This window comes from Acipenser ruthenus, chromosome 3 (genome assembly GCF_902713425.1).
Source record: "Acipenser ruthenus chromosome 3, fAciRut3.2 maternal haplotype, whole genome shotgun sequence".
Taxonomy (NCBI): Eukaryota; Metazoa; Chordata; class Actinopteri; order Acipenseriformes; family Acipenseridae; genus Acipenser; species Acipenser ruthenus.
Genome location: NC_081191.1, coordinates 92,306,989 through 92,451,091, shown reverse-complemented (window position 1 = coordinate 92,451,091; position 144,103 = coordinate 92,306,989). Strand labels below are relative to the sequence as shown.

At 41.5% G+C, this 144,103-nt stretch overlaps 5 protein-coding genes across 13 annotated transcripts in view; 3 read left to right on the top strand and 2 right to left on the bottom strand.

Annotated features, from left to right (window-relative positions):
* The window catches only part of LOC117394293 (protein-cysteine N-palmitoyltransferase HHAT-like protein), a 21,352-nt gene extending 3,041 nt beyond the window's left edge, over window positions 1-18,311 (top strand). Inside the window, exons 2-13 of one of the 2 annotated variants that reach the window (XM_033992415.3) lie at window positions 3,028-3,170; window positions 5,876-5,943; window positions 8,505-8,618; window positions 9,536-9,559; window positions 11,347-11,541; window positions 12,492-12,701; window positions 13,721-13,892; window positions 14,473-14,617; window positions 15,930-15,965; window positions 16,428-16,629; window positions 17,020-17,161; window positions 17,843-18,311. In XM_033992415.3, the coding sequence (XP_033848306.2) occupies window positions 3,065-3,170; window positions 5,876-5,943; window positions 8,505-8,618; window positions 9,536-9,559; window positions 11,347-11,541; window positions 12,492-12,701; window positions 13,721-13,892; window positions 14,473-14,617; window positions 15,930-15,965; window positions 16,428-16,629; window positions 17,020-17,161; window positions 17,843-17,964 (1,536 nt within the window). In that variant the 5' untranslated portion in view covers window positions 3,028-3,064 and the 3' untranslated portion in view covers window positions 17,965-18,311. The remainder of the gene's footprint in view (window positions 1-3,027; window positions 3,171-5,875; window positions 5,944-8,504; window positions 8,619-9,535; window positions 9,560-11,346; window positions 11,542-12,491; window positions 12,702-13,720; window positions 13,893-14,472; window positions 14,618-15,929; window positions 15,966-16,427; window positions 16,630-17,019; window positions 17,162-17,842) is intronic. The other variant, XM_033992416.3, reaches the window with a different exon arrangement.
* Window positions 18,312-22,463: 4,152 nt separating this feature from the next.
* Window positions 22,464-38,246, top strand: LOC117435826 (kelch-like protein 40). Its single transcript, XM_034059284.3, has 6 exons — window positions 22,464-23,746; window positions 25,935-26,095; window positions 28,697-28,804; window positions 29,540-29,725; window positions 34,261-34,407; window positions 34,978-38,246. Exons 1-6 carry the CDS (start codon window positions 22,574-22,576, stop codon window positions 35,087-35,089), a joined length of 1,887 nt encoding a protein of 628 aa, XP_033915175.2. The 5' UTR covers window positions 22,464-22,573; the 3' UTR covers window positions 35,090-38,246.
* A 1,282-nt stretch (window positions 38,247-39,528) lies between these two features.
* On the bottom strand, window positions 39,529-77,046 carry LOC117394403 (zinc finger and BTB domain-containing protein 47). Of its 4 annotated transcripts, none has more exons than XM_059018776.1 (7): window positions 76,692-77,046; window positions 56,086-56,171; window positions 53,851-55,197; window positions 53,551-53,698; window positions 51,500-51,615; window positions 46,546-46,690; window positions 39,529-45,943 (listed from the first exon to the last, which is right to left on the bottom strand). In XM_059018776.1, the coding sequence occupies exons 3-7, from the start codon at window positions 55,114-55,116 to the stop codon at window positions 45,609-45,611; spliced, it is 2,010 nt and encodes a 669-aa protein (XP_058874759.1). In that variant the 5' UTR covers window positions 55,117-55,197; window positions 56,086-56,171; window positions 76,692-77,046; the 3' UTR covers window positions 39,529-45,608. The 4 variants fall into 4 exon arrangements, with proteins under 4 accessions (XP_058874759.1, XP_058874760.1, XP_058874758.1 ...); XM_059018777.1 differs by lacking the exon at window positions 76,692-77,046 and adding an exon at window positions 76,323-76,660; XM_059018775.1 differs by lacking the exon at window positions 56,086-56,171.
* Window positions 77,047-82,126: 5,080 nt separating this feature from the next.
* Window positions 82,127-111,736, bottom strand: nktr (natural killer cell triggering receptor). Of its 5 annotated transcripts, none has more exons than XM_033993509.3 (17): window positions 111,634-111,736; window positions 107,969-108,049; window positions 105,746-105,820; window positions 104,137-104,244; window positions 103,420-103,464; window positions 102,051-102,138; window positions 98,724-98,753; window positions 97,488-97,630; window positions 94,201-94,408; window positions 92,041-92,190; window positions 90,725-90,812; window positions 89,914-90,077; window positions 86,586-89,561; window positions 85,991-86,092; window positions 84,943-85,005; window positions 83,401-83,505; window positions 82,127-82,848 (listed from the first exon to the last, which is right to left on the bottom strand). In XM_033993509.3, exons 2-17 carry the CDS (start codon window positions 108,024-108,026, stop codon window positions 82,788-82,790), a joined length of 4,464 nt encoding a protein of 1,487 aa, XP_033849400.1. In that variant the 5' UTR covers window positions 108,027-108,049; window positions 111,634-111,736; the 3' UTR covers window positions 82,127-82,787. The 5 variants fall into 5 exon arrangements, with proteins under 5 accessions (XP_033849400.1, XP_033849401.1, XP_033849403.1 ...); XM_033993510.3 differs by having other exon boundaries at window positions 84,943-85,002; XM_033993512.3 differs by lacking the exons at window positions 105,746-105,820; window positions 107,969-108,049; window positions 111,634-111,736 and adding an exon at window positions 103,062-103,089 and having other exon boundaries at window positions 104,137-104,172.
* Window positions 111,737-118,394: 6,658 nt separating this feature from the next.
* Window positions 118,395-134,634, top strand: LOC117394865 (vesicle-trafficking protein SEC22c). The gene is made up of 7 exons (XM_033993522.3): window positions 118,395-118,589; window positions 125,231-125,442; window positions 126,636-126,799; window positions 127,288-127,467; window positions 129,548-129,666; window positions 130,105-130,170; window positions 131,319-134,634. Exons 2-7 carry the CDS (start codon window positions 125,261-125,263, stop codon window positions 131,517-131,519), a joined length of 912 nt encoding a protein of 303 aa, XP_033849413.3. The 5' UTR covers window positions 118,395-118,589; window positions 125,231-125,260; the 3' UTR covers window positions 131,520-134,634.
* The last annotated feature ends 9,469 nt before the right edge of the window (window positions 134,635-144,103 follow it).

Below are 144,103 nucleotides of genomic sequence, written 5' to 3'. Positions count from 1 at the left end.
AAGTGTAATAAACCACAGTAAAACACAGCAAAGTGTAATAAACCACAGTGAAAACACAGTAAAGTGTAATAAAGCACAGTGAAAACACAGTAAAGCATTGTAAAGTGTAATAAAGCACAGTGAAAACACAGTAAAGCATTGTAAAGTGTAATAAAGCACAGTGAAAACACAGTAAAGCATTGCAAAGTGTAATTAAGTACAGTGAAACACAGCAGTGTAATAAAGCACAGTGAAAACACAGCAAAGCATCGCAAAGTGTAATAAAGCACAGTGAAAACACAACAAAGTGTAATAAAGCACAGTGAAAACACAGTAAAGCATCGCAAAGTGTAATAAAGCACAGTGAAACACAGCAGTGTAATAAAGCACAGTGAAAACACAGCAAAGCATCGCAAAGTGTAATAAAGCACAGTGCAAACATAGTAAAACATCGCAAAGTGTAATAAACCACAGTGAAAACATAGCAAAGTGTAATAAAGCACAGTGAAAACACAGTAAAGTGTAATAAAGCACAGTGAAAACACAGTAAAGCATTGCAAAGTGTAATAAAGCACAGTGAAAATGCAGCAAAGTGTAATAAAGCACAGTGAAAACACAGTAAAGCATCGCAAAGTGTAATAAAGCACAGTGAAAACACAGTAAAACACAGCAAAGTGTAATAAACCACAGTGAAAACACAGTAAAGTGTAATAAAGCACAGTGAAAACACAGTAAAGCATTGTAAAGTGTAATAAAGCACAGTGAAAACACAGTAAAGCATTGTAAAGTGTAATAAAGCACAGTGAAAACACAGTAAAGCATTGCAAAGTGTAATTAAGTACAGTGAAACACAGCAGTGTAATAAAGCACAGTGAAAACACAGCAAAGCATCGCAAAGTGTAATAAAGCACAGTGAAAACACAACAAAGTGTAATAAAGCACAGTGAAAACACAGTAAAGCATCGCAAAGTGTAATAAAGCACAGTGAAACACAGCAGTGTAATAAAGCACAGTGAAAACACAGCAAAGCATCGCAAAGTGTAATAAAGCACAGTGAAAACACAGTAAAGCATTGCAAAGTGTAATAAAGCACAGTGAAAATGCAGCAAAGTGTAATAAAGCACAGTGAAAACACAGTAAAGCATCGCAAAGTGTAATAAAGCACAGTGAAAACACAGTAAAACACAGCAAAGTGTAATAAAGCACAGTGAAAACACAGTAAAGCATCGCAAAGTGTAATAAAGCAGTGAAAACACAGTAAAACACAGCAAAGTGTAATAAAGCACAGTGAAAACACAGTAAAGCATTGCAAAGTGTAATAAAGCACAGTGAAAACATAGTAAAACACAGCAAAGTGTAATAAAGCACAGTGAAAACACAGTAAAGCATTGCAAAGTGTAATAAAGCACAGTGAAAACATAGTAAAACACAGCAAAGTGTAATAAAGCACAGTGAAAACATAGCAAAGTGTAATAAAGCACAGTGAAATCACAGTAAAATACAGCAAAGTGTAATAAAGCACAGTGAAAACACAGTAAAACATCGCAAAGTATAATAAAACACAGGGAAGTCAGTAAAGCACAGGACACGTGCAGGGTTTCTATGTGCTCATGGAAAATAGCAGTTATGTCTTTAAGCACTGCCATGAGCCGAGTTGTTTGACGGCGTGTCATACTGACTGAAAATACAGTACAGAGCAATTCACATTCACGGTTACAACTGAACTGAAATGTACTTTGGCTTAAAAAAAATATTACCAATGTAGGTGTGCAACAGAGAAAAGGTAACGAGATGAGCTTGTTTATTCTTTTGTGAAAAGTAACTGTAATATTATTACTACAATCAAAAATTGAACGCGTTATATTACCTTTTTATTTACAAAAGTAATATTATTACAGCAACACGTTACTTAAGTAATGAGTTACCCAAACTCTGAACACTGCATACGATGCCCAGACCATCACTTCTCTTTATCATCCCAACTCTGAACACTGCATACGATGCCCAGACCATCACTTCTCTTTATCATCCCAACTCTGAGCACTGCATACGATGCCCAGACCATCACTTCTCTTTATCATCCCAACTCTGAACACTGCATAGGATGCCCAGACCATCACTTCTCTTTATCATCCCAACTCTGAACACTGCATACGATGCCCAGACCATCACTTCTCTTTATCATCCCAACTCTGAACACTGCATACGATGCCCAGACCATCACTTCTCTTTATCATCCCAACTCTGAACACTGCATAGGATGCCCAGACCATCACTTCTCTTTATCATCCCAACTCTGAACACTGCATACGATGCCCAGACCATCACTTCTCTTTATCATCCCAACTCTGAACACTGCATACGATGCCCAGACCATCACTTCTCTTTATCATCCCAACTCTGAACACTGCATACGATGCCCAGACCATCACTTCTCTTTATCATCCCAACTCTCCACACTGCATACGATGCCCAGACCATCACTTCTCTTTATCATCCCAACTCTGAACACTGCATACGATGCCCAGACCATCACTTCTCTTTATCACAGCTGTTATTTGTTTCTTGTTTAAAAGCTGCATTAAGAATATCAGCACTATAATTCAAAGTTTAAGGTACTTGTAAGTAACTTTACAGAAGGATAACTCTAAGATGACTAATTAAATGATTTCAGTGTCTTGTACTGAAAAGCAAGTGAAAATCTGAATATACATGTTTAGGTCTGCAGTCTTGAAAGAGTTCAACAAGCATTGCACAGGTATTACTGTATGCATGTAACAGTTCATTTGTTTCAATGCAAAGTGAATATACTGGAAGTTGATGATGTCATTCTAAAAGTTGTTTCTTTGGCTTCTGTAAGTGTTTCAAAATAGTATTCTGAAAAATGCATTACTCATCTGTTAGAAGTGGTTTAGTTAATGATTTGCACAATGGCTTTTGCTGTACTGGGTAAGATAATGATGGTGGAACAGTGATTTGCTGTACCCACAGTATAGGGCCCTTTGGTGCTCATTAACTTTCTCATTTACTCTATTCTTCTCCACACAGATCTTCTATTATCTCTCTCTGGTGCTAAGCGTCCAACATGGGGATAAAGGCAGCACTTCCAAAATATGAGTTGTATTTCTACACACTGGTGCTCTCCCTCGCAGGTCTCTGGGCAGCAAGCTGGATCTTTGAAGCATCTAGTGGTAAGCTGATAGAGAAGTTCCTGTGATAATACCACAGGCTTCCTTTATTACTTTAAGTGTCTCTAATCACTGTGCATGTACATAGTACTTACTTCCAAAATACATGTGTACTTACACACACTTACAATGTTATTATGCACAGTTACAATGTATTTCATGTGTAAATATTTTTACACAATATATGTAAGTACACAATTGTATCAGAAAAGGGTTAGGGTTAGGGTTAGGAGTAGGATGTGCTAGCTATGCAGTGTGGCGTGACACTGGAATGCAGTCACAGATAGCTCCGGTATCTGTGATAGAGCTGCAGCAGGGCTGTGTGGAGTGACACTGGAATGCAGTCACAAATAGCTCCTGTATCTGTGATAGAGCTGCAGCAGGGTTGTGTGGCGTGACACTGGAATGCAGTCACAGATAGCTCCTGTATCTGTGATAGAGCTGCAGCAGGGTTGTGTGGCGTGACACTGGAATGCAGTCACAGATAGCTCCTGTATCTGTGATAGAGCTGCAGCAGGGTTGTGTGGCGTGACACTGGAATGCAGTCACAGATAGCTCCTGTATCTGTGATAGAGCTGCAGCAGGGTTGTGTGGAGTGACACTGGAATGCAGTCACAGATAGCTCCTGTATCTGTGATAGAGCTGCAGCAGGGTTGTGTGGAGTGAAATATGCACGGGAAGCTCATAAGTGCAGCACAGCATGCAGAGAGACTGCAAGAGAGGATCTGGTGTCTATATTAATAAGCTAAAAGACTCGATGGAAAATGCATTGAATTCCAAGTAGTGCATCATTGCTAATAATAGGGTCCTGTAGGGGCAAGGTAAAGGGGCAGGAGATACTGCAGTGATGCTATCCAGTACCTTTATTTAACAAAAATAAAGCAAATGGGTTTTAACAAATAACAAGCTATAACTTCTTTCTTTCTTTCTTTCTTTCTTTCTTTCTTTCTTTCTTTCTTTCTTTCACTAATACTCCATCCTCAGCCCCAGTCTCTACTGGTCTGAACAGACAGGCTAGTTGCAGCCTTTGATACACACCTGCATCATGATTAAATCAAGGCACAAACTGAACCCTTCACTGAGTTCAGTTTATATAACACTATTAAACATTTCTACATAAACACTATTCACAAGAAATGAACCACTAAAATAAACACTATTCACAAGAAACGAACCACTGAAATAACAGCACAGACTTCTAGAACACTGTAACAGATTCCTGGGATATTGGAGCACAGCCACATTGTTTCCTAAAGGGCTAAATCATTTGTACTCCGCACAGTGCCATGCCTTGTATTATACTGTTTTTGTGTTAGAAGCTACTGTATTGTACACACTGAACATATATTTATGCTATGAGCACTGTTAGGTATCACAGTGCAAACTCTTGAGACGAGGGCTATTACAAGGACCTATAGGGTCAGGTGGTACAAAATGGGTGTACTGTAAAGAAAAGTGTCATGTGGCTTTCAATTGATCTGACTTTTTGGCTACCTTCATGATATACCCGCAAATAAAATCTCATTAACCTCATGTGCCAACTTTATATAAAATCTAACGGCACCATTTAATGTGACCTGAGATCGTAGAGAGCTGGTACGCTCTGGTTTTCTGAATGATAAATAACTCTGTGAGACAGTGGCTTCCCAGTACACAGCCCTATCCTGGGATTATCCAGGTGAAGCTTGATTTAATAAAATGAACTCTTCAGTGACAGTCCTTTACAACACCGTGGCTGCAACACTGCCAGAGCCTCTTCTTCTAGTTAAGAACATAAAAACATAAGAAAGGTTACAAACGAGAGGCCATTCGGCCCATCTTGCTCGTTTGGTTGTTAGTAGCTTATTGATCTCAGAATCTCATCAAGCAGCTTCTTGGAGGATCCCAGGGTGTCCGCTTCAACAACATTACTGGGAAGTTGGTTCCAGACTCACACAATTTTCTGTGTAAAAAAGTGTCTCCTATGTTCTTTTCTGAATGCCCCTTTATCTATTCTCCATCTGTGACCACTAGTCCTTGTTTCTTTTTTCTGGTCGAAAAAGTCCCTTGGGTCGACATTGTCAATACTTTTTAGAATTTTGAATGTTTGAATCAGATCGCCGCGTAGTCTTCTTTGTTCAAGACTGAATAGATTCAATTCTTTTAGCCTGTCTGCACATTACATGCCTTTTAAACCAGGAATAATTCTCACTCTTCTTTGCACTCTTTCTAGCGCAGCAATATCCTTTTTGTAGTGAAGTGACCAGAACTGAACATAGTATTCTAGATGAGGTCTTACTAATGCATTGTAAAGTTTTAACATTACTTTCCTTGATTTAAATTCAACACTTTTAACTATATGTCTGAGCATCTTGTTGGTCTTTTTTTTTTAGCTTCCCAATATTGTCTATATCAGGGATCTCCAAGCCTGGTCCTGGAGAGCCCTATCCTGCATGCTTTCTAGGTGTCTTTACATCATCAATGGCTAAAGATCTGCAACACCTGTTCATTTTGACTAATTAAGCCAATAATTGGTGCAATGAAGTAACTGAGAGCTTGGTTGAAATGAAAACCAGAAGACCCTGTAGCTCTCCAGGACCAGGGTTTGAGAGGGTGAGATTTTATCATGGCAGGGTTATATAAACTTGAAATATTTCAATATTTGTAAATAGCACAAAAAACTAAAATAATAAAAAAAAAAGCTTTGACATTTTGAATTTGAATTTCAGATAACGTGAACAGAAAGACCTTTAAGGAGAGCGTCAAGCCAGGATGGCATTACTTTGGTCGTAAAATGGTAAGTTTGTAAAGTGTGATCCCTGGAAAGGTACTGGAGTGCATTTTCAAAAGGGCATTCAGCATTTAAATAAATACATGTTGACATATCATTCAATATATATATATATATATATATATATATATATATATATATACAGACGTGCTCAAATTTGTTGGTACCCTTACAGCTTATTGAAATAATGCTTCATTCCTCCTGAAAAGTGATGAAATTAAAAGCTATTTTATCATGTATACTTGCATGCCTTTGGTATGTCATAGAATAAAGCAAAGAAGCTGTGAAAAGAGATGAATTATTGCTTATTCTACAAAGATATTCTAAAATGGCCTGGACACATTTGTTGGTACCCCTTAGAAAAGATAATAAATAATTGGATTATAGTGATATTTCAAACTAATTAGTTTCTTTAATTAGTATCACACATGTCTCCAATCTTGTAATCAGTCATTCAGCCTATTTAAATGGAGAAAAGTAGTCACTGTGCTGTTTGGTATCATTGTGTGCACCACACTGAACATGGACCAGAGAAAGCAAAGGAGGGAGTTGTCTGAGGAGATCAGAAAGAAAATAATAGACAAGCATGGTAAAGGTAAAGGCTACAAGACCATCTCCAAGCAGCTTGATGTTCCTGTGACAACAGTTGCAAATATTATTAAGAATTTAAAGGTCCATGGAACTGTAGCCAACCTCCCTGGGCGAGGCCGCAAGAGGAAAATCGACCCCAGATTGAACAGAAGGATAGTGCGAATGGTAGAAAAAGAACCAAGGATAACTGCCAAAGAGATACAAGCTGAACTCCAAGGTGAAGGTACGTCAGTTTCTGATCGCACCATCCGTCGCTTTTTGAGCGAAAGTGGGCTCCATGGAAGAAGACCCAGGAGGACTCCACTTTTGACAGAAAAACATAAAAAAGCCAGACTGGAATTTGCTAAAATGCATATTGACAAGCCACAATCCTTCTGGGAGAATGTCCTTTGGACAGATGAGTCAAAACTGGAGCTTTTTGGCAAGTCACATCAGCTCTATGTTCACAGACGAAAAAATGAAGCTTTCAAAGAAAAGAACACCATACCTACAGTGAAACATGGAGGAGGCTCGGTTATGTTTTGGGGCTGCTTTGCTGCGCCTGGCACAGGGTGCTTTGAATCTGTGCAGGGCACAATGAAATCTCAAGACTATCAAGGCATTCTGGAGCGAAACGTACTGCCCAGTGTCAGAAAGCTCTGTCTCAGTCGCAGGTCATGGGTCCTCCAACAGGATAATGACCCAAAACACACAGCTAAAAGCACCCAAGAATGGATAAGAACAAAACATTGGACTATTCTGAAGTGGCCTTCTATGAGTCCTGATCTGAATCCTATCCAACATCTATGGAAAGAGCTGAAACTTGCAGTCTGGAGAAGGCACCCACCAAACCTGAGACAGCTGGAGCAGTTTGCTCAGGAAGAGTGGGCCAAACTACCTGTTAACAGGTGCAGAAGTCTCATTGAGAGCTACAGAAAACGTTTGATTGCAGTGATTGCCTCTAAAGGTTGTGCAACAAAATATTAGGTTAACGGTCCCATCATTTTTGTCCATGCCATTTTCATTTGTTTTATTATTTACAATATTATGTTGAATAAAAAATCAAAAGCAAAGTCTGATTTCTATTAAATATGGAATAAACAATGGTGGATGCCAATTACTTTTGTCAGTTTCAAGTTATTTCAGAGAAAATTGTGCATTCTTCGTTTTTTGTGGAGGGGTACCAACAAATTTGAGCACGTCTGTATATATATATATATATATATATATATATATATATATATATATATATATATATATATATATATATTTCCATTAACACTGGTTTAGGTATTCCTTCTAAACTGTTAATATAATTCTTCATGGATCCAAAATTGTGTTGCCATGGGAATTTCTTTTTTTATTCAAAAATATAATGTAGCATTTGTTTTTTTTTATTTAACTGCACTTTACAGGCCTAAAAATAAATGCATGTTTATTTCTAATTTTGTTACTTAAGAGGTGTTTGTTTTTAATCCTAATAAGCTTTTCCAATCATTAAAAGTGCATAGTTTATTAGAGATATTGTTTTTATAACCTTGGTACTTAAAGGGCCCTATCCTCAGTTTAATAGGTCCTTACTGTTCTGTGTCACTTTAACGCTTGTCCAGTGGTATACAGCGGGGTGGTCAGCCTGGTTCTGGAGAGCCGCAGGGTCTTCTGGTCTTCATTCCACCTGAGTTCTCAATTACTTCATTGAACTAATTATTTTCTTAATTGGACAACACTAACATTTGTTTCCAGGTCTTCAGCCACTGATGATTTAAAGATACCCAGAAAACCTGCCAGATTGTGGCTCTCCAGGACCAGGTTTGTCCACCACTGGCCTACAGTATAAGGACCTGACACAAGATTTCACTTTCATTGGAACACAGCAGTTGGGGAGGAACCAGGGCAGCCTGTGGATACTTGAAAACAGTCTTTGAGTTCCTGTGTTATGGTCGTGTGTTGGCTGCGTGTTGCGCTTCTTTTTCACAGCTGCTCTGTCTCTTCTATAGGACGTAGCTGACTTCGAGTGGGTCATGTGGTTTACAAAGTTCAGGAACCACATTGTCTTTGCCCTGTCTGGTCACGTGATCTTCGCAAAGATCTGCTCAATGGCAGCACCTCAGGTGGGTTTAACAAGTCCTGTACAATACTGTAGCTACTGTAATAATGAATACTGAGCAATTATCATGTACAACAATCAGTACTGAACCATTACTGCCAGTCTGTGGTGCCTGACAGTGTTACGAGAGTTACCCTGAATTTCAGTAAATAAAATCTGATACACATGGAACTTATACAGGGAGAGTGGTATTGAATGTGGCAAGCCTGTGGGTTGAGATGGAACCTCTTACACAGAGAGAGTGTTATTGACCCTGGCGAGCCTGTGGGTTGAGATGGAACCTCTTACACAGAGAGAGTGTTATTGACGTTGTCGAGCCTGTGGGTTGAGATGGAGCCTCTTACACAGAGAGAGTGTTATTGACCCTGGCAAACCTGTGGGTTAGGGAGGCAGAATCATCAGGGACTGTTTCTCCTCATTGTTCTACAGTGGCCCCTAATACCAGGTCCCTGGAGAGCTCATACAGTTAGCAGACTTCCCCTATAAAGTTCCTGGGTGTAAAGAGGGAGTTCGCTTGGCAGTGCTGCGGTTTGGAGGACACCCTCCAATTCCAGTGAGCAGTTGTGTGAAGTTGCTGAACATACAGTAATTGGACATTCTGAAATGGGGAAGGAAATTATTGGACACGCTACATTTAAATAAATAAATAAACATTAACATAATATCATTCAATTTATATAAATAGTTCCCTTAACACAAGTTTAAGTATTTTTTCTAAACTGTTACTATCATTTTTAATTTATCAAACTGTATTTACAAATGCCATGGAGATGTCTTTATTTTATTTTATTCAATCTCTGCCTTCTTTATTTGTTATAAATTGTAATGGCTGGAAATGTGTTCAGCTGTGTACAGTACAGCTATGGCAATGCAGTGCCGTACTGGAATTGAAAAGCATCTCTTTCTATCTTGCTGTCACAGACGAGTGGTATTAAAAGATGGAAGGTAACTATTTTCTGTTTACATGTTCTTCATTAAAGTTGTAAACTAGGTATGGGAGTTCCACTTTCATCCAAATCAATGCACTTATTTGGTATTTAGCTGACATTTAAACAGGACATCTTCAGACACAGATTTCGGTTCTCATTTGTTTTCCTTGGCGTGCTTGTTTTAGGGTTTCATTCTTTAATAAGGGTTTCATAATTTCTATTTTTGTTTGAATCGTCAAAATGATGTATTTCAGTTTGTATTTGAAAACCTCCATTGAAATTTGGTGGCATTACATTTTGCCCTGTGTAAATTCATGGAATTTGGTGGCATGATATTTTGCACTGTGTAGATTCATGGAATTTGGTTGAACATTTAAAACAAACTCAGTACAGTCATTTAAATATCACAGCTATCTTAACTAACACTTTCTTCTTCTTGTTTGTAATCATGTTGTATTCATTTTCTTTTCAGTCATTGAACCTCTGTGGGCCCTATAGAGCTCTCAAACAGGTCTCCTCTCTAAGTACTGCATAGAGCTCTCAAACAGGTCTCCTCTCTAAGTACTGTATAGAGCTCCCAAACAGGTCTCCTCTCTAAGTACTGCATAGAGCTCTCAAACAGGTCTCCTCTCTAAGTACTGTATAGAGCTCCCAAACAGGTCTCCTCTTTAAGTACTGTACCGTATAGAGCTCCCAAACAGGTATCCTCTCTAAGTACTGTACAGAGCTCCCAAACAGGTCTCCTCTCTAAGTACTGTACAGAGCTCCCAAACAGGTCTCCTCTCTAAGTACTGTACAGAGCTCCCAAACAGGTCTCCTCTCTAAGTACTGTACAGAGCTCCCAAACAGGTCTCCTCTCTAAGTACTGTACAGAGCTCCCAAACAGGTCTCCTCTCTAAGTACTGTACAGAGTTCCCAAACAGGTCTCCTCTCTAAGTACTGCATAGAGCTCCCAAACAGGTCTCCTCTCTAAGTACTGTACAGAGCTCCCAAACAGGTCTCCTCTCTAAGTACTGTACAGAGCTCCCAAACAGGTCTCCTCTCTAAGTACTGCATAGAGCTCCCAAACAGGTCTCCTCTCTAAGTACTGCAGGTACACCAGTGTAACCATTAACCTTCCCCAGTGGATGCGTGGTGTGTCTTGCAGATGTATCTCTTACACCAGTAGGTAACCCAGAGTGTTGCAGTGGGCGGGTTCATGGTTACACACAGGTGTACCAGAAGTACTTTGAAGATGATTCTGAGAGGGCCGCTGGGGTGGATTGATGTGTGAAATAGAAAATGTTATACTAAGTGAATCTAAACAAGAATATTAATTATGCTTGTATTTTGTTCACGGTTATCATGGATTTCACGATTTCCATGAAATGTACCCATTTCCGTGTAATATGTAGTTCACTGTGAAAATTCCTGTAAATATACATATTTTGTATCACTTAATAATAAATACAGCAAATGTTTGTCTTATTGATACACTACCTTTTTTACAGTGAAAAAATGCAGCCTTAATAATAATACATTGGTTAAGATAACTTTGATATTTATATACCATGTTGGCTTTTAAAACCATTTCAAGGCCCATAATTCTATCATAAAAATGTGTGATCCCATTTGAATAGCTGTGCTAAAGTATGGTCCCATTCCCCCGGTGTGACTGTCCTGGGTAGAGGATGCTGTCATGCCTCTTCACTGTCTCTCCTCACAGCTCAGCTCCACAGTGTAATGAAGTATGATCCCATTCCCCCTGTGTGACTGTCCTGGGTAGCAGGTGCTGTCATGCCTCTTCACTGTCTCTCCTCACAGCTCAGATCCACAGTGTACATGGTCTACGGAATGCTTGCTGTGCTTGCTACCATGGGGCTCACCTTCACGATGCTCATCCTTTCCCATTGCGTCCTCCTGTACAGCGTCTCTCTATCCAAGCAGAAATGGCTCTGCTTTGCCGCTGGACTCTGCAGCTTAGCCACTTTTAAACTGGAGCCTTTCAGTTCCTGGCAGGTACAGTACCATGCTATATATTACCTAGGTTTGAGAGTGAGAGCATGTTCAACAATATTGCATCATTATATACCACAGCTGTTCTGTCAAGCAGGAGCAATAGTTTTAGCATTTTAATGCTATCCTGTAAGAGTAAGCAGGAATCCAATTTAGATTTTTGTGAAAAGACACTCCTGCAGATCTGAGAGACCAGACGAGCTCCCTGAAGGTTACGTTGCTCCAGAACCTTTCATACAGCCCAGTCCATACACAGAGATAGGGAAGTCATTCCAATAACACCTGCTGAATGTTAGCAAGAGTTAGTGCAGGTTTAATATTGTATTAATCTTGTTAACAAATAACACTTTCTAAAAGAAGGACATACAAAAAATGAGCATATTGATAAATAGATGAGCAGCTGATTTGAGCTTGTCTGAGAGACTGAAACAATCCATTTTAAGACTTTCTCTGAATGGTTAATTCTGTAATGTATTAGAGGACTAGCTGTCTTCCATTTGGACTTGTTTTCCACGTATAGCTGAAAGAACAGTTATTCTCCGATTATGTTCTACTGCTTTAGTGAGAGAAAGTTACAGTAAAAACTTTGCAATATTCTCACAGTTTATAAGAAACCCATGGAATGTTTATGAATGAAGATAAACGTGGAATGAACCACTTTGTTACACAATGAGGATGAGAACAGACCATGTGTCACATTTCAACAGTTTACTATTTATTAGTTCCAAATACCCACATTATATTCTACATTCAAGGTTATTGTTTAGTTACCTTAGCAAGTCTACTTATGCCAAAGTCACCTCCAGCAAACTGGTTTGACATTACCACCACATTATCTTTCATATGATTAGCAATACATTTGACTAGAATAGTAGTCTTCCACCATTGAGCTTGTCTAGCTCCCCTGTGGCAGGCCTGCATTGCTCAGTGCTTCTGATTGGTTTGTTTTTCAGTCTGGCTTCGTGACTGGGACTTTCGCTCTTCAAGATGTTCTGTTTTACGGAGGAAGTGGTTTCACCATCATGCGCTGCATGAGCTTTGCCTTGGAGAACTATGAGAAGAAGGATGGGAATTACTCCTTCTTGGAGCTGCTCAAGTACAACTTCTACCTGCCCTTCTTCTTCTTCGGACCCATCATGACGTTCGATAGGTTCCATGCGCAGGTGGGTGTTTGGCTGTATAGTAACACGCATGTTACAGCAGGGTATGAAGGACTGCCATAGCCAATAGATTTCAATTAGTCTTCTTACATCTTATTAGCTCATTACTAATTATTACAGACCCCCCCTTTCTATTGTGTTGAGATTTTCTGGTTCTCCACTTTTAGGACATGAAAATATTTGCAATAAATACAAAACTAGATGAACTGCTGAATTTTGGTATCTTCACTGTAAGTCAAATGGTCTGATTGCTGCTAGACCATTGGAGAGAGTTTGAACTACAACACACCAGGAAGTAGCAGGAACTTGTAATGTCTAGAGTAAGGTTTCTGAGATCTTCAACAGAGGAAAATGGTACCAGTGATTAATAGGACTTGTGCCAAGAAAAGAAGTACAAACAAACACTAACCTGCACATTCTGATGGGCTATCAACCCCACTTAAACCAGTGCTGTAGCTGTACTGTACGTCAGTGTCAGTGAGACAGGATATCAACTGTCTCAGGGCAGCAGTGTGGAGTAGTGGTTAGGGCTCTGGACTCTTGACTGGAGGGTTGTGGGTTCAATCCCCAGTGGGGGACACTGCTGTTGTACCCTTGAGCAAGGTACTTTACCTAGATTGCTCCAGTAAAAACCCAACTGTATAAATGGGTAATTGTATGTAAAAAATAATGTGATATCTGTATAATGTATAATGTTATATCTTGTAACAATTGTAAGTCGCCCTGGATAAGGGCGTCTGCTAAGAAATAAATAATAATAATAATAATAATTTAAACTTGTGCTGTATCTGTGCTGTATGTCAGTGTCAGTGAGACGGGATATCAACTCCATTTAAACCAGTGCTATATCTGTACTGTACGTCAGTGTTAGTGAGACGGGATATCAACTCCATTTAAACCAGTGCTGTATCTGTACTGTACGTCAGTGTCAATGAGCTCAGACAGAATCATGTTGAAAGGGAAGGGGGTACAGTAGGTTTCCTTTTTAAACCCTCTCTAACCTCTCTTGCTGTCTTCCGCAGGTGAATACTCCTGACTTGACTCGTAAAGAGCATGAGATGTGGAACATCCGGATCCAGGCGGTGCTGCACTTGGCTGCCATTGTTGTGGTGGACGTGCTTTTCCATTTCCTCTACATTCTGACCATACCTTCTGACATGAAACTAGTGAAACAGCTATCGGACTGGTCGCTAGGTCAGTGACTACCCTCTACGCAGTGTGTTCAATCATTTGCCAAATTAAATGCAAATTAATTAAATTGCTAATTAAATGCAGTGTAACAGGTAGTGCATCAATAAGGGAAACGTTTGCTGTAATTATTATTAAGTGAAAAAAATATGTATATTTACACTATTCTTTCAGAAATGTCAGTTTCCCTGGCTGACTACATATTACACGGCAATGGGTAAATTTCATGGAAATCGTGAAATCTGTGATTACTGTGAAAAGAATAGAGCCTTAGCCATAGGAGATCAAAAGCTGAGGGAACACAAAGTCGCCTGAAACGAGGTCTCCCGGTCTCCTGGGACCAGGTTTCAAGCCACTGTTCCTGAAAAAGTGACTTTGTGTTCCCTCAGCTTAGCAAAAATAAACTCTGTATAGTTTTGCTTTCTAATGAATATACAAAAAGGTCTTTGGTCAGCTGATGTTGTCCTGCAGTCCTCGTTTCTCCTGAGGACCACTTACTGGAACCCTCAGTAATTCGCCAGTTTATGTTCAAGGAGGTTTGATGTGTTGAAAGACAAACAACTCCCGCTTCTCTCCACCAATGCAGCGGGCCTGGCCTATTCTAACCTGGTGTACGATTGGGTAAAAGCAGCAGTCATGTTTGGGGTCATCAATACCGTGTCACGACTGGACCACCTGGACCCTCCACAGCCCCCCAAGTGCATCACCATGCTCTACGTCTTCGCAGAAACGTAAGTTTGTGAGCAGTTAATGCTTAGTACTGCACGGAGGACATCGGTCTGAAGCTGAGAACAGCATGCTTGTAGAGCCTGATACTAGTGTCTTCTCCAGTTCAGTCACCACAAAGAAACTGAGATAGTTGCTTATAGATCAACAGGCAGATGCAGCGCTGGGGTTTATCTGACCTAAAACCTTTAGCATGTACAAGCTAGGGGAAGAAACAGTGCCCCTTGTTATATCCCTGTCTGAATTTAAAAGAAACTCTATCAAGCAGACAAACGTGTAAAATAAATAAAGAGCCCATACCATGTGAACCAAATCTGTGAATGACAAATCATGAAATAAGGGCTGTGTAGAAGAAGAGGCAAGTTAAGCAAGACTCAGCTGGAGATGGTATCCCTGACAATATACCCCAACAACCCAAGAGAAATGGCCATAGTGTGTGTTGTTTTCAAACCCAGTTTGAAATCTAAATATGGAATAACAAAGCGCTGGAAATAATGAATGCATTAGCTTTGTGAACTTGAATAAGGGGCCCTGATTGGGTCTTGTTTAACTTGTAGCTACAAGATGATGTAATGTTTTTATTCTTTTCAAACATGGTAAGAGATCACATTGGATAAATTAAAGATCATGTTCATTTCAAGAGAAAAATATTTCATTGTATTACAGTAAGACTAAGTAGGGCTGTGCTGAGACTCTTGTATTCTGAGTAATTACCTTTAAGAAATAGTTGTATTAAATAAATCCATTAATTAATACCTTGATTTAAAAACAAGAAAGCTTTACAACTGAGCACCAGTCAAAGGTAATTAACTTCCACATTGAATGTTTTAAAAGCTGATTGGAAGCATATTTTTCCTGGGTGCTGACATTTATACTGCTGTACAGAGGCTGTAACTGAGAATGAAAACATGTTGCAAATGGAATTTGTAGTTCTTTGTTAAGTTTGATCAGAGGTTACATCTTGCCCAGGACTACAATCCCACAATTCACTGCAGAGATGACGCCTTTCTAAGGAAAGTTAAATAAAAATAATAATAAAAGACAAGTAATCGCTTATAAAATAAATAATCACATGTAAAATATAAATGAGTTTTAGTTAGTTAGGTTCCGTTAGTTAGGCTTCTCATTTCTAAGGGACTTGCACTCTCTACCCGGGCTTCCCATTTCTGCTTGAAGAAAACAATCTCAAAAGACCCCTTAGTCTTCCCAGCCCAGAATTAATACAATAAAAGTTAATTTTGAATTCCTATACAGTATTTCTTTCTGCATATTTTCAGCAGAGCGGTAGTGAATGGAAGGTCTTCTGTTTTGTTACAGGCATTTTGACAGGGGGATCAATGACTGGCTGTGCAAGTAAGTCTTCAGATAAACATCATGACACAAGCTAGGAAGAGCCTGTGAAGTTCTCTATGTTAGGCCACCTGTTTCGTTTCCCTGCTTGTTCCACATGCTTGAATGCCTCTCTTGGATCGTATTGGATGCAGCTGCTGGGTATTCCAGGGTGAATATAATGACATGGGAGGAAGGGTCTCTTCTTGTAAAGCTCCTACATTCTGGAATGCATTTTTTGTCTTATTTTTAATTTGTTTTATTACATTCTGTATCAGACTGTTTTGAATGCAATGGTTGAATTGTTCTTGGGTGTGTGTATGTGTGTGTGTGTGTGTGAAGTGCTTTGGGATGCGTGTGATGAAAGGCACTATAGAAATGGGAATTGTTGTTATTGTTATAACATGATTCCACATTGCATTGGCACTTAGCTAGGTAACATAAGCTCTGCCTTATTAATTGATGCTCCTTACTCCCCTCTGACAGGTATGTTTACGACTACCTTGGTGGTAACCATGACAACATTGTGAAGGAGCTGCTGGCCACCGTGTGCACCTTTGCCGTGACGACCCTGTGGCTCGGCCCCTGTCACGTGGTATACATCTGGTCTTTCTTCAACTGCTTTGGCCTCAACTTTGAACTCTGGGTGGCGAAGTTCTTCGAGCTCAAGCCGTTTGCTTCGATGGAGGTGAGGCCACAGACAGCAACCTTTAACCTTAGAAACATTTTACAGCTATAAAGCTGTGAGTCTGAATCCTCATCTCAATCATTCAGCACTGCATCACTTCACACAGTGCCAGTCCTGTTCTTACACAGGGAGGTACATGTTGAATAGTGCATTCTATATCTCACAGACATGAACCACGTTCTTACACAGGGAGGTACACGTTGAATAGGGCATTCTTTATCTCTCAGACATGAACCACGTTCTTACACAGGGAGGTACACGTTGAATATTGCATTCTATATCTCTCAGACATGAACCATGTTCTTACACAGGGAGGTACATGTTGAATACTGTATTGGGACACTGTCAGGATGCTGCCATATTGGTTGAACGCTTCCCCTTTCCACACAGGCGAAGATGTCTGAAGCCACGTCTCGGAGGATCAGGGGCGTGTTTAATGCAGCTAACTTCTGGACCATCATCCTGTATAATGTCCTGGCTCTGAACAGCCTGGACTTTGCAAACCTGGTTTTTAAGAGGTTGATCATCACAGGTAAGGAAAGCAACCTTGCAGAGAAATAATACTAATACTAAGAAAAAAAAACAGACACTATCATTGGAAAGACATTTGCGAAGTCAAACCTCCTAATGAAAACATACAGTGCGGCTTTATTATTACCCAGACCCACCGTGCAATTCAGACCCAAACAACACTGCCAAATTCTAGTATCACAGACAGCATTGAAGGACTTCACATCTGCAGGGTTTTAGATACAGTGCAGGCTAAATGTATCAGTGACCAGTTTTCAGATTAAGACATTTGATGTTAATGGTTAAAAGGACAGGACGGTGGCTGACGAACTGCTCTCTGTTGTTGGCTCCCCAAGTTTCCCCCTGTCCACTCTGATGAACTGCTCTCTGTTGTTGGCTCCCCGGGTTTCCCTCTGTCCACTCTGATGAACTGCTCTGTTGTTGGCTCCCCAGGTTTCCCCCTGTCCACTCTGATGAACTGCTCTCTGTTGTTGGCTCCCCAGGTTTCCCCCTGTCCACTCTGATGAACTGCTCTATGTTGTTGGCTCCCCAGGTTTCCCCCTGTCCACTCTGATGAACTGCTCTCTGTTGTTGGCTCCCCAGGTTTCCCCCTGTCCACTCTGATGAACTGCTCTCTATTGTTAGCTCCCCAGGTTCCCCCTTGTCCACTCTGATGAACTGCTCTCTGTCGTTGACTCCCCAGGTTTCCCCCTATCCACTCTGTCAGTCCTGTTTGTTACCTACTGTGGAGTCCAGCTGATAAAGGAGCGAGAGAGAAGACTGGCCCTGGAGGAAGAAGGAGCCGAGAAGGAAAAAACAGAATAAGACGATCAGTCCTGTTTACTCTGAGCACTGAGTCCCTTTCCACTGTGCAGGAGTAAAGAAAAAAAAACAGCCTCCTCCATCCCTTTGCTAGCTTTGTTCCAGTCAAACTCAATCACAGTGCACTGCACACTGTTCCTGTGTATAGAACTCAATCACAATGCACTGCACACTGTACCTGTGTATAGTTTGGAAGTGCACTTGTTGTACATGAATGCCACAGACCACTTGTGCATTTTTTTTTAACTGAGCCAAAAATTAGTCAAAAGGAGGTTTGTAGTTTGTTCAACATTTGCTGATGTAAAATTATGTATATTAAATATAATATATAAAAGACCATATTTAACTAATTCCAGAGTCTATTGATTAATATGTTGGCATTGTCTCTGTCTTAAACGTGCATCTGAAAAACAAAAAGAACGAATATTTTGACAAAACCTAATACGCTAAATTCTCAATTCTATTTACTCCAACTCTTCATTACCACATTTTTTTTTTCCAGAAAGGAGAAACCAGACAAGCCAGATATAAACAACCAAGACTTTTAACTTAGGAACTTAGAGGTAGTCTTGAGTCGTTTCTTTTCATTTTAGAATTCTTCTGTTATGAACTGCTTCTTTAAGAGGTCTAACAATGCTGACGAAGACGACAACCACAGCACATCGACTACGACTGTGGACACAAACACAAACGAAGCTACTGACACGTAAAGTAAAGCATTCTGACAAGAGGGACAAAGACAATGTGGAACTAAGTGTAGAAATGAGATAAATGCATTGCATATTATACAGTATGTGTCACTAGAAGTTCAGTGTACAAATAAAATGGGAATTAGTATAAGAATTAATGTTTAAGAAAATCTATATTATAGTGATGTTCCTGTACCTTTGGATTTATTATTATTATTATTATTATTATTATTATTATTATTATTATTATTATTATTATTATTATTAGTTTATTTAGCAGACACCTTTATCCAAGGCGACTTACAGAGATTGCACCACTGAGTGTGACCCGGACAGAACGGACCATCTAGGAAATTGCTTGACCTGTGAAGGACAGCCAAGTGGAGCTCACAGCATCGCTAATGCAGTAGAGCAGTGTGGAGCTCACAGCATCGCTGATGCAGCAGTGCAGAGTGGAGCTCACAGCATCGCTAATGCAGCAGTGCAGAGTGGAGCTCACAGCATCGCTAATGCAGCAATGCAGAGTGGAGCCCACAGCATCGCTAATGCAGCAGTGCAGAGTGGAGCCCACAGCATCGCTAATGCAGCAGTGCAGAGTGGAGCTCACAGCATCGCTAATGCAGTAGAGCAGTGTGGAGCTCACAGCATCGCTGATGCAGCAGTGCAGAGTGGAGCTCACAGCATCGCTAATGCAGCAGTGCAGAGTGGAGCTCACAGCATCGCTAATGCAGCAATGCAGAGTGGAGCCCACAGCATCGCTAATGCAGTAGAGCAGTGTGGAGCTCACAGCATCGCTAATGCAGTAGAGCAGTGTGGAGCTCACAGCATCGCTAATGCAGCAGTGCAGAGTGGAGCTCACAGCATCGCTAATGCAGTAGAGCAGTGTGGAGCTCACAGCATCGCTGATGCAGCAGTGCAGAGTGGAGCTCACAGCATCGCTAATGCAGCAGTGCAGAGTGGAGCTCACAGCATCGCTAATGCAGCAATGCAGAGTGGAGCCCACAGCATCGCTAATGCAGCAGTGCAGAGTGGAGCCCACAGCATCGCTAATGCAGCAGTGCAGAGTGGAGCTCACAGCATCGCTAATGCAGTAGAGCAGTGTGGAGCTCACAGCATCGCTGATGCAGCAGTGCAGAGTGGAGCTCACAGCATCGCTAATGCAGCAGTGCAGAGTGGAGCTCACAGCATCGCTAATGCAGCAATGCAGAGTGGAGCCCACAGCATCGCTAATGCAGCAGTGCAGAGTGGAGCCCACAGCATCGCTAATGCAGCAGAGCAGAGTGGAGCTCGCAGCATCGCTAATGCAGCAGTGCAGAGTGGAGCTCGCAGCATCGCTAATGCAGCAGTGCAGAGTGGAGCTCGCAGCATCGCTAATGCAGCAGTGCAGCTGTGTTTTCCTGGGTCGTTTTCTTTTCTTGCTCTACAATGTTGATGAGTTCAGTGTTTCTGAAGGCTAAGAGACAACGACACTGGCTATAGTCAATAAAGGGAGCTATTCAGGCTTCCCCTACATTGTGAGGGTGTAACAGGGCAGAGACTGGGCACGAACCAGTGACCCTACACACCGCAAGCGAGCATCAAAAACCACTCCTCTAATCTCACCGACAGGGGACAGGATAGAACTCGTCCCGCCATTGTATCACACAGCACTGCCTGTTACACGGGCATCTTAGTGATAGAACCCGACCCGCAGTGTATCACACAGCACTGCCTGTTACACGGGCATCTTAGTGTTTACTGGATTGTCAGTATATAACTACGGCTATTAAAACATGTCTTGGTGCCTGTGGCAAAGTGGTAAAGACGTGCAGGTGAGTGCAGTGCAGAGTAATCACACGGACAACGTTTGTACAGGTGCAAGGGTGTTTATTTAATTTAATAAATGTCCAGAGCCTTAAGGCAAACCTGCAAATAATAACAGTGTTGGAAGTGATACAGCGGCGTGTATCACTTCGGTTTGTAATCCCACGGGTTTGACCCATAACCCAAAGTCCCGTTCCGTCACCCACACAAAACACAAAACACAGACACAATTAGACAGTGCGTGATTCTAGTGCTAGTGGTGAAAACAAAGACAGGTCCGGTAGTGGAAAAGGTGAATGGTGAAGTCCGGGTTTTTCGCTGGCCTGCGGCTGCAGCTCCGGATCGTGCTCAGTAATCTTCAGTGACTAATAACACACAAGACACACAGTGTTAATACACAGACACGAAAACGGTTTATTCACAGTATGGGCTCCTTCTTGGTTATTTAACTTAACCATATGCAAAGGAACAGATCACTCAAGCCATGCCCCCTATTTATACCCTCGCCCATGACCCCGAGGTTAACGAGCGCATCCGCTCCTCCAGTCCTTGGATGCCACGCCGCTTACCGTCCGGGTCAATGAGCTTGGGTGCCGTAGCTCTGCCCCCTTCCTAAATGACCGACTTCCACCTACCCTACGGAATAAATTGTCGTGCCATTTAATTAAGGGTACTCTGTTCCTCTTGCACCGTGCCCTCACAGGTCGAGAGGAAGATCTAACACCAAGAATCATTCGATCTCTGTCACAGTGCCACTTTATACATTTTAATTAGCTAGACTTTGCAAGCTGAAAAATAGACCATTAGCTGTTGCTTCTGTATGGCTGCTTTGAAACCCACTTTTGCAGCCAATCTTCTGCATTGGACTACATTATGCTTTTGAAGATGACAGGGTAGCTATAAATGTACAGAAGTATATTTTTATACATTACAGTCACTGAACCCTGGGGTATGAGTCAATGCTTCAGATGCTGGAGTGCAGAGAGGATTCAGCATGTTGAGTGCTTTACTGACCTAGAAAAGAATGTTAATCCACAGCTCAGATGCATTGTGGGTGGAATGAATCCTGCGATGAAGAATCCGGACAGAGCCTCTTTCTTCCAGAATTCATTTCACTCTGAAGGTGAGTCACTGCCCTCTACAGAACGGGGCTACTGTGCGAGTCCAGTGGGAACTCCTCTCGCTCAAGTCAGCCTGTTAAAATGAACCAGCCATGTGATCCACTGAGCTGCTGGAAGAGAAGCAAGGTGTTTCAACAAAGAGATTGCAGAGTAAATATCAGCTAGTGTTCAGAACATGTGCCACATAGCACAATGTTATGAAAGAGCAGTTATCATTGTATTCACTTTGTACATATATTATTGTATTGACTTTGTACTGTATATCATTGCATACACTTTGTACTGTATATCATTGTATATTAATTATATTAATTATGTGCAAGTCCTTACTAACTGCAGAATGGCTGCTCGCACACTGCTTCATGAATTGTGGGTTCCATGTTCATCTGCCAATGTCCATACTAGCATTGTAGAACAGAACAAAAAATGGAGTAAATATTAACAAACTATCAGAGAATACACAACAAGGGCATGGATATTACAACATGATATTATAATGGTGTGATCTACGTATTGTCATGTGGGTCAACTGTGTCATCCCCAAGTGAGTTTACATATTTGGAGGATTAGCAGGCCCGCTGTTTGAGAAGTCTAGGGAATCACAAATATCCAATAATGGAACACTTATGACTCAATGTTTTTTCATGTTAAGCTTCAATCTTTGGAAAAATAATGTCAGTGGGGCACCGCATGTCTCTGGAAACACCCACTGATCCCCTACTCCTGGGCCATGATGCCAGAGAGACTGTGCTGGTGCGAGGGCTCCTCCCCCACAGAGGAGCTCAGCTGTTCCCCTTCTGCCTGATTGATGTTGTGCCTAAAAGGAGCTCCTCTTTCACATGCACCAATATGGATTCCTCGGCTTTGTGCAGCCCGAGTTATAAATAAAACCAGGCTGGTCTTTCTGAAGAACTCGGACAGCTGGGCCTGCCAGTGATCCTGCTTTCTGTAGCTCACAGCTGTCTGAGCAAGCGTACTTCTTTCTCAGCTCAGCTTTGCATGAGACACAGCACTGTTGGATTGAGAGGACTAAGGAGTGCATTACCACCTCAATTAAAAAACACCACCACCACCATGGCTCTGCCCACAGACCCGGCAGAAGAGCTGCGCATATACCAGCAAACCCTTCTTCAAGACGGGCTCAACGACTTGCTGGAAAATGACAAGTTTGTCGACTGTACCTTAAAAGTCAAGGACAAGAAATTTCCCTGCCACCGGCTCGTGCTGGCAGCTTGCAGTCCCTACTTCCGGGCCATGTTCCTGTCTGAAATGGAGGAGATCAAGCAAAAGGAGATAGTCCTGGAAGATGTGGAACCTGAAGTGCTGGGGAGGATCCTGAAATACATCTACACGTCAGAGATTGAGATAACTGAGCAGAATGTCCAGGACATCTTCTCTGCGGCCAACATGTTTCAGGTGCCCTCTGTCTTCACTGTGTGTGTTTCCTTCTTGCAGAAGAGGCTCAGCTTGAGTAACTGCCTGGCTATCTTCAGGCTTGGTTTGATGCTGGATTGCGCCCGGCTAGCCATAGCTGCCAGGGATTTTATCAGTGATCGCTTCCAGCTGATATCAAGAGACCAGGACTTTGAGCAGTTATCAGCCAGCGAGCTGGCTGCCATCATCTCGAGTGACTCCCTGAACGTTGAGAAAGAAGAAATCGTCTTTGAGGCCGTTATGAAGTGGGTCTCTAATGATAAGCAGAACAGGCTTGCAAGTCTGACTGATCTCTTTGACTGTGTCCGTTTCCGTTTGATACCCAAAAATTACTTTGCGAGCAACGTGGAGACGCACGAGCTCATCAAGTCCACCCCGGAGCTTGTCAAGAAGCTGCAGATGGTGAAAGACGCCCATGAGGGCAAGCTTCCAGATGCGAAGCAGACAGGAGATGAGAAGACCGTGGCTGAGGAAGAGGAGGAACATCTTCTCCCAGGCATCCTGAATGATAACATGCGCTTCGGCATGTTCCTTAAAGACTTGCTGTTCATGGTCAGTGACACAGGAGCTGTGGCCTATGACCCCTTAGGAAACGAATGTTACGTTGCCTCATTATCAAAACAGATTCCTAAGAATCACTGCAGCTTGGTGACAAAGGAGAACCAGATATTTGTGGCTGGTGGAATCTACTACAATGAAGAGGACAAGGAAGACCCGCTCAGTTCCTACTTCTTACAGGTGCGTGATCTGCACTGCTTTTTACACAGAGACAGTATGAAAATGTGTCGTTCTCAAAATATGAATGGATTCTTCATTCAAAAACCTTTTGACCGCGTTGCAGACTATTTTATATAATGTGTATAAATGTGTAGTCATCTGAATAACTGCTAAAACAGCTGTGCAATTCTACAGCAAAACAAGAACAGATTAAAGGCAAGAAATGGGTAACAGGTATGCCCTACTGTAGAATTACCTACATGAAGTGCTTCCCATTTTATGTGAATTATTTTGGTTGGAACAACTTTGAGAGCATCACACATTTTATAGACAGGTCACACTTTAGTGTCACAAAAGAAAATGCAAGGCTTTGCACTCATTACATCAAGAGAAACCAAGGGCAGGGTTTTCAAGAGGTCATAAATGATAACTCCAGGCTAAATCAAGAAATCGGTATGTAGCATTGATTTTGGTATTTTCAAGCGTTCGTTATGCCTATTTCGTTATTAAATAATCGTCCTAATGTGATTTCCGAAATTATGTTGATTTACGAAATAATGTTAATATCTTAGCGAGCAGTGCTGCTTGCGACTATTTATTTTGTTTGTGTGGGAATTTAAAAGCAAATCTGTGTTAATTGTCATAATTTATCAGGAGTTCATTTGCACCTGGAAAAGGAAGGCTTTAATTAACGAAACAGTATATACAGTAACTCACCTTGAAACAGAAATTTAACAGACTGTGGCTGACGATACAGAGAGAGAATGTACAGGAGTTAATTTCTTACAGACAACCTCCTAGATCATTCAATATTTGTAGTTATGAAAATATTTTAGCCTTTTCTATACTTGTGGTTATGGAGATTTATTCAATTGTTTTAACCATTTGTAACCTTAAGGAATATTTGTTGTGTTGCTAAAATGATATACCGTTATTTGCACCCAGTGTAATGTTACTACCAAGAAAAGATCAATGCAACGTGGCCTATTTGAATTCTGCATGCATACATTATATGACAGCTGACCTCTACTGTAGATTTTATTTGAATTATAGAACTGAAATCTTGGTATAGATAACAGCATATTAGATATTGCAATAAAGTTTCCTTAGGTGATTGCGGATTTGCAATGCATCCTTGGCTTTTAACACCCGTGTCTAATCCACACAAGAACGAAGAACAGGAGTTAAAGACACACAGATTTACTAGGAATGTGATTGAGATCATTGACATGGATTTTGCCTGAAGGTATTTGTAATGTTGTCAGACTCCCCCCACACTTTATGTACAGTGTACACTTTCACCTTCACACTTTCACCAATCATACATACAGTACGAAATACAGCAAAAGTAGAACATAAGAAAATAAATTCCAACCAATACACATCGACGGTATTTCTTTTTCTTTTTAACCAGAAAAGTATTGCAAAATGCACATTAAAAGAGTTGTATATAGTAAGCTGTGGCAAAATATCCCCCCGAATGAGGGGAAATTAAGTTTAATTTGTATTTATTTATTATTAATTTTTAATCCGTACCGTCTGATTTTTACCCACACACCAGATAATCATAAATCAGCATATGTGAAGTGTTCTAGATAAATGTACATTCTGCATGACAAAATGCACAATTTTGAAGTTTACAAATTATACACAACATAGATATTCCCATTATTTTTTTGCGGCTGCTGCTCACTGGTGAGAGAGCTGTCTCGCTGTATGCTAGTATGCTTCGATTCATTTTTCTTGATCTTGTTAACATGCATTTTGATTAACAAGTTCGCCTTATCAAGTAGTTGAGACAGGAAGTGATGTACCTGACCTGCGACATTTAAGCTTTTTAACGAGAAATGCGTTCATTAACGACCTCATCGACTCAATTTCAAAGCATTATCGGATTGATTTAATTAACACATTTCGTTTGAAAATCACTTGCTACTAAAGCTCTCGTTACTATACCAGGAGTTTGATACAATAACACTGTTTTTTGAAAATCCTGCCCAAAGTGTCTTCTGGATAGCATATGACCCTAACCATTTTAAAATGGGCCATAATAACATGGTAATCAAGGGCTGGTTTGTTGTTGTTATTATTATTATTATTATTATTATTATTATTATTATTTAGCAGGCACTTTTATCCAAAGCTATTTGCAGAAATGAAATCACAGAGCAGTCCCCTTGACGGAGAGCATTTGTTGTCTGTGTTGCAGTACGACTACCTAGACTCGGACTGGCTGGGGATGCCCCCTCTGCCTTCACCCCGCTGCCTTTTCGGTCTGGGGGAGGCAGAGAACTCCATCTTCGTCATCGGAGGAAAGGAACTGAAGGAGGGGGAGCGGACACTGGAGACCGTCATGTGCTATGACAGACAGTAAGTTGTTAGGATGCACAGTCCTGCCTGGAAATAGTACAGTGGTGTGATGATGCACGGTCCTAAACAGTACAGCGGTGTGATGATGCATGGCCCTAAACAGTACAGCGGTGTGATGATGCACGGCCCTAAACAGTACAGCGGTGTGATGATGCATGGTCCTGCTTGGAAACAGTACAGCGGTCTGATGATGCACGGCCCTAAACAGTACAGCGGTGTGATGATGCATGGTCCTAAACAGTACAGCGGTGTGATGATGCACGGTCCTGCTTGGAAACAGTACAGCGGTCTGATGATGCACGGCCCTAAACAGTACAGCGGTCTGATGATGCACGGCCCTAAACAGTACAGCGGTGTGATGATGCATGGTCCTAAACAGTACAGCGGTGTGATGATGCGCTATCCTGCCTGGAAACAGTACAGCGGTGTGATGATGCACGGCCCTAAACAGTACAGCGGTGTGATGATGCATGGTCCTAAACAGTACAGTGGTGTGATGATGCACTATCCTGCCTGGAAACAGTACAGCGGTGTAATGATGCGCTATCCTGCCTGGAAACAGTACAGTGGTGTGATGATGCACGGTCCTAAACAGTACAGTGCTGTGATGATGCACGGTCCTAAACAGTACAGCGGTGTAATGATGCACTATCCTGCCTGGAAACTATACAGCGGTGTGATGATGCACGGCCCTAAACAATACAGCGGTGTGATGATGCATGGTCCTGCTTGGAAACAGTACAGCGGTGTGATGATGCACGGTCCTAAACAGTACAGTGGTGTGATGATGCACGGTCCTAAACAGTACAGCGGTGTGATGATGCACGGTCCTAAACAGTACAGCGGTGTGATGATGCACTATCCTGCATGGAAACAGTACAGCGGTGTGATGATGCACTATCCTGCCTGGAAACAGTACAGCGGTGTGATGATGCACGGCCCTAAACAGTACAGCGGTGTGATGATGCACGGTCCTGCTTGGAAACAGTACAGCGGTGTGATGATGCACTATCCTGCATGGAAACAGTACAGCGGTGTGATGATGCACGGTCCTAAACAGTACAGCGGTGTGATGATGCACTATCCTGCCTGGAAACAGTACAGCGGTGTGATGATGCACTATCCTGCCTGGAAACAGTACAGCGGTGTGATGATGCACTATCCTGCATGGAAACAGTACAGCGGTGTGATGATGCACGGTCCTAAACAGTACAGCGGTGTGATGATGCACTATCCTGCCTGGAAACAGTACAGCGGTGTGATGATGCACTATCCTGCCTGGAAACAGTACAGCGGTGTGATGATGCACTATCCTGCATGGAAACAGTACAGCGGTGTGATGATGCACTATCCTGCATGGAAACAGTACAGTGGTGTGATGATGCACTATCCTGCATGGAAACAGTACAGCGGTGTGATGATGCACGGCCCTAAACAGTACAGCGGTGTGATGATGCACTATCCTGCATGGAAACAGTACAGCGGTGTGATGATGCACGGTCCTAAACAGTACAGCGGTGTGATGATGCACTAACCTGCCTGGAAACAGTACAGCGGTGTGATGATGCACTATCCTGCATGGAAACAGTACAGCGGTGTGATGATGCACTATCCTGCATGGAAACAGTACAGCGGTGTGATGATGCACTATCCTGCATGGAAACAGTACAGCGGTGTGATGATGCACTATCCTGCATGGAAACAGTACAGCGGTGTGATGATGCACTATCCTGCATGGAAACAGTACAGCGGTGTGATGATGCACGGCCCTAAACAGTACAGCGGTGTGATGATGCACTATCCTGCATGGAAACAGTACAGCGGTGTGATGATGCACGGCCCTAAACAGTACAGCGGTGTGATGATGCATGGTCCTAAACAGTACAGCGGTGTGATGATGCACTATCCTGCCTGGAAACAGTACAGCGGTGTGATGATGCACTATCCTGCATGGAAACAGTACAGCAGTGTGATGGAGTGAGAACAAAAGAGCAACTAGTCTTACCTGATTGGAGAACAGAGGGACATTATTCTTTTTGATATTGTTTCTGTTTGTGATAAACTTTGTAAATGTGAACGAATAACAAATTGCTGTAGAAACAGATAGTGTAAAAGTGAGTTCTGAGACTTCTGTGGTAACTGTTTTTGTGTTTGGTAATGAATAGGTGCACATAGGATTTACGAGGACACAATGTGTTACTAGCAAGTTGCTTTAAAGCTCAGTTTCTATTGCTTAAAAGAGAATGGAAAACACTTGTTAATCTTTTAATATACATTTCGTGTTTTGAATAAATGGTAGCATACTGGCAAGCTGGTGTTTCTCTGGACAAGCTTCTTGAGCGCGCTAATAGACAATGGGGAGGGATGATTTGGTTATATGACTATGCTTTCATTTGAAGGTGCAGTGGATTAGTCTCGGGGAGGGGCTAGTGATAAGGGAGGGCAGAAGTACCTGTGCTGGGCTCATTTTAAGGGAGCAGAGAGACTGCAGTGAATGAGTATCTGTGGACGAGGTGGAATATAGTCTTGATCATGATACTTTACAGGTGGTTTCGAGACTGAAATGAATCAGCAATGAAACTGAATGTGTTCTCTGTTTAGGTCCTTCAAGTGGGGAGAATCAGACCCTCTTCCATACGCCGTGTATGGGCATGCAGCCGTGTCACACAGCGGACTGGTCTACGTGATCGGAGGCAAAGGGGACAGCAAGTAAGGAAATGTATTAACGTCTATTTGTAGTCTTTTTATAGGATTGTTCTTGTTAGTTATAGTATTTATTAGAACATAATCATATCGAACATATACAGTAGCTATGCTATTGACAAAGGATTAAATAAAGATACAAGTCTGGCTGAAAAAACTACAAATGTAATGGTCAGTGCGGCCATACGGATCAGGGAGGCAGAAACCAGCAGGGACCCTGATTATCTAAGAAAAGGCAATTTATATGTAACCCCCATATGTGATGAATCTGTGCCTGTTCTTATAAACCCAGTTTAGCATGGATCAAAGGTAAATGCATTGCAAATAATAACCAGTGTTATCAGAAGCAGACTCTGATCTGATGTTATATTAAACATCTTCATATTAAACCCTGCCTACAGCTTGCTTACCTCATCTCACAAAATAACAGTTACCCAGGATTCAGACAGGGTCCCACAACACCAGAGACTTGCACAGTGGTTAAGGTGCTTGCTTCGGGAGAGCTGCAGTACAGGTTATCTGCTCATGGGCAGCTTTCATCCTGCTGCATTGTGGGACTGTTAACGGGCAGTGTTGTGTGATTCAAAGTGATTGCACCCCCTGCTGGTGAGATTTGGTTAAAACCTCTTTATAATGATCATTCCACCCTGTCTCCGTCCTGTTACCTGGGCTCTGGACTATAGGCTCATGGTTTGCATTATGGATCCTGAGCCCGTGCTGACGGTTTGTGTGTTTTGTCAGAAAATGCCTGAAGAGGGTGTGCGTCTATGACCCCAGGAAGTTTGAGTGGAAGGAGCTGGCCCCTCTGAAGACGGCTCGCTCTCTGTTTGGCGCCACTGTTCATAGTGGCAAGATCTATGTGGCGGCAGGTGTGACGGACACCGGGCTCACCAATACTGTGGAGGTGTACGACGCTGCCACAAACAAGTGAGTCACACGTTGGGTGGATTAAGAACATCGTTACATTTACATTTCCACAACAAACACGAGTGAAGGAGGCAAAATCTAGTTTGTTGGTTATGAATGTGCTTCACAGGCCAATAACGAGAGCAAGGGTACTGCATTAAAACTAACGAGAGCAAGGGTACTGCATTAAAACTAACGAGAGCATGGGTACTGCATTAACACTAACGAGACGAACGAGTGCAAGGGCATTTTGTTAGATTTTGTTTTGCTTTTGTAGTCTCGATGAATAAATTCATTGTAAAAATTAATACAGGAGCCTACGTTTGATAATACAGTACCCAAGAGAGGGAGGGGAGTATTAAACAAACCCTGAGCAGAAATCATTAAGGGAAGCGCTGTACAGCCCATTCAAATCCTGAGCAGAAATCATTAAGGGAAGCGGTGTACAGCCCATTCAAATCCTGAACAGAAATCATTAAGGGAAGTGATGTACAGCCCATTCAAATCCTGAGCAGAAATCATTAAGGGAAGTGATGCACAGCCCATTCAAATCCTGAGCAGAAAGTGATGTACATCCCATTCAAATCCTGAGCAGAAATCATTAAGGGAAGCGATGTACATCCCATTCAAATCCTGAGCAGAAATCATTAAGGGAAGCGATGTACATCCCATTCAAACCCTAAAAGTCAAGCTGCACTGCATGATAACGCAGCACACGGGAATATCCCGTAGAAAGTGCCCTGAGAGCATCAGATGATTCTTAATGGTTAGGTTTAGGGTTAGGTATTGGGTTTGAGGTTAGGTTTTAGGGCAGGGGTTGCTTAAGGTTAGGTTTGGGGTTGGGTTTGGGTCAGGGTGGTTTGATTTCGCAGAGTTGCTGAGCTCTGAATGTGAAAGGTGGGAGTAAATGGCAAATGCCCACGAATCATCTGATGCCCTCAGGACACTTTCTAGGGGATATTCCTTTACGCTACCATGATAACTGTGTATAATGTGCCGTGCCTCGAGGTGCTGCCGATTGGCTGCCTCAGTTGATTGGCGTTTCCACTGGGTCTTAGTGGAGACTCCTATACTGACTAGAGATTATACAAATACATTATTGAGAAATACAAGTTGTAGTACTGCTGCAATGTGAGGGGGACATTTCCCCGTCGTCCCAATGTGTAAATTACACCAATGAGTCCATCTTCACTCAACAAAGCGTTCCCGGCTACCCTGAAACAGAGGCTGAGTTGAGAGATACAGCTTTGTGGATGACAGTCTGTGGCAATGTGCCCCGCCCCTGTGTGCATTTGTGTGTTCTGTGTTGTGTATATGCGTGCGTATGTTAATGTTGGTGTATAGATTGGTACACGGGATATAAACGGGTCTGTGTTTCACGTGTGTTTAAAGTGTATAATTATATTTAGGCACGAGGATGGCACATCACTTCACGTGCAGATAAAATGTGTATAATGTGTGGCACGGGGTTGCACGTAATGAATTCACGTGCTGGGATTCAAGTGAGTAATTAATTAGTAATTGAATCCCAGCACAACAGTATATATAGATGCACAGTTTCACTCAGTCGTGGTTGGGTGTTCGGAAGAGGAGAACGGGTGAGAGAGAGAGGAGAGTTAAAAGAAGTAAAGATCATAAATATAAGTGTTTGTTCTCACCGTGTTTGTTTGTCTGTCCGTGCACCGTTTGTTTAGTGTTAGTCCGTTTTGTATGTCTGTTTATTTTGGCGTCAAGTGCCGTGTCCTGTTTTTGTACTGTTTACAACCCTTTTATTTGTTATTAAACGCTGAGTGCAGCCATTGCACTCAGCTCATCACAACCACTGTCTCTGTATTCTTTCCTGCTTCCGGTCTGACGCCACCCACTCTGGCCGTCTTTGTGACACGTGGTGTCTTCGTGGGATAGCCGCGCCTCCAAGCGTCAGACCAGGAGGGGTATGGATTAAAAAAAAAAAAAAAAAAAAAAAAAAAAATTACAAATATTGTTTTGGGGGAAAAAAACAAAACAAAACAAAAAATCAATGGCAGAAGACGCCATCAAACTGCGGGGCTGGTTCCTGGAGAATGCTGGGCTGGAGGCCCAGTCTCTGCCCATGGTCGTCCGGGCCCTGTGGATGATGGACAGTGAGAGATGGGAGGCCTTTCAGGAGGAACACACCCCAAACACCTTGGAGGAAGGGGTGGAGTTTGTCCTCAGCTACCTGGAGGCAACCATAAATGGAACAGCAGCCCAGGTAGCAGGACCACCAGCAGAGGAGTACCTGCTGTCCCCATCTCCACCAGCAGAGGGTGAGTACCTGCTGTCCCCATCTCCACCAGCAGAGGGTGAATGCCTGCTGGTTTTGCCTTCACAGCCCAAATGGGAGGAGCCTGAACGTCCTACGCCTGAGTGGGAGGAGCCCGAACATCCTACGCCTGAGTGGGAGGAGCCCGAACATCCTACGCCTGAGTGGGAGGAGCCCGAACGTCCTACGCCTGAGTGGGAGGAGCCCGAACGTCCTACGCCTGAGTGGGAGGAGCCCGAACGTCCTACGCCTGAGTGGGAGGAGCCCGAACGTCCTACGCCTGAGTGGGAGGAGCCCGAACATCCTACGCCTGAGTGGGGGGAGCCCGAACGTCCACAGCCCAAGAGGGGGGAGTCGGTGCGTCCACAGCCCAAAAGGGAGGAGTCGATGTGTCCACAGCCCAAAAGGGAGGAGTCGGTGCGTCCACAGCCCAAAAGGGAGGAGTCGGTGCGTCCACAGCCCAAAGGGAGGCAAGTCGGGGCTTCCACAGCCCTGGGACCCAAGCCACCAGCAGAGGGAAAATGCCTGCTGGTTCAGCCCCAAGAGCCGGAAGGGGAGGGGTTACAGGCTCAACCCCCTGAAAATTTTTGGGGGGGAGAAGGGCAGGATGCTGGTGTCCCCCAGCAGCCTCTCGCTATGCTGCTGAAGGCAGCACGGCGCGCACATGCCCAGCCGCCACAGCAGAGGGAGCCAGCACCGCCAGGAGCAGAGGAGCAGGAGCTGCCTCTGCCTCCGCCACCACCACCGCAAGGAGCAGAGGAGCAGGAGCTGCCTCTGCCTCCGCCACCACCACCGCAAGGAGCAGAGGAGCAGGAGCTGCCTCTGCCTCCGCCACCACCACCGCAAGGAGCAGAGGAGCAGGAGCTGCCTCTGCCTCCGCCACCACCACCGCAAGGAGCAGAGGAGCTGGAGCTGCCTCTGCCTCCACCACCGCCAGGAGCAGAGGAGCTGGAGCTGCCTCTGCCTCCACCACCGCCAGGAGCAGAGGAGCTGGAGCTGCCTCTGCTGCCCGTACCTCCGCAGGGAGTACGGTGGCCGGAGCCCCAGAAAGGGGAGCTGCCGGCCACGAAGAAGGGGGATGAGGTCTGGAGACCACTTTCCCCAGCAGCAGTTTCGCTGCAGGAGTTCTTGTGGCCGGAGCCCCACAGGAGGGAGCTGCCGGCTATGAAGAAGGGGGAGGTCGGGGGACCACCTGCCCCCGCAGCTTTTTCGCTGCAGGACGGGACCAGCATGCTGTCAGCCGTGCCACTACCGGCAGGGGAGCTGACAGCATGTCCAGCCATGGGCCCACTAAAGCCTCCCTTCCCAGCCCGAGACTTTGGCCTGGACTGCTGGGTATTTAAGGGGGGAGGTGGCCGTTGAGGCCATGTGTGCTGCGCACAAGGGGGGGTATATGTGGCAATGTGCCCCGCCCCTGTGTGCATTTGTGTGTTCTGTGTTGTGTATATGCGTGCGTATGTTAATGTTGGTGTATAGATTGGTACACGGGATATAAACGGGTCTGTGTTTCACGTGTGTTTAAAGTGTATAATTATATTTAGGCACGAGGATGGCACATCACTTCACGTGCAGATAAAATGTGTATAATGTGTGGCACGGGGTTGCACGTAATGAATTCACGTGCTGGGATTCAAGTGAGTAATTAATTAGTAATTGAATCCCAGCACAACAGTATATATAGATGCACAGTTTCACTCAGTCGTGGTTGGGTGTTCGGAAGAGGAGAACGGGTGAGAGAGAGAGGAGAGTTAAAAGAAGTAAAGATCATAAATATAAGTGTTTGTTCTCACCGTGTTTGTTTGTCTGTCCGTGCACCGTTTGTTTAGTGTTAGTCCGTTTTGTATGTCTGTTTATTTTGGCGTCAAGTGCCGTGTCCTGTTTTTGTACTGTTTACAACCCTTTTATTTGTTATTAAACGCTGAGTGCAGCCATTGCACTCAGCTCATCACAACCACTGTCTCTGTATTCTTTCCTGCTTCCGGTCTGACGCCACCCACTCTGGCCGTCTTTGTGACACAGTCTTATACATAGGAGACTGTGGTTAAAGAAAAGGGTTTGTAACCAGGAGGTCCCCGGTTCAAAACCCAGCTCTGTGTGACCCTGAGCAAGTCACTGAACCTCCTTATGCTCCAAAGTTATTGTAAGAGACTTTGCAGCTGATGCATAGATCATACACCCTAGTCTATGTAAGTCACCTTGGATAAAGGTGTCTGCTAAATAAACAAATAATACAGACAGCTCCCTGACTTACATCTCTCCCTCCCTCCCTCAGATGGGGAGCCTTCACAGAATTCCCCCAGGAGCGCAGCTCCATGAATCTTGTCAGCCTGGCTGGCAATCTCTATGCAATCGGAGGATTTGCCATGATGCCAAATGAGGCTGAAGAGCTGGCTCCGACTGAAATGAATGACATCTGGAAGTAAGTAATGAAGATGATATATATGTACACACACATTATTACCACCCATTTCGGTTGCTATAGAAATGGTACACACCAGGTTCGCGTCCTGGCTGTGCGAAGTCGCTGGTCTTCGCTGGGCATTGGTCTTGGTTAGGGAAGCACAACCTGCAGGGACTGTTTCTCCTCATCGCGCTACAGAGGACCATAGTGGCCAGGCGCCCAGTGAGCTCGGAGCGGAGACCTGCAGGACTGGCCTTCTAAAATGAGAATTGTGTGTGAAATAATTGGGCACTCTAAATTAAAATAAATACTGGCTGCAAAGCATGTCAGTCAAATGGTCAAGCAGGTGGTCGGTTAATGAAAGGAAAGAAAGTGCTGAAGGGGCGGGCACAATTTCACCCTGTAGTACCAGATATCATGTTTTCAAATTAAATCGCAAGTTCTGCATTACAATGTGTTTGTTCTAAAAGTGCATATTTAGTCCTCACAGTATATAGTGAATGGAGTGCTTGACAGGCACATTGCTGACACTGTTGTGTCCCTGGTTGAGTCCCGTTGTAACACTGCTTTGTGACTCCTGTCCCACAGGTATGAAGAGGACACCAAGCAATGGACGGGAATTCTACGTGAGATTCGCTATGCTTCCGGAGCCACCGTGGTGCCTGTGCACATGAACACTCTGAGACTCACCAAGATGTAGAGACAGCGTCAACACGAACCATCACTTATTAATGAACACTGAGACTCACCAAGATGTAGAGACAGCTCCAACATGAACCATCACTTATTAATGAACACTGAGACTCACCAAGATGTAGAGACAGCGTCAACACGAACCATCACTTATTAATGAACACTCTGAGACTCACCAAGATGTAGAGACAGCGTCAACACGAACCATCACTTATTAATGAACACTGAGACTCACCAAGATGTAGAGACAGCTCCAACATGAACCATCACTTATTAATGAACACTGAGACTCACCAAGATGTAGAGACAGCGTCAACACGAACCATCACTTATTAATGAACACTGAGACTCACCAAGATGTAGAGACAGCTCCAACATGAACCATCACTTATTAATGAACACTGAGACTCACCAAGATGTAGAGACAGCTCCAACATGAACCATCACTTATTAATGAACACTGAGACTCACCAAGATGTAGAGACAGCTCCAACATGAACCATCACTTATTAATGAACACTGAGACTCACCAAGATGTAGAGACAGCTCCAACATGAACCATCACTTATTAATGAACACTGAGACTCACCAAGATGTAGAGACAGCTCCAACATGAACCATCACTTATTAATGAACACTGAGACTCACCAAGATGTAGAGACAGCTCCAACATGAACCATCACTTATTAATGAACACTGAGACTCACCAAGATGTAGAGACAGCTCCAACATGAACCATCACTTATTAATGAACACTGAGACTCACCAAGATGTAGAGACAGCTCCAACATGAACCATCACTTATTAATGAACACTGAGACTCACCAAGATGTAGAGACAGCTCCAACATGAACCATCACTTATTAATGAACACTGAGACTCACCAAGATGTAGAGACAGCTCCAACATGAACCATCACTTATTAATGAACACTGAGACTCACCAAGATGTAGAGACAGCTCCAACATGAACCATCACTTATTAATGAACACTGAGACTCACCAAGATGTAGAGACAGCTCCAACATGAACCATCACTTATTAATGAACACTGAGACTCACCAAGATGTAGAGACAGCTCCAACATGAACCATCACTTATTAATGAACACACTGCAATAGGGTGACCGGATTTTCAAAGCTGAAAACCATTTAAATAATTGATAAGACTAATTAACCCATTTAAAAATAGGCTATTTTAATGTTTATTTAAATTGCCACCCTGTGACTTAGTATTATCTTTTTTTTTAAAGCTGCTAGCTAATTTCAGTACACTCCCAGGTGTATAATTTGTGGCTAATTGAGCCCCTTTCACACTGGCACTCCTACCTGGGTCTGGACCCGGGTCACAATCCTGCGTAGTGTGAAACCACGTACCTGGTTGCTTGAGACACAGCATGAGCCAGATTGCAGCAGGGATGAAGAAACATTTGCTCTAATCAACATTTGGGCCGATGGTTCAATCCAGAGAAGCTTGGATGGAAGCGTCTGTAACAAGCTGCTTCCGGGGCATTGATACGCGCATTGTGTACTTGCATCTGTCACCCAGGTCAACCCAGCTTTATCAAAAGCAGTGTGAAATCAAGTAGCCGACTCGCATGACACCGGGTCCTGACCCGGGTAGGTTCTGACTAGGGTAGATCATGCCAGTGTCAAAGGGGCTTTAGTTTAAGTAGCCATATTGTGTTACAGATATTGTGTACTTTTATATTGAGTTTATTATAATAATAATAATAATAATAATAATAATAATAATAATAATAATAATAATAATATATTAAATACATTTACGTTTTGTCATTTTTCTCAATTTTTTTACTCCCTGGATCAGGCTCTATTTATTGACGTTGTTGATGTGGTTTAACCTGGTGGATTTGGATGCTTGCAACTTCTCCTTCTTTGTCTGGGATAATCCCGCCAAAACTAAGCAGCTATAAAATGACCATATTTACACACAATTGTAGATTGTCGAACATAAACTAAATTAAAACGCATGGCGCACTGAGGAATAAGCGCGTACGCCTGTGTTCATCACTTTATAAAAATAATGTTGTTGATTACTTTAGTACCTTTTTTTGTATTTTATTTTGTTTTCACTGCCGGTGCCATAAACTAAAAGCAGCTGTTTACTTTGTAAAGATTTTGAGCAAAATGTCAGTACACCGGGACCTTGGATGGAAAACCAGGACTGTCCCAGCTAAACTGGGACATCTGGTCACCCTACTCTGCAACACACCAAGATGTAGAGACAGCTTCAACATGGCCCTTATTATTCGAGAGACTCTGACAGCTCACTATTCCCTAAATGACAAAATAATGCCAGTAAATCTCACCTGACATGTACTTACATGACTCTGTAAAGGAGGAAAGAGACAATGAAAATACGTGTGTCCTTGGAGGAGTGAAAATCCACCTTAAATCTTCTGATTGACAACCAGTATACTGAACTCTAAATTTAGAAATGCAGTATCCTGCATAAAACCACCAGAGGTCCCCAAGACTCAGAAAAGGGTCATGCCCTTGACATAAAAAACAAGTAGCATGTAATGCATTTATTTCCCCATTAGAGGTCAGTGTATTTCAATACAGCTAAAATAACCAAATCAATATTGCAATTCCATTATGTAAGTGTGTGGATAGATGAAATGACACACAAGAGCCCGCTGGTTCTCTGTTTCTTCAAGGATTCAGTTCAGCACCAGTACAGAGAGCTGCAGTTCTGTTTCTGCAGGGATTCAGTTCAGCACCAGTATAGAGAGCTGCAGTTCTGTTTCTGCAGGGATTCAGTTCAGCACCAGTACAGAGAGCTGCAGTTCTGTTTCTGCATGGATTCAGTTCACCACCAGTACAGAGAGCTGCAGGTCTGTTTCTGCAAGGATTCAGTTCAGCACCAGTACAGACAGCTGCAGTTCTGTTTCTGCAGGGATTCAGTTCAGCACCAGTACAGAGAGCTGCAGTTCTCTCATTTGGATCCTGAAGCACAGAGTTGCCAGCAGCAGGTTTTCTTTCCTGTTCTTTCACAATACAGTATGATCCAATACTTGGATCTTTTAAAGCATGATATGTTTTTGTACTGTTTGTGATGCAAAGTAAAATAAATGAATACAATAGCGCTCTGGTGTTTCTTTATTTAATCATGACAGTAAATGTAATGGGTCCCCACCATTGTTTATTAACTTTTCTAGTTTCTGTGTGCAAACACACATGCAAAGCACCTACCAACGAGCCTTTTATGTTATTTTTTCTAATTTTACAATTAAAACCCAACTGTAGTATCTTAATTTCTGTTTTATCAAATTTTGTATCGGACTGTTTTGAATTGAACGGTTGAATTGTTCATTGTGTGTGTGTGTGTGTGTGTGTGTGTGTGTGTGTGTGAGTGAGTGAGTGAGTGAGTGAGTGAGTGAGTGAGTGTGTGTGTGAAAGCGTTACACAGCAGGATAACAAAATAAAAAACCCCACACATGGTCACAATAGGATTTGAATAATATATATCTATATTGTTTAATATTGAAATGATTCGTTTTGCTCTCTTTCCTGTGTTACAGACACTATACACTAGGCAGTACAATAAATGACATAGAATATAGACCAATATTATTAGCAGCTCTAGACACCATCATCCTTGTATTGTATAGTTTATATCACCATGACAGCTTCATTCTACATGTTGTCTATGTACACAAGAGTTAACTAAGACATAGTGTTACCTAGTAAAACAGAATTAGCATACGGAGGACTGACACACACATCTCATTGGTTTACTGGACTGGGGTGGGGTGGTTTAGGGTCAGAGTTCAGTGTCCTGGAATCCCTTAGGTTTCCAAAATATGTAATTTATTTTCCTATACCTTCAGTCCTGCCCTTTAATAAAAGTCAGTAATAACCTAGTCGGACACAAAAAATATGTTTTTCTTTCTTCCCTAAAATAAAAGTTGAACACATTTGTTTTTCTTTTCTGCAGCAGTTGTAAAGTGCTTCAAACATTTTGAATGCCGAGCTCCCCCCAGATTGTATTCATTGTCTAATACATTGTTCCTTTGGGATCATTCATTGCCCTGGTACAGTAGTTCATGAACTACCACTAAAGAAAGCATTCAGTACCCAACACATTGTAGTGCATAACGTCTACAGCTACCCTAAACCACAGCGTAGTATTACTGCAATTCACAACCCTCGCACTGTAGTGCATAACGTCTACAGCTACCCTAAACCACAGCGTTGTATTACTGCAATTCACAACCCTCGCACTATAGTGCATAACGTCTACAGCCACCCTAAACCACAGCGTAGTATTACTGCAATTCACAACCCTCGCACTGTAGTGCATAACGTCTACAGCTACCCTAAACCACAGCGTTGTATTACTGCAATTCACAACCCTCGCACTGTAGTGCATAACGTTTACAGCTACCCTAAACCACAGCGTTGTATTACTGCAATTCACAACCCTCGCACTGTAGTGCATAATGTCTACAGCTACCCTAAACCACAGCGTTGTATTACTGCAATTCACAACCCTCGCACTGTAGTGCATAACGTCTACAGCTACCCTAAACCACAGCGTTGTATTACTGCAATTCACAATTCACTTACATTCTGGTGTTTCACAATTCAGGGGCATAAAACACAGCAATGTCCAAAAACAACCCAATTTCTCAGGCTGGGTTCTGAATCCTAATTTCCTTTTGGTTTTGGGTACAAAGGCCACAGAAAATCAGTCATCTGGGGAGACTGACAACCCCCTACTAGCAGCATAAAAACCCAAATAACAAACTTCCTTTAAAAAAACAGACCAAAACCAAAGAATATTACTCTAGAAACTCCAACAATAACATAGAATAATAATAATACAGAATAATAATAATAATAATGAATAATAATAATAATAATAATAATAATAATAATAATAAATCCATGTGACTATTTTTACAGGCTCAGGCACAGACATGCTATTAGTGAGCAAGACAAACAAGACCACATCTCTGCTCGTTCTTCTCCCCACAGCTCTCGCAGCACCGCTATACAAAGACCCCCGTTCTCAAGCCATTTGAAAATATAACAATATACTGCAGCGCCACACGGTGGACATATCTATAGTGCAGTTCTACTCCTCTGCTTTTAATGAGTGAAATATTGGATTCAATGAACTCCTTCTCTCTCTGTCTCTACAAAGTGAAATATTGGATTCAATGAAGCTCTTCTCCCTGGTCTCTACAAAGCTGGTCAGCAACAAACAAAGAGAACCTGCCAGGAGAAGAATGACAGGAGTGTGGACAGGCCTCGAGAAGCAGCCTATATATATATATATATATATATATATATATATATATATATATATATATATATATATATGATACACACACACACGCACACACATTAGTGTTGCCAGCTTTCCACGGACGGCGTAGTAACTATGAAGCCATTAAAACAAGTAAATAATCCCACACATTCACGGGTGTATTTATTGCATGTTTATAAGTATTTGGTAGTTGAGAGTGTATTTCTCACACACTGTCAACTAGACTACAGGTAGCCACCGAACACTTACAAACATACATTAAACAATTCATTGCTTTCTTTCTATTGTCATCTGACCAAAACATGTTAAATATATAAAAAGACAGAAAAAAACAGATCTGCTCTTGCCATTTAAACATGTGACAATAGAAATATATATAAAGTTAATATAACAGCAAAACTGGGATGACTTAACAATGTGACTGGTTCTGGCCATAACAGAGCTTGCCTTGGTTTCTTTGTAACATATATAAATATATGCATGGACATACCGTCGGTGTCTGTGGACATGTATCAGTCAGTGTGTCAAGCCAGGCATGCAGCTAAAGATGTCAGGGTTTAGACCACATGACTGAAGACTGGACACTAGCCCCTTCCTAAAGGCATGTCGTCAGATGCCTAATTTACCAGAATGGCAACAACATACACTGTACATGGTTGCAGCTCTCGTGGTATTATATATTATTACCACCTGCCGGCAAACTAACACAGGCTCTCTTTAGCATTTCAATTGTCCAAGAGGCTCCAGAATCAAACCTTGAGACTACCTACTTCATGCCTTTCTGTGTGATTAGAATCCCTTATGCCTTCTAAACATCCTGTTTCATGTGCTTCTGTGATTAGAATCCCTTATGCCTTCTAAACATCCTGTTTCATGTGCTTCTGTGTGATTAGAATCCCTTATGCCTTCTAAACATCCCGTTTCATGTGCTTCTGTGATTAGAATCCCTTATGCCTTCTAAACATCCTGTTTCATGTTCTTCTGTGTGATTAGAATCCCTTATGCCTTCTAAACATCCTGTTTCATGTGCTTCTGTGTGATTAGAATCCCTTATGCCTTCTAAACATCCCGTTTCATGTGCTTCTGTGTGATTAGAATCCCTTATGCCTTCTAAACATCCTGTTTCATGTGCTTCTGTGATTAGAACCCCTTATGCCTTCTAAACATCCCGTTTCATGTTCTTCTGTGTGATTAGAAACATTATAATTAGATAGGCGCAGCTACAATATGATATTTAGAAGGAGAAATGGCCAATAGCTAGCACCACCCAGGGTAGCGACATGCCCTAAGAGTCAGCATGAAATCAGAGTTTTCTGTAATATTTTGGATCCCTTCCTGCCAGTATCTGGACTCCAGCCACAGAATCCAGGGGACAAAGCTGCTCTACTAGATAAAGTGCGCCTCCCCCAGTGAGACAGCAACCAATACCCAGGATCTGTTACTGCAAGCGACAGGGTTCAACGCATGCCACACACGTCATCATCGGAGTGGGTTGGGTTTTGTCCCGATAGATGTCTTTTTTGTTTTAAAGTTTCCGTAACTTAATAATCATGCAAAATGCATAAAAAAATATGTTAATGACCTACAGTCAGAAATCAAAAGGTAATACACTGATAAAAAATGATAACAGTTAAACTAGCAGAAAGGCCCTTTTTTTTGTAATGCTTATTGTCAGTTATTCTCCCAGCAAATGGAAGCAGCACTGGGCAGTGTGTTATTTAGTGTATTTGCCTTTCAGTACCACAGGCATCTACAGTACCGTACAGTACATACTGTGCCACTGTGCAGACAAGCAGTGACTTGCTTTCTTTTTTCTTGACTATTTCTCTTGTGGAGACAGGTATTGTTTATAAAATAGTGTCTTGCACAATTGCTATGTACTGTGCAATATTGCAAATAACACCAGCTCTCTCTAGCCTTGTACTGTGCAATATTGCAAATAACACCAGCTCTCTTGAGCCTTGTACTGCGCAATATTGCAAATAACACTACCTCTCTCTAGCCTTGTACTGTGTAGTATTTCAAATAACACCAGCTCTCTCTAGCTTTAGCCTTGTACTGTGCAATATTGCAAATAACACCAGCTCTCTCTAGCCTTGTAGTGCAGTAAGAATCCTGGGGAAAGGAATAGACATGGCCAGTGGTCTCCACCATACCCAATCAGTAATACATTTAAAAAATGTTATGAATCTCAGTTTGTTTAGTTTAACCCTGCTAGTATTAGAGGCTCACACTGTGATTCAGTTTAACACATGAAGTACCACATTCAGAATACAAGCTGTATTTATGAAATGTGTTACATTCTAAATCAATATTCCTTCACAGAAAAAAAATTCAAGTCCTTCCTTTTTCGCTACAAACAGCTGTGTTCTATTTTGAGGGCAGTCAAGTTAGACGTGCCTGTAATCAGTGAAATTTCACACCAGCTATGAAGCTCAGCACAATTTCAGCCTTTCTAACAAACAGTACCAGCTTGGACAGATAAAAATGTGATCAGAGCCCCGTATTTTTTGACATGCCAAGCAATACCACAGTTCACAAACTGGGAGAAAAACAGGAGTGAGTAATGACGGCTGGAAATGAGAAGCAGCACATATCTGTAATGCCGTGTGATAGCAGACGGCTGCAAACTGCCTCCATATGCGTAACTGAGGTTGTATCTTTGTAAATACAGATTTATTTGATGTTTTATTTTTTCCTCAAATTGAGGGTGGGAAATTTGGACTCCATCTCAAATTCAAGGAATACGGCAACAGGTTAAAAAATGCTCCAAAAATGACAAAGTAGCCTGTCCTTAAAGGACAATGACAACTGATGGGTTCAAATGGGAACTGCAAGCAGAACTGTGCTTAGCTTCCGACAGTTACCCTTACAGTATGAATCAATTACATGTGCTCATTGCCAACTGTTTTTATACACCAGTACAGCGTCTGTATCACAGTACATGCGTTGTATTGTAAAAGTGAAGCGATAGCTATACTAGCTGTGGCCTCTAAAAAGGAGGTGCGAGGAGGGGTCAAAGGAAACAAGAAAAACAAGTGCCAAGTTACTCCACAAACAGAACTATAAAAACAAACTGCTTAACATAAGCAACACGATTCAGGTTAGGCAGTACAAAACAGTCTGTCATCCGCCATCCCTCAGCAAATCAAACCTTTTGCTTTTTAGAGTCACTTTTAAGACTGCAACATTTTCCAAGCTTAAAATACCATTACATGATATAGAGAGAGCGACACATTTTCTCACATTGCACTGTGTATTGCACAGCTTTCTCAGTCCTCTCACTGCACTGTGTACTGCACAGCTTTCGTAGTCCCCACATTGCACTGTGTACTGCACAGCTTTCGTAGTCCCCACATTGCACTGTGTACTGCACAGCTTTCCAAGTCTTCACTTCATGTTTTACAGAAATGCTGCCAGGGATTCTAAACAGCACTCCATCAGCATCACTAGAAATGATGGATGAATGCAATATAATGAGATCACAGCATTTGGTTATTGCAATGCAATATAAGCTTGCCCTAGACACAGAGTAGCATTTGGTTATCGTGGGAGCATTACAATTGAGTTCTCAACTTCTCCTACTGCACATGTCTTTAAAGTGATTGATGACTAAAACAAGAAAACACAGAGCTTCCTATTGTGGCTGCTGCACTGCTCCTCAGCCACAGTATACAGTCCAGTATACTCTTCTACACAGCAATACAGTTATGCCATTGCATAACTTTTGAAGTTACATTGATTTTGAAGTTAAACCGAGCTCCACGTTTGTTGGAGTCCTTAGTCTACAGCCTTTCTCTTATTTGATTCTACTCCACATTGTAAAGTGATCCTGTTTCTTATTTTGTTGTACTCCACATTGTAAAGTGTTCATGGAACAGTCAGAAATATCACTTCTTCTGCTTGCTGCTGAAAATCTGCCCCCTTCCTCTGAAGTCCTTTTTGAGATTGCCTTCTATAAAGGGACTGAAGACCCAGTACTTCCTCAGGCTAGTATAGTTTCTATACACACACACAGGCGTTCAGGGAAGAGAAATCACAGCTGCTGAAAACTGAGATCCAATTACAAACGATCTTTAAAACTAGGGGGTGAGGGGCAGCAGCAACAACAAAATAATAATCATCTGACCCACATTTCTTGACGCGGCATCATAGAAATTCCCACTGGGAACGGTTAGGGTTACATCGATTTCTCTCAGAAATTATAACTTGGAAATCGGGGGTTACTGGAAAAGAGTTTGTGAAATGCCCCCCACAAAAAAAAAAGTTGTTCCGTAGCTTCTTACAATGAGAATGGAGCAGCCAGGCGGAATTATGAAGGACTCCGTGACGGTGAAATCGTGCAATTCTCCATTAAACAAGCTTTATGTGCTGTATGGGCTTGTGTGGAAGCATACAGAGCATAGACTGTGTAACTCCCACAGTAAAATACAATGTCCAAAATAACACTGTCTCTGCTTTAACACTGTCTCTGCATTTCTTTAACTGAACTTGACAACTTGAGACATTCAAAAAAATTAAAAACTAAAAGAATAAAAGAAGTGGAAGTGGTTACCGATCCTGAGATCGGCATCCCTTTACTGCTGAACAGCTCCTTCTCAGCTGGAATGGGTTCCACGCTTACAAAATGGAGGTTAGCCTTACCAAGATTGTGACCTTGACACGTACGTACATGTGTGTGTGTGTGTGTGTGTGTGTGTGTGTGTGTGTGTGTGTGTGTGTGTGTGTTTCTCTGTTCAGTTGCCGTTTACAATGAGAGAGTGTGTGTGTGTGTTTCTCTGCTCAGTTGCTGTTTACAATGAGTGTGTGTGTGTGTGCGCTTCTCTGATGAGTTGCTGTTCACAATGAGAGTGTGTGTGTGTGTGTGTGCGCTTCTCTGCTCAGTTGCTGTTCACAATGAGTGTGTGTGTGTGTGTGCGCGCTTCTCTTCTCAGTTGCTGTTCACAATGAGAGTGTGTGAGTGTGTGTGTGTGTGTGTGTGTGTGTCTGCTTCTCTTTTCAGTTGCTGTTCACAATGAGAGTGTGTGAGTGTGTGAGTGTGTGTGTGTGTGCTTCTCTTCTCAGTTGCTGTTCACAATGAGAGTGTGTGAGAGTGTGTGTGTGTGTGTGTGTGTGTGCTTCTCTTCTCAGTTGCTGTTCACAATGAGAGTGTGTGAGTGTGTGTGTGTGTGCTTCTCTGCTCAGTTGCTGTTTACAATGAGTGTGTGTATGTGTGTGTTTCTCTGCTCAGTTGCTGTTTACCCTCCCGGCTGGGAACAGCGGTGGCAGGGGGGGTAGGTGAGAGGACGGGGTAATGGTTGCCATGGAGGGAAGCAGGGGGAGGGACAGGGGTGTGGCCACTGCTGCTGCTGCTGCTGCTCCCTGATTGGCGAGGCCCATGGGGTTGCTGACCCGGAAGCACTTCTCCTTGTGTGTCTTGAGCATGTTGGAGAAGCGGAAGCGCTGTCCGCACACGTCGCAGGGGTATGGCTTCTCCCCCGTGTGCGTGCGCCGGTGACGCTTCATGTTGGGACGGCTGGTGAAGCTCTTCCCACAGATCTCACAGATGAAAGGCTTCTCTCCTGTAGGGACACAAGAGCTTCCCATCAGGGGGAGATGCAACAAGGGGAACACATTTCCTGGCAGGCAAGTCAAGAAAGCTGAAAACTTTCTTTGACCTTGTGTAGTAGCCGGTGTCATTTCTTTAGGAGATTTCACATGCGAGACCTATACTGTGCAGTGAAGGGAAGTTCATGACAGGTAGGATTTTGAAAGTACAAGACAGCTGCTTCCACTTGAACCCTGTAATGCCCAGTTTTTAAATGAGAAGATACTTTATTTATAAAACTAGATTCCGTTTCTTGTACAAAACACACATTGTTTCCCCCTGTCCGGAAACACATAACATACTGCACATGAAAAATTCTGGCTTTTGAGGCTGGATTTACAAAATAATAATATAGAGGGGTGGCTAAGCATCATATCAGGGGAGATACAGGAATGAGCATTACAGAGTTCAATAATAATATAGAGGGGTGGCTAAGCATCATATCAGAGGAGATACAGAAATGAGCATTACAGAGTTCAATAATAATATAGAGGGGTGGCTAAGCATCGTATCAGAGGAGGTACAGGAATGGGCTTGACAGGGTTAAGAAGATGAAGTGTAACTCCCCATGCTCACCAGTGTGTGTCTTCATGTGCTCGTCGAAGTATTGCTTCATGTTGAAGTCCTTCCCGCACCACTGGCACATGAACTGCTTGTGTCCGATGTGGATGCTCATGTGGGAGCGCAGCTGGTACTTGTACTGGAAGCGCTCACTGCAGTTCTACAGAGACACGGCAGACAAAATAAAAACACAAATACATGGAAAACAACTACAACAGACATGTGAAATGTGCCCTTCTTGTACTGGACAGAGCCATCTTCAGCAGAAATATTTCCAATATTTGATGCAGCTGGTGTCTTTTTCATTGAAGACAAACTAAACCGGCTGCCAGGACGTTTGCTGTATTTATCTTTAAGTGATAAAAAATATTTATATTTACACTATTCTAACAGAAATGGAACTGCACAGGGAACTGCATATTACACAGCCATGGGTAACTTCACGGAAATCATGAAATCCGTGATAGCCATGAAAAGAATACAGCCTTAGGCATAAATATATAAAACTGCCATGCTAAATATTTTACAAGCAATGACAATATGAAGAGCAAGCAAGTCTAAGACATCAGAAATAAGACCTTTACAGACAGGTTAAGAACATAAGAACAGAAGAAAGGTTACAAACGAGAGGAGGCCATTCGGCCCATCTTGCTCGTTTGGTTGTTAGTAGCTTATTGATCCCAGAATCTCTTCAAGCAGCTTCTTGAAGGACCCCAGGTTTGTGAAATTTTACTTGTCATATATACTGTATATATATATATATATATATATATATATACAGTGCCTTGCGAAAGTATTCGGCCCCCTTGAACTTTGCGACCTTTTGCCACATTTCAGGCTTCAAACATAAAGATATGAAACTGTAATTTTTTGTGAAGAATCAACAACAAGTGGGACACAATCATGAAGTGGAACGAAATTTATTGGATATTTCAAACTTTAACAAATAAAAAACTGAAAAATTGGGTGTGCAAAATTATTCAGCCCCTTTACTTTCAGTGCAGCAAACTCTCTCCAGAAGTTCAGTGAGGATCTCTGAATGATCCAATGTTGACCTAAATGACTAATGATGATAAATAGAATCCACCTGTGTGTAATCAAGTCTCCGTATAAATGCACCTGCACTGTGATAGTCTCAGAGGTCCGTTTAAAGCGCAGAGAGCATCATGAAGAACAAGGAACACACCAGGCAGGTCCGAGATACTGTTGTGGAGAAGTTTAAAGCCGGATTTGGATACAAAAAGATTTCCCAAGCTTTGAACATCCCAAGGAGCACTGTGCAAGCGATAATATTGAAATGGAAGGAGTATCAGACCACTGCAAATCTACCAAGACCTGGCCGTCCCTCTAAACTTTCAGCTCATACAAGGAGAAGACTGATCAGAGATGCAGCCAAGAGGCCCATGATCACTCTGGATGAACTGCAGAGATCTACAGCTGAGGTGGGAGACTCTGTCCATAGGACAACAATCAGTCGTATACTGCACAAATCTGGCCTTTATGGAAGAGTGGCAAGAAGAAAGCCATTTCTTAAAGATATCCATAAAAAGTGTTGTTTACAGTTTGCCACAAGCCACCTGGGAAACACACCAAACATGTGGAAGAAGGTGCTCTGGTCAGATGAAACCAAAATCGAACTTTTTGGCAACAATGCAAAACGTTATGTTTGGCGTAAAAGCAACACAGCTCATCACCCTGAATACACCATCCCCACTGTCAAACATGGTGGTGGCAGCATCATGGTTTGGGCCTGCTTTTCTTCAGCAGGGACAGGGAAGATGGTTAAAATTGATGGGAAGATGGATGGAGCCAAATACAGGACCATTCTGGAAGAAAACCTGATGGAGTCTGCAAAAGACCTGAGACTGGGACGGAGATTTGTCTTCCAACAAGACAATGATCCAAAACATAAAGCAAAATCTACAATGGAATGGTTCACAAATAAACATATCCAGGTGTTAGAATGGCCAAGTCAAAGTCCAGACCTGAATCCAATTGAGAATCTGTGGAAAGAACTGAAAACTGCTGTTCACAAATGCTCTCCATCCAACCTCACTGAGCTCGAGCTGTTTTGCAAGGAGGAATGGGCAAAAATTTCAGTCTCTCGATGTGCAAAACTGATAGAAACATACCCCAAGCGACTTACAGCTGTAATCGCAGCAAAAGGTGGCGCTACAAAGTATTAACTTAAGGGGGCTGAATAATTTTGCACGCCCAATTTTTCAGTTTTTTATTTGTTAAAAAAGTTTGAAATATCCAATAAATTTCGTTCCACTTCATGATTGTGTCCCACTTGTTGTTGATTCTTCACAAAAAATTACAGTTTCATATCTTTATGTTTGAAGCCTGAAATGTGGCAAAAGGTCGCAAAGTTCAAGGGGGCCAAATACTTTCGCAAGGCACTGTATATAAAAACAGGTCAGTTTCCCGCTCTGCTTTATTCATGTAATTTAGGACAAGGCACTCAAAGCTTTTCATGCCCCTGGACTAACTGCTTGCTGTACCTTTAGTGCGGTTGATTGTGCTTTAATACCCCTGACTGTGTGATCTGCTCTGTTGAGCAACTCCCAGTTAACAGGAGAAGCAGAAGCAGAGCTGTGCAGACGTGCCTAGAGTAAAGGGGGTTAACTAGAGGGCTGAGTAATAGCAGCGTCTGACTCTGACATGCATGCTACAGGATGGAACTGTCAAAGTACTGTAGGCTATGTGTGGAGAATTGGACTGTAGGCTGTGTGTGACGAACTGTACTGTAGGCTATGTGTGAAGAACTGTACTGTAGGCTGTGTGTGAAGAACTGTACTGTAGGCTGTGTGTGAAGAACTGTACTGTAGGCTGTGTGTGAAGAACTGTACTGTAGGCTGTGTGTGAAGAACTGTACTGTAGGCTGTGTGTGAAGAACTGTACTGTAGGCTGTGTGTGGAGAACTGTACTGTAGGCTATGTGTAAAGAACTGTACTGTAGGCTATGTGTGGAGAACTGTACTGGGGACGACCAAAATAAGTGAAATAAATGAAATAAATGTGCTCTTTGCTTGAACCTGCAATTCAAACTTTCCATATTCCCTCCTGGCCTGGATTAATACCATATCAATACCTTGTTTCCTCATTAGCCATGCTTTAATATTGTCATTTTATTTTGCAACAAAAAGCTCCAAACAACTGTTAGGATTATCAGAAACAAAGCAGTAGCATCCATCCTTTCGTTTTTGTAAACTAATGAACTCAACTTTAGCTGCAAGGCTTGCTGGGAAAGAACCGCCAACATCTGTCGAAAACTCGCATTGCTTAGAAACTGAGTCTTTTCACTCGGCTCGGGTAGACTACCAATGGGGGTTCAGGAACAACAGAGCTGTAACTAGGGGTGGGTGAGCAGGGCAGCTGTGGGGGGCGGAAAAATGACTTCAATGCATTGCCACTCAAATAATAATTCTGTCCTGCGGTTCTCAGTGTTTTCACTTGTCAGCTGTCAGCGCCCCCCCTAGCATAGTCTGAAGATCGCATGCGCCTCTGCACTAGAAAAGGGAATGTGTCACTTCCTTAGCAACGGTCTTAATGACCACGAACCTGGTTCTACACAAACCAACACCATAGCGTCGCCAGTTCGTTATTATTCTGGCATATCTGTGTTGTTCGCTTCCCCTGCGGTGTGCATTGCTTATTTATTTATTCACCCCTGCTGCCTTCAGGACCAGCACTACTATAAATGTAATGAAATGTAAAGGCATGTTTCATAACACATATTAAGCACCTACGTAATAAAGGTAAACCAAAACATTACGATAAGATAGCAACAAGTACAAAATGAATTGATAAGAAAATGCAAATAGATAAACGGCCATTAAAATTCACCATCTAGATGTTAAATGTGGTACCAGAATTTATTTATTGGAATAAAATTCAGGACAAATGACCCCACCATGTGCTATTTTTAAAAGCACCATTATAAAACAAGTTTATTTGATAATTACGTAGCTCTTACAATGCATTAAAATATGCATGTATAAAGAAACACAATATCTAGTTATTTTTTTAATGACCTCCTTATTTTTTTGTTTAAAATAGCACATAAACCTGCATGGCTCTTGCTAAATTCGAAATAGTTTTGGATCTTTATGGAAAAGGAAGAATTTTCTTTTTGCAAACTATACAGATGGAAATGTGAGTTTATGTCTTTCTGAATATACAGCAAGTCAATTCCACAAACGCATGCACTTACTGATCAAGTTTTAATCTGATCAGAAAAAAGAAAACTATTTAAATCGTCCTTATTATAAGCACATAGCTTGATCACTGCCTTAGCTTTTACTGTGGAGTCAAAAACTGAACTCCAGCCCTGACTAACAGAAAATGACCATACATAAAATAAGCTCATTATCATTGGTTGATTCTGAAAATGCGTGGGTTGAATATAATTGTAGGAAATATAAACCTGCAGTGAACAAGCATTAACAAGTTCCTTTCCATTTTAAGTAATGTCTTGTTCCCTTCAAACATGTTAAAAGGAGAGATTCTGAAATAACAATAAGTTAATCAAAACTATGAAACATCAGAAAATATACCAATCCAACTTTTAACACCCAAAAAAGAAAAAAATGGGGAGGGGGCACAAATATGACTGCCTGCCCTGGGCGCTACAATGCCTAGTTACGACTGTTCGGCAATTCGGGAGAACCCGGATCAGCTTGGACTGACACTCAGTCCATGCTCATGGAAACGAGGTACTAGAGGCCTGTTTGTTACAAACTCTTAGATAACAAACCACAGCTGCTTGGATCCTGTGCAAAGCTGCCGCACCAGCCCATTCCATCAGTTAAAATCTATGGGAGTGATTGGGCATCGCTCTACCAGTGACATGGATGTGATCGACTCCAACACACAGCATCACAAGCGCTTCACTCAATCCCTCTCTTACCTCACATTTGAAGAGCTTCTCTCCTGAGTGCTGCAGCTTCACTCAATCCCTCTCTTACCTCACATTTGAAGGGCTTCTCTCCCGAGTGCTGCAGCGAGTGCACTTTCAAAGACATGCTGCGCTTGAAGGATTTCCCGCAGGTCTCACAGGTAAATGGCATGTCCTTCGTGTGAGCTGAAAATCAACAACAAAACAGAGCATGGGAGCTTGGGACAGTTTTTTATAATCCCAGTAAACACCCCCAGGCAGATATTACCATGTATTTAAATTGTACGCACTGGAAAAAGACATCAGCTGGTTTACATGGGCATCCTGGGAAGGAACATCCCGCTTTAGTAAAAAGACCATTGTGGCTTTGGAGAGAGTCCAGCGAAATGCAATTCCACTAATCCCCAGGGCTACATGGTACGAGCTACTGAAGGTAGAGGGATCTATTTACCCTAGAACAAAGAAGGGTCAGGGGAAGATATTAAAATCCTAAAATTACTCAGCTAAATTAACCCTTGCCACTATCTCAAGCATAGCACAGAGACTAGGACACACTCACAAACTGAGTGGACAGACCTTGGACAGGGGTGGAGACACTTTCTCATACAGTGGTGAGTGTATGGAGAGGACTGTGTTGTGTCTGCTGAATCATTGAGATCAATCAGCTCTAGTATCTATCAGCTACTAGGAACCAGACAAGCATGAAGATCCGAAGAGAGCTACAAAACAATTCAAGTATACCTTTCAACAAATGTATTGCCATCATTTTGTAGGTCTCACTTTTGCCTACGGGAAAGGCACACACTTTATGATAAAGATTTGTTTTAATGCTATTTTCTCACACCCTATAGCCCGCTCCTTGCAGACTCCTGTACTTCAGTGCTGCATTCCATTCATACCCAGCACGCTCCTGTCGCTTCTTCCTCAGCAACATATGCAGAATTCGCCCCTTCCGCACCGATTATTCCACACAGCTCCTAGTTCAGACCCTGGTACCGTTCCGCCTTGACTACTGCAACTCCCTCTGCCTCTGCTACCCGTCCGCTCCAGCTCATCCAAAACTCTGCTGCTCACCTTGTCTTTTCCCTTCCTCCTTTCTCCCACGTTACACCGCTGCTCCGCTCTCTGCACTGGCTCCCTATCGCTGCTCACATCCAATTCAAAACTCTTGTACTCGCCTATCACTCTTGACCATTCTACTCCCTCCTATCTCCAGACTATCATTTCTCCCTACACCCCTTCTCGCCCCCTCAGACTAGCTGTACCCCCCCACCGCTCCCCCGCCTCCAAAGCCAGCGCCTCCTTCACCCTTGCCCCTCAGTGGTGGAACAACCTACCCACAGATATCAGGACTGCTCAGTCTCTGACCACCTTCCGGCGCCTCCTCAAGACACACCTGTTCAGACAGCATCTGTAAACCTCACAACTCTCAACCATGCTGGATTATATGGCATCAGCTTGTACTTGCACTGAGCTGCATTCAACTCCTGCTCCTACCTATAACTACTTACTGTATCTTATGTTTGATTTTACTCTTATAGGTATCTGTAAATGTTGTCAAGTTGGGTCATAATGATGCAGCATCAGAACCTGGGCTTGGTAACCCATCCCATACACTGACCATGTGTCTGCTAGTGATAATGAGTCAGCACCAGTACCGGGGCTTGGTAACCCATCCCATACACTGACCATGTGTCTCGTAGCCCTCAGTGCAAAGTCTGTCTCTGCTTCATTTACAACTGTCTCTGGTCCTGGTTTCTGTGCTGAGTTTGAAGTATTATCTAGGGTTAACTTTGTCAAAAACATCCCCCCAAATCTATCTTTGATTTAAGCGAAATAGATTCTGTTCTTACCTGATGGCAAAACATGCTAATATTAAAAGAAGCTCATTCACATAAATTGGTGAGGAATTGTTGTTGTTTTATTTTTGAAATTGAAAAATTTTTAGAACACAAATGCTGCACTGAAACGTGGCATTGACCAATCACCAAAGCCTTTCAGCATTCCCACACCAAGCAGACTACGCATTGTTTATAGTAGCTTATTTCAAATGTTATTACACACACAGATCTATCTATATCTATATACACACACACACTACCCAGGGTTGTATCGACTCACCAACCATGTGTTTTCTGACATGAGCCATTGTGTAGAATTTCTTTTCACAGATCTCACATGAGAATTTCTTTTCTGCATAGCCGTGGACAATTTTATTGTGTTCATGGAGAGACCAGAGCTTCTTAAACGCCTTCCCACAGGTTACACACTGAAAACAGAAGAGACACGGGTTAGATGACTCTGAACTAGAAACATGAATGCAGTAACACATGCCTTCCCACAGGTTGCACACTGAAACAGAAGAGGTGTGAGGAACATCAGAGGAGGTGTAGGAAACATAGTGATAACAGCAAGGCCTACCTGGATGTTTTTCTCGCAGTCCGTCTGGTGGTGCAGCAGCAGCTCGCTCTCCAGTAGAAACCTTTTGCCGCACCGTTCACAGATCTGCATCCTGCTGTGTGTCACGTTCATGTGCTTCTCTAGGTACCAGCGGTTGTTGAAGACCCGCGGGCACTTCTTACAAGGGAAATGCTCTTTGTCTTCCAGTTTCACCTTCTGGCCCAAGCCTTCCTGGTCCTTTTTCCTCTTCCTCCCTCTGTGGTTCCCATCTGCCTCAGCGCTGCTCTCAACTTGCTGTGTGGACACCGTGGCCTTGGCATCTCCAGAAACTCTGGTCCTCCTCCGCGGCCTCTCCACTTTCTCCTTCTTGACTTCCGGAATGTCATTATTATCTTCTTCCTCATCATCATCCTCAACTTCACTGGAGTCCACCAGGTCGTCTTCTTCAGTCTGATCTTCATCCTCTTCGCCAACATCTGCATCTTCATCATCATCATCATTATCTTCCTCGTCATCCTCCTCTTCCTCCTCAGTGTTCTGCTCTTCACCACGGCACCGTCCCAGCAAGGCGATGGCCTCGGTGGATGAAGCTTTGCTTTCTGTCCCTTTGGAAACATTCAGGGTTTGGTTATTAAGGTTGACCTCCACAATGATCTGCTCCCGATTGAAAGAGCCATGACTGTCCGAGTCTTCGGATTCTTCTGCGTCTCCCTCGATCTTGCACGACCCCCGCCCGCGACCTTCCTCCTCCTTAAAATACTCCCTGTGCTGGTGCTTCGGTCCTGCGTTGTCCTCAACGCGGACAGAGTAGGGATTGTTGCCCTCTCTGGCGTAGATTTTGGTGTGGGGAGGATCCACCTCTTGCTTGATCTCTCGGTAGAACTGCGAGGGAAGCGGGTTGCCCTGACCGTCCTGCTTGGACATGTCCCCCGTGATGGTCAAGGTCAAAGAGTGGCTGTTGATGAGCTCCTGACAGGAAGTTGCAATGTCACTCATCTGAAAGACAGCGGCCGCGTTCAACACATCCTGTATGTTGCAGGCATTCACCAGCAGCTTCGAGGTGTAGATGAAGTTGAGGATCTGCTGAAGGCCTTGAGAGGTCAGAGCCTCCAGGGAGAGCTCCACCCTCTGGAGCTGCTTGTTCTGGGTGAAGAGCGAGTGAAAGAACTGGCTGTAGGCCGCGAGGACCCCCTTGTGCGCAGGAAATGTGTTCTTCTGCTGAACCAATACGATGTCTACATCACAAAGATCTGGCTGAAACAGGCGCTGCTCATTGAGTCTGTCCATCAAACAAGTGAAGTGGAGGGCAACATCCTCCACTAGAGAGAACTCAGTGGAAGGGAATTCAGTCGTCTTTTCTGCTATCAGCTGAGAAGAGAAAGCAAAGCAGAGTAAGTGAAAGAATGAGAAGAACGATGAGATCACTGCTTTGGTTTAAATGTCCTTACCTCAGCCACAAGGTAAATTAACCACTTGACTGCTATTGGATGTACCTGGTAGGTCTAAAACATGAGGTACGTCCCTATTAAAAACATGTTTTAAAAAAAAAGAAATGCTGGATTGCCATTATTTCACTCAGGGATTGCTCTTCGAGAAATTCCACAGATGATATTGGGTCTGTGGTTTCAATTTCATGATGTTACACAGATAAAAGATATTCAAAGTGACATAGTTGTTAAACCTAATTTAGAGCCTGCCTGAACGCTAGCGCTGTCTAGTGCTGTGATACATCCAGAGTGTATTTAAAACAATCTGCGTGTTTTTCTGCAATGAGGATCGATAATAAAAAAGTTTTCATTTGATTAGGACCTGTGTAACCGTTTTGCATTTCATGATGCATCTGATTATTTTTTGCATTTTGTTTTGTTGATGTGACAGTACAAGAAAGTTACCTCCTACTTCAAAGGCTATCATGTCGACACAACTGAAACGTTTCACATGTGTGGGGAGGTAGTTGACTTGCATGTCTTAATTTTTTTTTCTTCAGTGCTGTGCGACAAGCAAAGGCTAAAATAAACATTAGGAACCACGTGATTTGTTTTACTCCAGTTGCTGTACTTGAAACCTTATCCATTGTCGATGTTGCATCCTCAAAAAAATCAAGGAGGTTAGACAGACACGACCTCCCTTTCCTAAAACCATGCTGACTGTCTCCCAGGATACTGTTACCATATAGGTAATGTTCCATTTTGGATCTTATTATAGTTTCCATAAGTTTACATATAATAGAAGTCAGGCTTATTGGTCCGTAGTTACCTGGTTTGGTTTTGTCTCCCTTTTTGTGGATCGGTATTACGTTTGGAATTCTCCAGTCTGGTCAGTACAACCCCTGTGTCAAGAGACTGTTGCATAATCTTGGTTAGCAGCTTGTAATAACTTCTTTCATTTCTTTGTGTACTATTGGGAGGATCTCACCTGGCCCAGGGGATTTGTTTATTATTATTAAGAGCTCCTAGTCCCTTTAACACCTCTGCCTCTGTTATGCTAAAGTTATTTAAAACTGGATAGGAACAGGTCGACATGTGGGGCATGTTGCCCGTATCCTCTTTTGTAAAACTTGTGAAAAGTAATCATTTGGTATATTTGCCATTTTGTTTTCTCTTCTTCTATGATTTTGCCATTTGTATCTCTTAGACATTTTACATCTTCTTTGAATGTTCTCTTACTGTTATAATATTGGAAAAACTTTTTGGAATTGGTTTTAGCCCCCTTAGCAATACTCTTTCTGTGTTACTTTGTTGTTGGTCCCTTTTAAACGCTGTATAAAGTGCCCTTTTTCTCAGAATATTTTTTTAATTGATCTATTGCACCATTTTGGCCATTCTGTTTTAGATTTGGATTTATCTACTTTTGGGATGTACAGTAATTGTTTTGCGCCCCTCTAGTACTACATTTTTAAAAAACAGCCATCCTTTTTCTGTGGATTTGTTCTCTATTTTACTCCAGTCTACTTCTGCAAGTCTCTGTTTCATTCCTTCATAGTTTACCTTTTTAAAATTATAAACCTTAGCTTTAATCATTACTTTTTCGTTACTTCTTAGTCGTTACGATCTCCTCTCCCCTCACAACACACATAATTGTATAGGATCTCATTTTATTATTGCATTGTTTTAATAAATGTATTTGTACTGGGCAGTGGTGGTTATTTTGGGGAGAAATGTCAAGGCAGCACCTTAGTGCACAGTCTGTACTAACCTCCTAATGGAGTCTGGCTCAGAGACTGGAGTTTGTGCCAGATGACTGACCGTGAATATGAGCCGAGTGACACTTTCTCCAGTGAGGAGATCACTGGTCAGGAAGAAGCCTCTGGAAACTGAGCCTGAGCCCCAGCCTGGACTAAGTACAGTAGGTGGGCCTGGACAGAGGCGGGTAGATTTCAGCCATTCTACCACTGGACCCCCCCCCTAACTTCATCCAGCCTGAAATACCCCTTTTTCTGGCTCACCTGGCAGCACTGTGAATCCGACTGGGTTTACCTCAATTAATTTTTTTTCCAGTTGTTTATCACTGATGAATTTTTGGAACATTTGATAAACCAAACCAAACTGAGACGAGGATCACAACAGCAAACTCAGCAATATCTTGCACAGCTGGGATCATGCCAGCATTGAGGCGCTGTGAGGAACTGCTGGCAGTTAAATACACTGACAAAAAAAGATGTGTACCTCCTCACCACAATCCACAATGAGGCTACTGTAGCAGTTCCTGTGCGAGGTGAGGACACACACACAAACAAGCTACTGGACTACAATAAATACATGGGAGGCGTGGATAGGTCAGCCCAGATGCTGGAGCTGTACAATGCTGCAAGGAAGACCATGGCATGGTAGAAGAAGCTTGGCATGTACATGGCCCACATTTCTTTGCACAATGCCCATGTAGTGTCACTAAGTACGGCACCAGAGAATCACCTCACATTTCTGCAATTTCAGACCTCGGTGATCTCCAGCCTTGGGTTTGGTACACAAGAAATACCAGAGACTGAAAGATCAGAAACAGCGGCAAGGCTTAGCAAATGGCATTTTATTCGAATGCTGCCAAGCCATAAAAAAGGTGCTGTGTGTGTTCCCGCAAGGGCATACTGAGAGATGCATGGTTCTACTGTCCACGCTGTCCCTCTCAGCCAGGCCTCTGTTTTAAAAGGCACCACACAGTAAATGAGTACTAAACCCCAGAATAAAACACCAGGATACATGCTGTACTAGTGATACCGTAACCAAAAGCAGTAAAAAAAATGCAACAGCATTACCTGGGGCTCCAGAAGGATTATGGATAACACATCATTGAAAGGAGATGTTATGTTACCTATTCCTAAAATTAATTTTGTGCAGATTCAAAACATGTATACTTATGCCAGGGTATCTCATTCTTTGATGGTGTACTGGCCACATGATATTGGGGTGTGTGATATACACCATCGGCTGCATATATGTGGAAAAGTCAGTGGCCTGGTGTCAGTCTAGAACTGGTTTCGATGTTCATTCTGTGTGTGTTCCGTGCTAAAGAGCAGCTAACTCCACACACAGGGACGAGAATGTGTCTGTGAAGTTTGCAAAAAATAACTAATACTGTCCCAACAGGAGTTTAGAAAATTGATTTAAAAGCTTTGACTGTTACTCATTTATAACTATTCAGAGTAGTTTCAGGGCATTTTTATACCATTCAAATTATTTAATTGTCTCTTTGCTTTTGCCTCAAAACAGGGCCCATAAATGCCCTGCCTGTACTCTCAAGTGAAGTGACATTCATTATATGACGAAAACACACAGACATGCATTATAACTCTATAATGATTAAATCAACCAAATAGTATTTGTGTAACCATGACAACTACGAAAAGAGCATGCATAACATCTCAAATTAAAATAGAATATCTAACCCTCATTATCATTTTTATATCTGCATGTAAATGCCAGAGTGATCCTTGCTTGGAGCCATCCAGTCCTTTCATAAACACTCCCCCTGTAGCCCTGCTCAATCAGGGACCTGGAATGCATTATTCATCAGAGTGGAGCTAAACACAGACACAGTCATTTCAGAAAGGCTCAATGAAAATGAGATTGTCTTGAGTAACACCGATATTGTAATCCTGCAATTAGCATACAACGCTGTGTTTAGCAGTAAATCTGCATTTAAAAAAATGCACAGCAGATATGTCTAAATCCTACTTTCAAATACGTGAAGTGTAATACACCTTTTATAACCAGAATCTGATCCTCTCAATAACTTCTGCAAACCATGTTAATGCGAAGTTTCATGAGAACTGGATTAGTGGTTCTCCAGGTATATGCAATGATGAAGTGTCACAAACAGACGGACGACTGTACGGACAGACACCTGATAAATCTGCAGAATCTGATCCTCTCAATAACTTCTGCTAAACCATGTTAATGCCAGCTTCTCTGTCAATTAGATAAGCCTATTCTTATGTGTTCTTTGAGATCAGAAAATGCAGAACTCTTCATTGTTCCAAACAATCATCTTAAATCATCTTAAATCATCTTGTAACGGTTGGCTATCTGAGGTGCCTAGTAAATATTTAATCTACCAATGTTTGTGTTTACTTTCACCAAAACTGTCACTAGGACATAGTAGTAAACCTACATAAAACAAGTTATCCCAACTACACCCTACCCTAAACCAGGGAACACAAAACCAACTTTCACAACTACAAATCTGAGCATAGAACAAGTTACCCCCCACAAGAGAAATAAAAAGAAAGCAAGCTTGATATTGCACCTAATTGCCCCCACACACTTAACAGCAGTATACTAATTAACCTGTACAACACAGGTAAGTATAAATATATTAACAGCTTATAGAAAAACATTATTTCTGGCAACATTAAAGTTCACTAGACCTATGGATAAACAAACTATCTGCGCATACATTATTTTAGGGATCCTGACTGCTAAATGATATACCTTTCTTTCTCTGCACTACTGTAATTTACACAGAGAAATAGTTACAAACTTACGTAATTGTCACAAATACATACATAAGTTATCAAATAGCAAAATGCCAATCATTCACTATTGCATTTCCAGAAACAGTATATCAAAACACGGTCAGTTGCAATGCATTGCATATAAAGACGATAATAATACCCTGTAACAGGGCGAGCAGCCCTGTACATTGCTTTGTTTATTTTAGTTTAGAACGGAGTCCCCTCCGCCTCTGTGCAGATTATTGTTTTTGTTTATTATGATTTAGTTGTATTATATTTATGTCGGCGAGCGCCGTATGTTTTATTGTTTTGTTTAGTGACAGCGTTGCCGTTTGTTTATTTTATACTGTTTAGTAATGTGGATGGGAAGCCCCATCCACATGGTATTTAAAAAAACTCATGCAGAAGGTGGCCATCTCCCGAATTAATTAAGTGATTTAATTTGTTGCTAATCGGGAGATGGTCACCTGTTATAAAAAGCCTGCAGCTCTCTAGCTCGGGGTGGGTGTTTGGAGCGAGAGGAGAGAACGAGAGGAGAGCAACAAAACGAAACTTAAAACTCCAGGAACAGTGAAGGCATTTGCTCAGCCTGACCTGGGTTCTGTTATTTATTTTGTGTTTGAGATTTGTTTCTGTTTAACCTTTTATTTTGCTCTGCGAGCACAGTGTTTATTTTTGTTTAAATATTTATTTTTGGATTATTTAAATAAAACGGCGCCCGCGCCACTGCACCGTACCTTTTGTTTTGTTGTGCCTTCTTCTGGTCTGACGTCACCGCTCGTCATCCCTGTCACATACCCAAACACAACTTAACAGCCGTCCTATTACACTCTTCACCCCACTAATAAGTTAACATTTTATTACTTTTAAACCACAGACTAGAATATAGAAACTTGTATTAATAAAGTGCATTTAACACAGTTGTATGTTTTCACACACGCAACAGCAGTATTAGTAGTTAAGAAGTAACAGTAAGAAAGCCAAAAATATTAAAACACACATTTTACACAGTAATATAAACCTAGCAGCGTTTTGCGTTAAACATATAAATACACTTTTTGATAAAGTAAATACTCCGTAGAAATGAAGGCCAGTCTTTATAAACCACAGCAGTCTTGGACGATCCAGTAATTTAATAATTAATCCCTGCATGTGTTCTTCAACCAGTTGGTAAGTCATTCAATGATCGCTTCTTTTTAAAACAAACAGATCAACGTTCCTCACTGAACCTCTTCAAAGTCAAAAAATAGTATAATCCAAAGTGTAATTAAAGTTCAGCACAACACGACCACTTAATTCCAAGAAATAAGCAGAATAATAAATAGAATGTAATATTGTAATGACTGTAATGTGTTTTAGAAAATATTTGAGCAGATCTGAAGAGGCCTGTCGTGGTGTTCGCAGAACCAGTCCGAGTTGAGCCTGGCGCCGAGTTCGAATCCTGTTGGGAACGGGACGAGTTATTAGACATGAATTGGATGATTTAAACTAACCTGTATTGATTGAAGTAATATGATATACTCTTAGTCAATAATTATAACAATACTGTGTATGTTCCTTTCAAAAAGATCTGCATACTCAGTAGAAAACAATGGATAGTTGTTGTGTGCAGTCTACGGAAGCGCCTGCTGGAAGGAGTCAAACTTGGCAGGCTCTTGTTAAGATATTCCAGTTTTAAGAGAACAAGTAGCTTCTTTACTTTCATTACTTCATGTCTCATTTAAATCAACACCAAAAATTGGCAAAAGGCTAGGATTAAAACCTGCTTAGTAAAAACAAAAGGGTAACCCTTTTTAGACAGAATGATACTTGAAACTAAAAAGACCTATTTGATTTCATTTGATTGTGTTGTTACCAAGCATAGAGGTTTTTAAAAAAATATTCTGATCTAATAATAGAGTGGCCTAAAACTCTCTGAAGAGAAATAATATATTTAAAGTTTTTTGATCTAATAAGAAACATAATATTTAAACTAACAAGTGTTTTTGCTTGTTAAGGCTCTACTGAAAACTAAAAGCAGGAATGAGCATTTAATTTAATCAATTTAAGAATTAGTTCAGTTTCTCCAACTAAACAAAAAATCTTTTAGACATTACAATATCCATTAAATTAAAGAATATAAATGTTTAGTTTATATAAAGGTTTTACTGCAATAAAAAAACAGGAACTGTTAGGTTGGAATATTAGACAAATAAAGTGTAAACTGTATTCAATAATTTTAGTACACAATAAACCTACTGAAAAATAGCCTTGCCCTTATCTGCTTGCAAGCAGAGCGGTGCTAGATATGGAAGGTTCTTTTTGGCAGTCAAAGTGAGATTTACTTGTAGTCCACAGTTGTGAATCCAAGGTCTTTCTATGATAAGAAAACCTCGTAGTAGAAGGGAGCATTCCACGAATTAGGGGTTGTGTTCAGTCACTGTTCTTATCAAATAAGTAGTGACTTTCTTTGCGAGAAAACTGATTTCATGCAGTGAATTTGGAGAAGTGCTTACAATGGTGTTTCATATTAATCAAAATAATAGTCTTGGCAAGAAAATAGGGTGACTGAATCCTGCTTGATCAGGCAACTTTTAGAAACAGAGAGAGGTCAGGCTTGGTACAACCATAGTACAAGTTAATATAAGGCTATTATATTTAACATGTTTCATTATAGCTTGAATTTAAATGAAACTAATTGAATTGACCACTGTATGCTTATTCAAAGGCAATCTTTGTCCTATACTATGTTAACACACATTTGTATATGAAGTTAAACTGACCCATTGACAACACACTGGAAAAGTAACATAATGTACGGCTAAGAGGGACATATATTTTTTGACCCAGCTTAATATAATCAAATAGAGCTGGTGTTACATATTAAAAACATCTCTCATATATACTCATTTACTTGTATTATATTATAGCAAGGATTCTGTGAACTTTGGTCCACCTGACTTTTTAGAAAAAGGAGGAGTTGGAAAAAGAGAGCGATGTTCCAGTATTTTTTGGCAAGAAGTTATATCCAATCAGTTTTGTAAAAGGAGTTGACCAGATCCTTCTAGAATGTATCATTAACTTAAAAATAAGAAATGTCAAGGCCGAGTGATCATTAGATTTACTTGGGACTGGGGCTCCCGAGTGGCGCATCCAGTAAAGGCGCTCCTCGCAGGATGTGCCCTATAGCCTGGAGATCGCTGGTTCGAATCCAGGCTATGTCACAGCTGACCGTGACCGAGAGTTCCTAGGGGGCGGCGCACAATTGGCTGAGCGCTGCCCGGGTAGGGAGGGCTTAGGTCGGCAGGGGAATCCACGGCTCACCGCGCATCACCGACCCCTGTGGCCGATAGGGCGCCTGTGGCTCTGCAGCGGAGCCGCCAGATCTGTGTTGTCCTCCGGCACTATAGGTCTGGTAGCATTGCTGTGGATCTGCAGTGCGAAAAATGACGGCTTGGAAGGAGCACGTTTCGGAGGACGCGTGTTCCAGCCTCCGTTTCCTGAGTCGGCGGGGGGGTTGCGAGCGGTGAGCCGGGGATACAGATAATAATTGGGCATGCTAAATTGGGGTGAAAAACCGGGGTAAAAATAATTGGCGACGACTAAATTTAAAAAAATAAAAAATAAAAAATATATAAAAAAAGATTTACTTGGGACTTCTGATGTATTCAATGGAGGGAAAATCCTATAAAAACCAAGGTAAACCCCCAGTCAAGTATCATTCAACTTGCTAACTACAAGCTGATGTGATCCATGCTCTGAGGGTCTTTGAAAAACTGATTGCTGTTTGGTCGTATTCACAAGTCTCTGCCTTTTGAAGACAGTTCTTATTTTTCAATATATCCACTACACTACACTACACTTCAATATACTGGAACGTAAGCATATATTTGAATTTAATATCTCTTTTATGTTGATGCATTGCTATAAGCTACAGAAATTATGTTTTAGTCTTAAGAGAGTGATTGAAGTACTAATGCTGTTAAACCTGTAAAGCACTGGATCACCCAAACTGCTTTTTACTTGGGATTTATGGTAGTCTGCGCAACCAACCAATCCAATTTTTAAAGCATTTAATAAACCGAAAAGAGCACTACTACTGCTCTGATTCGTTAAAACTTCAAATTAAATGAGTCTGTGTGATTTTCTTGAATATTAAAAAGTTGTCTGGACATAAAGCCCGCCCAGTGCACGAACAAAACCACTAAAGGAGTTTAAAACATCTCTGTCCTCCTTGAACATCTCCCCTGAGTTTAAGAGTGTGCTCAGAGCATATATATAAATAAAAAAAATGTGTGCGGATATTCTGACAACAGCACCACACGAACACACAGCTGCTCCAGCACACAGCACAGCATCACACAGCACAGCTCCACACGAACACACAGCTGCTCCAGCACATAGCACAGCACCACACGCACTCTCCTGCTTGCAATGCACACAGCAGAGCACCACACACAATCTCCTGCTTGCAATGCACACCCTTTGTACCAGCTGAGGCAATGATGTTAGACACAGGCATGGACCCATTCTTACTGATCTTCTCTGGAATCGCTTCCAACTCCCATTGTAAAAACACAACACAGACATATAATATTGTTCCTTCAGGTAGACATGTGAATTACAGCTCCAATTGTAAAAACACAACACAGATATATAATACTGTTCCTTCAGGTACAGACATGTGAATTACAGCTCCCATTGTAAAAACACAACACAGATATATAATACTGTTCCTTCAGGTACAGACATGTGAATTACAGCTTCCATTGTAAAAACACAACACAGATATATAATACTGTTCCTTCGGGTACAGACATGTGAATTACAGCTTCCATTGTAAAAACACAACACAGATATATAATACTGTTCCTTCGGGTACAGCTTCAATACACAATGATAAACTCATGCGCAGCATCCACTGTATGCATCCCGGATCACAGTGACTGACAGGCAGTCGTACAGACAGCCTCCTTACATGCCACGGAGTGTTAAAAAGGGTCCTCAGCAGCTTTTAACACAATTGGATTAACTGTTCTCCAGATGCAGTATATTATATACAGAGGCTTTTTAACATTACAAAGGGTAATCGAGGCAAGGCCTTCATTTGCTTGCATGTGTCTCTGTGCTATGATTTATTTTGACACAGCAATCAGCTCAAGTAAAAACTCGTATCTGTGTGTCTTTATGAATCTCGTCAGTTGAACAATGCTGGCAGTCATAATCCTCATCAATCATGAAACCCATCATATTGCTGATAGGTGAACAGCTCAAAACCTATTAATACTCAAGCTTTATAGAAACACTGTTCACTTTCCACTATTCATTTGAATATTAAGGGAAGGAAGGAGGTCAACGAAATAATGAAGGATCTGGTTGGAACAAAGTCCTGCAATGGAACTGAAGTGCTTAGGATCTGGTTGGAACAAAGTCCTGCAATGGAATGGATTGGAAGTGCCCCTGATTTAGGGTATTCTAGTTGTGAGAGTCAACAACATGCACAACTACAACTTATATTGCAGCTTATCGTGTGCAGGCAACATGTAAAATATAAAATAGTCTTGATAGGACCAGTATTAAGAATATATATACCGTTTAATATCACCTCGCTTAATATCATGCCCCGTTTATTATCACGATTTTTCAAAAACCACTCGCCGTATGATATGATCTGCTGGAGGAGGAGGAGCTCATACAGTAAGAAGCAGAGTTCAGGATATGATCTGTATCATCTGGATCGGAAATGCCTGGAAGCTGGTTTACAATAACTGACTCAGGGTTTTGAAATGGTACAGTAGTTGCTGTTGTCAAACTACAAAAGCATGAAGGTTATGAAGTTCCCTGTGATCACTTTCAATCAACAGCAAGTACGATTTCAATCACATGTGAATAACTGACAAACGTTGAGCTTCGATTGGACAGCTGTACCCCTGTAAACCTCAGAATGTCACTTCAAAGGACATTTCAAATTGCAGAGCAGGATTTCTTAGTGTGTGGTGTTTATTATCCGGATCGGGAAAAAAAGCACAACAGCAAATATGGCAGCCATACTGAGACAGAGGTCAAGGTTCCTGATGCATTCATCCAGCTGTATTATACACTGAGAAATGTCCCACAGTGGACTGCATCAAAGCTGACTGAGGTTGCCTTTATTTACATGTCGAGAGCATTTAAAATGAATTGCTTTAACCCATAAAAAAGCAAAAGCCTGCACTGGGATGCACCCTCCAACTGTTCTGTGTTCCAGAGCCTCAGTGTCAGATGTGCTCTGTTTGCTCGTTACTCTACCTGGCAGGAAGCACAAGGATGATTATTATATTACACAGCCCAGGCGGGTAGCTCAAGTTACACAGACAGTGCTTTCCAGAAGAGTCTCTCTGTCCGTCCAGCTGGGTTTAAAGAAACCCTGGGGCCTGTGCATTTGATTCATAACACTTCTGAGTGCTGAACGGCAAACTAATGACAATCAAACAGCAGTGCTCTTAAAGAACAATAGTGATAGGCAGCTCCTTGTCATCTCAGCTTTGCTCGGACTATCACTCAGCACACTGGAACACAATATGGGCCTGGTTTACTGCATGTCCTGTCTGCAACAGTACAAAGTGTCCATCAGGAGAAATGTTAATGTTATAAAACTACCAAGAAACAACCTGGGGTTAAGTTAGAAGAAGTTCAATGTGGCACTGATGCAAAGAGAACCACAATCCCATTCTCTGGCATGACTTAGATTCTGCTATAGTAAACAACCTTGTTAAATTTGCAGATGACACAAAAATAGGAGTGGCAAACACCGTTGCAGCAGCAAAGGTCATTCAAAATGATCTAGACACCATTCAGAACTGAGCAGACACATGGCAAATGACATTTAATAGAGAAAAGTGTAAGGTACAGCACGCAGGCAATAATGTGCATTATAAATATCATATGGGAGATACTGAAATTGAAGAAGGAATCTATGAAAAAGACCTAGGAGTTTATGTTGACTCAGAAATGTCTTCATCTAGACAATGTGGGGAAGCTACAAAAAAGGCCAACAAAATGCTCAGCTATATTGTGCAAAGTGCTGAATTTAAATCAAGGGAAGTAATGTTAAAACTTTACAATGCATCAGTAAGATCTCATCTAAAATACTGTGTTCAGTTCTGGTCACCTCGCTACAAAAAGGATATTGCTGCTCTAGAAAGAGTGCAAAGAAGAGCGACCAGAATTATTCCTGGTTTAAAAGGCATGTCATATGCAGACAGGATAAAATAATTGAATCTATTCAGTCTTGAATAAAGAAAACTACGCAGTGATCTGATTCAAACATTCAGAATTCTAAAAGGTATAGAAAATGTCAACCCAGGGGACTTTTTCGACCTGAAAAAAGAAACAAGGACCAGGGGTCACAAATAGAGATTAGATAAAGGGGCATTCAGAACAGAAAATAAGAGGCACTTTTTTTACACAGAGAATTGTGGGAGTCTGGAACCAACTCCTCAGTACTGTTTTTGAAGCCGACACCCTGGGATCCTTCAAGAAGCTGCTTGATGAGATTCTGGGATCAATAAGCTACTAACAACCGAATGAGCAAAATGGGCTGAATGGCCTCCTCTGGTTTGTAACCCTTCTTATGTTCTTATGTTCTTATATCTTGCAGATTTGGAATTAAAGTGTCTCTCATTTTTATACTGGCATTGTTGCAGAACAGTATCGAGACGTCTGTTCACACTGGAGTTGTTACCGACATCGCACTGGTGTAACCGTATCGATACAAAACCCAGACAACAGCAAGCTTCGTACCGTCATGGCCGTGGTGGCTAGGCAGTAATAGTATACTGTCTGTATGAATACACTGGTGTTAACACAGGAGGCTTAGACAGCAGCTACGCTGAGTGGAACCAGTCGCACGGGCCCCACTATCATACCCTTGTGATGTCACAAAGGTCCCATACTTTCAAGATTGTTGCTGAATAGCTGTACACAGCTCCCACACACATCTTACAAACACAGGTCTGGTGGAGCACATACTGTGACATCACAGACAATGGGATTTTCTCATTTGACTTACGCTCTGAATCTAAACCCAGTAGATTTGTATTCAGGAGAGGGAGGAAGTCATAAAGAAGCTGTTCAATAATATTGTCCATGGTAGCGATAGGCACTCTTCTAAAGGAAGCTATTCTAGCATGCAAAGCGAATGGTGTCCTTTTGGATATGCTGTTGCAGAGGCTCATTTCTGTATTAATATGATAAAAACAGGCCTTTCAAGAAACGTATGCTTTCTTAGTTCTAGAGCAGTGCTTCTCAAACTTTTTTGTTCGCAGACCACCTGGATACTAAGAAAACGATATGTTATGGATGTAACCCCAGTTCCCTGAAAGAGAAGATGACCGCCAAATTGAATACTTTTGAGATATGCCTGGATTGTCAGGTATTCGCGGAGCATTTTATATCAAAGCTGCCGATAGGCCCCTCCGCGGACTGATGTCCTCGGTCCCGCCTCACCGAGGTAATAAATAGTTACTGAGTGGAGAATCTACTGAGCAGAGAGTCTCTTTTTTATTGAACCCACGAATGCAAGTGATGCGACCTCACAAGGTTGGCGGTCATCTTCTCTCTCAGGGAATCGGGCTTACATCCGTAACCTATCGTTCCCTTTCAGTTCCCTGAAAAGAGAAGATGACCGCCAAATTAAATACTTTTGGGAAAGTATACCAGAGCCGTCGTGAGGGAGAATGAGCGGACAGCATCTGAGGGACATCTCGCTACCGCCATCTAGGACCCTAGTGCCTATTAAAGGGATAGAGGGATCTACAACATTAAATTGGTAGAACCTGGTAAACGTATGCGGGGTAGTCCAGCTAGCCACAGTACATATATTGGTCAACGAGGCACCTCTGAAAAGAGCCCATGACGTAGCCACACCTCTTGTAGAGTGCACAGCCACCCTCCCAGGTGGGGGTAGGCCGGCATTAGTATACGCAGTCGAAACCGTGTCCATAATCCAATGGGACAGTCACTGTTTAGAGAGGGCTTCCACTCAGGTCCGTTCACCATGACAAACGAAGAGCTGGTCAGACTGACACAGTGCTCTCGTTCTATTCACATAGCATCTCAATGCTCAAACTGGGCAGAGGGAATTTAATCTCCTATTCGACTTCTCCTCTAAGGGAGGGGGATAGAAAGCCTCTAGTTCCACTGATTGATTCAAGTGAAATGCTGTAATCACCTTAGGGAGGAAAGCAGGGTTTGTGCGCAACTATACCGTTTTCATCATCCCAAATGCATATACAGGAACTGTGCACGGACACTGACCCGATTAGCGGAGGTTATAGCTAAGAGAAAGGCTGTCTTCATAGAGAGATATTTCAGCTCTATGGTATCTATAGGCTCAAACGGGGCCTTCGTGAGAGCCTATAGTACCACATCTAGACTGCATTAGTGGAGGACGTCCTTTATAGGAGGTCGCAACCGCCGACCACCCTTTAGAAAATGGGTCACCAGAATATGAGCGCCCGGGGATACTGAGTCGATGGGAACATGTCAAGCAGATATGGCTGCTAGGTACACTTTCAATGTAGAGGGGGATTTATCCGCCTCTAGTAGATCTTGCAGAAACTGTAAAATAACTGCTATAGGGCAATACACAGGATCATGGCCCCTGGCCATGCACCAGTTTTGAAAATATTTCCACTATAGGCGTACAATACTCTTGTGGAAGATGCCCTAGCATTCTGCAGTGTACTAACTACTGCATCTGAGAGCCCTAGGGTGGACAGATGGTCCCATTCAGGTGCCAGACCGACAGCTGGAGTCTGCCCGGTACTGGGTGCCAGAGGGTGAGATCCATGTGCAGCGGGATCTCCCAGCAGCTATCAGGGGTTCGAAAACCAGGTTCTCTTGGGTCATCTGGAACCTCCTCTCCCTCAAGAACCCGTTGAGATGTCTAAGGTCTAGGATGGGGGTGAAGGCCGCTGTCCTTCTTTGGTGCCAAGAAATACCTCGAGTAAAACCCCTCTTTTTGAAAGGTGTGTTCGCAAGGAGGACTCCTCATCCCAGGAAGCCGCTAGGGAGAGCACATCCTGTTCCTCCTCGCTCATCAACGTGTCCTGTTGCTCAACCTCTGTAGCAACCACTGGCGAAGTCGGGATATGCTCTGGGGCAGGCACTGGTGGAGCTGGTGCAGGCGCAGGGGGGACCTGCTGCCTGCCTAAGTGCTCGAGTATCTGGGCCATTTGGCCCTTTAACTCAGCAATATCCCTCGCCTGGTCCGCGTTTTTAGCTCTCCGCACCTCAAGGGAGATCTAGAGCGATTGCGGTGGCACTGTGAAGCCTGCACGGAAGGAATACTTTGTGCACGGCTTGGAGGGTAGGCCTGGGATGCCAAGGCTGACGATAGCTTTCCTAGGCTGGCAGCAGTGTTCTCGTCCGAGAAAGGCGCCTTTTTTGTAGGGTGCATTCCTTGGACCCACACACATATATATACAGTACTGTGCAAAAGTTTTAGGCAGGTGTGAAAAAATGGTGTAAAGTAAGAATGCTTTCAAAAATAGACATGTTAATAGATTATATTTATCAATTAACTAAATGCAAAGTGAGTGAACAGAAGAAAAATCTAAATCAAATCCATATTTGGTGTGACCACCCTTTGCCTTCAAAACAGCATTAGACAAATAAAGCGTAAACTGTATTCAATAATTTTAGTAAACAATAAAGCTACAGAAAAATAGCCTTGCCCTTATCTGCTTGCAAGCAGAGCGGTGCTAGATATGGAAGGTTCTTTTTGGCAGTCAAAGTGAGATTTACTTGTATTCAGCAGTTTTGAATCCAAGGCCTTTCTATGATAAGAAAACCTGGCAGTCGAAGGGAACATTCCACGAATCAGGGGAGTTGTGCCCAGTATCGGTTCTTATCAAATAAGACTTTCTTTGGGAGAAAACTGACTTCATGCGGTGAATTTGGAGAAGTGCTTACAATGGTGTTTCATATTAATCAAAACAATAGTCTTGGCAAGAAAACAGGGTGTCTGAATCCTGCTTGAGCAGGCAGATTTTAGAAACAGAGAGAGGTCAGTCCGAGAATGGCACAGTTAAATAAGGCTATTATATTTAACATGTTCATTTTAATTTAAAATTTAAATGAAAATAACTGAACTGACCACTGTAGGTTTATTCAAAGACAGTCTTTGTCCCATACTTTGTTAACACACATTTGTATATGAATTTAAACTGGCCCATTGACAACACAATGAAAAGGTAACATAATATGCGGCTAGGAGTGACATATATATTTGACCCAGCTTTATATAATCAAATAGAGCTGGTGTTACATATTAAAAACATCTCTCATATATACACATATACTTGTATTATATTATAGCAAGGATTCTGTGAACTTTGGTCCACCTGACTTTTTAGAAAAAGGAGGAGTTGGAAAAAGAGAGCGATGAAATCATGTTCCAATATTTTTTGGCAAGAAGTTACATCCAATCAGTTTTGAAAAAGGAGTTGACCAGATCCTTCTAGAATGTATCATTAACTTAAAGATAAGAAATGTCAAGGCCGAGTGATGATTAGATTTACTTGGGACTCTGATGTATTCAATGGAGGGAAAATCCTATATAAGCCCAGAGCAAGACCCCATTCGATACCATTCAACTTGATCTTGCAAGCTGACGTGGTCCATGCTCTGAGGGTCTCTGAAAAACTGATTGCTGTTTGGTCGAAATTAGTCTTTGCCTTTTGAAGACAGTTCTTATTTTTCAATATATCCTACACTACACTTCCATATACTGGAAGGTAAGCACATATTTGAATTCAATATCTCTTTTATATTGATGCATTGCTATAAGGTATAGAAATATTTAGTCTTAAGAGAGTGATATATATTATACATATATATATATATATATATATATATATATATATTCACACACATACACACTACCGGTCAAAAGTTTTAGAACACCTCCATTTTTCCAGTTTTTATTGAAATTTACGCAGTTTAAGGTCTCAATGTACTCTGAAATTAAAGCATAGAACAAATAAACAATTAGAGATAAAAAAGAAATCATGGAATCGTTTTGTTTAACAAAATTTAATCTAAATTTTTGACTCATCAAAGTAGCCACCTTTTGCAGATATAACAGCCGAACACACTCGTGGCATTCTTTCTACAATGGAAATCAAATATTGTTCGGAAAGTTCTTCCCAACACTGTTGCAGAAGTTCCCACACATGTGTTGCACTTGTAGGTTGCTTTGCTTTCACCCTTCTGTCCAGTTCATCCCAAACCAGCTCGATGGGGTTTAAGTCTGGAGACTGTGCTGGCCATTCCATGATTTGAAGCCTACTGTCTTGTTCTTTTCTTCTAAGGTAGTTCTGACATAGCCTGGAGGTATGTTTTGGGTCATTATCTTGCTGTAGGATGAACCCCTGACCAACTAGGCGTATACCAGAGGGTATTGCATGGCGCTGCAAAATGCTGTGGTAGCAGTTTTGGTTCAGGGTGCCACTCACTCTGTGCAAGTCGCCGACTCTGGATCCAGCAAAAGAGCCCCAGACCATCACGCTTCCTCTTCCATGTTTGACAGTTGGTGTCACACACCGAGGAACCATCCTTTCGCCTACTCGACGGCGTACAAAAACCCTGCGTGATGAACCGAAGATTTCAAATTTTGATTCATCGGTCCATAAGACCTTCTTCCAGTCTTCAGTAGTCCACTGGCGGTGCTTCATGGCCCAGGCGTGCCTCTTTTTCTTATTTTGCCATCTTAGCAATGGCTTTCTTACTGCCACTCAACCTGTCAAACCTGCAGCTCGAAGTCTTCTCTTCACAGTTGAAACTGAGACTTGCTTACTTCGACCAGTGTTAAGCTGTGCTTGAAGCTGTTGTCCTGTGAGCCGCCTATCACGCAAGCTGTTGACTCTCAGAAACTTGTCTTCTGATTCTGTTGTGGCTTTGGGTCTGCCAGACCTCTTCCTGTCAGAGTTTCCTCCAGGTTCCAAGTGCCTTTTGATGGTGTAGGAAACTGTACTCACTGACACCTTGGCTTTCTTTGCAATTTCTCTAAAGGAAAGACCTACACTTTTAAGGGTTATAATGGTCTGTCTGTCTTCCTTTGTTAATTGCCTTTTTCTCGCCATTATGAGAGCAATATACTACTTCCTGCAGTACAATACTGTCCAAATAATGCTTAAGAGGGTGTAGTAACACAGTCTGTTCCAACACTGCTTTTATACAGACAGAGGGTTCGTAAGTAATCAACAAAAGTTGGGACACCTGTAGGAATTGTTAGCATCAACTTTCAAGGCTTAATTTACTTCCATTGCTGCAGAACAGCTGTAAGTTGTTAACCTATTACTTGTTCCCTGAAAAAGGCCTTTTTGTATAACTCTGAAATGTACATTATTTTTCAGTTTTTGGTAACCTAAACTTTTTTTTTTAACCTCTGGCAGTTTACCGCTTACCTTTGTACCATTTCAGGTTATTCACTGGACTTGAACTGCTTAAATTTCAATAAAAACTGGAAAAATGGGGGTGTTCTAAAACTTTTGACCGGTAGTGTATGTGTGTATATATATATATATATATATATATATATATATATATATATATATATATATATTATATTGAATATTCTAGAATTTAGCAGTGGGCGTTTTTAGCTTTTTGTATTTTATAGCCTAAGAGCTAAATATATAAACAATATATTTGTATTACTGTATTGAAGTTCTAATGCTGTTAAACCTGTAAAGGCACTGGAAACGCCCAGGCTGCCTGTCAGCTGGGATTGGAAGTAGTCTGTAACTACTCAATCCATTTTTAAGCATTTAATAAACCAAAGGAGTACTGATACTACTCTGATTCGTTAAAACTTCAAATCGAATGGGTCTGTGTGATTTTCTTGATTATTAAAAGTCATCTGGATACGTTGCAAGCCCAGTGCACGAACGATCCACTTACAGGAGTCCGAAACATCTTTATGTCCTCCTGAACATCTCCCCTGGGTTTAAAAGTGTGTCATTTGTCATTTCCAACATTTCAATTTCGTCCGTCGTGCTCCCCACCGGGTTTTCCCATTTTATATGGGGGAAGTTGAAATCCCCCATTAGTATGGCTTCTCCTTTGCTACACGCATTTCTAATGTCATTGTATAACAGATTATTTTGCTTGGCGTCTGAATTTGGCGGTCTTTAGCATGCTCCTATTATTATGCCCTTTGAATTTTTGTCCATTACTCTGACCCATATTGATTCGGCGTTATTTTCTTCATCCAGATTTAACACCTGGGCTTCAAGACTATTTCTTATGTATAGCGCTACCCCTCCACCTCTTCTGTCCTGCCTGTCTTTCCTATACAGTGTATACCCACTTATATTATATTCGTCTCCATCACTCTCAGACAACCAAGTTTCTGTAACACCTACCACCTACCATTTTGTTTCTGAGACTTCTAGCATTTAGATAAATACATTTAATGGTTGTCTTACCTGAGTTGTTGCCCTTGTTTTGATGTGGTCTCCCTTCTGTTTTTTTTGTTTTCTCCCCCTTCCTTTCTATATATATATATATATATATATATATATATATATATATATATATATATATATATATATATATATATATATATATATATATATATATATATATATATATATATATATATATATATATATATATATATATATATATATATATATATATATATATAGGAGGCAGTGTGGTCCAGTGGTTAAAGTCCAGGGCTTGTAACCAGAAGGTCACCTGTTCAAATCCCACCTCTGCCACTGACTGACTAAGTGTCTCTGCATACAATACAAAGTTCACAGCCTACCTCTGTAAAGCGCTTTGTGATGGTGGCCCTGTCAGACAAGCTTCACATTCTACTTAAACCCCTTTTCAATCTGGAGCCTTTTTCTTTTTTAAATACAGTGTTCCGTCTGCCAAAGTAAGCAGAGAAACAGCACAGTCAGATAAACCCTGACAGTGACAACGTAGTTTAAAGTAGCCTGCCCTGTGCCAAGCCTTCCGATTGGAAATGAAATGCACGTTAAATCTCTGAGCAGAGAAAGTAAACCGTCCCGTCTGTCTTGCACTGAACTCACAATGGGGATGGCTGTACTGGTTACGAGAAGTGAAGTGAACTCTGCATGAAAACAGTGAAACAGCCATGCTTCAGAACTAAAGTGAGCTCTGCATGAAAACAGTGAAACAGCCATGCTTCAGAACTAAAGTGAACTCTGCATGAAAACAGTGATTCATAGTGGTATTTAAATAATGGTCAGGTATCTCACAGACTTGCAGAGCTGTCACATTGAATCAGTGCCACCCTGTCTGCCCAGGACAGTCCTACCCTGTACTTTTACACGTGTTTCGAATGTTTTGTCCAGCCAGTGTAAACACAAGAAATGCATGCAAACAGTATGTGGTTTTATCACCTTAAACACACATTTAAATTCGCACACACATATAAATAGTTCCTAGAGATAGTTCATTTGAATAAGTAAATCAATAAACAATGCCGTCTATAACACCTTATTAAGCGGATCAGCTGCTTATCAAGACGCTACAGAGGAAGTGTACTTTAAACTGTGGAATGGGTGGAGTGACATTGTAACATTAGCACCAGAACCGCTAGAGACTGTGAAGGTACAGCTGCGCTGATAAGCTGCACTGTGCTGAGACGACTTCATCGTACGAGTAATACTTTTAAAAAGAAACCAAACAAATGTCCTCTGGAGAGCGGAGGCAAGTTACCTGTCCACTGGGCTACTGATGTGAAACTGGAACCAGAGCATTGTATCATTCACTTAGTTTATTCACTGTGTCAGCAGGACCCACACAGGTACATCTCAATAGTGCAGCACGAATGCAAAAAGAGCGCTAAGACTCCAAAGTCATGGTTCTGAATACATCCATATATTCTTTATTGAAATATGAACCGCAGCTTGAGGGTGGGTGGGGAAATACGGTACACTGCTGTTCTAACACTACACTGCTCATGAAGAAATACGGTACACTGCTGTTCTAACACTACACTGCTCATGAAGAAATACGGTACACTGATTCACTTCATATTATCGTATTAATATCTGCTGTTGTTAAAATGTAGGCTGCAAACAATACAACTTCAATAGGCTCCGTGAAGCAATTCTAGAACAAGTTTATAACGTTCCACTTGAAAAAGGGGATGGTGCATTGTGGAAAGTATCCGTGCCAAACTGTCAAATTCTGAAACGGCCCGTTTAACTAATTGCAGTCTGTGGGGTGGGGAGTCAAGAAATTAATGAAAGATGGGACCCCATAATCTGCTAAACATTAACACCGCTACCAACTCAGAATAAACAAAGATGACTGTATTATTATTTATATTTATATTCTCTGTTTGCAATAAATAAACTCTGCTGCTGCTGCTGCAAAAAAAAAAGAAAAAAATCTAAATGTTTGTATCCGAGTTAGTTAAGACTCTTTTTTTTAGAATCCTACCTCAAACTTCTTGTGATTAAATTAAAACGCCACCAAATCCAAAATGCAGGAAACATGAAAACCGTAAGTATTACTTTCACTGTGACTAAATACTTACGCCGCGACTATTCATGCTGTTACACTTGCAAACCTGAAGCCACGCAATCCATCAGTCACGACCTGCTCTTTGAGACGCAGCAGCATCCTGACGGGAAGGAATTTAACTCTTTCTTGGCAGCAATGTCGCTATTGTTGCTTTTTGCATGCATTCACATTTTTTGTTTTTGTTTCCTGGTTTTAATACAAGTTGCAAACTTCCTAAACAACCAGCAAATCGAGGCTGATCAGCAGGGATTTCAGCAAATTCTCCAAACACGCATGACAAAAGCATCTTACGGCAAATTCCAGGTAGTTTCAAAGGCCTAACTAGCCCAAATTTGCAAGAGATCAAAGGGGAAATAAAGAACTAAAAATATACACGCTCTACCATTTTGATGCAGGTTTTCTGGTGCAAAGGAGTCCGGATTCTCCTCCCTTTGCTTCTGACTTTTGTTCTCCATGAAAATGTTTGGTTTTCCTGTTTTCACATTTCTTCTGCCTCTGTTTTTCTTGACATCAGTCTTTTTTTCGCCATGTTAGCATTTAGGAAAAGACAAAAATGCAGAGACTGCTTTTGCAGAAGGGAATGATGATTGGAGCTCAGGGATCATATGGGGCTTTTTGTCTGGAGTTTTAAAGGGACAGGGACGTTATATTCTAGGGAGCTTGTACTGTACGGTGTGTATGTGGCTTAGACTAAAGGCAATGACACCATGTATTCCGCGGTCTCGAGCATCAACAACGCGTCATCTGTGTGTTCCCACGCGCGTATAAAACACTTTCGAATGAGACATGTGACCTGTATTTTCCACACTCGATCATTTCCGCGATGTGCTTTAGACTCGTATAAACAGGCCTATCACAATTCCCATCTATTCAAAGTTGACAATAAAAGCAGCTAAGTGCAATAAAGCATAGTGGGAGCATGGTAAAGCAGGCAATGTGAACCCCGGAGAGGTGTGGTAAAGCATATTAAAAACACGACAAGCCATGACAAACTGGGACAGGTATGTGTTGTGTAACAGAAGAGCAGACTAAAAAAGTATGGGAGAGAATTTTAAGTAAAAACGTGTTCAAGTGCTGGAGCTGTACACAGAGAAGTACACACCACTTCAGTGCATTTTGCCAATTTACAAATAAATTGAATAAAGTGCTGCTAAGTAATGTATTAAAGATTTTTTAAAGTGACTAATATTTGAGTGACTTGAGTAATAATTATATTATTCAATAGTACAGAACTCTCATTAATACAAATTTCAAGGGACCAGCACAAATCATGTCTTCTCAGAAATTGTTATTAAACCACAGCATGCTGTCGGTTTGTATTGAAATCAGATGTATATTCAGAACAATGTCAATTATTCCGCATTCAAGAGTACTGAGCATGTTATTGAAAACATAACTGTAAGTGAACTTTTAAAACATATACGTTGCAAATGAACTGCACTTGAAATCTGCATGTCCCAGCTGCTGTGCACATTTATCAGCGTTGTGTCTTGTAGTCATCCCAGGTACAAGCACATTCTGATCACAGGCATTTTTAAACCACAAAAGCAAGGCGTCCTCACTCAGGGTATTGAGCAAATGAGAACCACTGATGACCTGCATCCACAGTGTGCTGTTCACAGGCCTGTATCATTGGATCTCGGTTTTTCAGAATACTTGACAAAACGTTGACTGTATTTGATTGCTAACTCACTTCTAGTTTAAACTTGACACCCACACTAAACAGTCCTTACATTGACATACTGCTGTTTAATTCTAGTTTTGTAACAATATGTTTAAAAAGATTGGAAAAGCTTTGTTAATGTCTATTAAACAAGTCATCATTTGTGACTATCACAATGATGACTTGTTTTTTAAGTTTGGTGTAATGTTACAGAAGAGGTGTCGGCAGCAGTGGTAGGTCATCTTAAAGGACATGAAGGTAACACCGGCCAGTTTGTCCTCCATTTGTCAGTACAGCAACACCCCAGACACATACTGTAGCATTGTGTGCCTGGATGCACAGGACTTCTTCAGCTGTGAGTTCAGGCACATACTGTAGCACTGTGTGCCGGGATGCACAGGACTTCTTCAGCTGTGAGTTCAGGCACATACTGTAGCACTGTGTGCCGGAATGCACAGGACTTCTTCAGCTGTGAGTTCAGACACTGCCTTCTCTCTCAAGATCAAGTTTTCCTCACAGTCAGTGATGCTTGTACAGAGCGTAGTAACAGAACACAGAGCAGTATGTTTGAGTAACAGAACACAGAGCAGTATGTTTGAGTAACAGAACACAGAGCAGTATGTTTGAGTAGTAACCGAACACAGAGCAGAAGATTTGTCAGTCTTCTGTTTCAGCACTTTGGTCAACACAATATTTTATTTATTATTTATTTTATTTATTGCATTTATATAGCGCTTTTTATACAAAAGTATCACAAAGCACTGTACAGTACATAGCAGAAAAAAAGAACAAACCACAATACATTTGTACAGTCAGCACTCAGGTAACCGTTACCCAGATACAAGTCAGTCGCGTTTTACCAGCCTTGTATTAAGAATAAAAACACAGTACTTTCAGCTATGTATTTTTTACACTGTTTTTTATTTTTGTGTGTTCCCTGAAAAATGGACAAGGGTGAACGGGCCAAAATGAAATAATCTGATATGCGTCACACGCGTTTAACCATCACTAAAATCAGACTTTTATAGGCTCATATAACTGCCACAGTCAGACCATTTAAATAACAGTATACACATAATAATGCAAAAGCAGCAATTGTAAAGTTACATTAAAAACCACTAAGATAATAAAGCCATTTTGTAGAAGTGCATTTTTAGTCTTGACTTGAAAACTGTAACCATCCCAGCTACCCTGACAAACGAATGCAGAGCATTCCATAATTTAGGAACGCTACAAGAAAAAGCCCTCCCTCCTCCCGTGTTGCTTTTGTTGACCCTAGGAATAACCGGTTTGGAAGATACCGGGTCAGTAACTCCTGCAAATAACTAAGTGCTAATCCATTCAGGGCCTTGTAAGTTAACAGTAACATTTTAAAATCAATTATATACTGCACAGGGAGCCAATGAAAAGAGGCCAACACTGGGGTAATATGTTCACTTTTCCTGGTTTTAGTCAGAATTCTAGTGGCAGTATTCTGAACAAGCTGCAAGGGGGATACCACACATTTTGGGATACCAGAAAAAAGTGCATTACAATAATCGAGTCTGATGAAACAAAGGGATGCATTAGTCTCTCGGCATCAGATACGGAAATAATTGGTCTAAGTTTGGCAATATTTCTCAAATGGTAAAAAGATACTTCTCCTCAAATGATGGATCAGGATCACAGATGACCCCCAAACTCTTAATTTCTAGTTTAAGTTTTGATGAGAGACTGCAAGGGTCAAGCTCATGTAATCCCACATTTCCTTTTAGCTGGTTCTGTGATCCCACTAGCATAACCTGTTTTATCTGAATTTAACATTAGACAATTCTGTGACATCCAATGCTTGATGTCGTTTATTATCAGTGCCTGTATTTTATTCAAAGGTTTCTGACATAACACCCCAGTAGATAATGACATGCTTCTTTGTATAACATGCTGGTGATGCTCAAATCTGATGTCATGCTTATCACAGCTGCTTATTGTTTAAATGTAAACTGTGGGCCCAATAGTACAGAACGACTTTTCTGGCAACAAACTTTTATCAATGCACCTTTCATCAGAGACTGACACAGTGTGCAGTGGATTTGAAATCCCTCTAGAGACTGACACAGTGAGCAGTGGATTTGAAATCCCTCTAGAGACTGACACAGTGAGCAGTGGATTTGAAATCCCTGAAGAGACTGACACAATGTGCAGTGGATTTGAAATCCCTCTAGAGACTGACACAGTGAGCAGTGGATTTGAAATCCCTGAAGAGACTGACACAGTGTGCAGTGGATTTGAAATCCCTGAAGAGACTGACACAGTGTGCAGTGGATTTGAAATCCATCTAGAGACTGACACAGTGTGCAGTGGATTTGAAATCCCTCTAGAGACTGACACAGTGTGCAGTGGATCTGATATATTCACTTCATAATGTTATCATTGTATTGAGCGTCATATTCACTTCATAATGTTATCACTGTATTGAGCGTCATATTCACTTCATAATGTTATCATTGTATTGAGCATCATATTCACTTCATAATGTTATCACTGTATTGAGCGTCATATTCACTTCATAATGTTATCACTGTATTGAACGTCATATTCACTTCATAATGTTATCACTGTATTGAGCATCATATTCACTTCATAATGTTATCACTGTATTGAGCGTCATATTCACTTCATAATGTTATCACTGTATTGAGCGTCATATTCACTTCATAATGTTATCACTGTATTGAGCGTCATATTCACTTCATAATGTTATCACTGTATTGAGCGTCATATTCACTTCATAATGTTATCACTGTATTGAGCATCATATTCACTTCATAATGTTATCACTGTATTGAGCGTCATATTCACTTCATAATGTTATCACTGTATTGAGCGTCATATTCACTTCATAATGTGTATTCAGCGTCATATTCACTTGAGATTCCCCGGTACTCATTCTGTCTTTTTCTTTTTATATCAAGATAAAGATTGTTACCACTCTGAATAACAGTCCATGGCATTGTTTGAAAAGTATTGTCTATTGTATAATCCTAATATGTTTCAAATCTATAATTAGGGATTCTGATTTTCGGCGTTTTACTTCGACTAAGAATTCAGTTGATACCTGTTAAGTCATTCTTGTCTCTCAATCACAACCGAGAAACGCGTTCATAGTAAAATTGATTTCATTTATTTATTTTTTTTCTATGAAAAAAGTTGCAGTTAAAAGAAAGTGTGATTGCTCTCTGTCCGAAATCTATTCTCAACCCTCGTGGTTAGACATCTTAAAGAATTACTAGAATAGTAAAGATAAAGCCAACATTAGCACCTGGTAAATTCAGGTCTCATTTACACAGCACAGGTAAGTGAACTCCCTCTCAGCACACACTCGCATGTTTTTCAACACATACTTTTTTTTACAAAATACATTACTCAAATCAAGAAAGACATGCTTGTTTTAAACAGCATGTCACCCAGCAACATCCACACCCAAACAGCATCCAGACATGGTCAATTATTACATTCGTTCTAGTCTATCAACTTAGAAACTAATACATTTATAAGTTGTCGCTATCTTATATAAATTGGTCCTACAATTTAATATTAATTGTTGATAAAAGGACATGACCCTCACACTGAGTGATGGTCTACTTCTTTTTGGTATACTGATATATTATTGTATAATCTTAATTATCTCATAATAATGTTACACCTGTACTCTGATATGTTGTGGTAGAATATAATTTGATGATAATTATTACATAGAATAAGAACTAATTATCATATTAATAAAACCCCAACAGTGCTAAGAGGAAACTTATGCTAATACAAGGGGTTAAGTTTACTACCTTTAGAGAAAACCCAAATGCATCACATAAGCTATTGTATATATATTTTTTTTATATATATATATAATTTAGTCGTTGCCAATTAGTTTTTTTTTTATTATTATTTTCTCCCCAATTTGAAATGCCCAATTATTTTTTAGGCTCAGCCCACCACCACCACCCCTGCGCTGACTCGGGAGGGGCGAAGATTATTACTACAGGTTATTAAAGATCAGCCTCATTACAAATGTAGATTTTTAGGAACAGCGCATACTACTTTAACACTGATTTTAATATCTATGCCGTCTTCAAGGATTTCACACTGTACACCCAGTAAAACAAAAATGACACGCACAATAATGTGAAAACTTTATTAAGCCTCACTTCTGCATGATATATATATACACACACACAATACAAGCACTTTGAGAAGTTGTTGGGTCCTTCATAGATTATACAACTGTTTTGAATTATTAGTCAACCAGATCCAGGGCAATACAGAACCAGCGACTTTTAAGAAGAAAAAAATCCAAACAAACCAAAAAACATGCATTCATGACGCATTCCCTACTGCTCTGACAGCTGAAAGGCATCTTCGAGAACTTTCTGTGCAAGGCGCTAAAAAAAAAACACAACACTGCCCCCACCAAAATCTGAAATATGGAATATTTGCTGTTGGTAAATCTGACAGAGGATTAAACTGACAGATGATCAAACATGTTAAACATACTGTAAATGCTGAACATACTGTAAATACGGTAAATACATTCATTCTTTCAGTGTAAAATGCGCAAACCAAGAAATGAATGAAAACAATGCTGTACCAAATTATTTACACACATCTGTTTATTACTGGTGAACAGGTTATATGGTTTACCCTGTTTTTTACTGTATAATAGATATCTTATTAAAGTGTATTGATTCTCTACCATTCCGCACATTTCTGCTATCTATACAAGCAGATCCACAAACATATTTCTTTCCTTGTACTCAATAAAATAGCCGGGCTTCTCTTCCATCAGCTGTGACTTCGCCGCCGGGAGTAACTGCGGTCACTTCTACTATAAGAACGATACGACCTGCAATAACACAAAGAGGAGATACTAAAGCACTCTTAGTAACCAGGGGTTTTTAATCAGACAACACATCAGCAATTGTTATTCTGTTTTCAACTGTAAAGGCGACCAAGACTTTAAACCTGAACCCTATTTGTTCATTAGTGCTGTTATTCACTGGTCCCTCTACTTCTATTGAAGATCTTTTGGATATTGTAAAGACCAAGTTCTTGCAGCTGCTTCCTGGTGCCAGATTGGCGCATGTGTTTTAGTGCTGTGATCAGACCATGTGGCTGCAAGTCACTCATCTTTTTATATGGAGAGAACACAGGCAAGGTAGAAGTTTTCATGAAGAGTAACCCGGAATGCAGCCAACATTAATGACCTGGAGCAGCTCCAAGTCTCTCTAACACATACAGTAAAAATCTGGGTGGAAGCGGCACTGTCCAAACGTATAGCGCTTAATCTGTTCACTGTAACTGCATGTTAATAAGAAAATGAAAGTAAAGACAGGCATAGTATTATTAGATATTGTTCAAAAACAAGCTGGTCCTACCATAACAGAGATATACAAACCTGGAACTGCGATCGTAGCTCCGGGACCTTCGGTAGCTGTCACTTCTCCGTCTCCTGCTGCTTCGACTCCTACTTCTGCTGTAGTAGCTGTCATATGTGACAGACCTTTTAAAATGAATTTTAACAGTTAGGAATCAAGACAATTACACTTATGTAACTGCAGTGCTGTCTGTGCCCCATAGATTCACAGCAGGCTTGAGGTTCATGCTGACCAGCATCAAGCAAAAGCTTAGACTGTGTCTTTTTCATAAATGTAAAAAAAACTGTGAATTTCCTCTATTTCGACTACTTAGGATAAAATGGTCTTCAAGCTGTTGTAACAATTCTATTAAATGTACCTGTTGTGCATTCCCATTTGCTATATTATATACACACACATCTCAAATGTGGGGTTTTGAAAAACAGCAAATGTGGACTTTATTTTAAAACATGATACCTGGTACTACACTAGGTATGCTTGCCCTACCTCAGTATTTTACAACATGTATCTGGAACTACACTAGGTATGCTTGCCCTACCTCAGTATTTTACAACATGATATCTGGTACTACACTAGGTATGCTTGCCCTACCTCAGTATTTTACAACATGATATCTGGTACTACACTAGGTATGCTTGCCCTGTCTCAGTATTTTACAACATGTATCTGGTACTACACTAGGTATGCTTGCCCTGTCTCAGTATTCTACAACATGATATCTGGTACTACACTAGGTATGCTTGCACTGCCTCTGCCACTTCCCCAGATTCTTCCCCTATTGACTGGCATGCTTTTTAACCAATAACTAAGGCTGTATTTCACAATTTCTGTGAAATTTTACCCATTGCCATGTAATATGTAGTTCCCTATGAAAATTGCCAGTACTGAGAGAATAGTTTAAATATACATATTTTTGTATTGCTTAAAAATAAATACAGTAAGCCTTTTCCCTATTGACGCAGCACTACGGTTTAGTTTGCTTCCGCTAAATGAGTGAACACACTGCATAGAGCTGCACAATTCATTAAAATGTCACCAATGAAAAAGACACCAGCTGCATCAAAGATCAGAAATATTTCTGCTAAAGATCGCTCTGACAAGTACAAGGTGACATTTCACATGTCTATTGTTATTTTTAGATACTGTAAAACTTATTAATATTTGCAACCAAAATATCTGGCGAATCACACCCATAAAACCTATTTTGCTCCAAAAATGTTGCCGACCTCCTGAAAGTCTCGTCTGCAAACTGCTATACGTTTTTGTTACCATGCATCAGGTTTAAAATGAAAACTGAAAATGCAGACTTGAGACCTATACAGCAAATGCAAGTGCACAACAGGCAAGATTTCTACCATTGTTTTGTTAGCTACAGACACTTTTAATAGAGAGATAGAGTGTGATCGTTACAGACTACAAGATAAGAGATTGTTTTTGAGAATGTCTTCCCCTCAGTACCGTCACATGTACTGACAGTGTGCATTGTGAATGTAATGCATTGTTACTTCTCAAAACATCTACAGGACAGCCTTGCCTCGGAGTCGCCACAATGCAATGCATACCTGGATCTTCTGCGCCGATTAGAAGACCTGCTCCTGGACCGACTTCTACTGTAGGTCCTACTGCTAACAGAACACACAATTGAAAATGCAGTATTAACTGTAAAGAATCATAACATAGTGCTGCATTATCACGATTCGTGTAGCCTATGAAAGGGGAAGTCTCATTCAGTTTGAGTTTTTCTTCTCTGAATTCAGCTCCCCTGATTGGTCTTCTTGTTCTCATGATTTCTCTGTTTGTGTAAATGTATATACATACATCTGATTCAGGGCTCGACACCAGCTGATTTCATGAGACACAGCCTCATGTTAGATGAAATGAGGTGTTCTGATCACAGTTCAAACATCAACACAGTTGTTAGGAATGAGAGAACGTTTAGGCTGATTTCGATTGTGCTTTGCGTGCAGTGAGAGCCCCGCTGCCAGCATTTCAGGGTCCTGCAGCACAGCAGTCAAAACTGGATGACAGCGATGACAAGTACAGACAAGCACGCATTTCAGAGATTATTATTGTGGTTACAAACACATTGGCTGTACATTTAGAAGTAATCTTATAAAGCCCAAATGATAGTTCCCCTTTAAGTACTGTATAAGCACATGATTCTGAAAAAGAGATCACGAAAGAACCGGCTGACATACCACAATGCATGCACCTTCAGATATGTGTTTTGAATTGGTGTCAACTGCTTATATACCCACGACCTGCTAATAAAACACAGCTTTGATAAGCTCTGCAAATTGATGCCATGGAAACAGTGGTGGACCCAAAAAATACATCCAGTGCTGCCAGCCTGCACATCTATTAAATTGGCTGCATTGATAAATGACAGCTTCATCTTTAAAGGGAAAAAGACAAAACCAGCTTGGGGCTGCCGTTAACTGGCGATGTGAACATGAACGTACCACACTCGCAACAAAATGATCCTGCATGGTGTGTGTTCCACAGAATGATCCTGCATGGTGTGTGTTCCACAGAATGATCCTGCATGGTGTGTGTTCCACAGAATGATCCTGCATGGTGTGTGTTCAACTGGGTTTTTAAATAAGTTACCTGTGGCTGTCTCTTCTGTAACTCCGGTCAGTGCTGCTCCGAGTCCTTGATCGACCCCGACTGTACCTTCTCCTGCTGCGACTTCTAGTGTAGCTTCTAGACCTGCAAGCAACATAGGGAACATTACACAGAGCATCTGAGCATGCACTCTCAAAACCAGGGGAGGCACACGGAGAGTCTCATAGTCCCCATAATAAACACACAGCGAGTCGAAGGCTACAGTCAGATGCAATCTGAAACTTCTAGAGGAGGCTAGGAGTGGTTAATAAAACTAAAAGTTTGGTAAACAATGTAGCAAAATCCATGCAGTTATCGTGTGTGGCAGACAAACATGTGGTTGAGTTTAATAGTTAAACAAATGAATATATCATTTAAATTGTAGTTATACTTAACATATTCGATACTGTACTTTATAGAACACAGATTCTATCCATGTAACATTAAAAGTAGACGCATTATATTCACAGGCATGGACTATGTGGGAATGAATATAAATTAAGTGGAGCAACAACCCATTCAGCTACAAACGTTGTCTAATAGCGAAAAGAAATGTGTTGTTTAAATAGATATGCACAACAAAATGTTATTAACCCACCTATAGGAATAAGTGGAACTCCTTGATCGAGTGCGCGAGCGGCTGGAGGACAGCGATCTTGTTCTTGAGCGTGTTTGCTGGCTCGATCCAGATTTACTTGGTGATCTGGTTCGGCTCCGGGACTTGCTTTTATCCTCTATGGAAGGAGATCTCTCCTCACTTGAGCTCTCTTGGTTCCTCTGTCTTTGATTCAGCCTGGCTGTCTTTCGAACTTCATCAAAAAGAGATCCAGGTCGGACCCGACTCTTGCTTTTAATCTCTATTCGGAGGCCCTGGGGCTTGGTCTCTGCACAATCTGAGGCGTCTGTGCTTTTAACTTCTTCAGCATTCATGGAGCTGACTGGCTGCTGATTAGAAAGATCTTTCAGAGGCTTCCACTTTGGGTCAATAGTTAAACACTGCAATTCATTTTGTGCTTTATCATTTTCATCCCCTGAATCGTTGCTTACCAACACGTTAGAAGAGGCTCTGCTATTCATCGGATGTGGCTCCATCTTTAATGCTTCTACTATAGTTGTGTTTAAAGCATTCTCTGTGTCTCTGTTTGTAGGAAGGACATGCTCTTTTAATGGGGAGCCCTGCTGCAGTGTAGTTTTTGCATAGTCCCTTTCAGGAGAGTTCTGCTCTGGGGTACAGATCTCCATACTATCATCAGATTGCTCTGTTTTCTCTGGGAACTCTTCAGCAAGTTCTTTACCATCAACTTCGCTGGATTCTGCTTCTGTACTTTCACCTCGTCTTGGACTCCTGACATTCATTGGCGATTGCTTTGATTCTTGTTCATTTTTGGTTGACTGTTCTTGAGCCCTCTGAGAAGCTGCACCTGATTGGATGTTTTCTTTGGGTGTCTTGTGAGTTTCCACAGCATTGCTTTTACTTTCTTTGTGTTTAACTGCAGTCTCCCCAATAACTTTTAACAGACCTTCCTTCACGACCTGTTTTACAGTCACATTCTCTTCTGGTCTTTCCTCCTCCTCCTCTTCCCCAAACTCCAGAGGAGGCTGCCAGTGGAATGTCTCCTTGGGTTTCTGTTTTTTTTTTTTGGATTTCTTACCCTTAGATTTGGTCTTTCCTCTTCTGGACCCTGCCTTTGTCGAGCTTCGTTTCTTGTGCTTGCGTTTGCGTTTTGCTTTCTTCTTGGGCATTACCTTCTCACTTCCTGAACTCAAAACTGAACTTTCAGCAGCAATTGAAGTCTGTTTCTTTGAGGTCTTTTTCAGATCAGTTTCTGAATTTGCAGGTGACAGACAAGCCAATCTCGTGCTCATTTTGCTGCTTTTAGAGTTACCGCCTTCACTATCAGATTCCGAGCTAGCTTCACCTTCTTCTTTGCTTGAATATGCCGAACCTCCTCTGTTGATCTTTTTCTCTTCAGTTTCTGAGTGATCTTCCGAATCCCATTTGCTGCTGAGAAACGCCTTCCTGCTGCTGGTCTTTTCATCGGTCCTGCCAGAGTCGAGCTGCTGGAATTCAGATGATCTGTCTTCAACACCTGGGCTGGTCTTTTCATTGGTCCTGCCGGATTCGAGCTGCTGGAATTCAGATGATCCGTCTTCAACACCTGGCTCTTTTTTTGAATTATCACTATCACTGTCCCACCCGGACTTTGATTTCTGATCCTCCCTAAAAGAACCCGTGTTATGTTTCTTCTGTTTTGGCTCAGATGTTTTAATGCTGTCGGCTTCCGACTGTGAATGCGATTTATTGTTTTGCTTCTTTGAGACCGCATCATGCTTTTTATTTTTTTTCACATTGCTTTTTTCACTGTCGGTAGAATACTCAGAGGAGTACAATCTGTGATTTTCCTTTTCTCCTTTTAGCTCTTTTCTGTTATCCAAATACCTGTCACCAAATGTAGCTTCAGGGCTACTTTCTTGAATTGCATTGTTATGTTTGACACCTCGCTCTCTGGAATTAGATTTTGCCCTTGTTTTATAATTATAGGAATCGTAGGAGTTGGATCTGCTGTAGGATGAAGAACGACTATGATACTTTACTGGAGTGTGTGACCTTGAGCTATAACGACCTCTACTTCTTGATCTACTGTACGATCTCCTGTATGATCTACTTCTTGAAGACCTGGTCCTGGACCTCCTCTTATAGTTATAGCTCCTATCGCTTGAGTAAACACTTCTCTCGCTGTCCGAGTGTCTGTGCCGGTCGTGGTATGATGAAGATCGTGAATTCTCCTTGCTGTTCTTTACTGTGTAACTCGATTGTGCAAGTAGAGCTGGAGTTTTGGCTTTGATTTCCTGAACATTTACATAGGAAGGTTTCCAAGGCTTTTGACCTGGTTTCCACCTTGAAGGCGGGGGGCTATCACTCATGGGTAACGCAGGAACACTCTCAGAGATAGCATTTGGTAAAACATTCTCATTTGTTTGTGTGTTTTGTCTAGGGGGATCAACCTGGCTTTTATTGTTCTCATTTGAGCGTGTGTTTCTAGGCGATCTCGATGATGTCCTCTTACGTGATCTTGATATGGATCTGCTTCTAGACCTTGACAAGGATCTAGACCTCGTTCTTGATCTACTTCTGCTTCTGCTTCTAGAATATGATCTTGATCTGCTTTTTGATCTAGAATAGGAGGAAGAGTTTCTGGATAATGGTGAGGAACGACGGATCTTGTCAGACCCTGACCAGTCTCGTCTGGAGGAACGTCTTGAGGATATTGTGCAAGATCTAGATCTTCTTTCACGCTTAATAGAAAGCTTTGATTTCCTGCTTGAAGAACGGGATGACTCTGTCTTGTGAGGTGTTGAATCTGTTTTTGGTTTGGTTTTAGGAATTTCCAGCTTTTTTGAATGCTTTTGCTTTTTAGACTTCTTTCTGTGTTTTGCTCTCTTTTCCTTTTTGTGTCTTCTGTTTTGACTGGCTCTCTCGGTGCTGTGATCAGAGCAGTAGTCATGTGACCGGGACCTTGACCATGGGGAAGCATTTTTGCCTTCCCATCTGCTTGAGTAATGGTCATTCAGCCTACGAGTTAAGGAATAAAAAAAGACAGTAATGACAATTAGAAAAGGGAGTTTTTGTGAAAAAAAACAAAGCAACTCCGGTAGCATAAATCGAAGGGGCAGGTCATGTCGGATGGGATGGTTTGCCAACATAAAGCTATATGTAAATGATCTGCATCAAGCAAAGAGCAGTGAAAAAGTTATTTTACCTTTACATTTCCCCAGCAGTTTCTGTTAACACAGAAAATACTAACACTTTGTACAAAAAAAGGATGTAAATTACCCCTAAAGCTATAGTGTCTAGTGGTCCTACAGATTAGAGTATACAATGTAAAATAATGCATGCTATACAGAAAGCCAAGACAGGATCGTACTTGTCCCCTTTACTCCACTTCTCTCCACTGGGAGGCTGGTAGATTTTTGTTCTCTGCATTTCCTCTTTCCAGTGAGGCGGGGTCTCGCTGCTCTTCTCATCTTCATCACCATCATCATCTTGAGACTGTGAGCGAGACCGTGACCGAGGAGGAGTGTGATATCTCTGCAGCATTAAAAAAACAAAACAAGAACTATTGTGCCTTTAAACTGAGGTTACCTTCATAACAGAAGGTGGAGCTACCATACATATCATACCTGTAGATCCTTCATGTGCTATACTGTCGAATTCTGTTTAAGAGAAGAAGCTTATAGTGAAGACAGTAAAGCAGAGAGAGAGAGAGAGAGAGAGAGAACGAACATCTGCAGCAATGTCAGTTAATATTTTTTGCTTCAGATCAAACAATAATAATAATAATAATAATAATAATAATAATAATAATAATAATAATAATAATAATAATAATAATAATAATATCTTTATTTTTATATAGCGCCTTTCATAGTGGACCACCATCACAAAGCGCTTTACAGAGGTAGGCTGTGAATTGTGCATTATATGCAGAGTCACTTACAATAGGACATTGATTTAACATCTCATTCGCAGGATGGAGCACAAGGAGGTTAAGTGACTTGCTCAGGGTCACACAGTGACTCAGTCAGTGGTAGAGGTGGGATTTGAAACGGTGACATTCTGGTTACAAGCCCTGGACTTTAACCACTAGACCACACTGCCTCAATAGACCTCCTTTCTTTCAATGTGTTGGAAGAAAACTTAAAATAAAATGTATGAAAAAGAGGACAAAAACATACCATTGTACCTCTGCCTTTGATTTTGCGTCCAGATTTTGTGATGGCTGGCTTCTGATCACTTAGAACTGCCGATACAGCCAGATGTGCCCTACAGAATGAACACAGACATTTTCAATGATGGGACACTTCGGATAGATTGCTTTCAGTATTCCACTTTAACAATGGAGCCAATATGTATAACCTTTTTTATTTCTTCACACTTTTAAAATGTAGAACACACTTTGTTAAAAGGCTGGTTTCATCATATGTACATAAGGCATGGAATCATATCTGCAGGGTTACACAACGACTGCAATTAGTCCTGGTGGTTTTAATAATTGCTTTGTTTATGTATTTATTTCGGTGAAATGACCAGATGCCAGGAATCTGAGCAATCGGGCATCTGCTAATAAGGGAGGAACAGTTTAGATAACATGGGCCTGATTGTTCAAACTCGTGGCTCCACATCATTTAAAATGTGTGCTTAAATTGACAGAAATTCAGAAACCCCAGACAAGGTGCAGGGCTACTTTGAGTTTCTAAATCCACTATATTTAAAATCACAGAAACAGACACGGTTCCTATTGCAAAATGTTAAAACAAAGAACAGATGTTGTAATTAATTAGTTTTGAATGTACAGGTACATCACACGATAGAATATGACTGTTTGTTACTTACGGCTCGGTCTTGTGTATCTGCATGTCCCTCTGCAGTAAGAACCTGTTCTAACACAGTGCTGCTCAGTTACTTACGGCTCAGTCTTGTGTATCTGCATGTCCCACCGCAGTAAGAACCTGTTCTAACACAATGCTGCTTGGTTACTTACGGCTCAGTCTTGTGTATCTGCATGTCCCTCCGCAGTAAGAACCTGTTCTGACACAGTGCTGCTCTGTTACTTACGGCTCGGTCTTGTGTATCTGCATGTCCCTCCGCAGTAAGAACCTGTTCTAACACAGTGCTGCTCCGTTACTTACGGCTCGGTCTTGTGTATCTGCATGTCCCTCCGCAGTAAGAACCTGTTCTAACACAGTGCTGCTCTGTTACTGCTCTGTCTTGTGTATCTGCATGTCCCTCCGCAGTAAGAACCTGTTCTAACACAGTGCTGCTCCGTTACTTACGGCTCGGTCTTGTGTATCTGCATGTCCCTCCGCAGTAAGAACCTGTTCTAACACAGTGCTGCTCTGTTACTGCTCTGTCTTGTGTATCTGCATGTCCCTCCGCAGTAAGAACCTGTTCTAACACAGTGCTGCTCCGTTACTTACGGCTCGGTCTTGTGTATCTGCATGTCCCTCCGCAGTAAGAACCTGTTCTAACACAGTGCTGCTCTGTTACTTACGGCTCGGTCTTGTGTATCTGCATGTCCCTCCGCAGTAAGAACCTGTTCTCTGGCACGGGGGGGATTTCTTCAGGCCGCACCACAGGCTTCTCTCTCTTCACATTCAAATCCTTCCCCTTGTCATCATCAGCATTTTCCTGTTCACACAAGCTGTCAGAGAACACCCAATTAATGACAAGTAACCCAACTCTGAGCTAATACATGACATGACTGGCTGTTTTGATTCTAAGACTGCTCTAGAGCAGCATGCACATTTATTACAACACCTCCAGATTTGTCATTTATATCCTTCATATACCTACCTGCACGAAAACCTTGGGGTGATGGGGTGTTTTAATACATAGGGTGTTCTGATACATTTGCACACCACTGTATATTTTTCATGAGCCTCTAGAGATTGAATATATAAACCAAAAAATAACTCACCCTATTTTACTACCACAGTGTGTGTGCTGCAAGGGAGCTTACAGAGTGACCAAATAATGGGACATTATTGCAAAGGACTTAACCCTTAGTAACGTTAGATTTAAGAACACAGTACAATACAGTGCATTCTTCTGGAACCCTTCACAATTAGACTACTTCATAGCTAAGGCCTTTCACATAAGCAGGTCTTCAGATTTGAAGAGGCAGTCTTTCATTCTTTTCCAATGTTTTACTAATGTTATTATCATGATATGACAACGAATAGGTCAATTTAACATCTACCAAACACAAAAATATGTTTTTTTTTGTTTTTGATTGGTAAAACAAAAAAAGAGCATCAGTGTGGAGTAGTGGTTAGGGCTCTGGACTCTTGACCAGAGGGTTGTGGGTTCAATCCCAGGTGGGGGACACTGCTGCTGTACCCTTGACAAGGTATTTTACCTAGATTGCTCCAGTAAAAACCCAACTGTATAAATGGGTAATTAATTGTATGTCAAAATAATGTCTAAAATAATGTAATTGTATGTAAAAATAATGTGATATCTTGTAACAATTGTAAGTCGCTCTGGATAAGGGTGTCTGCTAAGAAATAAATAATAATAATAATAATAATAATAATAATAATACTTGACCTGCAACTGTTTCAATTATTTTTAATTGTTAACATCCTGACAACTTTTTAACTTTAAAGTCTGTTTCAAACCTATATTCAAAATGGCTGCTCAAGTGCACTGGGGTTTGAGATCTATCCTTTAAATCACTGCAGGACGAAAGATAAAAAAAAAAAAAATCATCATAACAAGTGCTCTGGCTTTTCTGTTCCATACCACATCATGGATTGTTATTGCTGTGTTACCCGTGTGACAATGTGGGCAATCATCCTTACACCATCATCAGTGCACTAGAGTGGCCATGTTGAAAACAGCTTTGAAACAGACTTCAAAGTTAAGTGTAAAAAGTTGTCAGGATGTTACCAATGAAAAGAAAAATGAAAGGTACATTTAACCCTTAGTGGTCCAGGTCCAATTTATTTTCACACGCGCAGTTTATTTTAGACTCTGTTTAAAAGTATTTTTTTTCATAGTAAAACAGGTTTAAAAGGCACTGCATATCAACAGGACACTCAGTACTGCATCTCCAGCCCCGCCCCACCTCTCGTTCGCTGTTTTTTTCACATACCTCTTGATAGTAGTGCATACCGATAAATCATCTCCTGATCACTTGTTTTATCGCCAAACTCCTCAATAATGTGATCATCCAAGTCATTATTTTATTACTATAACATCTAAAAAAAGCTATGCAAATATCTGTGATATTGAGCGCTGGATGCAGCTATCTTGTTTGTTTATGTATGTGTTATCTATGTGATGCCGGGGCTATCTGTATTCATTTGATACGCCCCTTTTTTTTTTCGGCCTCTCTCGGCTCCTATCGATCTCACTCAGCCATTGAATGGTTTTCTCAGCTTTTTCCGGAGAAAAAACGACTACAGACCTGTTTTTTGCGTTTTTCTGATGATGTCGGACAGGGTCCGACATTGGACCGAAAGGGAAATTGCAATGTCGGACCAGGTACGACATAGGACCGCAAAGGGTTAAACAGTTGTAGCAACATTTGGGGACGTATAACGCTATATTGTGTTAGAATTGGTTAAACACTGTACAATAAAACAATGCTGGTTAAAGGGTTGGGCACAATGTAGGAGCTGCTTCTTCGTGGTTTATGGAAAATCACCTTGTTTGGCTTGCTGGGGGCTTCTTGCTGCTGCTTCCTCTTCTCTTCCCCTCCTTCCTTCTCTTGTTTAGATGCTTGTATCTGGTTCTGCGTTTGCGCTTGCGCGGCGGCGGCTGCTTCTCCTCTGTGTCGCTCTGGGACTCCGAGGTGGACGAAGACGATGAAGAATCCCATGAATGCGGAGAGATCTTCTTTCTGCGCTCCAGCACTACAAGACAATACATTACAAATACATACTGGAAACCAACACTGGGTGCAGGACTGCTTTGAGCTTCTCAGTATCTTATCACAGAAACACACAATGTTCATATTGTACTGCTTTGAGCTTCTCAATATCTGATCACAGAAACACACAATGTTCATATTGTACTGCTTTGAGCTTCTCAATATTTGATCACAGAAACACACGATGTTCATATTGTGTTGCTGTGGAAGGATCCACATCAATGTAATTGGTTCTAAAAATGCTAAAAAACAAAGAGCAAAAGCTGGAATGAGGCAACTACTTTAAATGTACATTAGAAGGGAGCATAGGTCCTACCCAATGTTACCGTCTGAATTAAAAACCATAAAAATAATGAGATTTATTAGAACATTTATATAAGCACATCATGATTTTCAATGTGTTTTACCAAACATTACCACAATAACTCTAGCGTCCGGTTAAGGTTCGAGGTCAGTGGTGTGGTCACCAACTCATTTAGCATAAAGGGTTTAACTTAGAAAACTTGACGTCACTACCTCAAATATAGATAACTTAGAAAATATGACGTCACTACCTCAAATATATTCTGAGATATGAGGCTTTGAAATTGGCGGTGGCAGCTTTATAACATAAATGACCAAAAGGGTGAATTTTTCTAGTACGATACCCGCGATCGAACTTGATGGATGAAAATCACAGAATACAACTGTATGCAGAGAATGACATCAACAGCTTGAAGCATTAGGTGTTTATCATTAGTAGATCTGAAAGTCACAGGACCCCAATAGGGCTGGTAACTGAGGTCACAGTTCAAAGTGAAGGCTGCTGTTGATTCTGCCCAGGGAGTTTCCCGAGCAAACAACATGACATTCCGAGCTGAAATGGGTTATGAGATCGTAGCGGCTGTAGATCCAGCGGCAGATTTGTTATATTATAATCATTGATGTTGTTTTATTGATTTACATCTTTAACATATTTTGTGTCCTAAACAGCTGCCTTATTTTACCCAAAGCTCAGTGTCCGAGTGTCTCATATTTGAGGTGATCCAATACAAGAGATACACGGTTTCCACAACAGGACAGAGTTAATTAACCTTTGTATAATCTAACAGATAGAAATACCCTATATCCATTTTAAAAGAACTGCAAAACATACAGACAGCGTCTAAATGAAGAGTGCAAGAGAGAAATGATTGCAAGTGTTGTACATTAATTAACATGATGTAAGCTGCTTGAAATGTGCTTAAACTCAATCAATTAAAACAAATACCAGCAGGTCTACACACCTAGTACAGCAGTTTAAAATGTAATCTGGAAAGTACAACTGCTTTAAAATTCAGCAGAATCGTTACCTTCTTTCATTAGTGTAATCTAGAACCACAGCATATGAGACCATTTATGATAACTGCATCATAATACTTATAAAATGCATCTGTTTAATACTGTACGGCACATCAATCAATATGACTGGTGTGTTAAATGAATCACAGCTGCACACATGTAGAACAGCAGCACGCAAAGTTTAGACCAGGACACAGCTGTGAAAATGATGCATGCAATACTCAAGATATTTACAGGAGACTTGGATAAATGAGGATTTTACACTGACCCATTTTCATAATTATACTGTATGGAAACTGTCCAAGTGTCTGGTATCAAGAGCTGTTAGCAGGGTATGCTCCTTGCTTTCTAGTAACTGTACTCAAGCACAGATCACATGGAATGCATTAGCGATTCTACTTTTCAATTATAAACAATGTAACCTGTTCTGTAAAAGTTTCCCTATGTGTTTTACTCTCTAAATTTCCCATACCGGAAAGACCCGCCTCCCTGTTGGATTATCTGAGCGCATCCTTCCTGTATTTCCCATTGACATCCCGACATTATGTGTTGAAAAGCCTCAGGGCTGAATCAACCAATCAGGAAGGACCACCGTCACATCCGACTGGCTACAATATTCAATATGGCGCAGACTAGGCTTTTAGTAACAGTATTTTTTGCTTTATTTTCGAACCAATTCTAAGAAAAGTACAGGTCATTCTGAAATATAAGCTTTATGTTTTTGCTCATGTTCCTCTGGTCTTGTCGGTTTTACTGATATTTGAATGGTACAAAGTGATCTCATCTCGTATTTCACCCCCATCTCTCGCCTGTTTAATTCTGCACAATTCTAACAAATATATAAGAATGTGTACACTCCTCTTAGGACTGTGCTAGAACAAAGACTTCAACCATGGAGGGTATGGAAGCAAATCTGCCTGTGACAAAACCATTGGTAAGTTATGAGCACCAGAAATGTGCGTAAGGAGAACTAATGGTTGTTTTGCAGTGATAATATAATGTAATTGTATGTAAAAAATAATGTGATATCTTGTAACAATTGTAAGTTGCCCTGGATAAGGGTGTCTGCTAAGAAATAAATAATAATAATAATAATAATAATAATAATGTCACTGGCTATCTTTCTTTTTTTACATTCTGTTTTCCAATTGTATTCTCAACACCTGAAGTGTTAAAAATAAACACTACTAATTCTACAATTGCTGTCTGTTATGTCACTATGTATTATAACAAATAATACACACCAAAACTGTACATGTAAGGCTGTAATTCTATCTCGGGTTTGTGGGGATAGAATTACAGCCTTACATGAAACCCTTACAGGCTTATTATGTACAGTTGGGTATATATTATTAATAATTATCATCATCATCCAAAAATAAGGTATTGACAATGTCGACCCAAGGGACTTTTTCGACCTGAAAAAAGAAACAAGGACCAGGGGTCACAAATGGAGATTAGATAAAGGGGCATTCAGAACAGAAAATAGGAGGCACTTTTTTTATACAGAGAATTGTGAAGGTCTGGCACCAACGCCCCAGTAATGTTGTTGAAGCCAACACCCTGGGATCCTTCAAGAAGCTGCTTGATGAGATTTTGGGATCAATAAGCTACTAACGACCAAATGAGCAAGATGGGCCAAATGGCCTCTTCTTGTTTGTAACCTTTCTTATGTTCTTAAACAGATTTCCTTTTAGCATTACTAAAATGAAGACAGACCTGTCAATCTGAGAAGCGCTTACCATCGTTGGCCGGCTTTGTTAACTGTCCGCAATCAATCACACGGACATCTGCGTAGGGTCTGCTGGCAGCGTCCGTTTTCAGATTCTCAATGTGCTTTATCACCTCAAAGCCTGAGATAACCAGCCCAAAGACAACGTGAACTCTGCAGAGACAAGGGGCAGGAGTTCAGACAGACAGGACAGGAGGAACCCATTCTGGAAGGCAACGTCATGTGACAGGAGGAACCCATTCTTATTGAGAGGAATGGTAGTTCCTCTTGCAAAATTATCAGCGAGAACTGCCAGACACTCTGTACAGCAAGGATAGTTTACGTGTTCAGGGTATTGGTGCAGCAAAAGTAAATCAGCCAAAAGCACCATTTCACTTTTAATTTGTAGTTTTCCAACACTCTTTGGTGAAATGTAGAAAAAAAGTCAGTAACTGTCATACAGTAAGAGAAATAAGTAATCAAAGTAAGGTAAAAACATCCTTGTCCTTCTCCTACTCCCTTTTTTTTGCAGACTGGTTCATTTACTTATGTATTTCTTATGACCCCCACCGCTTTTACAGTTGTGCCTATTAGCTTTGTGCTGGGCAAGGTTTCCCCAATGGTTTCTTGCAACTTAGCTTGTGTTTTTGATATCTCCACTTTAAATGGCTGGGCACTTTTGATAAGTTGGCGTTTTTTCACATTTCCAAGATGTTTTTGTTTCAGATTAAAGTCACAAAGAAGAGTGCCTTTACATCTTGAAATCCAGTTGGTTAAAACATGTTGCTGTATAGAAAGTGCAGTGATCTTACTGGTTCCCAACACCCACTAGGTTTTATTTTATGAATAATGCAATAGAAAAGGCAAGTCCCATGGACTAGATGTATTGTGCATTGCTCTTATTGAGAACAAGGCATGTCATCATGCTAGAGTTCAATCACAGTGAGAAATTCTGTCATCTTGCCAATATTCCCAGTTCTTAGAAAACAGATCTATTGTATTAAAAAAGAAACTGCAAATCGCAAGCTAACAATGAGAAGGATATGTTATTCTCCTAAACAAAGAGGTCGATTTTTGCTTAATGAATCAGTCACACTTATACTGATGTTTAAGAATACTTTTGCACAACTCAAACGTGAATACATTGGACTTCATACTAAATCAATTTCAGGGATCATTTCATTCGTTTTACTAAGAACACATGTTTTAAGTTAAGTGTATTGCTTACTTGGACTGTAAAATATTCTCAATTAAAAAAGGGTCTTACCCATCCAGATGAGGTGCTGTTTTTGTAGTTCTGTTTCATTGCAACCATGATGAAAAGCAGGTCATTTCACATTCAGAAAAGGAGTATTGGAGAGAAATAAGGACAGGTGAAGGGAAAAGGAGAAAAAATAAATGTCACTAATAATTAACTACTCCAAGAAGACACTCAACACTCAAAAGATGCCTACATACAATCCCCCCTCCTCCCACCAATCTATAATAGCTACAGCAATGGCCCATACAATACGTGTTCTAGATTGTTGAACTGGAAGAGAATACAGACAAGTCTAAACTGATTACAATGTTCGGTTGGAACATTTAAGCATGGTCTTGTTGCACACCTGGGAAGAAGTGAACCTCGAGAATAGTTCACAAAATGAAGCGGCCATGATTCCATCTTAAATCAAGTGACCAGAAATGTGGTTTTGAAATAATAATCAGCATCACTCATCGAGGAAGGCCCAGAGATGTTTAATACGGACTGGGAAAAAAAAAAACGTACCACCCACACCCACAACCAAATGTTCTAAACATGTGAGGGGTTCCATAGAGGCAGACTGCCTCTCTGTGGGTCAATCCTTCAGCAAAACAAAAAAACTGGCAGCAGAGACACAGCTGAGAGGACTGTCAACAAGGAACCTATAGTGAAGAAAACAGTACAGGAGCCATGCCAACCACTGACTACAGAAAGACAAATAAAACAGATTCAACAGAGTGTTCTTAGAGATGAGAACACATTGCTAGTCATTGCTATCATCATTAGAACAGTGAGCAGAGAGAGAAGCACAGCCTCAGAATGACACTTTACCTTGGAAGCGCAGGATGCTAGTGTTTCTGTAAATTTTACACAAAAATGGCAAGAGAAATTGTAATACATTTTTAGACAAAAAGGAGTCCAAGTTTTTAACATTGCATAAGTCAAGCAGCAAATATATATATATATATATATATATATATTCCCTGCATTTACATGTGGTAGAAATTGTTACACCAAGCAGAAAAACACAGTACTGGAAAAGAGAGTTATTCTAACACTGGGGTTCATTTTATTTTAAAATATCCATCCCACTTTAACTAAAGACAATACCAAGCTAAACAGGACATGAACGTTATGCTCACCATGTAGAAGATACTGTTACATATGTCGTTTTTTGTTTCTTTTTTGTACAGCACTTGATATTGTACTTGTGTATAGTATTTAGTGTATATTAAAACATGTATAATACAAATGCAATCATAGAGCAGTTGATAAGGACTCCCAAGCAAAAGCTTTTGACATTGTATTTTTGTGTAGTATTTATTAAACATGTCTAAATACAAATAATCATGTTTAGTGCATAACATGTCTAATACACAAATGCAATGATAGAGCAGATATAAAGACTCCCTAGCACAAGCACAGAGATATTCCAACTATTAACAGCTGCTCTGTATGGACCAGTTCTTTTAATGGTCTTCAAGTTTTATTAATCTGCATGTCAGTTACTATTAAAACGATCTATTCAAATTGAATTTAATTCAATTCAATTGTTTCTTTCCAAGAGAAATGCAATAATAAAATGCACTGAAATCACAAGCTATATGTATACATTTATTTTTTATATAAATAGTAATATAAATTGTAAAATGCTTTGAGCTCATTTATGCTTAAATTAAAAAATAAGTGATTTAATAATGCTTACATGCAACATGCCAAGTGAGAAACAATGTAATCAACCCTTGCAAGAAAAGCAATCAGAATGTGGCTGAAGCAGTACAGTATTACAGTAAATGCAACATGTCATTTTAACACTAATGGAGTGCATGTCTGCAGGGGCTCTGGGTTTTTTTTTTGTTTGAATGGCAGTGGTATTAAGATCTGTCCCTGTTAAGATCAATTGAATAGACCCCATTCAGTATTTACATATGCTGAAATATTCATTCTGAAAGCTGGGGGGAAATCAATGAATTGACGAAAAAAGAAAACCCAAAAGGCATGAACCTATTTACTGAATGACCTAGTAAACATTGTGTGTGTGTGTGTGTGTGCGTATGAGGGAGAAATCAAATAAAACCATGGCAATGGCAATTAAGCGACAGAAGACATCCGTGTATGATTAAAATGACAAACGCATACATTTACAGAGTAGCACCATTCAGCCTAAACTAGCATGAAAGATGGTATTTAAAAACACAAAGAAATGGCTCCAAACTCATGGGTGACTGAACTTGAAACAGACCTTTTTTACAATGACAAATTAGCTTTGTGTGTTGGAATATTGAATGGCAGGCTGAGCAATCAAGCAGGCTGGTCCGAGGGGCCGGCACAGCAAGCAGTACCGACAAGCATTAGAAAGGTTGTTATACAATCAGGTGGCACGGCTGCGAAACTTTCAGAAGCTTTGAATATTAATCAACATAAAACCTGCAGCTACCTCCTTGTGTATTCTTAACTCTGGACATGAATGTCATGATGACATCCTTCAGTAACATTCACTGCTATCTTTTCATGACGCCATTTCATTTCCCAGAAAGACGTTGACAAAAGTGCTAGGCACTCTGAAATTAGGGTTAAAACCTCATTATAAAAAGACACTGCGCTTGAAAGCATGGCAAGTTACATGCTATAATGAGGTTCAATGAATGGGATTTTAACAGGATTTAAGCAGTAGGAGAAAAGCATCACCACAGTGTTAATCAAAGTAAAATGTTTAATGAGGTTAAAAAAAGATGAAATGACAGGAATCAGCAGGACAATGGAGAAATAATAAGATATAAAAATGTAGTTGAGAAAAAATAGCAGCCGTTCATTATAAAGACCTAGTATCATGATTGCTCAGCTCCCATGAATCATTGACATCACCATGACATGAATGTTCAGCATGTCAGTGAAAGAGCTGGTATACAGGGTGCGCTAAATAAGTGAGCGGCTCACAGCGAAAATGTTTCTGCTCACTGATGAAACCTGCTCTGTAGCTCAGTGAGAATGTTTCTGCTCACTGATGAAACCTGCTCTGTAGCTCACAGTGAGACTGTTTCTGCTCACTGATGAAACCTGCTCTGTAGCTCACAGTGAGAATGTTTCCGCTCAACTGATGAAACCTGCTCTGCAGCTCACAGTGGGACTGTTTCTGCTCACTGATGAAACCTACTCTGTAGCTCTGAGCTGCTCAGGAGGAGCGGAGCTGAGTTAGCTGTTAAATGGGTTGTCATTAAGCAGCTCTATGCGGCTCACTTACTTAACGCACCCACAGTACAGCATGTGTTTGTGTAGGACTGAGACCCATCTTTCCAATGAATGATGCTTCCCTGCTTCCAACTCCTCAACACCAAAATGAAAGCTACTCACATGAAAAACTGTGACCCGTTCGTGTCTTTGCCTCGGTTTGCCATTGATAAAAGGAATGCTCTGTCATGTTTGAGAACAAAGTTTTCATCTGTTCGAAGAAAGAAACAGCGAGTCAGCCCCCTCTTTACTATCCCATAACAGAAACTGTGCGCGTGTAAACAGCAAGCCCTCGAGAGGAAGGCTGGGCTTGTTATGCTGGCCCCAAATGTTACATTCAGTATTAGGACTTTCAAAATCACTGGGAACAAACCTGCCCATTTTACATTGATTTAATAAAGATAAACGATCTATCAGTCTGAAAGCCGCAGTGCAATCTGACTTCTAAAATAAAAGGCTGTAGGTTTCAATGCACAAAGGTTCAGTAAATGCACTTGATTTGTAAGCTACTAGGCAGTTCAAAAACCTGTAAAGAGCTCATTTTAATTCAAAATTATCACCTTTAAAAGGAATCATTGAGTACATACATACTGTAGGTTCAAGTAGAAGGGAACTAACTACATTCATTCATGCAATATTTACAGCCAAAACATAGTAGCCTTTAACTTGCCTTAATGCTGAATGCCTTGTATCTTACAAATATAAATATTTCAGTAAAATCACTGAAATTGTACTTTGCTTTAAAATATTTATTTACAGATTTATGGCCAGTCCTAACCAGGCATGAACTACAAAACAAAATGTACTTTTTAGTGACCAACATAACAAATCCAAACCCCTCGATTACTGTATTTACATGATTCTTAAAAGCAAAAGAAACTACCGTATATAGAAATGTATTTTTAAAAAAAACATTACAGAAAGCATAAGGAATGTTCAATACATTTTGATAAAACACTAAACAAAACAAAAAAAAAAATAGTGAGTGGGGGGAAAAAATCTCTCCAAGTCTCCAATCAATTTAGAAATCCATCCATTCATTGACAGTAGAAGACTCTTGTTACCCATGTTCTCGATGGGGAGGGTGGAAGGGAACAATGTTTGAATTGTGTTACTGAGCTTTGCATCTCTTACCTTTTCATTTTGCAAAAGACCACACTCTCTATAAATAAAAGAATATGTTGAAATTTTAGGCAGGAAGATTGGATTTTTCATGAAAAGAATTGCCTAACCTCCATGCTGAAAGTCAGAAAAAAATACTAAAAAATAAATAAATAAAAGTAAAACTTTTTTTTTTTAAAACAAAACAAAATAAAAAAGGAAACAGTATCTGTGTCCCAGAGCATGCACATAGTCACTTCCCATCCAGCATTAGCTTCATGCACAAGAGGAGAAGCTGAAAGTTAATAGATCTGAAGGGACTTAGCTTTGTATTATATTTTGTGAACTCCCCAGCCATTTAAAGATGACTCTGTTGTATATTCATGCTTACCTTCAAAATAGCCACCATATATTGATTCACCTCCTCTTCCATTACCTGCAACCGCACAAAAAACAAAACCAAAGTGTTCTATCTTAAAGTAGACTTGGATTCAAGCTCTGTGAACGAGACAGTCTAGCTATCTGAAGGCTCTTACACCAGAATCAGTTTAAATACTTTCATCAATCGATAACCCAAAAAACATTTCAGTTACAGGTCAGTCCTCCACATCTAGTCTATTCTGGACAGCAGAGTAACTAATATCATAACCTCTGAGTAACCTGCAAAGGTTATTTGCAGAAGCACATCCTGCTTTGAATGTGATCAGCCTGCTTTGTATGCACCAGTTTCCCTTCGTAAGTAAGTTCTGCTGTATATCACTAGTGGCAGGTTTAAAATCATCGTTCAAACTAAAACACACGCCACAAAACACCAACATTACACCCCAATAATATGTCTATTAATGCGAAATGATGACCTTGGTTGCTAGGCGCTCAGATAACATCTGGTTTTCCAGAGAAAATTATGCTTTCTGTCAGTTTGTCATTCACACTCTAGAAGTCTAAACTAAGTCGCTAAAGGCATAAAGCAACAGTTAAATTAGCACTAGTTAAATGCTAGATTTAAATTATTAATGTGCCTTAAAATAGCGCACTATGTTGTAAAATGCTGTTGTAACCTTGGCTCTTTATTCCTTTAAAAAGAGCGAACTAGTAAATTGAGGTTTACCTTCAATGAAATCCCCACCCTGGATCATGAAGTTTTTAACAATGCGATGGAAGGTGGAGCCTTTGTAACATAGCTTCTTTCCTGTTGTTTTTCCTCTTCCTTTTTCACCTGTAAACAGCACAAACATTGGCATCCATTTACACGTATTGTTTCAATTCTGAACTAGAGCAGACACGCTGCAGCACTTCAGTATCCTCAATGGCAGAACTCTCTCTTCCTCTAGGAGATACAACACTCTGCTTCTCTAGGAGTTAGAGAGACAACACTCTGCTTCCCTAGGAGTGAAGGAGATACAACACTCTGCTTCTCTAGGAGTTAGAGAGACAACACTCTGCTTCTCTAGAAGTGAAGGAGATACAATACTCTTCTCTAGGAGTGAAGGGGATACAACACTCTGCTTCTCTAGAAGTGAAGGAGATACAACACTCTCCTCTAGGAGTGGAGTGAAGGCGATCCAACACCCTGCTTCTCTAGGAGTGAAGGAGATCCAACACTCTGCTTCTCTAGGAGTTAGAGAGACAACACTCTGCTTCTCTAGGTGTGAAGGAGATACAACACTATGCTTCTCTAGGTGTGAAGGAGATAGAACACTGCTTCTCTAGGAGTGAAGGAGATACAACACTGTTTCTCTAGACGTGAAGGAGATACAACACACTGTTTCTCTAGACGTGAAGGAGATACAACACACTGCTTCTCTAGGAGTTAAGCACTCTGCTTCTCTAGGAGTTAGAGATACAACACTGCTTCTAAAAAGGATGTTTTGCATATTAAAACGAATAATAAAAAAGAAAACTGTCAAGAAACATTGGAGTCATGTTGTTATCGACAGCAGGCTCTTCATTCATTGTACAAGAAAACTCTTTCATTGGGCCCCACTTGATGTACAGTAAAAGGACCGGAAGGAGTATTAACTGGATTCCACAATGGAATCATGCCGAAGTGCTGTGCTTGAGACCCCAGATAAAAACAACATGTTCAACCTCAGGGGTCTGCGAGTGAATACCAACCTTTTGTTGGTTTCATCATCAGCACATGTTGCCTAAAATACCCGAATGTTTAAACTATACAGTAAATGGTATATCACTTTTGATAATCATTGCCTACCTCAATAGTATATCCCAGGTCCTTAGTCCCTGCAGGCACCTGCCATGCACTAGACCTCAATCTCCACCAAAATACATTCAACAATGCAGTCTAAAGCGCTCTCATTTCTCTTTTGTGCATTACTGTTTTTTTTCTGAGCTGTTTTTGTTAGTTTAATTATAGCCCCTCTTATTGGCATCATGAGAAGAGATGAGGATTTAAAGTGAATGGATAGCATTAGTTTTCAGAACATACACTAGCTGTATTAGAACACATCTGAGCCCCTCCCCGGTGGGTTCTGGTAGCTTTTTGCAAATTCAAAAGGTCACTGGCTTCAAATCATTCCTGCAGATTAGCTGGCTGTGCCCTGTCAACACCCCTAGTTTGAAGTGTATGGAGTTGCTGTCAAGTAGAGTGTCACCGGCTAAACAAAAACAAAAACCACACAGATCCTGCTGGCTTAGCAGACTGTGCCCCCCCCCCACCCCCAGTGACTATTAGTATCCTTTACAAAGATTTCACTTACCTGTGCACAAGCCAAGAAAATTTGTACATGTCTTGGGACAGACATCCGAAAAAAGCTGGAAGACAATGCGTCCAACTGAAAAAAAAAAAATAATGAAACGAATTCTCAATGCCGACATCTACAATGCTGCATTAGAAAAGGTTCTGTCTGCATTATGCATCTGAATAAAAAATAACAAAAAAAAAAAAAAGAGGATGGGTTAACTGCCACAACTGTCACTAGATAGGTTTCTTAAATTAGCTTCTGTGGGATTAAAATAATTTGAAGAGTGCAAATGAAATCATAGAACTCCAAAAGCACATATGAAACACTGAATTCCATCGCAGCATGCTCTCTTCCCACTGAGAAATAAGTGGAATACAGAGTAAACGAAGTGCGTTTGGGAAGACCTTTTCATCATCCAATTTATTGAACAGAAACACTTGACTGATGTGGCAAAGGGAGAAAAAGAAGGCTGTTATTTATCAGTTCTCATGTTTCAGCAGGTTAACACATCTCTGAAAACGGCAAATGGAGAATGTTAACATTTTAGATCTTGCATACTTCATAATAGAAAAGAACATATTCATTCTTTGGCTACATTATCAGTCCAGTGATATTGCATTACCATGTTAACTGCTCTATGTTCTGTGGAAACCTGATAACATCAGCAGTCACTTTGCTATGAAAATAAGTTCAGGGAACAATCTTATCTTCAATGAAACATTAATAAAACACAAACTATTTAAAAGGAAAAGCAGAACAGCCCAAATGAACAGCCCAATTGTACGTCCATTATTTCAGGTTGAAAGAGCAAAAATGACTCCTACACAATTGTAAATTAAATGTATTATACTGTACTATATAGATCAATTAGCTGTACATGCTATTACTACTATTAATTAGTAGTAATGAGAAAAAGGTGAGAAAATGTATTGCAGCTTCTATTCACTTTATGCATTGCTGTGAGTAGATCTATTCAGCTTATTTACTATATTAAATAGGGCACTATAATCTTTTCTATTAGTATATTTTTCATTGTTTGGCTTCCATTAAACGACATGGGCAAAGTGAAACTCTTGTATCAGCATGACCTGCATCCACTATATGCACATGTGAAATGTGTGGGCATTCAGTCCAGACAGACCGATGCCTCGTTTACTTTTACTTTTCAAGCACTTAAAGGGCTAAATTACTGATGTGAGGTGATTTGACCACTAGGGCTGTGCTGCTGAAACAGGTTTTGTATCACGATTTTCCATTAATAACTAACAGAAATTACTGTTGCCCACCCCTCGTGTGCCATTTTTAAAACCATGTCACTTTTAAGCATTAGTTACTTAATGATACAAATAAACACCTTTTGTTTACTAAAATCTTTGAATAGTACCAAAGGCATTAAAAAAGAGAGAGATCAAAAATAGATACGGTTTACCCAGACTGCCCCAAGCTGACAAGCTTATTAAGAGCCTTGAATGGGATACTTCAAAAGTGAGTCAGTCCTTAAACAGCCCTGGCATAAAAAACCTTCCTAATTACTCTCATGCAAATGAGCTCAGAATATATTTCCATCTGGGTTCTGAGGAAAGATCAATTCAAACACAGTTGAGTTGAAATTGAAATAACAACTCTAAAGCTAATTCCATTCCTCCTATGAGAAACACTGTTACCACAATGCCATTACATATTTAAGAATGTGTTATAGACATATTGGGCACAGTAAATAGCAGGAGGGACACGCACAGCACAGTAACAGCAGGAGGGACACGCAGAGGACAGTAACAGCAGGAGGGACACGCAGAGCACAGTAAACAGTAGGAGGGTCACGCAGAGCACAGAAACAGCAGGAGGGACATGCAGAGCACAGTAACAGCAGGAGGGACATGTAGAGTAGAGTAACAGCAGGGACATGTACATTTACATGTGTGTATTTACTATTCACTACTAGCTCACAGTTGCAGAGGAGGGTAGATATTGTACAGGAGTCCAGTCACACACACCCCCCTAGTGGTCATTTCTAAAAGCACATCTCAATTCAGAAAACCCCCCTTTCAGAAGCAGCCCTGGTGGCTGAAGGACATGCAGTTAGTGAGGCTGGTAAATAATAAACAACGCACAACAGCAGTAGAGCATTAGAAGCATTACACAGGGTGGGATAGTATGAACATAAAGAAGGAGATATCAATAATAAAAATGATCACTCAATGAATTATTAATAAGAGAAATACCAGCACTGTCTCTTACCTGGCTCTCGATTGATTTCAACGTCAAAGTAGCACTGGGGCCGGTCTTGAACACCCATTTCCAAAGATGTTCCTTCTGAACCTAAAGAATGAAAGCAGGCAGGACTGAGTGACAGCCTGGCAGCAAAGACTGTTCCCTTTCTTCAGCACACCACTTTCAGAAGGAATCCTTTCTGTCCCTCATTAATGCAACACGACAAAGTGTAAGAGCGCTGGTTAAAGCCTTATCTGCTATTGCAACATATTTAAATGCAAACCCCTTTTTTTGAATACATCAACATGTCACACTGTTAAGAGATCAGAAGCCAGAATCCAGCTGCTGTTCTGTAATGAACTCAAATAAACTCATCCAGATGAGAGCTGAACACATGAAAGAACTAGAAAGAAGAAGGACGATGCAGCAGAAGGAAGGGAGTGTGTGTGTGTGTGAATGTATGAGCTGCAAATTAAGGAGCAGCAGCAAAGTAAATGAGGGAAAGCAAGCTCTGGTGAAGCACCTTTTCTCTCTGAATTTGCAGAGGTGGATTTATTTACAATCTGGGAATGCAAACTATACATTACAGTAAACACACAGCCCTTAACCCAGGGGTGTTCAGTCACGGTCCTGGAGGGCCATTCCACTCCAGGTGTAACAGGGAAAATGAGATCACGACCTGCTTCTGAGGCTGGATGGGGGTTTCATTGGTTCAATTTAACAATTTAGAACAGGGTTGGAACAAAGACCAAGACTGGAAAGGCAACTACCTGCTTTCATACAAATATACAGCTTGAATCCCTACAGCTGGAGCTGCCTTTGAAAATAAAGGGGTCGATCAACAACAAAGCATAATTAACAATATATACAGGAACTTGATTATGGGACACTACTGTTTTAGACAGCAGGAAATTATTTTCAACAGTTTGAGGTATTGCTGAAAAATATCAAATAAAGTGAAGACCGCCTCACCAGGAGTTGAGCGACAGTTTCAAAAATGGAAAATGAAAAAGAGCTCTGTGTGATACATGAGAGGAATATAAAAAAAAAAAAAAACAACAGGATCATCACAGCAGCTCGAGACAATTTAAAAGTTTTAGACAGCAAAACGTAAACAAACCAGATTCTGCACGCGGACACATAGGGATCTCTATGGAAGGCCATCCGTGTCTGAGAAGCGTTGTACTACTTGGAACGTCATTCTGAAATGCCTCGATTAAAGTGTCCAACTTGCTGGAAATGCGGTGTAGTGATTTTTATATTATATATATTTTTTTGCTGCGACTTTGTTATGTGGAATGTAATAAACGAGAACCAAAAGTTTTTCCCCCTTCATTTTACAAAGCCATTTCCACGATTATTTTATTTGAACTGTTAAAGTTTAATTTCAGTTTCCGTTTGCTTGTTCAGCTACAAAATGCACAAGTAAGAACATAAGAAAGTTTACAAATGAGAGGAGGCCATTCGGCCCATCTTGCTCGTTTGGTTGTTAGTAGCTTATTGATCCCAGCTTCAACAACATTACTGGGGAGTTGGTTCCAAACCCTCACAATTCTCTGTGTAAAAAAGTGCCTCCTATTTTCTGTTCTGAATGCCCCTTTATATAATCTCCATTTGTGACCCCTGGTCCTTGTTTCTTTTTTCATGTCAAAAAAGTCCCCTGGGTCAACAATTGTTATTACTTTATGAAAACATGTTGATGGCCACTGTTTACTGTGAAGAAACTGCAATGGCAAGGAATGAAAAAAAAAAAGTAAAAAATAAATAAAATGCGGTGTCAACTTTATGTACTATTTATTTTGGTTATAAACAAAACAATGTTTAACTTGAACTGTTAGTTGGCATCCTTTGTTTTGTAGTTAATGCACTGGGGTAAAGTAAGTCCAACACAACATATTCTTTACTCCTGGGATATTTTTCTATATTAACGTTACATAGTGTAAGGTCTTGCTGTAAAATAAAGGCGCACACACACACTCAGGGGCCACACAACCATCTCCCTGCTGCTATGTTGTCTCTGCCTGCGTTCAGAGCAATATAACGGCTTTTATTACTTTTTGAAAACGAACAAATATTCGAACGAACAATGAAACTGTGGTTTGTTTTTAATGCTTGAGAGTGGACTTTAATGAGCGTTAAAATAAAATAATTGCAGTTGACTTTAGAGATCCCACTGAGTTGAATTACTGACAGTGACTATGACTGAATTTGTTTGTAGGATGTGTATGTTGGATGGACAGTAAGCTTCATTAATTCAAGGCACTGTGTATAGCTTAAGAAAAATACAGCACATTGCTTCTGGTGAATCTAGAGGAACCCATCTGAAATTCTGATATTAATCATAACATTCAATCCCATTAATCAAATGTGCAAGGAGGTACAGTCCAGGTCACAACATAGGTGGCATATAGTAATCCTACTGGTTTTTAAGGCTATAACATTGTACCCCACAGATATAGTTGATGATAAAGGCATAACTTCTACTATAATAATGCATTCTATTAACTACTCAACTGTATACAGTAGTTTAAGTCCAGCACTTTCATTTAACAGTGCATGCTTAGCGGATCAAGCATATATAAATGTGCTTGCCTGAGCATGACCGAATCCAGTCTTTGCACAGGAAAGAAGCTGTGAAATGAAGGTGGTTCTGTGGCTCAATGGGATGTGCTTGGTTATAGTAGACAGTACCTGTCATGTATAAACAAGGCCTGTTAGAAGGACTGTCTCTTCAAGCATGAATAGTAACCACGTTCACACAGACTTCCCAGGTAATTACAATACCAGTGAGTCTGTCACTGGGATCCTGTACAGAGATAGGGGCAGCATGTGTTAAGATAGATGCCAAATGTGAATTTTTATTAATGTAAAAGTATCTGTGCTTGTTTTGAAGCAAGGACGTTGGCTGGTTTTGGGAGCAGAGGATTTGGAAAAGTAAATACTAAATTGGCAAAACATTTGGGTTACCCGCTGGTGTAGCTAAACTACCACAGATTACAGCAGTTTTCAAGCACAATGTATTCCCAAACAATTATTCAGGTTTATATGGCCCAACATAAAAAGAAGCTTCAGCAAAACGTAAGTTTGTATTACAGTGACAGAAATAAGACACTCCACTTCAGTTATGTCTTACTGTAAAGCGCCTTGTAGTACCAACTGCCCACAACTATGGAACGACTAAACAAGCAAAAATATTGTACAAAGATGAACATGGAGTTTAAAAGTACCTCGACAATAATAAGTCACAGAGTACAGTATGTATAACAATGGCGAACTGGCTGCCAGATTACTTTAGAATACAACTGGCAAAACAATCGCGTTTATTTAGGCTACTCAGAGACGCACTACCGCCAGCTACTACGCAGTTTCAAAGTGAAACCAAAACTAAAAACACCTAACCGTAAAACTAGGTATAATAAAAAAATACATTGATCTGTTAAAATCTTTTTAGAGACAAACACAAATTAGTGACGTATAAAGCGGCTGTGGTCTTTTGCATGAACGACTGACTACAAAAAACACGCTATCTCGGGAGACTTTAGTATTCAAATCCCGTGCTCTGGGAAGACAATACATACTGCCTCAACACAACAGACCACAATCGTAATACTAATCGAAAATGAACATTTACTTATATAACGACTGCAGTCAACACTGCTAATTGCCTTTAGAAACATCGCTCGTTCTCTTACCTGCCCTTCACGTAGCTTTGACTGCAACTGTTTCCAATCAAAGCGGAGCCTCGCAGAACTCCCTTCCTCCCCTCCCGTTGTCTGCCGGGAAACTGGAGGAATCGTCTTAAGGGCATGGTCACAAATGGTAATTGAGTCGGTGCAAAATGCTGTAGCTTCGTCTAAGAAAAGCAGTCGTGGTGAAGGACGTTTTAAACACATACGCTTTGGGATTTCCGTCTGAAGTTTTTGTTTTTATAGTTTCAGTGTGGTGGGTGTTCTTGGAGAACAGCAGAGTACCTGAGGTTACATAAAGTTAGAATGTATTTTGAACCTGCTGTATATGAAATATGACTTACCCCAGTACTGAGGGAAATAAATAAATGCAGAGTTTTATTGATTTATTATTGACATTTTCTTGGGTAAAGGGGAATTGAAAGAAATCCCTGATTTATAAACAGTTCAGTTCTTTATTAAATACTGTATATGATGTAAATTACATGAATAATTTATCAAATGTAGCCTATCAAAACAGATGTACAAAATGAATTGTCTAAATGAGCCATGAATTAAAGCTTTGTGAATATGGCTGTATGAAGCATGTATTGCAAATGAAAGCATCATTCAATTCAAATGGAATATCTACATTCATTGTAAGAACATAAGAACATAAGAAAGTTTACAAACGAGAGGAGGCCATTCAGCCCATCTTGCTCGTTTGGTTGTTAGTAGCTTATTGATCCCAGAATCTCATCAAGCAGCTTCTTGAAGAATCCCAGGGTGTCAGCTTCAACAACATTACTGGGGAGCTGGTTCCAGACCCTCACAATTCTCTGTGTAAAAAAGTGCCTCCTATTTTCTGTTCTGAATGCCCCTTTATCTAATCTCCATTTGTGACCCCCGGTCCTTGTTTCTTTTTTCAGGTCAAAAAAGTCCCCTGGGTCGACATTGTCTATACCTTTTAGGATTTTGAATGTTTGCGTCAGATCACCGCATAGTCTTCTTTGTTCAAGACTGAATAGATGCAATGTAACTGCAGTTCCACAGGAATATGCAAAAAGCCACAGATTAAACGTCATTTGAAGATTCTTCTTATGGTCTTTTTTAAATGATGGTATAATAATGATATGTTTAGACTGAGACCTACAATCCAGCCTGTCATTATACTTTAATGTCATTTCTGCTGTACTCAGACACATTGCTGCAACCTCGAACAAACACACACAGCAAAAACATGAGGGAAGAAGAGACATTAAAGAGCCATACTGTTTTAAATGACTCGTTTACAAATAATACTACTAATAATAGCATGTTAGAAAAGTGCCAACTTCCCAATGTTTCACCATGATTAACAAACAGTGGAGCTACTTATAGGCTTTTGATGCTGTGTGTGTGTGTGTATATATATATATATATATATATATATATATATATATATATATATATATATAATACAGCAGTGTGCACATGTATCAGAACATCCCATTGCTTCTGTAGTTCAGCAGTGTGCACATGTATTAGAACACCCCATTGCTTCTGTAGTTCAGCAGTGTGCACATGTATTAGAACACCCCATTGCTTCTGTAGTTCAGCAGTGTGCACATGTATTAGAACACCCCATTGCTTTTGTAGTTCTGATTTGTTGTGCATATGAAATCAAACCACTGGAACTGAAAATCTTGTCAAAACAAGCACATTTGTGATTGCCTAATTTAATTGATGACTTTAATAGGCCACACGTGCAATTCATTTAAAGCAGTAAGAGAAAAGGAACACGAAACCACACATGGTAAAATGCAGGAGACTTTTCAGAAGTTGTTTGAGATGGGGTGCCATGGGTGGATACTGGCTTACTGCACTACATCATTTGTATTGTATTGTTTTATGTATATTTCTGTATTTTGATATATTTTATGTATTTTTTAATGTAAAGCACTTTGGTATTTTTAACAAAATGCGCTATACAAAATAAATAAATATATTATTATTATTATTATTATTATTATTATTATTATTATTATTATTATTATTGGTAGTAGTAGTAGTAGTAGTAGTAGTAGTAGTAGTAGTAGCATTAGCATTAGCATTAGTATTAATATTAATATTAGTATTATATTTATACAGTGAAAGAACAACACACATTTCGATTCCCCTATGGATGTGGTGGAGAGATTGCTCTGGGTGACTGGAAGGCAGGACCATAGCTCAATTCAAATGCTGCACAGCAGGTGTGATCAGATGGCTTTGGGCCCTATCACAAAACTTTCAATTATGATGATGAATGAATACATAGTTGCTTTTTAATTTCTTTTTGTATCTCATAAATTAAATAAAGTCTGCTGTTTGTTTAACTCTGGACTGTTGTTGGGTCAGCCCTTCAAGAACTGTTTCAGGAATAGCTGCCTTTCACTTTTCCAAAAGACTTTAAAGGGTTTTTAAGGGACTCACAAGAGCAAGCTTTGTGAATATACTGCTATTCGTGCCATTACGTCAATCTTTTCTGCAGACACTTATTCATACTCTATCAGATGAATGTTTATTCATATTACAACTGGATTATGTTTAATTTGATGAAATAAAGAGCTCTTTGTGCTTGACATGTTTTTCAATGTACTTTACTGAAATAAAGACAATGGTTTTAGAGCCGTATAGTTTGGAAACCTATGGCATCCAATGTCACTTTTGTTAAATAGTTTGTCACTATTTCTTTTGCAGTGTCTGCTACAGCATTAGCTTTAGCCTGCCTTCTAGTGGTGACATAAAGGCATTAAAAGAAGATATATTGGTTATTATTATTATTATTATTATTATTTATTTCTTAGCAGACGCCCTCATCCAGGGCGACTTACAATTGTTACAAGATATCACATTATACATTATTTCACATTATACAGATATCACATTATTTTACATACAATTACCCATTTATACAGTAGGGTTTTTACTGGAGCAATCTAAGTAAAGTACTTTGCTCAAGGGTACAACAGCAGCGTCTCCCAATGGGGATTGAACCCACAACCCTCCGGTCAAGAGTCCAAAGCCCTAACCACTACTCCACACTGCTGGTTGTAAAGACAAAGGGTTTGAAAAAGCAAGCAGCGCCTCTCTGTATTCCTGTATGCCGTCGTGAGCTGTGGTCTCTGGTGTGCATGCTGGGAGAGCATCCAGAGAAATAAATAAAGACAAAGGATTTGAACAAGCAACCAGCATCTCTCTGTTTTCTGCCGCCTGTGAAACGCTACAATATGTTAGTAAATACCTTGATCTGATCTAACAATCCACAATTGATATAAATACGACAATCACTTATACCATATGATTTATTTTAATTCTGCCCAGGGGACTTTTTTGACCTAAAAAAAAAGAAACAAGGACCAGGGGTCACAAATGGAGATTAGATAAAGGGGCATTCAGAACAGAAAATAGGAGGCACTTTTTTACACAGAGAATTGTGAGGGTCTGGAACCAACTCCCCAGTAATGTTGTTGAAGCTGACACCCTGGGATCCTTCAAGAAGCTGCTTGATGAGATTCTGGGATCAGTAAGCTACTAACAATCAAACGAGCAAGATGGGCCGAATGGCCTCCTCTCGTTTGTAAACTTTCTTATGTTCTTATGTTCTTATGTTCTTAATACTTCAGATATAATATGAAGACTGTGCACAGCTCTGACATAACTACACCAATACTTCACATACATTGCAAACACTGAGCTGGATGAATAGTAAGGAGCATATGATTTATGTTTATAATAATAAATATAGTTTTATTCTTGCAATCATTCCTGAAACAGCAAAGATGCTAGCAATATTCTTGATTAATTATGGATAATATGTTTAAATACTGCATGACTTTACTAATATACAGTATGTCTCTTGAACTTTTGAAAACATGTACTCAGCATTTTGTCATACATTACTTAAATGAACTTTGACCTCAACATATATTCACACTGTGAAGGAATTTGAACCTTCAGTTGGAGGAAAGAAGCCAATTCACTGACTGACGACATGGCCTTGTCTTTTTGTACTGATGAATGTGAGATTATTATCAAAGACATGTATGGTATCTGTGTGTTTGTGAATTTACATATGAACACATGACAGAAGAGTAAGAGCCATGTGGAAAACGACTGTCAAAAAAAAAGAACATTCAATAACCAGCCTTATCTCCTCTGATGACTTTGCCTCTTTCTTCTCTTCTAAAATCTCAGATATCCGCAAACTCTTTAACACCTCTCCCTCCCCCCCCACCCCCTCCCGCTCCAACCCCTACACCCACTGCGTCCCCTACTAACTCACCCCCTTCTCCACCTTCTCTCCCCTCTCAGACTCAGACCTCAACCACGTGTGCCCTGGACCCCCTCCCCACTCACCACTTTCAAGCTGCTGCTCCTGCTCTACTTCCCTTCATCTCCTCCCTTCTCAACACCTCTCTCCTTTCTGGTCTCTTTCCCTCTGCCTTCAAACAAGCCTCTATCACTCCCCTCCTCGACCCCACCTCCCTCCAGAGCTACCGTCCTGTCTCCCTCCTACCCTTCCTCTCCTTGAGCGGGCTGTACACCGCCAGCTCTGTGCTTTCCTGTCCAACCACTCTCAGCTCGACCCTCTCCAATCTGGCTTCCGCTCTGCTCACTCCACTGAAACCGCCCTCCTGTCTGTCACTAACTCACTAAACTCTGCCCGAGCTGCCTCTCTCTCCTCTGTCCTAATTCTCCTCGACCTCTCTGCTGCCTTTGACACTGACGATCAATCTATTCTACTATCCTCTCTCGCTGACCTGGGAATCTCTGGCACTGCTCTGGCCTGGTTCTCCTCCTACCTCTCCAACCACACTTACCAGGTAACCTGGCGTGGAGCAACCTCCACACCTCGCCCTCTCTCAACAGGAGTCCCCCAAGGGTCAGTCTTGGGTCCTCTCCTGTTCTCTCTCTACACCCGCTCCCTGGGCCTCCTCATCGCATCCTATGGTTTCTCATAACATTTCTATGCTGATGATGCTCAGATTTTCCTCTCCTTCCCCACCTCTGACTCCACCATCCCCTCCCGTATCTCTACCTGTCTCTGCTATCTCCTCCTGGATGCACTCGCATCACCTCAAACTCAACCTCTCTAAATCTGACCTCCTTTTCTTTCCCTCCTCCTACTCCCCCTCTTCTGATCTCTCTATCTCCATTCCTCTGGAATCTACCACAACTCTCCCTCCTCCTCAGCTAAGAACCTCGGAGTCACCCTGGACCCCTGCCTCTCTTATTCCCAGCACATCTACACTCTGGCACGCACTTGCCAATTCTTCCTGAGCAACATATGAAGAATCCGACCCTTCCTCACCAACTACGCCACCCAGCTCCTGGTCCAGGCCCTGGTACTCTCCCGCCTAGACTACTGCAACTCCCTCCTGGATGGCCTCCGTGCATCCGCCACCCATCTGCTCCAGCTCATCCAGAACTCCGTTGCTCGTCTGGTGTTCTCTCTGCCTCGCTTCTCCCATGCAACTCCACTGTTACGCTCACTCCACTGGCTCCCGATCACCGCTTGCATCCAGTTCAAGACTCTTGTACTCGCCTACATATGCCTTGACCAGACTGCACCCAGCTACCTCCAGACCCTCATCTCCCTACACCCCCACTAGACCTCTCCACTTCTCCTGCATTAGAAGACTGGCTGCACCTCCTCTACGCTCCCCTGCCTCCAGAGCCCACTCCTTCTCCACCCTCGCCCCGCAGTGGTGGAATGACCTTCCTACAGATGTCAGGACTGCCCAGTCCCTGACCACATTCCGGCGCCTCCTCAAGACTCACCTCTTCAGACAGCACCTGTAGAACTCCTCTTTTCCCTCTGGACACTTTATCACTCTTCCTTAATGCGCTTTACTTGCTCTTATCTGCTCCCTATTTTACTGCATTTAATCCTGTACTTTAGAGTACTGTAATCTGTCACAAGTGTTATTTAATCTGTAGTATTTTGTATTTAATTATATCCTGATGTAACTATCACTGACACTGTTATCTGCTCTGTTATTGAATCGTATTTTGTCATATACTTGTACTTGCTAGAACCAACGTCATTGTATTTTATCTTGCTCTTAATTGTATTAATACTTATACTGTGATTCTTGAAATGTATTTTTGTTTACGACTGTAAATCGCCCTGGATAAGGGCGTCTTCTAAGAAATAAATAATAATCCAGACAAACACAATGCATCAGATAGCCTGCTGTTTAAACTCCTCCCATGGAACCCTTAATGCTGATCATGTGGCTTGCATTCATTGCTGCTGGCAATGGCTTCATCTTTTTGGATTTGGTCGTGTTGCACCTGTGCTGTGAATGTCCTTCCAGCAAACACTGCGGGTGGGTTAGCACAGTCTCAGTACTCAGCCTGGCTGTTCATGGAAAAGTTAAACAAAGACGGAACGACAGGACAAATACCTCCATAGTACCAATACCTGACATACCAAATTTGTACCTAATATTATTATTATTTATTTCTTAGCAGACTTACAATTGTTATAAGATATCACATTATTTTTACATACAATAGTCTCAATAACTTGTGAAACGAAACCAGGTTTCAACACAATTGGATAAGTGGGTTTTTAGACATATGTGCAATTCTAATAAACAACGAATTTGTAACCTCACCCATTTTTGTTCATGACTACATTATAAATTAAAAAAAGGCCTGTATTTAATGGTTTACTGTCTCTTTAAGAATTACTTGCGGAAGGATGTGGCTCCGAGTCCGTCTGTTTCCCAAGATTCCCATCTGCACTGAATGTCAGGACCCAGCAGCCGAGCTGTCAAACCAGAGATGGGCGCTCAGTCTCACTAGTTATTATTATAGTAACATTTTAATAATTGTAAAACAATCCAGAAACAATATCTGTTTTCAATATTAAACGGAAACCACCTTCCCGCAGCTCTTACAGATAATAACCTTCTAGTACAGTACAGTACTATGAACCGAAGACTAACGAGGTAAGAAAATGATTTACTCTCTGCTGTCTGAAGAAATGTTCTAGGCTGGGTAGTCGTGGTAGTCTATCCACAGAAACACTGCAATGCAATACAGTTTATCCAGCTCTTGTTATAGACCCAATGCCATTTGTCATAACTGGCGTTGTTAAGGGAAAATACAAACACAAGCAGTCCAGGTTACGAGTACTCTCCACTGTGACATGCGTTATCAGTATGGGACATTACCTTACTTATCTCCGGTACGACTAGTCCATATTTATTTACAGTACTAGTACAAGTTATTGTAGTGGTGTAATTTTCGATATTATCTATGGCGATCTGAATGGACACGAATAAAGGTATTTTACAGTATCAAGTTCAACTGCTTGCTAACGTTGTACTAATGTAGTAGCATGCATTAGATTACAGGTTAGGGTTAGTTATCTACAGTCAGTAGGCAAGTCTACTCGTTTACTGACGTCGACGATAATAATAAACAAATGCTAACGAAGGAAACATTCCACATAATTTATCATCAGCTGCCGCTAAAAACTCGTCATTCAAAACCCCTGCAGTGTGGCGTCAAAACAAAAGAACATTTCCATTAGAACGTGGAGGTGTTGCACGCTAATTACCAGCAGCAGTAGCAGGTGCACAGTCGTGCCGCGGCACACAAGTGGGCGTACAGTAGATAGAGGGAGGCACCGCTACTCTGCTGTGTGTGTCGCTTCTGCAAATTGGATTGTGTGAACATTTCGTTGGAAATCCCCTTATGAAAATTAGGAAACGGTAACGAGTATATACAGGAAGTACATGAGCTGGACAGAAAATTGAAACAGGGGCATGTACAGGAGCACGTTATTAAACCCACGTGACTAATGAACCCATTAAGTACCAAACGCGTTTTTTTTTAAAGTTCAGAACACAAGCTGTATTTATGTTATTTGTTTTATTAACGTTATACTCAAGTTATCATAACAATACAGTAAAAAGAAAAAAGTAAAATAACAGGGAGATGCCAGTTAAAAATGCTCCAAAAATGACAAAGTAGCCTGTCCGGAAATGAGGAAGTGGCACTTAATAGGTTCTGTACAAAAAGCTGCATCTTTCAGTGGAGTTAGCTTCAGTTACAATGCATGAACATAGTCTTTGATAGAGGGAAAGAGACAACACATTACTAGTGTTTTCCAATGAACAGCACCAGTCTCAACAGTGATCAGTCTTCATGCAGTTATGAAGAACAGAGGAGCAGATTTCTACAGAATAATAACTCATAGAGGAATGTCCCTCTGCAGATCTGGTGCAATGCATTGTAATGGTACAGTACCACTTCAATGAATAATAACTCATAGAGGAATGACCCCCTGCAGATTTCCACCTAAAAAAGCTCCTCAGCAGCACCCAGTCATTCAGCCTCTCCAGCCAGACAACAGGCAGTTTGTGCCGGAGCAAGTCATCCCCACAGCCAGCACTTCTAAGAACATAAGAACATAAGAAAGTTTACAAACGAGAGGAGGCCATTCGGCCCATCTTGCTCGTTTGGTTGTTAGTAGCTTATTGATCCCAGAATCTCATCAAGCAGGTTCTTGAAGGATTCCAGGGTGTCGGCTTCAACAACATGACTGGGGAGTTGGTTCCAGACCCTCACAATTCTCTGTGTAAAAAAGTGCCTCCTATTTTCTGTTCTGAATGCCCCTTTATCTAATCTCCATTTGTGACCCCTGGTCCTTGTTTCTTTTTTCAGGTCGAAAAAGTCCCCTGGGGTCGACATTGTCAATACCTTTTAGAATTTTGAATGCTTGAATCAGATCACCGCATAGTCTTCTTTGTTCAAGGCTGCACAGATTCAGTTCTTTGAGCCTGTCTGCATATGACAAGCCTTTTAAACCCGGGATAATTCTGGTCGCTCTTCTTTGCACTCTTTCTAGAGCAGCAATATCCTTTTTGTAACAAGGTGACCAGAACTGAACACAATATTCTAGATGAGGTCTTACTGATGCATTGTAAAGTTTTAACCTGGATAAGGGCGTCTGCTAAGAAATAAATAATAATAATAATAATAACATTTCTTCCCTTGATTTAAATTCAACACTTTTCACAATATATCCGAGCATCTTGTTGGCCTTTTTTATAGCTTCCCCACATTGTCTAGATGAAGACATTTCTGAGTCAACATAAACTCCTAGGTCTTTTTCATAGATTCCTTCTTCAATTTCAGTATATCCCATATGATATTTTTATTGCCTGTGTGCAGTACCTTTACACTTTACACTTTTCTCTATTAAATATAATTTGCTATGTGTCTGCCCAGTTCTGAATGCTGTCTAGATCATTTTCAATGACCTTTGCTACTACAACAGTGTTTGCCACTCCTCCTATTTTTGTGTCGTGTGCAAATTTAACAAGTTTTCTTACTATACCCGAATCTAAATCATTAATGTAGATTGGGAATAGCAGAGGACCTAGTACTGATCCCTGCGGTACACCACTGGTTACCTCGCTTCATTTTGAGGTTTCTGCTCTAATCAGTACTTTCTGTTTTCTACATGTTAACCATTCCCTAATCCATGTGCATGCATTTCCGTGAATCACTACTGCGTTCAGTTTGAGAATTCATCTTTTATGCGGGGCTTTGTCAGAAGCTTTCTGGAAATCTAAATAAACCATGTCATATGCTTTGCAATTATCCATTGTCGATGTTGCATCCTCAAAAAAAATCAAGCAGGTTAGTTAGACACGATCTCCCTTTCTAATCAGCAGCCAGCCGTGCCAGCCAGTGAAATTCAGCAATAGCACTCCCTGATATTTAACTAAATTAAATCATGCATGCAGCCTTTCACCGAAACATTATCTTCGGTCAGTACCAAACCGAGCGATTTGGATAAAAGGGTATCTAATATCGAGCAAGAGAAACAAAGTTCAGCTCTCTCACTAATTCCTAGAGTTTCTTCCGGGTTCCTCTCTAACCTCGGTCATTTCATCAGACCCTCCAGTTTACAACCTTGTTATTTCAACCATCCTCCTCTTTTCAAAGCAAGAACCTTCGTTCCGGCATTCAAGAACCAGAGGTAGTTCGTTCTCTCATCGAAAAATAAATTAGAAAGGTTTTATAGTCGGTCCCTTTTTAGCTCCCCCTGTTCCCGTCTACAGAATTAATCCCATCGGCATCGCCACTGGGAAAATGTCGGGGAAAAAGCATCTCATCATCGATTTATCAGCACCACGGGGGTCAAGCACCAGCTGCATCAACTCGCTCATTCCTCATGATCAATTTTCTCTTCATTATATTACCATTTCAGATGCAATTCACACTATTAAATTAGCAGGCTGAGGTTCGTGGTTAGCTAAAGCAGATATGTCAGATGCATTTAAAGTAATGCCAATCCATCTTTCTCTACGTCATCTATTTGGTATATTCTAGGAAGGAAACTTCTATTTCGCTACTCAGTTAACTATCGGCTGCCGCAGCAGCCCTAAGATATTCGATACACTTTCAGAAGCATTATGCTGGATACTTCTCAATGCAGAAAATAATTGATTGCATAAGTATTCACCCCCTTTGCTATGACACACCTAAATAAGCTCTGGTGCAACCAATTGTCTTTAGAAGTCACATAATTAGTTGAATTGATCAATCCAATTGAGAATATGTGGAAAGAGTTGAAAATTGCTGTTCACCAAAGGTCCCCATCCAACTTGACGGAGCTTGAGCAATTTTGCAAAGAAGAATGGGCAAAAATTGCAGTGTCCAGATGTGCAAAGCTGGTAGAGACTTATCCAAATAGACTCATGGCTGTAATTGCTGCCAAATGTGGCTCTATCAAATATTGACTCAAGGGGGTGAATACTTATGCAATCAATTATTTTCTGTTTTGTATTTGTAATTAATTTAGAACAATTTGTAGATTTTATTTTTCACTTTGACATTATGGACTTTTTTGTGTTGATCAGTGGCAAAAACTCCTAATTAAATCCATTTTCATTCCATGTTGTAACACAATAAAATGTGGAAAAGTCCAAGGGGGTGAATACTTTTGAGAGCCACTGTATCTTGACTACTTGCGCTTGCATCAACAGCAAAAAACCTGGACTCTTACATTAATATCTCCCGTGTTTCATGCTTTGTGAGAATATTTAATACATACGGACAGAAAGGTACATGAACGTACAGCCCCATATGTGTTACATGACTGGAGAAAATTACATTTTAAAACCAAAAACCACCAAAATGACCGCCGCGGGGCTTCTAGTGTTAACTATGGAAACCATATGGCTATCCGGATTTTTGGGGTTTTGAGATCCTCCGAATATACAGTTCCTTTTATTTTCAGCTTTCTTACTCTAGGTATCCGCTGCAGTGACCTCAAGCTCCTTTCAGATTTCCATTTAATCCTATTCCTTCACCTTTCAAAAATGGATAATTACACTGCCCACAGTGGCCCAGCACCCAGTTCACAGTGTTATGCCAATGTTCTCACCAACTGAAGAATAGCACAATAGATAAACTATTCATTTGCTCTTTCATAATGATTCTTTTATTTTTAATTTTTTACAACGAAGCTCTCAGTCCCGCAGTCTAAATGATTAATGTTAAAGGGGTTCAGACTTAAATAACTTCATAAATAGGATTTGAATGGACTTTAACCTGCTTATACTTGTAAAGCAGGGAGGACGGATGGATAGGCGGTGACATCCCCACACCCCACACACACACACATGCATGCACGCACACACACACACACACTAGATAGGCAGCGACATCCCCACACCCCACATACACACACATTGGATAGGCGGTGACATCCCCACACCCCACATACACACACATTGGATAAGCGGTGACACCCCCCCCCCCCCACACACACACACACACACATTCGATAGGCGGTGACACCCCCCCTCCCCTCCCCTACACATACACACACACACATTCGATAGGCGGTGACACCCCCCCTCCCCTCCCCTACACATACACACACACACACTAAGGTGGTTATTTTCAACTCTTTTGGCAACTTCTCGAACTCCATAGAGTTCACAACACAAACTGTTTTTTATATATTTCAAAAAATATAAATAATTGTGACAATCGAAGGGGATGTAGTCTGTGCTGCAGATGAAAAAGCAGAGGCTGCAGTACAAAATGGAGCGGGGTAACCAGTGGAGTACCATAGGGATCAGTATTAAGTCCTCTGCTCTTCCTAATCTACATTAATGACTTAGATTCTGGTATAGTAAGCAGACTTGTTAAATTTGCAGACAACACAAAAATAGGAGGAGTGGCAGACACCGTTGCAGTAGCAAAGGTCATTCAAAATGATCTAAACAGCATTCAGAACTGGGCAGACACATGGCAAATGACATTTAGTAGAGAAAAGTGTAAGGTACTGCACGCAGGCAATAAAAATGTGCATTATAAATACCATATGGGAGATACTGAAATTGATGAAGGAATCTATAAAAAAGACCTAGTAGTTTATGTTAACTCAGAAATGTCTTCATCTAGACAATGTGGGGAAGCTATAAAAAAGGCCAACAAGATGCTCGGATATATAGTGAAAATATATGGTTCTGGTCAACTCGCTACAAAAAGGATATTGCTGCTCTAGAAAGAGTGCAAAGAAGAGCATCCAGAATTATCCCGGGTTTAAAAGGCTTGTCGTATGCAGACAGGCTTAAAGAATTGAATCTATTCAGTCTTGAACAAAGAAGACAATGCACCGATCTGATTCAAGCATTCAAAATTCTAAAAGGTTTGACAATGCCGACCCAAGAGATTTTTTGACCTGAAAAAGGAAACAAGGACAAGGGGTCACAAATGGAGATTAGATAAAGGGGCATTCAGAACAGAAAATAGGAGGCACTTTTTTACACAGAGAATTGTGAGGGTCTGGAACCAATTCCCCAGTAATGTTGTTGAAGCTGACACCCTGGGATCCTTCAAGAAGCTGCTTGATGAGATTCTGGGATCAATAAGCTACTAACAGCCAAACGAGCATGATGGGCCAAATGGCCTCCTCTCGTTTGTAAACTTTCTTATGTTCTTATGAGTGTCCTGTTTTGAATCTGCAGCTTGTGTCTTCATGACGGCCCCAGTGAACCACGTCACTGATCCTGTTTTGAATCTGCAGGTTGTGTCTTCATGACAGCCCCAGTGGACCATGTCACTGATCCTGTTTTGAATCTGCAGGTTGTGTCTTCATGACAGCCCCAGTGGACCATGTCACTGATCCTGTTTTGAATCTGCAGGTTGTGTCTTCATGACAGCCCCAGTGGACCATGTCACTGATCCTGTTTTGAATCTGCAGGTTGTGTCTTCATGACAGCCCCAGTGAACCATGTCACTGATCCTGTTTTGAATCTGCAGGTTGTGTCTTCATGACAGCCCCAGTGGACCATGTCACTGATCCTGTTTTGAATCTGCAGGTTGTGTCTTCATGACAGCCCCAGTGGACCATGTCACTGATCCTGTTTTGAATCTGCAGGTTGTGTCTTCATGACAGCCCCAGTGAACCATGTCACTGATCCTGTTTAGAATCTGCAGGTTGTGTCTTCATGACAGCCCCAGTGAACCATGTCACTGATCCTGTTTTGAATCTGCAGGTTGTGTCTTCATTATGGCCCCAGTGGACCATGTCACTGATCCTGTTTTGAATCTGCAGGTTGTGTCTTCATGACGGCCCCAGTGGACCATGTCACTGATCCTGTTTGCCTTTGTGGTGCGGGTGAGGGATGGGCTCCCGCTGTCAGCCTCTACAGATTTTGAACACAACAGAGAGTTACAAGAGCGCAAACAGCAGCTGAAGACTGTATCTAAAGCTTTATCGTTGCTTCCAGAAAGAGGCACGGTGAAAGGGAAGGATCTTAACATATAGTACGTTATTTGCAATTATTATTATTATTATTATTATTATTATTATTATTATTAATACTGTCTTTAAACAGGTTTTAAAAGGAGTGGATGGCTCAGGTAAGTAAACTGGGTTGGTGATGGAGGGGAGTGGTGCGGGGACACCAGCATCACTGTCAACCTTTCCTGAGGGGTCGAGGGATAGTCGATGAAACACTGAAGACAGGAGGTGGAGGGGAGTGGTGCTGGGACACCAGCATCACTGTCAAACCTTCCTGAGGGGTCGAGGGCTAGTCGATGAAACACTGAAGACGGGAGGTGGAGGGGAGTGGTGCTGGGACACCAGCATCACTGTCAACCTTTCCTGAGGGGTCGAGGGCTAGTCGATGAAACACTGAAGACGGGAGGTGGAGGGGAGTGGTGCTGGGACACCAGCATCACTGTCAACCTTTCCTGAGGGGTCGAGGGCTAGTCGATGAAACACAAGACGGGAGGTGGAGGGGAGTGGTGCTGGGACACCAGCATCACTGTCAACCTTTCCTGAGGGGTCGAGGGCTAGTCGATGAAACACAAGACAGGAGGTGGAGGGGAGTGGTGCTGGGACACCAGCATCACTGTCAAACCTTCCTGAGGGGTCGAGGATTAGTCGATGAAACACTGAAGACAGGAGTGCCCCACCCAGCCCATTCCAGGTGGCTGCCATGCTGAGGTGCTAGGGAAGCCGCAAATAGGCTGATCCCTGGGGCCAGCATTACACTTCAGCTCTCAACACCGGGCCAATAGGAAATCCACATTACCTGGAGGAAAGGCGCTGAAGGCTCATATATTACAGTGAAGCTATGCCTTGGTCCCCACCATTACTATCTCATTTTATCTTGGCGAAAGCTGAGTCCAATATTAGCATGAAGTAGAAAACAGCTCCTGTCATGTAATGAAAATCAAATAACCCTTTTGTTTGTGAATGGTGCCACAGTCATAAAGCCACTCCACAATCCAGCTCATTGGGCAGCCTCTGCTTTAAGCCCTGAACTCAATGACAGGGGCTGCTCAGGTCAGGAATGGCATTTGTATTGGAAATGTTGACAAACAGTTATATATGTAGGGAAGACACATTGTTTAGACTGTCATTGGCAACGAAGCAAGCAAATAAAGTATTTAATTTTATTACTACAGTAACCTAAATCAGTGGAATATGTTGTACTTCATGTGTTTTTCAGCTTCATCTCCTCAGAGGGTGTTTCCTACATGACAATCTGCTCCAATAGCTTCTCAGCCGCCATGGCTTTTTGCTTCTTGGAGGATCTCAGATGGGAGTTCAGAGCTTCGTATGACAACACCAGCATTGGCTTGGTCTCCAGACCCTATCCGTTTCTGGAGTTTGGTTAGTAGAATAAGACAAAGTTTAACATATGAGCAGCTGTGTTCTATCAAACAACCCCAAATTAGTATGTGTGGAAAAGTACCTGAATGGAGGAAGAACCTGCTGATTTACAAAACAACAAGCGTGACTGTGACATGCATTCTCTAGTCATCGCTGTAAAGAAATATAACTGCCATCCAGTGCAGGGGTGTTTCTATGCTGTGGTTTCAATGCATTGCTTTATAGGGTATGTCACCAACAGAACAAACAAAATACTTTGTTTGCATTGAATGAATGTCATATTCTAATAGGATGGGAACCAAGTGCTGTTCTCACTGCTCACTTTCTTAACGGCTTCATGATCTGAACAGGCGTGCATTAATTGCAAACCGTAGTACAAGTTCTTTACAGAATGAAATGTAATGTGTATCTTTCTTACTTTAAATGGCAGCCTGGCCAGAATTTCACGATGGCACTAAAACTGTTTCTCATTTATTTCTAAAACACAGACAGTGTTATTCAGAAGATTAAACATCATTACAGCTACAGCAGCTTCCCCACACTGAGAATGAACCTGGCAGCAGTTGAAGAGGAGCTCAGGGTGAGACCTTCCAAGATCCTGACAGCAGAGGACATGGTGATGCACAATGGGACAGCTAATGGGCATGCACAGCCTGTCTCAGGGACTGGTACGTGAACAGCCTGTACAGTAAAGTAAAAATATATATACTGTAAGAAAGTGTAGTCCGGGGAGAACACAGGACTACACCTCCCAGAAGGACACGGGCTGAAAAGTCCTAATTTAATTGTTAATTATTGTTAATTATCACCTGCACCTGGCTATCTTTGTAAATTAGAGCCAGGTGCAGAGTATTTAAGGAGAGCAGTCAGTCTGCTCAGGGCTGCTGTGGTGTGGAGAGCTTTTTCAAGCACTAACTAAACATAAACAAGAACCTAAACTATAAAACAGGACAGCTAAGCTGTTTGCATGTTAAACAAAAAACTCACAGTTTTACAAAACACTATTTTACAAAAGTAGGCTATACACAGTACCTTTTTTTTAGCACACTGTCTTAGGGAGGAGAGATTAGGGAGGAGAGATTCTGTTTAATACAGAGGGGGCGGGGGGGTACTGTTTAATGTATATATACATATACAGCTCTGGAAAAAATTAAGAGACCACTGCAAAATTATCAGTTTCTCTGGTTTTACTATTTATAGGTATGTGTTTGAATAAAATGAACATTTTTGTTTTATTCTATAAACTACTGACAACATTTCTCCCAAATTCCAAATAAAAATATTGTCATTTAGAGCATTTATTTGCAGAAAATGACAACTGGTCAAAATAACAAAAAAGATGCAGTGTTGTCAGACCTCGAATAATGCAAAGAAAATAAGTTCATATTCATTTTTAAACAACACAATACTAATGTTTTAACTTAGGAAGAGTTCAGAAATCAATATTTGGTGGAATAACCCTGATTTTCAAGCACAGCTTTCATGCATCTTGGCATGCTCTCCACCAGTCTTTCACATTGATGTTGGGTGACTTTATGCTACTCCTGGCGCAAAAATTCAAGCAGCTCGGCTTTGTTTGTGGCTTGTGACCATCCCTCTTCCTCTTGATTACATTCCAGAGGTTTTCAATGGGGTTCAGGTCTGGAGATTGGGCTGGCCATGACAGGGTCTTGATCTGGTGGTCCTCCATCCACACCTTGATAGACCTGGCTGTGTGGCATGGAGCATTGTCCTGCTGGAAAAACCAATCCTCAGAGTTGGGGAACATTGTCAGAGCAGAAGGAAGCAAGTTTTCTTCCAGGACAACCTTGTACTTGGCTTGATTCATGCGTCCTTCACAAAGACAAATCTGCCCGATTCCAGCCTTGCTGAAGCACCCCCAGATCATCACCGATCCTCCACCACATTTCACAGTGGGTGCGAGACTCAGTGGCTTGTAGGCCTCTCCAGGTCTCCGTCTAACCATTAGACGACCAGGTGTTGGGCAAAGCTGAAAATTGGACTCATCAGAGAAGATGACCTTACTCCAGTCCTCTACGGTCCAATCCTTATGGTCTTTTGCAAACCTCAGCCTGGCTCTTCTTTGCTTCTCATTGATGAAGGGTTTTTTTCTAGCTTTGCATGACTTCAGATGATCACTGTATCCCTCTGCCAGTAAAGCCAGAATTGAACCCTTCTTTTCCTCACTCAAAATCTTCCTTTTCAACTCTTTGGGCATGGTCAATAGTTATTTTTTTATTCCAATTACTTTTGAGGTACTACTAGCACTGTTTTGCCATCCAGCTGGTCCTATTGCAAGAGGATAGTGATGACCACAGGAGTGGTTTTTATACTTTTCCTCGTTAAATAAGATTTGGTTCAGGTGATCCCCTAATCAGTACCTCATTCAGTAGAATGAGGTGTGCCTGTGTTGGAATTCAACAGACACTGGAATGGAATGGCTGCCATACATGTAGAGATGCTGATTTAAGAAAAATTTGCAGTGGTCTCTTAATTTTTTCCAGAGCTGTATATGTTTATATATATATATATGTATATGTATATATGTTTTCATTGTCTATATATTTTTAGTCGGTTATGCCATGTATGTGCTAGGCAACACAATTATTTTTATTGTCATGCCAATAAAGCCAATTTGAATTTGAGAGAGAGAGAAAGAAAAAGAGAAAGAGAGAGCTGCCCAATTGAGCAATTTTCTAACTGCATTGCTTTCATGTTCCTGGTGCGGTGCGGTGCGGTGTGCTGCAGCTGCAAGTGAAAGAATGAAGCCAGTGACAGGTCTGGGGATCCTGTCTCTGCTTCTCAACATCATGTGTGCTTCGCTGAACCTCATCCGAGGGGTTCACCTCATTGAATACACTCTCCAGGTGAGTGCCGAGGGACCTTTCTCACTCCTCCGAGGGGTTCACCTCATTCAATACACTCTCCAGGTGAGTGCTGAGGGACCTTTCTCACTCCTCCGAGGGGTTCACATTGAATACACTCTCCAAGTGAGTGCTGAGGGACCTTTCTCACTCCTCCGAGGGGTTCACATTGAATACACTCTCCAGGTGAGTGCCGAGGGACCTTTCTCACTCCTCCGAGGGGTTCACATTGAATAATTGAATTAATACAATGTAAATTAATTAGGTATTTAGCATATATAAAGTCAGCTGTGCAATTTGAATCCTTAAAAGAATTGTATTAAGACTTCACTTGCATGTACTTTAGCCCTCTAATTGTAATATGTAATTGATCTCAACACAGATAGTGTTTTGACCACACTGTTTAAAAGCCCTTGATTCTGTTTACTTGACCTCTTCCAGGATGGCAATGAAGGGATCTGGAATGTAGTCGCATTCATTTTAGCTTTTTTCTGCTGTTTGTGGCAGGTAAGAAATTCTCATTATTTTTTTATTTTCTTATCACGTTTGTATCGGGAGGCAAAATGTCACTGTTTTTCTTCAAGTGATTTTTCTTATACTTGGTCTTTTAGTTTAAGAACAATTAAAGACCAAGTAGTAGCTCCACATGTAATGTTAACAGATTTATTTGTGTTACTATTCTATGATGTTAGCTACCCCTAACCCCAACCCCAAAACCAAGGGAACATGAAGCCACTTTGCAGCTTTGAAATTGGTTTTAGAAGACAATGTTTCAGGCCACTGCACGGCACACCAAGGGAGACTTGTTTTGATACAGCAAAGTTGCCTCAGATGAGGTCTCCCAGTCTCCTGGAACCAGGTTTCAAGCCACTGTTTCATGTTCCCTAAGCTCAGTGCATTGTACATTTTAAGCTACATTGGTTGTTGTGTTTAATTTTGGAAGGTTTAATAATGATTGTCATATTGCATTGTTATTACAGTCTTAGTTTCAGGTCGATTTTTACACACACTTTGGTCCCAGTTATTTCTATAATGGAGGTGTCACTGAAGACTCACTGCTGGACAAGCTCTTTGTTTGGCTGATCCTGACCTCTAGTGGCTGTTTTTTAAAATGACAGTTTTACTTGTTCATTTTTTCATTCAAGTTTCTAGGATCTCATAGCGAGAGCGTGTCAGAAATAGCAGATTGACAGTGCTAGTGATTCATTGTGTTTCTTGTGTTTGATCCTCAGTATCTCATAGTGAGAGTGTCATATTGACAGTGCTAGTGATTCATTGTGTTTCTTGTGTATGATCCTCAGTATCTCATAGTGAGAGTGTCATATTGACAGTGCTAGTGATTCATTGTGTTTCTTGTGTATGATCCTCAGTATCTCATAGTGAGAGTGTCATATTGACAGTGCTAGTGATTCATTGTGTTTCTTGTGTTTGATCCTCAGTATCTCATAGTGAGAGTGTCAGATTGACAGTGCTAGTGATTCATTGTGTTTCTTGTGTATGATCCTCAGTATCTCATAGTGAGAGTGTCAGATTGACAGTGCTAGTGATTCATTGTGTTTCTTGTGTATGATCCTCAGTATCTCATAGTGAGAGTGTCAGATTGACAGTGCTAGTGATTCATTGTGTTTCTTGTGTTTCTTGTGTTTTCTTCACAGTGCTATTTGTATTTGTTCTTCACCTCAGTAAAGAAGCTGCAGGCCTTCCTGGCACTGGCCTTTGTGTTTCTGTGTAATATCTATTTATACGGACTAAGAAATATTTGGCAATTACTCTTCCACACAGCAGTGGCATCTCTTTCTACATATCAGATTTCTACAAGAAAACTTCAAGAGAAGCTAGATGACTGTGGAGTGTGAAAACTGAAAGAAATCCCAGTGGCTATAAACTAATTCATACTGATTCATGAACTGGATTACAGAGGTGAATTCAACCAACACTGAGACTTTTATAACCAATCTGCATTCCAGTCAGTATAGACTGATTCATACTGATTCATGAGCTGGATTACAGAGGTGAATTCAACCAACACTGAGACTTTTATAACCAATCTGCAGCGCCTTTTTTAATGGCAATGAAGCCCATGCAATGTTTTCTTAGTGTTTTTGTTTATATTCTTATCTCTCAATGCAGTTCCGTTTTGTTTTCTGAAATGCACTTATTTTCTGATCTGTATCCAGCATTATTTGCACTGCATTGGTTTAAAATGCTAACAGTCAGATTCTGGGGCTGCTACCATAGCATTGTCTGAAACCTCATGCTTTATATTGTATGCTGCAAAAAACAACCTTCTAATTCTACATGTAAACCAGTGCATGAAAGAAAGGAAGAAGTGTTTAGAATAAAGTCAAAGGTATGTAAGAGTCTTGAGGTATGTCCAGGCATTGCACCAGGACCACTGCTTTGAGCTCTTCTTACAATATCATATGTAAATGAATTACAGAGAATGCTACAGTATTCAAATGTAGTAGAGATGTATGTGCTGGAGAGGTAGCATGCTGTCTTGTATTGGCAGCATGTTTCAAAGTCGTTATAAAGTAGTTAATTACTGTATAAATCAACCTCACAGGTAAGATATGGGCTAATTACAATGCATCAGCCCAGTCATCTAGAATTAATAATCAATTACTGTAGGTTAACAAAATTCTACAGTATTGTGCCTAGTGATAGTACCACCAGCCCACGCCCCCCCCCAGTCAACACATACAGGCATCCCATATAGAGTGCATGGACTTCACTTATTTTGGCTAGTAGGTACAGTACCATGAGCATATCCAACTCATAATGTTGTTGTGAGCACACATGCCTGTCCGGGTCATGCACAGACAATATTATTATTTCTTCATTTCTTGTAATCCTATATTGGAAACCATGTCATTTTACAGCAAGTGTCTTCTTGTAGCTATAGAACAGCTGAAAAACACTCCTTATTTCAACATGTGGCACCGATGGATCTGATAATTATACATGTTTGCAGTGTGCATGTTTCCAGGTGCTGACTGCTGATTTTCAAAACCTTTTATTTTGACAACATGTTGTAATTTACAGCCCCTACTTCGTGGATTATATTGCCCCATAATCAATCATAGTTTCCTTCACTTTCCTTTATAAGCCATACACAGCTGGTCCCAGATGCAGGATGTTACAGTGCATGCCTTGGAGGGCTGCAGAGCCCCGCTGGTAGTCATGGAAACAGCAGGATACACGTAGTGAAAAGATTGGGTTTTTCATATGGTGAAGTACAAATTGAAATGAAATTCTGGAAACCGTCCTTGTTTACTTGTTCTCTTGAAGGCAGTAGTTTGTTAGTGTTACTAGTTTGTACACTGTGTTTCCAATGCTTTTTACAGCTGCAAAGCTTGACTGCAACTTTGCTCTGTACTGAGGACTCTGTTTACAAGGCAAAATGTACAGCAGGCTGCATTTTGCTGACTTTAACATTTTCTTTCTCTCAGATTTATAGCATGTAGTTTAATATTCAAGGTAACTTTCTGACATTAAGTGAGTTGGTTTTCATTTAATCTCCGGGGATGGACATCTTGCATTTATACAGGAAGCATTACTAGAGATAATAGATATTTTTATTTGAGTTTTTGCATTACTTTTCTGGCTCCTGGTTTTATGTTTAATTTTTTGGTCTAGGTCTTTAATGAAACAGATTATTTTACCTTTGGAAGTTAAAAAAAAAAAAAGTTGAAGGAATGAAGTTTAATTTTGTTCTGATGTTTTCAAGCATTGTGAACAGAGCTTCCTCCAATTCCTCACATGTAATGATCATCTCCTCGGGTATTACTGTCAGTATGCAGAGCCTGTTCCAGCGATACAGACACTTCTCTGATCCACAATACACTGCATTGCAAATCTCTATAGTGGAGCTACAGAGCCGCTGTCAGATTCAAAGCACCGTATCAGAGGAGATACAAAAAGGGACAGTAACATCAGAAGTGACAAGTGATGCACCATATCAGAGGAGATACACAAAGAAGGGACAGTAACATCAGAAGTGATGGGTGATGCACCGTATCAGAGGAGATACACAAAGAAGGGACAGTAACATCAGAACTGATGGGTGATGCACCGTATCAGAGGAGATACACAAAGAAGGGACAGTAACATCAGAACTGATGGGTGATGCACCATATCAGAGGAGATACACAAAGAAGGGACAGTAACATCAGAAGTGATGGGTGATGCACCGTATCAGAGGAGATACACAAAGAAGGGACAGTAACATCAGAAGTGATGTGTGATGCACCGTATCAGAGGAGATACACAAAGAAGGGACAGTAACATCAGAACTGATGGGTGATGCACCGTATCAGAGGAGATACACAAAGAAGGGACAGTAACATCAGAAGTGATGGGTGATGCACCGTATCAGAGGAGATACACAAAGAAGGGACAGTAACACCAGAACTGATGGGTGATGCACCATATCAGAGGAGATACACAAAGAAGGGACAGTAACATCAGAACTGATGGGTGATGCACCATGTCAGAGGAGATACACAAAGAAGGGACAGTAACATCAGAAGTGATGGGTGATGCACCGTATCAGAGGAGATACACAAAGAAGGGACAGTAACATCAGAAGTGATGTGTGATGCACCGTATCAGAGGAGATACACAAAGAAGGGACAGTAACATCAGAAGTGACAAGTGATGCACCATATCAGAGGAGATACACAAAGAAGGGACAGTAACATCAGAAGTGATGGGTGATGCACCGTATCAGAGGAGATACACAAAGAAGGGACAGTAACATCAGAACTGATGGGTGATGCACCGTATCAAAGGAGATACACAAAGAAGGGAAAGTAACATCTGAAGTGATGGGTGATGCACCGTATCAGAGGAGATACAAAAAGGGACAGTAACATCAGAAGTGACAAGTGATGCACCATATCAGAGGAGATACACAAAGAAGGGAAAGTAACATCTGAAGTGCTGGGTGATGCACCGTATCAAAGGAGATACACAAAGAAGGGAAAGTAACATCTGAAGTGATGGGTGATGCACCGTATCAGAGGAGATAAAAAAGAAGGGACAGTAACATCAGAAGTGACGGGTGAGGCACCATATCAGAGGAGATACACAAAGAACGGACAGTAGGTGAAGGTGCTTTATTCAACCTAAATGCTCATTAAAGTGTTTTTTACATGTATGCAAATATTCTAATTTGGAGAGCCACAACTGAACCTTTTGTGGAGAAAAAAAGAAGTTATTTTAACACAACCTAGACATGAATATACTTTAGTTTTATAATGGAAAAATAAAAATATTGGAATTTGAGTGTAAGTGGAGCCCCTTTACTGTAGAGTTTACAACCATGTGATGTTAATTGTATTGAACATTGAAGACTGAAGGAAAAGAACGATGGGGAAAATGAATGTGGTGTTGCTGCCAGGATAATGGGTTGAGATCCTTAAAATACAAATACTATAGAAACATGTCACTGTTACATTGAACGTGATACAAAACTATAGAAACATGTCACTATTACAGTGAACATGATACAATCTATAATGTGTTTTTCTAATAAGGACAGTGTATGAAGTGGATCATTGCCATTCACTGGAGGTGACTGCTCCAAGTTCTCCTCTTTCTCATTCATCTAAAGCTGCTGAAGCTCCAAGTTCTCCTCTTTCTCATTCATCTAAAGCTGCTGAAGCTCCAAGTTCTCCTCTTTCTCATTCATCTAAAGCTGCTGAAACTTGATGCACTGGTATTTTAGTGTAAACTGTGGTATGTGCTCAACTAGAGTTTAACTGTGTGACAGGATGGACCGAGGTTTGAGACTCAGAGACAGTTTTAAGTTCAAAAATAAAGTTTTTAATAAACAAAAATACAAAATAAATAGGCACAAGGGCCAAACAAAAAGGTTTCAAACACAAAATACAACCACAAAACAAAAACTTACAAAATAAAGCTTCCAGGCTGGGCGTTGCCTTCACTGGAACAGAAAAACACAGCACAAACAAAACACTCTTCTTCTCCTTCCAGAACTCTCCTTCAACTCTCTCTCCTAGCCAGGGCCTCTCCCCTGGCTTTTATTCCCTGTGGCTGGAGCCCAATTATTCAATAATTACTGATTAGTCAATTAGGCTCCAGCCACATTCTCACATGTTTTCCTGGCAGGGAGGAATTTTAACCCCCTCCCTGCCAGTCCCAACATTGATCATAAAGACGGGGCAGTACCCCGTCACATATCCCCCCCCTTGTGCCAAGCACAACATGGCCTAAATGGCCACCTCCCCCCTCAGTCTCAGTCCCAGAAGAGGGGGAAGCACAGTGTCCATGGGGGTGGCCATGGTGGGACGTCCGGCACCACCCAATTCTTCGTGGCCGGCAGCTCCCTCTTCCGGGGCTCCGGCCACACACCATCTTGCCGCGAAAGTGCAGCTGGGGGAGCTGGTCTCCTGACCTCCCTCTCCCTCTTCATGGTCAGCAACTCCCCTCCGTGGGGCTCCGACCACAGTGTAGCGACCCCAGGCGACGCAGGATCCCCGAAGACCCCAAGCAACGGCAGCAGCAGCGGACCCTCGGAAGGCGACGGCAGCAGCAGCGGACCCTCGGGAGGCGACGGCAGCAGCAGCGGACCCTCGGGAGGCGACGGCAGCAGCAGCGGACCCTCGGGAGGCGGAGACGGGAACGGCGGCCCGGCTCCCTCTGCTGGCGGAGATGGGAACGGCGGCCCGGCTCCCTCTGCTGGCGGAGACGGGAACGGCGGCCCGGCTCCCTCTGCTGGCGGAGGCGGGAACGGCGGCCCGGCTCCCTCTGCTGGCGGAGGCGGGAACGGCGGCCCGGCTCCCTCTGCTGGCGGAGGCGGGAACGGCGGCCCGGCTCCCTCTGCTGGCGGAGGCGGGAACGGCGGCCCGGCTCCCTCTGCTGGCGGAGGCGGGAACGGCGGCCCGGCTCCCTCTGCTGGCGGAGACGGGAACGGCGGCTCGTCTCCCTCTGCTGGCGGAGGCGGGAACGGCGGCCCCTCTCCCTCTAGTGGCGGAGGCGGGAACGGCAACTCGTCTCCCTCTAGTGGCGGAGGCGGGAACGGCAACTCGCCTCCCTCTGCTGGCGGAGGCGGGAACGGCGGCTCGTCACCCTCTGCTGGCGGAGGCGGGAACGGCGGCTCCTCTCCCTCTGCTGGCGGAGGCGGGAACGGCGGCTCCTCTCCCTCTAGTGGCGGAGGCGGGAACGGCAACTCGTCTCCCTCTGCTGGCGGAGGCGGGAACGGCAACTCGTCTCCCTCTGCTGGCGGAGGCGGGAACGGCAACTCGTCTCCCTCTGCTGGCGGAGGCGGGAACGGCAACTCGTCTCCCTCTGCTGGCGGAGGCGGGAACAGCAACTCGTCTCCCTCTGCTGGCGGAGGCGGGAACAGCAACTCGTCTCCCTCTGCTGGCGGAGGCGGGAACAGCAGCTCCTCTCCCTCTGCTGGCGGAGGCGGGAACAGCAGCTCCTCTCCCTCTGCTGGCGGAGGGGGAAACAGCAGCTCCTCTCCCTCTAGTGGCGGAGGCGGAAACGGCAACTCGTCTCCCTCTGCTGGCGGAGGCGGGAACAGCAACTCGTCTCCCTCTGCTGGCGGAGGCGGGAACAGCAGCTCGTCTCCCTCTGCTGGCGGAGGCGGGAACAGCAGCTCGTCTCCCTCTGCTGGCGGAGGCGGGAACAGCAGCTCGTCTCCCTCTGCTGGCGGAGGCGGGAACAGCAGCTCGTCTCCCTCTACTGGCGGACCCTCGGGAGGCGACTCCTCCCCTTCTGGCTCTCGGGACGACGGCTCCTCCCCTTCTGGCTCTCGGGACGACGGCTCCTTCCCTTCTGGCTCTCGGGACGACGGCTCCTTCCCTTCTGGCTCTCGGGACGACGGCTCCTTCCCTTCTGGCTCTCGGGACGACGGCTCCTTCCCTTCTGGCTCTCGGGACGACGGCTCCTTCCCTTCTGGCTCTCGGGACGACGGCTCCTTCCCTTCTGGCTCTCGGGACGACGGCTCCTTCCCTTCTGGCTCTCGGGACAGCGGCTCCTCCCCTTCTGGCTCTCGGGACAGCGGCTCCTCCCCTTCTGGCTCTCGGGACAGCGGCTCCTCCCCTTCTGGCTCTCGGGACGGCAGCTCCTCCCCTTCTGGCTCTCGGGACGGCAGCTCCTCCCCTTCTGGCTCTCGGGACGGCAGCTCCTCCCCTTCTGGCTCTCGGGACGGCAGCTCCTCCCCTTCTGGCTCTTGGGACGGCGGCAGCAGGGGAACCAGCAGGCATGCTCCTTCTGCTGGTGACGGTGATGGAGGCAAAACCAGCAGGAACTCTCCCTCTGCTGGTGGACACCTGGACCGTGGACGTTGGGCCTTCCCCCTCTTGGGCTCTGGACGCACCGACTTCCCCCTCTTGGGCTCTGGACGCACCGACTCCCCCCTCTTGGGCTCTGGACGCACCGACTCCCCCCTCTTGGGCTCTGGACGCACCGACTCCCCCCTCTTGGGCGCAGGACGTTCGGGCTCCTCCCACTCAGGTGCAAGACGTTCGGGCTCCTCCCACTCAGGTGCAGGACGTTCGGGCTCCTCCCACTCAGGCGCAGGACGTTCGGGCTCCTCCCACTCCAGGTCTGTGTCCGATAACACCTCCGGGCAGTGGTGCTCCTCATGCCCATACTGCATGCACTGGGTGCACCACTCCTCTTCCTCCCATGTCTTCCTTCCTCTCTGCCTCCTTCTTCTCCCCTCTATTTGCGTGGGGCAGATGGCCACTGTGTGCCCATATGCCCCACAGCCAGTGCACAACTCTGCCGCGAGACTTTTTAAAAACAACTCCCCGTCGTCATCTGCCTCCTCCTGGGCCCGGGCGTAGGGGCGTCCTGCCTAGTTGTGGCCATAGACTTCACCGCGCCCACACCAGTCCGCTGGTAGCACTTCTGGGCAGGATCTCCATCGATGGTCCTGCATCTCGCACCATGAGCACCAGGGGAAAAGACTGGCTGGGTCCTCCAGCTGGGGTGGCTGTTGTTGCAGCAGCCTACATTTCTTCGGCTGCTGCATCTCCTGCCTTTGCCGCTGTCTGCTCTTCTTCCCCATTTAAATCAAGGTTTCCAAAAAAAAAACTCCCAAAATTCAAGAAAGAAAAAAAAAAATTACTGCTCTGAGCCTCCAGGTGGCGCTCTCCCGTTTCTGACACCAACTGTGACAGGATGGACCGAGGTTTGAGACTCAGAGACAGTTTTAAGTTCAAAAATAAAGTTTTTAATAAACAAAAATACAAAATAAATAGGCACAAGGGCCAAACAAAAAGGTTTCAAACACAAAATACAACCACAAAACAAAAACTTACAAAATAAAGCTTCCAGGCTGGGCGTTGCCTTCACTGGAACAGAAAAACACAGCACAAACAAACACTCTTCTTCTCCTTCCAGAACTCTCCTTCAACTCTCTCTCCTAGCCAGGGCCTCTCCCCTGGCTTTTATTCCCTGTGGCTGGAGCCCAATTATTCAATAATTACTGATTAGTCAATTAGGCTCCAGCCACATTCTCACATGTTTTCCTGGCAGGGAGGAATTTTAACCCCCTCCCTGCCAGTCCCAACATTGATCATAAAGACGGGGCAGTACCCCGTCACAAACTGTTATGCAACATTTTTTCTGCCGGGATAAATCATCCCTTCTGTAGTGAAAGGCCCCTGATTTCACAGCATGTTCAAGTACCTTTTTCTATAAAATACTGGGTATGTTTACAATAAGAACATTCAGCATGGCATAGCATTAGTTTATCGGTCAAATTAAAGCTATGAGAGACTTCTTCAGAATAGGGAATGTGATTTATCTCATATCTGACCTTTATCTTAATAATGTAGGTTTCAGTTATTTGATATGATGTTATGAATATTTTATATGAGGCTGGTTTAATTTAAGGATTCAGATAAGTACCCCAATTATTAATAATTAAGGGTCATTGTTCAGATTTGTTTTAATGTGCGATAAGGGATTGTAAATCCAGAAAAATTGACAGTGTGAAACAGTAGGATGTGATCAAAATAGCAGACCTTTGAAAATGGAGATTTTGAAAGTGTTTCAATTGTAATTTCATGCAATCATACATCCTTTTTACAAAAACACTGATTAAAAAAAAAAAAAGAGACACAAGACTAAATAAACTTAGACAAACTCAGCACAAATTGATATTAAATTGAAAATCAAGTCATTCTGTCAAGCCAGACATTTAACCAAACGATGTGAACAATGTCAGGGTTTTGCGAAATGATTACAAACTGTATGTTGTCATTTGGCCAAGTGTCTAAAAGTTGCAGTCATTTGGTGAGACCTGGTTTAACTAAATGTCTGCAACATGTATACAAAACGTATGCTGTGCAGTCAGAAGAGGCTGTTTCTCTTCTTTATAACAGTGCCAGAAACGCTGATTGTCAACAATGACAGGTTCTCTTGCCACTTTCATTTATTCTGTGCTGTTGTATTCAAAATGTAATCTGAAATAAAGCCATTTTATACAGATTATCGCCTCTTATTGCAACACAGTGTGTTATTCAGAATGCCAAAAGAAAAGTTACAGTTTTTAAAATGTCAGGACATTGTGCAGTGTAGGATACAGAAGCACAAGTCAAAGTCATGTGCTGTCTGAAACTGACTGATCACAGCTGATGAAACTGCATCTATTTAACCAGGAGATTAAACCATTGAGACAAGGCCTCGGTTACAAGGGGTCCTGGAAAACAATAGACACACAATTACAATGTATAAACAACACAATAAAAACAGCATACAGAGATCAAATGATAGCATAAATATGGAGGCTGTGTGGTCCAGGGGTTAAAGAAAAGGGCTTGTAACCAGGAGATCCCTGGTTCAAATCCCACCTCAGCCACTGACTCATTTTGTGACCCTGAGCAAGTCACTTAACCTCCTTGTGCTCCGTCTTTTGGGTGAGACGTAGTTGTAAGTGACTCTGTAGCTGATGCATAGTTCACACACCCTAGTCTCTGTAAGTCGCCTTGGATAAAGGCGTCTGCTAAATAAGTAAACAAATATGACACATCAGTTTGTTAATGTGGCCTGAGGGAGAAGCATTGGCAAGATGTTCTAAGCAATTCCCCAGTACAATCTTCAAAACCAGGGAAGGAAAGATTATCACATGTGCTGTGCTGTAACATAACATAGTAGTGAACCCTTGTATTCTGGCCTCGTGCCGTGTTTTGTTTGTTATAAACATAACCCTAACCTTAACATAACCCTAACCCTGTGCCTGTCAAACTCTAAATCTGCTTGAAACTCTGAGGAAAAAACTATTTTCTAAATAAAGATCCCATGCCGCCTAGTGAGTGTTCTAACAGTGAGTGTTCTAACAGCTCCCACAGGACCTGTGTACTGAGAGCATCAGGAAGCACATAAATAATAAACTACATCCAGTACATTCACAATCACGGAGAGGGGGCTGCAGTGGCAGTTAGAACATTCACTTCACATTCACAATCACAGAGTAGGGGCTGCAGTGGCAGTTAGAACACTCACTTCACATTCACAATCACAGAGTAGGGGCTGCAGTGGCAGTTAGAACACTCACTTCACATTCACAATCACAGAGTAGGGGCTGCAGTGGCAGTTAGAACACTCAATTAACATTCACAATCACGGAGAGGGGGCTATGGTGGCAGTTAGAACACTCACTTAACATTCACAATCACAGAGAAGGGGTAAGTATGACACATTACTTGTTTGATTATAGGGCTCCAAATAAATTTACTTTTAAAGTGTTATTTGTATACAATTAGAAACTTATTTGAAAAGTTTTCCCAATATTTAAATCATTTCAAATAATTATTTGTTTGGAGATAACATATTTAAATATTTTCAAATAAATATTTGAAATAATTGATATTTATAAATGTAATCTCAAATATAAATGTATTTGTCCCAGGTCTGCAGCACAGCCTAGGTTTCAACTATCAGTTAAAGGCTGCACATCTACTTCAGACCACTAGGAGTCGCTCAAATGCAGCATTTGACATGTTGAAGTAATTAGTCGGGTACTCTAAAGTACTGTAAAGCATGGACATGTTCTTAGTGAAGTGCTGTAAAAGCAATGACATGTTCTTGTTTCCAGCTGGTCAAGGGTTTTAACAAAGCAACTACTGATGATGCTATTTGCATAATAGCTCCTGTTTTGGTTCCACCGATGTAATTTAAAAGCAATTACTGATTTTTTTTTACCCTGTTTCCAAGACCACAGTGTGCACAAATCTGCTATGTGATGTGGTATTCATTTCTGGGGCTCTGGCTTTCATTATTTTCAGTTCATTCAGCTTGCTGTTCCAAGTAAAATCAGCATTGTTGATCTTAGTTTAGGCTTGTCTTGCAGCTTTCAGTATATCAATTGTGTGGAACTCCAACTGAAAAAACAACAACTAAATACAAAGCCCAGATGCCACCCACATGCATGCTTTTTAAAACTGAACTACTCAACAACAACAGCAAAAAGATTGAATAGTCTTGTGGTGGATTCTTGATTTTGACATTTTAATGATCTTATGTATAGAAACAACAGCCTAGACATAGAACAAAGGGCAACCTGCATATTGAAGCAGACTATTAATGACATGCATACTGTTGAAACATGAATTTTATCAATAAACACAGAGATACTCTTCGGTGACTTGTTGTAGATGACACTTACCCTGTACGATGCAAATTCCTATATTTTTATGCTCTATTAAGGTGCTGTGGTGGGCTGAGGCCCTGCACATGAAAAAATAATGTTTTTGTGGTTTGTTTGAAATTTTTTTTTTTTGTAAATTATTATAATAGCGAGTCAGACACTTGTCTTGTGATAAGCTGATTTTTTTTTAGCTTCTTACATAATGTATGTATTAAAAGTCCAAGTTGCTAATACCTTTTTTTGTTTCTTTACCTAAAGGTATATAAAAAAAAACCCAATACCTATTCCAACAACTCAGGACGAGTTACAACCCTCTACATCAATTGTCTCAAACAGCAGTGTGGAGTAGTGGTTAGGGCTCAGGACTCTTGACCAGAGGGTTGTGGGTTTAATCCCAGGTGGGGGACATTGCTGCTGTACCCTTGAGCAAGGTACTTTACCTAGATTGCTCCAGTAAAAACCCAACTTTATAAATGGGTAATTGTATATAAAAATAATGTGGTATCTTGTAACAACTGTAAGTCACCCTGGATAAGGGTGTCTCCTAAGAAATAAATAATAATAATTACAATTTGGAGTAAACAACTAGTATAAATCTGTAATTTAAATCTCCTGTTCTTTTTCTTTTGAACTCCCATCATCAAAACTTCTTTACTAAAAATCAAAGAGAGTCTTTGGAATAAAAAGCACAGATATCTATAAAAAGATATCTTGCAGTCAGGTGCAGGTCATGAAGTGTGAAACACAGTTTCCCTCTCAGCACGAAAAGGACAACAATCTGTAGTTTCTGGATTCATTACAGAAATGAATGAATTGACGGCAATGATGGTATGTATAATTCTCCACTGTAAGTCTCCAGAGCTCTTTGGAATCAGGGGTTTATATAGAGCTCTCCAGGCCAGTCGCACCTCCTCTCCCACCCCCAAGCACTCCCTCCAGGGTGTGTCTGGCCTCCCCTTCAGGGCTGGGGCATGCCTCACCCTCACACATGCAGTGTACATACTTTTTTTTTTCTCTACCACAGAAAAGGAGAAGCTGTGTAGCTTGGCAGGGTCTAACAGCGCTCCAGGCCTAGACTGAGTGCTTATTTTCGGGGACACTATTATTGAGGAGAACGGTTCTTCTATCACGTTAGCACTCGGCTCCGCTCCATCAAGCGTCTGTTCAGCCTGGGCTTGCAGTGCCGATCAGAACTGCTCAATAAATACCCCAGCTCCCTCACTGAGCGCAGCCCCAGCCTTGCTGCCACCTCCTCTGGACTGCTCCAGCCCACCACCTCTGGGGCCCTGCAGATCTCTCAGTTTTGTTACTCCTGACCTCACCAGCCTAAAAACAAAGCTTGGTGAGTCCAGCACCTCCAGCTTCAGGGCTGGATTGCTAATCGGGTTCCTCCAGGCACCAGTACATGCTGTCTGTCTCCAAAGCCCGCTCTATTTTAAATAGGCTCTAAGCCTTTAGCATGCTACTATGGAACTGTGGGAGCTGGGATATACAGCAGCTAGACTTACAACGTCTATTAAAAAAATATGCGTCTCATATCCCAGCTCCCCCACACTCCGCAGAAAGGCAAAGACCCAAAGCCTCCAACTCAGCGGCTCTGGAGAAAAAATAAGTTTCTGCAGGGCCTGCAGCCTAAATGCTGCCTCTCTGCTGGCCACATCGATCAAGCCCTGCCCCCCTCCTCCTGTGGCAGATACAATACCCCATGCCGGAGCCAGTGCAGCCCGTCCCAAAAGAATCGCAGTAATTCACTTTGGATTTCTTTTAACAGCAGTCCTGGTGGCTCCACACAGGCCACACGGTGCCACA

What these genes read in the sequence shown, in the direction of transcription:
- LOC117435826 (XM_034059284.3), top strand. Translation starts at nt 22,574, where the DNA reads ATGAGACACAGCACTGTTGGATTGAGAGGACTAAGGAGTGCATTACCA. An exon ending in GTCATGTGCTATGACAGACA is followed by an intron (nt 26,096 to 28,696) that starts GTAAGTTGTTAG and finishes TTCTCTGTTTAG; the next exon opens with GTCCTTCAAGTGGGGAGAAT. An exon ending in GGAGGCAAAGGGGACAGCAA is followed by an intron (nt 28,805 to 29,539) that starts GTAAGGAAATGT and finishes GTGTTTTGTCAG; the next exon opens with AAAATGCCTGAAGAGGGTGT.
- LOC117394403 (XM_059018774.1), bottom strand. An exon ending in TGTCAGAAAACACATGGTTG is followed by an intron (nt 51,616 to 53,550) that starts GTGAGTCGATAC and finishes GTTGATTTTCAG; the next exon opens with CTCACACGAAGGACATGCCA. An exon ending in GCACATGAAGACACACACTG is followed by an intron (nt 45,944 to 46,545) that starts GTGAGCATGGGG and finishes GTGTCCCTACAG; the next exon opens with GAGAGAAGCCTTTCATCTGT.
- nktr (XM_033993509.3), bottom strand. Translation starts at nt 108,026, where the DNA reads ATGGGTGTTCAAGACCGGCCCCAGTGCTACTTTGACGTTGAAATCAAT. An exon ending in CCCCCAGCAAGCCAAACAAG is followed by an intron (nt 92,191 to 94,200) that starts GTGATTTTCCAT and finishes GTTCTCTGACAG; the next exon opens with CTTGTGTGAACAGGAAAATG. An exon ending in TCAAAGGCAGAGGTACAATG is followed by an intron (nt 90,078 to 90,724) that starts GTATGTTTTTGT and finishes TTAATGCTGCAG; the next exon opens with AGATATCACACTCCTCCTCG.
- LOC117394865 (XM_033993522.3), top strand. Translation starts at nt 125,261, where the DNA reads ATGTCACTGATCCTGTTTGCCTTTGTGGTGCGGGTGAGGGATGGGCTC. An exon ending in TCATTGAATACACTCTCCAG is followed by an intron (nt 129,667 to 130,104) that starts GTGAGTGCCGAG and finishes GACCTCTTCCAG; the next exon opens with GATGGCAATGAAGGGATCTG. An exon ending in TTTTCTGCTGTTTGTGGCAG is followed by an intron (nt 130,171 to 131,318) that starts GTAAGAAATTCT and finishes TTTTCTTCACAG; the next exon opens with TGCTATTTGTATTTGTTCTT.